General features: G+C 50.7%; 1 protein-coding gene and 2 long non-coding RNA genes across 9 annotated transcripts; 2 read left to right on the forward strand and 1 right to left on the reverse strand.

Moving 5' to 3' along the window:
• Window positions 1-206: 206 nt before the first annotated feature.
• On the reverse strand, window positions 207-37,809 carry JAM3 (junctional adhesion molecule 3). The gene is made up of 9 exons (XM_044997328.1): window positions 37,682-37,809; window positions 8,113-8,178; window positions 6,678-6,791; window positions 5,841-5,993; window positions 5,427-5,629; window positions 4,566-4,665; window positions 3,527-3,656; window positions 2,104-2,158; window positions 207-1,279 (listed from the first exon to the last, which is right to left on the reverse strand). Exons 1-9 carry the CDS (start codon window positions 37,728-37,730, stop codon window positions 1,244-1,246), a joined length of 906 nt encoding a protein of 301 aa, XP_044853263.1. The 5' UTR covers window positions 37,731-37,809; the 3' UTR covers window positions 207-1,243.
• Window positions 37,810-38,021: 212 nt separating this feature from the next.
• LOC123354795 lies at window positions 38,022-98,368 on the forward strand. 6 transcript variants are annotated; one of them, XR_006574884.1, is made up of 11 exons: window positions 38,022-38,134; window positions 39,821-40,059; window positions 53,793-54,019; window positions 55,610-57,734; window positions 58,292-58,463; window positions 82,093-82,166; window positions 82,248-82,397; window positions 82,946-83,052; window positions 83,801-90,149; window positions 91,234-91,327; window positions 93,740-98,366. It is a non-coding gene; the product is annotated as an uncharacterized LOC123354795 (long non-coding RNA). The 6 variants fall into 6 exon arrangements; XR_006574881.1 differs by adding an exon at window positions 67,544-67,644 and having other exon boundaries at window positions 82,248-90,149; window positions 93,740-98,368; XR_006574882.1 differs by having other exon boundaries at window positions 82,946-90,149; window positions 93,740-98,367.
• A 7,997-nt stretch (window positions 98,369-106,365) lies between these two features.
• On the forward strand, window positions 106,366-112,182 carry LOC123354687. Of its 2 annotated transcripts, none has more exons than XR_006574815.1 (3): window positions 106,366-107,056; window positions 111,296-111,635; window positions 112,062-112,182. It is a non-coding gene; the product is annotated as an uncharacterized LOC123354687 (long non-coding RNA). The 2 variants fall into 2 exon arrangements; XR_006574816.1 differs by lacking the exon at window positions 106,366-107,056 and adding an exon at window positions 107,612-107,731.
• The last annotated feature ends 26,129 nt before the right edge of the window (window positions 112,183-138,311 follow it).

Below are 138,311 nucleotides of genomic sequence, written 5' to 3' on the forward strand. Positions count from 1 at the left end.
ACATTTTAAATAGAAATGTTACCTTCGCTGAAGTAATCAAAATACATCTTTGCAAAAATTTAGAATACAGAATTCTACAAAATCAACTGGGTCTGTAGAAAAGCTTGAATTCATTTCAGTACCATTGTAGGAATCAGCCCACGAGAGTGGTTTTGGCTTTAAATTTCATAAAATTTCATTTGTCGTCTTCAGCAACCATTAGGAATATCTTAATGCTAAGAGTCTCTGCCTCCAGTATCCAGAATCTTAAAAATATTTAAATAGCTACACAACAGGCAAGCCTGTTTTGTGCAAATTAGAGTTAAAAGTTACCTGCATACGGTGAGTATTCTATGTAAAACTGAACAAAAACAATCTTTTTGGATTGATGCTGTACATGTGGAAAAAACAGAATTCACCACTGCAGGCAGAAGGGCTGCAAAATTTAAACCAGTTAGTTGCTTGTACTATATCTCCACCCACCACTGTGGGTTTGACTCAGATTCTGGCTCTGCACCTGCAGAACCAAATCCTGACTGGGGTTCCTAAAATCCACAACAATCAAACATTTGAGGCCAATGCTCCATGTGCAACAGGGGCCAGCTAGTGAGATCAGTAGCCTGCATGGCTCATGCTCAGGAGGGGCTCTGCAGGATTGATGTGATAGCAGTTCTGGCAGCTCAGCCTAGCAGACCTTTAAAGATAAAATGATATGAAGGGCAGGAAACCCTCACTTGCGTAGCTGGCAAGAGCCCAGCTCAGTTACAACTGTAAAGGTTCCCAGCCAGGCTCAGGCCTGCGCAGCTAAGCAGAAGGTTCTCCCCTTTTGTGGATAAATCTCATTTAGAATCTATTGCCACATCAGCACCTTTTGTCTATCAGGTCAAGATGCCCATTTACCTAAAGCTTCTCCCTTGTTTGGCTTAGACATTCTGGCTGTGTATCTGCACCTCCAGGAGAAGGCAGTTCCATGAGCACCTGTAGCTCAGAAGGCTATGGTTGTGGAGGGGAATGCTCAGTCTTGGAAAGGGTAACAGCTCCCCCTTAGTGTGAGGAGAGATGTAAGTGGTCCAGGTGATAGCTCTGGGGGAGGAAAAAGACTGGTTCGGAGTGAGTGTTGTTAACTTTGGCAAAAGAAAGTCAAGTTTGTGTGTTTCTAAACTCTTCCAAGCGCACTTTGTTCATCTTTTTGCTCTTGCTTTGAGTTCCTGGAGGATGTATTTCCATACTTGTTCTGGCTGCTTTGCAATATCCTTTTGGCCTCTCAGATAACAAATGATGATTTGTGTCTGAAGTCACCCTGCAATGAAAAACTGATGTGTTTAGCAACGCTCCCCAATGGTGTCCAGGCACCTCTTCTTGCCCACTCTTCCCAACCCAAACATGCCCTTGCAAAACAGGTGCCATTTGTGTAGGTTCCCCGCCCCCCCCCCCCCCCGGAGTCCTGTCTGGGCCCCACTATCTGATTCTATCCCATAGAAGCTGGTAAGGACCAGCGTCCACCAGCAATACTCAGCTCCTAACATCTCCTCACAGATGATCCCATCCAATGGAATGAGGAAGATTTCCCCGCACTGCTTCTTCAGTCTCTCTGCCGATAAGTTTAGGAGACACCTCTCCTGATTGGTGAGCAGTTCAGATCCTGAGATGTAAATATGCTAGTCTCTTACGTCATCAGTATGGACTGTCTACTTAATCCAGGAAAGCCCATCCCAAGGGAGCAGTCAATCAGCTGCTTAAGGGAGAGCAGAGCTGTATTTGATACATTGGGAGTCAGTCCCCGAAGACAGGCAGTTGCCTAGTAAGGGTGGATATAAGTGATTGATAAAGTTGTATCCCATTCTCAGGATTAAGCAGCATCATTCACAAGAGGGGGCCTAACTCCCTAGAGTGTAAAAGGACAACCTTCCCAAGGAAATGACTCAGCTGTTGTCCTTCCTCTTAGTCCTAGATCTTCACTTCACCAGTTGTGTCCAACCCACGCTTGAAGAAATTCTGTTCTGGAGAGTGACTATGGGCCCTAGGTGGTGTGTAATTCCTGAGCTGGGCAGCCCATCCCCAGCCCCTTCAGAGATCTAAAAGGAAAGATGTCATGTGCTCATTGTTTCCCTTCCCTTAGCTTACCTCGTCGTCTGTCTGGATATAACTAACACCATCTGGTTTTGCTGGAGTCTTGTAGCTGAAATAAGGGGAAACAGATCTGATTCCTGTGATGATGGGACTTCAGGTGGCAAAGCAGAACTGTTTATTATATTCATTATTAATATTTGAGGAAGGGGACAACTAAAGGTATTTTTTGTCAAAATGAGAGCTGACCTGGGTGCAGCTAGCGCTGCTTAAAGCCAGGCCTGGACGTTTCCCCCGCTCAAAGCAGCTGGGCTTTCCCCATCAACTATAAACCCCTATAGGAGCATTTCTTCAGGGAGGGGAAGGTGCCAAATGTATCCACCCAGGCTACGCTTCTGACCGCAGTAACTGTGAAAAGAGTTAAATAGTTTTCCAGCCTCCCTCCTTCTGGTCACTGTAACATCATTTCCTCTGATAATTACTACGCAGTTAATTTTAAACCCTTGATTGCCTGCTGGCAGGTTTACTGATAATCCCTTGATTGCACAGGGTTATAAGAGCTCCACTTGTTTTGTCCAGCAGAGGAATCTAAACATTCATATTTAAAGTCCTGCTTCCCCAGCAAGCGTCCACTTAGAATCATATTTACATGGAGGGGTTGAGGCCTCTAGCAGACTGGGAGGAGGCTCTTGTTGAAATGTGACACTGAACTAGGCCAATCTGGCTTCCATCCGAGGTTACACAATCCCTGAAAGCTCAATATTTGACTAAAATGTCATTCTGTTTCCGATCTTGGAAGCTATTTATAGTCTGACCCTTTGGCTCCCATAATGCTGCAGTCCTAAATGCGCCGCACTGTTCAAGAACACAAGTCCTCATTGATGGGATCAACTCAGAAATGGCCGTTTTAATCCCAAATGGAAGTGCTGGGATGTACCCAGTAAGAGGTGCTTTCCGGCCTGGGACTGCTCTCCCTCACACATTTTCTGAATATGTCCTGATGCTTGTACTGATTACACAATGAGCTCTGCTCAGTAAATCCCTGACTTCTAAATGCCAGCAGCATGTGACCACAGGAAGCATCTGCCAAGCTACTGCATAAATACAACTGTGGGATGGTTGGGAATTAGCAGGGCTAAGCCCCTTTCTCTGTGCAAAAGTACCAGAATGTTAGAGCAAGGCTTCTTCCTCTTGCCGTTCTTGTCACAGGAGACCCCTATGTTGCAAATATGAATGGAGACTTGCCAAGGTTAGCCAGTGTGCACACCAACTTCTTTGTGCAAATCAGTGTTCAAAGTGCACCTGTGGAGCTGGGTGGAACTGGGCGGGTCTGGAGAGTTCATTGGGGAAATAGGGAGTAGTATTTAAAAGTCAGGCAGTGACCCATGCTCTAGCCAGCAGGTGCCATGCCCTGTTATGAGAGCTGCATGCCAGGAAAGGCAGAGGACTATAGGAAAGAAGGTTGCAAACCTACCCTTACCTTTTCCCAGTCTGTTTGCTGGTCACAAAGTAACCCCTTCTGTAGGCACAACAGATACCAAGCGTTATCAGCACCAGAACCACCACGACCACTAGGACTCCACCAACAATCCCGCCAATATTAAGATCATCTGGAGAGGAGAGAAGGCATCAGTCACTGATCCCCACAGGTCTCCCAGCCTTCCACCTACATGCAGGCACGAAACCTTCCCCCCTGAGATTCCGCCTACTCGAGCAACTCACCCTCATGCCACCGCAGCTGCCCTTCTATTTTTAGCACGCTAGCTCGGCCAGAGCTAATATGGGTATGTCTCCTCAAGCTGGAAATAACACCAGCTCCCACATCAACATATCCAAAGGCTCTTCGGCTCACCTTCACCCCACCCTGGCCCCTCTTTTGCCCTGCCCTGTTCTGCTCCCCCCTCTGTTCTCTTCCCTCTTCTTTCCATTTAGCTTGTCCCGTCCTAACTAAACCCACCCCCTCAATAAAACCATGGCATTAACATGCCTTTTGCTGCCATCACATTGTTCACTCTGCTTGTTATCTCTCCCCCCCGCCGCACCCGGTGTCTGACGTGTCTATTTACACTGCATGCTCTTAGGAGCAGGGACTGCCTGCCCTTCTGGGTCTGGGTAGTGCCTAGCGCCAGGTGGGCCTTAGGCACTACTGTCAGAGACATAATTGTAATTAATGGAATCAAATATATAAATCAGCTAAGTAACCTCAGGAATCATGAAGCTAATTGACCCAATCAGTTCTCCCGTTTTCATTTAGCGATTCTTTTTTCCTTGCCCACATTTTGTCATTGTGTTTTTCTACATCGTTATTTAGACGTTCACATGCCAGGAGCCAAGGCTCTCTCTCGTCCGCCTCTACAGCACCGTGCTGCGTCTGTGGGGCTCCAGAAATTATTAGGGATTTTGGAAGAGCCAAGAACATACTTGACGCTGCATGAGACACCAAGAAAAACCAGCCCCCAACACTGCAGAGCTTCTAATGTATCAACCACCGCTTTCCACCGGTAGGCAGGGCCACTCACAGATTTCCATCTCCTGCTCCTCACACTTGGCGGAGCCGGCATCGTTTGTTGCTATGCAGTAGTACCGGCCGGAGTCCCCCTTGTGCACGGCAGCGAAGACCTGTTTCGGAGGAAGCATAATGTGTCAGAGAGAGGAGTCAGAATCACAGCCTTTCCGCAAACAGCAAACAAACATGTTAGACACTACACCCAGAAGTCTAGGCCTTTTGGACCCGCAGGAGGATGAAATAAATATACACAGGCATTTCTTTGTTTGCCTTTTGATCAAGCCAAAGACCTGCGGAGACTAGAACATATCCCCAAGCCTGCAGCCTGGAAATATTCTAGTTGCACAGACTCCAGAGAGGCCCAGAAATGAACTAGAGGTTCACCGCTTTTAGAACATAGTGCGAGAACTCACTGCAAAAGACTTCCCTCAGTAGCACAGGCTGCAAACTGGACCCAGGACATTTCTCCCTGGGGAAGACGGCGATCAAGAGAGAGACCTTTCAGGGCCAGAAATGATGCTTCTCTTCCTTTTCTACAGCACTGAGTTTTTTATGGTGATACGTTGATTAGAAACACAGAGAGAAAAGCGTCGGGGTGGTTATGCCGTTCCTCCCCCGTCACAACAGCATGCTCTGCCCACTCTAGAGCCAAAGGCAGAGACTACAACATGGGGGTCATCTCTTCTGGTCCCATGGAGGAGTTGTTCTTCCCCCACATCCTGCAGTTGGACTCTGCCAGCCCCTCGGGCCTAGAACCCCCACCTGTTCCAATTGTTCCCTCCTCTTCAGTTCACTCATAATCTGGGTATACGCAAAGAGCAACCCTAGCATAGCCCAGCCACAGCATTCTCGGTCATTTCCGTCAGAGCATTACCAAAGTGCCTGTTCCAGGGTTCAAGCTGAAGGAGGAATTATGGAATTTGGGGTTGGATTTGGAGTCGGTCGGTAAGGGTTCACTGTTGCGGTACCAGCTGTAGGTGGACTCTGGGTAGCCTTCGTTCTCGTGGCAGTGAAGGGTCGCTGTCTTGCCCACTGGCACAGCTTTAGGGACTCTGCACCTGGGAGTGACTGGCTTTACTGGGAGAAGAGACACAAAACATGTGAATCGCATGGCCCCGCACTCCAGCTATTCCAGTTCCCCCTTGGATCACAGAGCAGCGATTCAGCTGGACCCCAGCCCAGCATAACCAGGGCTGCTTCCCCCTCCAGAGGTGATGCCCACCACAGAAATCAGATTGTCTTGGGAAACCAACAAGGCGCACTGTGGGGCCCCGAGCTGAAGCAATACCTTGCACTGTAAGCTGGATGTTTATCTCATCTACTATGTTTGCATCGTCGGGCGCTGCCACTTCGCAGCGGTAGGTGGCAGTATCCATGCGGGTGGTGTTTTTGATCACCAGCGATGTCCGGCTGAGAATTTCTGCACGAGTTACAAAGTCTCCTGGAGAAGGGAGGAGAGAGAAGGAACTCATGACAAACAGGAGAGACCGTATTTCCAGCTGTGTCCTCCATCAATGCATTTTAAAGGCTACAGCTCTATAGTTCTGAAGGAGGGGAAGAATCTGAATTGAAAAGTGTAACACCTGCTGCAAATCATAAAGTCAGAGAATGCATTTCCAATCCCAATCACTCTCCAAAATCCCAGGGCTGGCAGTGCTGGGGTAGGCAGCCTGCTCCACCTTAACAGTAACCCCCTCCAAGTGAGTGGGAAGTGGCACTGCAGTGACTACCCTGGAGAGCAACTCTGATCTGGAATGATGGTAGATCTTCAAAGGTTCATATGGGACAGTCAGAGACTGCAGGCAAGGACTATGGGTCCAGGATTACGGGGGCTGCACCAATTGCATCTTCGCTTCACCCAATAAATGGTCCCACATAAAGGATGCAAAGTTCCCCTTCTGGTCTCACTACAGCTCTTCGTGACACCTCATTGCTGACCATTCAGTTGAGGTCTGCCAGCAGGGAAAGAGGATCCAGGCCTCACTCAGTTCTGAACCTTGGCTGACCAACACAGGTTTCGGAAGTAACTAGGAGGAGAACCAGAATTCCTGCATTTCACAGACACATTTCTTCCCTGTCTTTGTTTCTGTGGTTATAAAGGAGAGAGGGGCACAAGTCTTCATACCCTGCATTTTACTGTCAAAAAACACATAGGAGGTTTCACCGCCTTTGATTTTCTTCCACTCGATCCTGGGATTGGGTGTTGTGGTGGATTTAATGATGCAGGACAGCTCCACACCTAGCAGCAGAAATAAAACAAATACAGATTAACAAGGAGCAGCTGTGTTTTCACTCTGCTCCGAGCTGCCTCGCACACTGTTTTACTGGGAGATGTCACCCATAAAGCCAAGGCCCCCGTCTTTCATCTGCCTCACAAACAGGAATGCTGCTGGGTTCCAGGAACCTTGGGGAAGATGGACCTCGGCCAGTGAAAAAAATAACAATGCAGATAGTGACCTCTGAGAGAAAGGAACACATTCGGCATGACGCTGTCTGATTTATAGCAAACAATCCCTCCCAGTGCAGGCACCCGGCATTGGCTTCGTTGCTAACAAGCATGCAAGATGGAGCGAGAGTCATTATTATCTCCCGGAGCAATGACTGAATTTATAGCTGTCACGCTGGCATTTATGAGAGAATGCTTCAATCTCATCCACCATCTCCCATTTCAGTGAATTCAGTAGCCCAGTCCCCTCGGCAGGAGGCATTTTCATCTCCATTTTACAGAAGAGAGCCTGACCTCAGAGAGGGGGGAAATCCCCAGTGTTACACTGGATGTCTGCAGTAGGGCCAGAAAGATGATTTACATCTCCCCAGTCCCAGTCCTAGTCCTCTGCCTTAATCACAACACTACTCTCTCCTGCATGCTTATGTCCAGTGCTTCGATCCTGCCGGTGTGCTCCTAGATGCCGTCCCAGCACTCTTTAGGGAACCAGAACAACCTCTTACGGCATTACCGGTACTTGGGTTCTGGCACATCTCAAATGCAGCACTCACCTGTGTTTAGGCCCCACTTCAGTTAAGCACTTAGGTTTGATCCACACCTAAAACTTCGGTCCACCTAGTTACGGTGCTCAGGGGTGTGAAAAAGTCACACCCCTGAGAGACGTAATTAAGCCAATCTGAGCCCCAGTGTAGACTGAATTCTTCCAGCGACCTAGCCTGTCAAGGGGGTGGATTCACTACAGGGATGGAAAAACCCCTCCTGTGGCTGTAGCATGTGTCAGTGCTACAGCACTGTCTCTGTAGCGCTTGTAGTGTGGACGTATCCTTAGGCACGTGCTTAAGTGCCACTGAGTTCAATGAGACTTCAGTATAACATTTTAATTATGTGCTTAAGTGCCAATGGCACTTCAGCAGAGCCCTTAAGTTTAAGTAGTTTGCTAAACAGGGAGAGATGTAAGAACACGCGTAAGCATTTTGCTGAAACTCGGGGCCTTAGTTCTGCCTTGCTCTATACAGCACATAGCCTGAGATATGTGCCAAGTCTTCCCGATTGATGCAAATCTACAGCTACAAGAAAGTGTCATGATCATATTACAGAGCTGACAAGCACTTACGCTGGAATTCCTGCACCACGGGCTTTGTGTTGCTGGATGTCAGCTCCACGGCCAAGATTCGATAACCTATAAAAACAAACAAAAGGGATTAAGAACAGCCCAGCTCATCAATCCTACAGTTACACACTTACTCCCTGGTGAGAAATCCTCCAAGCCAGCTTCAATCAGGACCTGCTTCCCTACAACAAAAGCTCTCCCTGGCCTCACATGCTGGGCCAGCCAGCCATTAGCCTTGTGTTTATTTAGAAATCAATCTCAGTGCAAATACCAAAGGTTAAAAGCAACAATTAAAGAGCATTGACAAACTGGCACAATACCCGCAAAAGACTCTTCCTCGAGCCATGTGCTCCTGGTTATAGGGTGGACAAACATTCACTCAGAAAATGGCCAAAAGTGGCTTGCAAAATAAGGACACTGGCGTTCAAATTAATTTGACAGATGAGATAAAGGGAAAGAAAGCTGAAGAATTTAATTTCACTTTCTAAACTCTGGAATTGGTTAGCTCTGTCCATAGTCGATGCACAGATTATTTACTTATTTGTATACTTTGGGGATCCCTCAGATTAAGAAGCGCTCTAGAAATGTACAATGTGTGGGTAATAAGCCATAGAAGGCTGTTTCAAGAGAAAGCTGGACAAAAAGGGAAAGGGCAGATTTAGGGCTCAAACTGGGCACAGTTAGGGGATTGGAATTAAGCAGGTTCAGTGAATTCCTGGCCTGACTGAGGTCAGTGACAAATTTCCTATTGGCTTCAGTTTGGCCAGGATTTCACCCTTTGAGTGGAATGTTCAAAAGTACTCAGCATCAGCTTGATTCTGCTCCCGTCATCAAAAGCCAGCTTTTCCACTGGCTTCTCGGGGAGCAGGGATAAGCCAATGCAGAGTGCTCTAGAAAATACCACCCACCATACGCAGCAAGCCCTCCGTCTGCCATAGGCTGTTTTCATTCTGTCATCCCTGTTTCCCCCTTCTTGCTGCTGCTATTCCAGCCTTTTGAATGATCCTAATTAGTGCTGCAAGCTTTACCTTTTTACAGCGTTTTCCTGCTTGAGACCCAGCCTTTTTTGGCTTTCCAAGCATAACGACACCTTTCATCCTGGCAGGGCTCAAAGGCTTGCACAAACCACGTACATGCACCACCACTCAACTCTACATAGAGCTCTTCTGGGGCAGAGGGAGGCATCCAGCTAGCGTCCAGCACTGCCCATCAGGAAAACTGGATCACCTGAGCAAACCTCTCTCACATGAAGAAACTTTTACAGCTGAGTATTCTAGTATCGGCAGGGCCCATCACCTCCCATTCAACCATACCCTCCCACAGAGCATATTCCACAATCCTGTCTCTCAGTGATGGGGTAGGGCACACAAAACAGTCTACAGCAATAGTGCACCAGGGCTCAGCATGGAGACTCATTATTAAAGACCTGAGCCAAAGCCCACTGACGTCAATAGAAAGACCGCCCCCATGGACCTCAGTAGGCTTTCGATCAGGCTCAAAGTCAGGAAGATGAAAACTCAAGCAACAGTGACCTGATACACACAGAAATCAGGACCCTGCTTTATCCAGGATGAAACTAAACAAGACAAGACAAACCAGGGAAGGGACTCGAAATGAGACCTGGAGAGGAGGAAAAGGGCGTGCCTACATCATTAAGACAAACCACTGGAAATTCCCACATGCTTGATATTTCGGGTGGAAACATTTCAAACCAACCACCAGTGATGAAAGGAAGTTAAAATGCCTACAGTTGGGCGAATCAGGAGGATACAATGAAGAAACTCTGCCCTTTGCTGCAGGACTGGGATTTTTTTTAAAACCACCTAAGAGATGAGACCAACTGAAAGTTGATGGGCCTGATGCTCCTGCACCCTTTAGCCACTTTTGGAATTCTCCCCGCTAATTATCACTCGTTATTTAAGTGTTGACAGTTTGCTCAATGCCATGTTGGACATAGTTCCTGCCCCAAGCAGCTTTCTCAAAAAAGACCAAGATGCTCTGGGAGGCTGGTGAAGTTTAAAGACTGTGACTCCAGGAGAATCACTGCACAGATGAGGGTCACAAGACCTTGCAAACTAGCAAAGGCCCCAGCCAAACTACTGTCCTACGAAGGCAACTTACTCTTTGCCTCTGCACTCCCCTCCGTCTCAGCATTTGGAGACGTGTAGAGCACTTTGGAGAAGCCTAACATTAACTCAAGAAGGTGACCGTTCTGTTCCTGTAAGGGGGTCAGTCAGGTTAGAATGAATCACAGTGCAATATGGTGGCACTTAGCCCTCTGGGGCCTGGATTTGAGTCTGAAAATACTTCCCCTTTTGGGAGCACAGAAGAATGCCACGTTCCATGCTAGATCTCGGTAGGTGGAAGAAGATGCTCCAGTCTTGGTTTACTATCATCAAAAGGCAACGGAGTAGTTGTGCAAAGCACAGGTGCAGGCCAGCAGTGAGAGAGAGCGGAGCACATTTATACCAGTCCTGCGATTTCCAGGCTTAGCTCTGCTGAATGGTAATCAGCCACACGGAAGCTGTAACATGTTCCTTTCCCTTCGCTCTTGCTTTGATCTTTCTTGTTCCATCTAAGATCCCACATGGCAAATCTGGTTTTGATCCTTACTTTCCTCCCTGGTGAGCATAAGCAGATCTCAGTAATCTCAACAAAAGCCCAGAGCATTAAAGTAACCAGCCATATGAAGACAAGCAACAAGCTCAGGAAAATCCCTCTGAAGTCCCCTGACACACTTTTAAACAGGCTCCCTGCTGACGGGGAGGCCATTTTGTTTCTGAATTGAGGTTTCCCACCCGCAGGCTGCAAAGCACACATTCCCTCAGCTCCATCTCCCACTGCCCAGGAGCTTGGATATATATGCCCTTTCCTCACGATCACCATCTTGCTGATGCTTCTGCTGCAGACAGGCATTTGCCTTTCAAAAACTCCCACTGACTAATGACTCATTTTCTCCTACAAGAGAAAAGTCTTTTCTGGACAGCACTAATTAGCCAAAACACCCAAGGAAGAGAACACACTGATGAGGATGCAACGGGTGAAAACGTTTTTTCCACTCCTGAGACTACACAATGGGGCGATAACATTCTGAGAGACAGGATCCAAAGCTTGGAAAGGAAGAGTAATGTTTGTCCCAGCTCCTGGTCTCTTCCCCTGTGAAGAACACCCTCCTCCAGGGCTCTGTTGTGTACCAGGACTTCATTTGTCTTATCTTTGGAGACGTGGATTGATCTTGCGTTGTAGAGAGGGTTTGGTGAACAAAGCCCCGAGCCTGATTTGCAGAAGGGGTGGGATGAAGTGAATGGGATCTGCGGGTGCTCATCACATCTGCGACAGGCCCCTGCTCCCTAAGGGAGTAATGCAAAAACAACAACCACAAGTAGCAGCATCTCCTGAGGCCAGGAATAGCAGGAGGGCTCTGGGCGAGAACTAGGATGTGTTGGAGAGCTAGAGAAGACAGTTTGCACAGCAGCTGTGCTCCAGTCTGTCCTAGTCTATCTCATCAGCTTTGCTTTCCTGACTGCACAGATGCACCCAAATGATAGCAAGGAGGGGTGCAAACGCTGCCTTCGTTACTTAGAGGAAAACAGCCACGGCTGCAGAAAAAACGAACCTTTCATCCAGGTCTGCGTTGTACTACGTGCCCTTTTTTTCACAAGAAGGAGGCTTTTCCAGAGCCACAACATCCCATCAAACAGATACGGTGACAGTTGCTATAGAAACACATCTAGTATCATACCTGTTACCGTACACTCTTGATTATCTCAACAGCATGGGGGACATAGCTGTTATTCAGACGATCGCGGGCAGGCGCCATTCAGCAACAGGGTAGCCTCCCCCACTGCCTTTGGCTTATCCTCTTCCTCCTCCTCATCACAGTCCTGGCCTGGGGTCTCTGCTTTATTATTCAAACCCCTGCATTACCTGAATTCCTTCCTTGTTGCCCAGAGTAAGATACATGGGGGACAAGGAAGAGATTCAGGTAATGCAGAGGTTCAGAATCAGGCCAACAACTGGTTTAAAATATAGAAGCTGGGTGCTTGGAGCCCTCCGGAGCGGTTCCCAGATTATTATGTTTATTGATTGTGGCCACAGTGTAGCTGTGGCGCCTTAAATCAACATGAGGGCAGATTTATTGTTCAGAGGCAAAAAGAACAGGAGTATTTGTGGCACCTTAAAGACTAACACATTTATTTTAGCATGAGCTTTCGTGAGCTGCAGCTCACTTCTTCGGATGCATAGAATGGAACACACAGACAGGAGAAATTTATACATACAGAGAACATGAAAAGGGGAAGTATGCAGAAGAGGGCTGCAGCCAGGGAGCTCTAACCCACCGCATGGAAGGGAAAGCCACGCAGGGAGCAACAGACTGAGCAGAGAGGCTGCAGCAGCAAATGAGCTTCTCGCTGCTTGTCAATACACTGCCATGAGTCTCACCAGCATCAGTCTTACTGGGACAGCAGAAGCCATTAAAAATCAATCAACGATCCTAGCTGTTCTCACCCTCTGCCGTTGAAGGAGAGGGGAACGCCGGGGTATGTCAGAGACCACTGCTGCTGGAAAATGCTGACTATTTTAATGGCAACCATGGAATTTGCATTGTTTAGTGTATTACATGAGTTACAACCCCTTCTTTAGAGGAGCCTGTGTATAGTCATCTGGGGAGAAATTCCCCCCAGCACAAAGACTATGTGTTAGTGAATCTCACCTGAGCCTTCACACCAAGCTGTCAGTGATGTAACAAGGCTTGTGCCGGAACTCTTCTCTGCACTGGCATGCATTCCCCGCCCCTAAAGCCCTCCGCATTCCTCATGCTGACAACCTGCAATGATGCCAACAGGTGCAGTGCTGGCTGGGTACATAACCGACCAGGAGGGCCCAGAGAGACCCCAGGTTGAAACCCAAATGCCACCAGAACTCTATGGAGGACAATGCAACAGCGTCTGCAGTGTATTTCTGCTCTTATTTTGGCTAAAGCGATCCAGCCCATATAAGTACAGCCCTGCGCAAATAGAAACTTTGGATCCGCAACTGATCCGCAAGCTTTCATTTGAGATCTCGCGTGACATTTTTTGATGAACCAGAACATACCTACCAGACGCAGGAGATATCTGGACTCCCTTCTCGGCTAGCATTAAGAAGTTCTTGGGTCACAGGCATGGTAGGCTAACTACCCTCAGAATTGAACAACAAGGCCGGTAAAGATTCCAGTCAAGTTGTTGCCTCAAACTGAGCTTTGATGTGAGGTGGCTGAAGGGGGGAGTCACACAGAGTGATTGTTACCAACTTTATAGTTACTTGATACATTCTGGGTTTTTTTAATAAAATACCCTGTGATGGGATATGTACCCCATGCTGGCAACAAAGGGTTAATGAGGGCCTGAGAGCTAATTAACACACCTGGTTGCACCTGGAGGACCAGGCCTAATTAAAGACGAGTCCCAGCTGGGGAAGGAGCTGGCTGGGTTCTATGAAGAGAGGAAGCCCAGAGCAGCAGGCGGGGGCAGGGACGAGAGTTGTGTAATCGCTCTCTGAGGAGCAGGGAGTAGAGGAGGGAACTGACACCTGAATGTAGCAGGGGTGAAGGAGACTCCTGCAGTGGGCCTGAGAGAAGGCACCCCACAGGCTGACAGCCATGGGGGCAGACGGGAGATGAAGGTCCAGACTAGGGCCACAACTCCGCGGCGATAGCCCCTGAGAGCCAGCGTCCTGCAGCAGCAGAGACCTGGGGAGGCTCCAGCATGGATTAAAAGTTTAAGACCAAGGAAGGGGGCAGAAGCTGCTTTTGTTGTGGTTTGTGTTTCGCTTTGGAGTCTGGCTGAAAGACTGCAGGGAGAAGCCCCGAGTCCGCTGTTCTGCCAGAAGAGTGGGACAGGGGAGGAGTCCTGGAGGGGTGAAAGATGGCAGATTGATAACCAGTGTTGCGTGCGACACAGTCCATTTGGTACACGGACACCCTGGAAGGGGAAAAACTTTAGAGAGACCTGGCTGGTGGGCTGAGTCGTGAGAAGAGAGACCATCAAAGGCCAACACAGCTGTCAGGAGGGGCATTAGACAAGGAAAGAGCTGCTACACCATACCAGCCATGAGGGGATGCACCAGCGGTGAGTTAACTCTTTCTTATACATATACCCCTGTCCCCCAAAAAGCAAGAGGGAGGTCCATTGTCCATTATACTGGGCTCTCTCCATCATCACAAAATCTTTGGTTGTTGTGCAATTCAGAATGCATCTAAGGCACGTGAGAATCCTATTACAAACCATGCACTTCATCATTACTCTCCCGGCTGTTACTTCATGTTGCAAGACTGCTGTGAGTGAGAGTGAATGATACACTTTTAGGCCCTAGATGCATGGCAGCTGAATGCTCTCTGTGTGTGTGTCAACATGTTTGACTGCCAGTTTTGAGACGCACCCTACAGCATCCATTGTGAAAAAGATGGCACAGCAGAGAAAGCAAACATCTCTGTCAACCTACTGCAAAGAGCGCCAGCTAGGGCAGCCCAGCTGAACCCCAGGCTGATCCCTGTCACGCCAAAAACGTACTAACTGTGTGCTTGAAAGAAACGTAACAGTCCCCATTGTTGTTGGTCAACTTGTCTGGTGGGGGAGAACTAGCAGAGAAGGGAAAGCAGCAATGACTAGTGGACAGGGGAAGGGAATAAGACTTCGGAGATCTGCTTTCTGTTCCATAAAATCATGAGTGGTGTGGAGAAAATGAATAAGAAAAAGTTATTCACTTGTTCCCATAATATAAGAACTAGGGGCCACCAAATGAAATTAATGGGGAGCAGCTTTAAAACAAATCAAGGGAAGTTCTTCTTCACACAGCGCACTCCTTGCCTGAGGAGGTTGTGATGGCTAGGACTATAACAGGGTTTAAAAGAACATTCATGGAGGTTAAGTCCATTAATGGCTATTAGCCAGGATGGGTAAAGAATGGTGTCCCTAGCCTCTGTCTGTTAGAGGGTGGAGATGGATGGCAGGAGAGAGATGACTTGATCATTACCTGTTAGGTTCACTCCCTCTGGGGACACCTGGCATTGGTCACTGTCGGTAGACAGGATACTGGGCGGGATGGACCTTTGGTCTGACCCAGTATGGCCGTTCTTATGTTCCTAGCTGATCTTGAGTGAATAATTTAGAGCCTAATTTTCAAAGGAATTTGACTTTCTGCACCTCTAAAAATCCGGCCCTTACCTTCTCTGTGCTTCAGTTTTTCCATCTGAAAAACAGGGATAATGATACTCAGTCACCTTTGTAAAAGGCTTTGGGATCCATAGAGAGAAAGTGCTAAATAAGTGCAAAGTAATCAAAAGGCAGGGACATAATTAGATGGATCCAAAGATCTTTGATACTTTTGCCTTTCTCAGAAGTTCTAAGGAACTCAATCATGGACAGAGCTGGGTTTATTAAAGGAAGTCAAAAAGCATCCCATTGGAATCTTATCCTTGTGCTACATCCAGAATAGCCATTAGCCCCGGGGTAGGCAACCTATGGCACGCGTGCCGAAGGCGGCACGCGAGCTGATTTTCAGCAGCACTCACACTGCCCAGGTCCTGGCCACCGATCCAGGGGGCTCTGCATTTTTATTTCATTTTAAATGAAGCTTCTTAAACATTTTAAAAACCTTATTTACTTTACATACAACAATAGTTTAGTTATCTATTATAGACTTATAGAAAGAGACCTTCTAAAAACGTTAAAATGTATGACTGGCATGCAAAACCTTAAATCAGAGTGAATAAATGAAGACTCGGCACACCACTTCTGAAAGGTTGCCGAACCCTGCATTAGTCATTTCTCCCACATGGTATCGGTTGTGCAGTTCTCAAGAGCCCTGCTTTTCACAACATGATTGTGGCTTTTGGTTACACCTGCAGCAGCATCAGTGCACTAGGAACGTGGGGTGTTCTGTCTCCCTCTCCTAGCTGGTCCACATCAGAGGTTTGTGAGCCTGCTACTGCTTCCTTACGCTGGAATTCTGAATGAGCTCAAGAGAGTTAGGTGCTAGCTCCCATTGAGAGTTAGAGAGAGACAGGGGCCAGATTTACAAAGGTGCAGACTTGTGCCTACTGGGTTTGCAAGTGACTTAGGCACCTAGCACCTAACATCTTCAATTGGATTTTGGTGCCTAACTCACTTAGGCACCCAGTGGGATTTTAAAAACCTATCAGCATCTTTAGGTGCTTACAGGCCTTCATCAATTAGGCCTTTGGTGCCTAACTCCTGTAGGCTCATCTGAAAATCCCATCCTCAGTCCATTAGCTCCTCTGCGCTTTTAGCATTGAAGGTCTAAGATTCAAATCCTGCTGCTGACCCAGGTGGGGTCAATGATACATTCACTGTGGCATCCATGTGGCAGGCACACAGCTGCTCTGAGGGTTAGCTGGAAAAGGGCCCAGCAGAGCCACATGTGTATCGCCAGGTCCAGGGCTCTGTCGGCTCTTGGCCGAGGACACAGTCAAGATTGGCTCTGGGGCAGGCTGGGGAACAATGAAGATGTGTAGCCAAAGATTAACAAACAAAAGCCTCTCAGTGTTTATGTCCAAATTAAGCAACAGTCTGGACCTGAAGCCTGGTCTGTGTGGGAGCCGATAACAGTTATAAAAGGCTCTCCTCCCACGGGCAGCCAAGTGGCACTGGAAAACACTCCAATCAGCCATAAATCCTCTGTGCTGTCATAGATGCCTACGCTGGGAGGCTTTTATTTTTATCAGCTACATAAAACACCGCCACTTATTTTAGATGCACATTTGTGCTGCTTGTTTAAAAAGGAAGCCAAATCCCCGACAGACTCCTACGAACAAAAGAGACATGTTGGCACAGGCAGGAAACATGAAGAGTAATTAACAAGAGGGATGGCAAATGGAATGGTGCAGAGAGGTCTAACGGGCTTTCCCCACGTGCTGTGATGCTTTTTTCCCCATCCTTCTCCCTACCTTACTGCTGCCTTTCCTCTCATTCTCCATGTGATTTGTGCTATTCTACAAGCATTGTCTCTCTACAGGCTTATGAGTCGTGCTCTCCTTCTGTAGCCAGTGATCAGATGTCATCAGTTTATTATTACTGAACATTTGCATTACAGTGGCGCATAGACAAGAGGCCCGTTGTGCGACCCTGTACAAACATAATGTAAGTGGTAGTACCCATCCCAAAGAGTTTACACTCTAGAATTGTCCCAGGATTGCCTACTAAAAGCAAGGAAAGACAGCCTGGTCCAAGAGGGTTCTACCCCGAGCTCTGCTGCAGGGCTTGGGGCAAAACATTTCACCTCTTTGTGCCTCCCCTTACCCATCTGTAAAATGGTGATGATACTGGCCCGCCTTTGGGATCCTTAAATGACAAGTGCTATACGAGCACTAAAGATCATTACTAGTAACCCGCAAATGATCAAAGCGAGGAGCCTGCACTGCTGTGACTGTGTTCTACTCCAATTACCTGCATTTCATTATCTCGGAAATTGTACACATTTCAATACATTAGCTGGAGTTTCCTGTAGCATGAGAGCGGTCTGCTGCAGTCTGACTGCCTTACAGAGCAGAACAAATGTATTCACCAGTCAATAAGAAACCGGATACATTTTTTTTTTTTTAAAGAAGCCAATTTCTGGCAGGCTACTTTATTTATTTAAATTTAGATCACTTGATAAGCGAGCCAGAAATCCAATTGGCCAGCACAAACTTATTTGGTATGCATATAAAGCAATGAAGCTAACCACAGCAGGGGACACCAAAAGCACCTCTGTTCCATGGGCACAGAACCACCTTACTGTGACAAGTCCATAACATCCTCTGACTTCCTGGATGCCAGGCAGAATTTCACGCAGGCAGCGGGGAGAGAGCGCAGATCCGCCTCCTTCAGAAGTGCAGGCCCCTGCTGCTGAGCTAGCTGTTTGGGGCCTATGATACCAAGGGGCGCGGCAGTTACTCCATCTAGTAGAGAGCAGTGGTGCACATACACACGACATTATTCTAAGAGGCGTTATGGGAACAACACTCCGGGCAGCCTGTCTCCGAATGAAAGGAAGTGGTTGGGAGCAGGGGTTAAGTTAATACCCTCGACCCCCAGTCACAAATACATTTCCCTGTAGGTCCCATATACTTGTCTGTTTCAGTGCTTAATAGCAGTGGGGCTTCTCCCCCGCCTGTCTTTTTCTGGTATTAGGAAGTGGTCTCCCTTACGCCCTAAGCCAGGCTGGTGCTTGGGCTTGTCCAAATGCAGCGTGACTGAAAACCGTCTGTGTTCTCAGCTCTGCACAGTGCACAGCAGGGCCTGAGAGAGCTTTACGCGACCAGGAACAGACAGACATCAAAGAAGGGAAAATTCCTTGATTTTTATTTTTTTTTAAAAAGAGCAGCCCCCCCACACACACACCAGCCCTCCAGCCAATACAATGCAAACGTCCCTGTGTTAATGGAACATTCGATTGATAGGTTGTTCAGAGCAGGGACCCACTTCATCTTGATTACATGTACAGCAACAGGCTTGTTGTCAGTGCTAAACGAATAAGGACGTTGATCATGCGACCAACTCCATGCAGTGGCCCCCATGGCCCCATGTGGAGCTCATTGCAGGATCGGGGCCTACGTTTGCAATTTAAAAAAACCCACCCAAATACATCAACAAATGCAAGCGTTCCGGTTCTCATTCATCACTAATGTAACAAGTGCTCGTTGCTAAGCAGGCCCCAGAAATGAATGTTAATATGTAAAGTATGTGAAACCTTAAACCTGTAAGTTTCCTGGTTTAAATCTGCACCTTGAAGACCTTTCGTGTATTTTGCACAGAGAAAGCCCATTAACAAACAACCCACGCGCCCAGCCTGCTCTGAGGGGGAGATTTACTGTTCTACCTCAATCAGACAGCAAAGCAGCCTACACGCCCGCACAACAGAGAAACCGCTCACTGGAGAGGTGTAGCGGGTCACACACCCATCTACCGCAGGCTCCTGTCTGAGCACCTCGTCAGCTTTTAACAGGTTTATGCACCTGACAGAGACTTGCCCAAGGGGAGCAGGGAATTGAACGTGGACCTCCTGCATCCCACCACAGGCAGGACAAGCACCACAGAGGGGTCAGGCCTTTCCTCAATGGATTGCAAGCTCTGCGGGGTAGGTGCTGTCTGCTCATTGTGCGTGCGCACAGCCCTTGGCACCATAGGGCTCAGAGTGGGACTGCTAGGTGCTGCTGCAGTACCTACAATAAACCACCACCATCTCCAAGGGAAAACTGAGTGAGTCAGTTGCCCAAGTAAGTGAGGGATGACGTTTGCCTGGGGAGAACGTTCAAGCCGCACAGGAGGCACCCTAGGACCAGCATCCAGGGAACTTTTGGGTTCCAAAATTCCTATTCCCTTCCTGCAAAGGGCACATCGCCCGGGATGTGTTTATTTCCCACACGACTGGCAGGGAGGAGGGAGCACAGAATACGTTGAATAGTGGATATGTCTCATGGGTGACTGCTTGGATGAGTTAGGGGGTCTCTCTCATCACTGACCTCAAGGATCAACCCGCCCCCCTTGCAACAGTTCTAGGTTCGCAACATCACAGCAGTTCCTGGGCCCGTTGCATCACTGCATGACTCAGAAGAGAGGCAGACAGATGAGCAAGCTTCCATTTATGTGCACACTGAGTCTTTGGCAATGACCAGAAAGGAAAGAAGGAAACGAAAACAGGTCACTTGTCTGGGAATTTGATAAGACAGTCCTATTCTATTGACCACTGTTCTTAATGCTCTAATTAGCAAACAGACACAGAGCTGTCAGATCTTAGAAATGCTCCGGCTCCCAACCAATACTGCTTGAGATTTTCAAAGCTTTCTAAAGGGTTTCAACAACTATCTTCCGTTATTAAAATTAGTAGCGGGAGGTGTCCAAATCCCCTAGACCACTCTCTGACTCTCAAGCACCGTGGTCTTCTACAGTGACTTTCCCTGGACAGTCACAGCTCTTTGCAATCAAACACACGTGATGCAGTACGTAGGTACTACACCAACCTTACCGATGGAGAAACCGAGGCACAGAGAGCGACAGGTGCTCAACGAAGGCGAGACAGCAATTCAGTGGCAGAGCCGCAAATCTACGTTTGAGAGTCCTGTGCTCTAATTACTTGGCAAGCTGCCTTGAGCAGCATGGACGGAGGCCAGGAAGAGGAAGGGCGAAAGGGGACAGAAATGGGAATATTGAAAAGTGAGGATCTGAAGGTAGTGCCTCGGAATGAGGAGTCAATACACGTTTCTGCTGCTGCTGGCGTTCCACTATCCAGCCCCGGGGAAGCTGCCATCATCACACTGAGCACTGTCTGTAACTTGCAGAAATAAAGCAGCTGCCCTTCTCCTCCCAACAGCGATGTGATACCAATATTGGGGTTAGTGGGAGGGAGCAGGCAGATGGCAGTGATAAGAAGCCAGCAGGATGTCCTGATATCATCCCTGACAATGGCCTTCCTCCCAGACCGCCCCTCGGCAGTGGCCCGTTGCATTCTCTCTCTGGACGTGGCAAGCGGCTGCACGCATGGCAGAGAAAGCTCCAGATGAGAGCCAGGGAACAGCCCCACAGTTCAGTGACACCTGGCAGGGATTCAGGGCGAGGAGGGGAAGGGGACAATGAACCTTATTTTCGTTTTTATTGGTGAGAGTTTTGCTTGGAGTTTGGGGAGAACCCAACACGCCGGAGCAAACTAAGTCCTCACCACCCCGTCGCCCAATATGGGTCACGTTTCAGGTTAGGATCAGATCCTAAATCAAGGCAAAGATATTGCCCAAGGAGGGCCATGCCGCTCTGGGCCAGGGCCACCCAGAGGGGGGGGCAAGAGGGGCAATTTGCCCCAGGCCCCGAGCCCCACAGGGGCCCCTGCAGCGGGGTCCCTCACTCGCTCCGGGGGGCCCGGAAAACTCTTGCGGGGCCGGGCGCAGGAGCTTCTTCTGCTCCTGGTCTTCGCCGGCGGGGGCGGGGTCCTTACTCTCCGGGGCGGAAGGACCCCCCGCCGGCGAATTACCGCCGAAGACGGACCCCCCGCCGAAGCGCAGCCCGGTCTTCGGCGGTAATTCGGCGGCGGGGGGCCCTTCCGTTCCGGGACCCGCCGCCGAAGTGCCCCGAAGATCTGCGGCGAGCCCCTCCCCCCCGCCAAATTACCACCGAAGACCGGGCTGCGCTTTGGCGGCGGGTCCCGCTTCGGCGGTAATTCGGCGGAGGGGGGCCCCCGCCGCGGGTCTTCAGGGCACTTCCGCGGCGGGTCCCGGAACGGAAGGGCCCCCCGCCGCCGAAGACCCCGGGCACCCGGAATCCTCTGGGCGGCCCTGCTCTGGGCCACACTTCGCACCCCCAGCAGCATCCTGCGAGTGAGGCGTTTATCTGCACAAGGTGTGGCGAAAAAACTCACAAACCCCCAAACTCGATCTTGCGAGGTGGGATGCTCCGAGTCTCCCTGACTCAGGCCCTGGAGGAGGAAGAACATCACCAGCTGCCTGTAGTTCCAAGAATAGAAAGAAGCAGATATACTCCCAGCACTGGCCTTTGCAGTATTCATGGATATCGGGCTGAGTGCCAAGCTGCAATACAGCGACTCTGGGACCTTTAACCTATAATCCCCTACTCCTTTCTCTGACTCTAATCTCCTGCGTGCTTAGTTCTTCTCCATCATGTAGCTTGACCAACACAACGTAAGCAGCACCTCGGAGTGGGCCTATGAGTGAGTCAGTACATCAACTTCCTGTGGGAAAAACAGGAGTTGGGGAAAGGCCAACAATCAGCAAAGCCAACAGCCCAAACGGGGTGGGGAGAGAGGGCTGGAAACAGCTTCCCTTTTAGGACCACCTCTCCAGGCTTTACAAGATCATTTCTTTATCTTTCTGTGTGCTTTTAGCCGCAGGTATCAGAGGCAACTGTCCAGCTAACAAGTGCACAGGAACATTTACGAATGAACTTTGCAAGTGACAGATTGCAGGTACTGAGGGAGTGTTAACATCTGCCGACAAGCTCACCACTAAGAGCCTGCCAAGTGTTACTGGGATCGTTTCACACTGGTGAGCTCCGGCCACCTTCCCTACTGGAGCTTTGAGGCCGTGCTGTGTGTCTGCCAGAGCAAAGGGGACAGATCCAAGAGAAGGGTAGGAAGCTGCATGGAAAAATGCAAGTTAGCAGAAATTCTCCTGGAGGGAGTCATAATTCACCGTAACAATCTGACCGAATTTACCGGACTAAAACCAGCCCTGGTGCAAGCCCCAGACCTTCAGGAGCTACCTCCCTCTATGCCAGGGCTGAATTTGGCCTCTTGACTCAGGGACAGAATCAGGAACTAGGGAGGTAGAAGGAACCTGTAAGACATGAAGGATGCAAAGAACAACACTGGGGCGAGGCTGGTTTAATTATCCTCGGGGAAGGAAAGTATTTTGAACTTCCTTGCACTTGTACCGGAGACAGTGCCCAGCCCTATGGGGTTCCGACCTGTGCCTACAGCCCCATAGCGCTCTGGTAATAATAATAATAATTCTGGCCCTTCCCAGGCTGGATTTCTGCACATTGTCATCAAACATAATATATACACCGCATGTGACTCTTGGCATGAAAAAGTTACAAGATTCTAGGCCACGGAGGAGTCAAACCTGCCACTTGGCTGGAAACTAACTTCTCCTAAGTGCCTGGTTTGGATTTGTTTTTTTAATTTCTCTTATTGCTATTTTTAGCCAAATATTTTCTTAGCCAAATGCTACCCTGTGTGTCCTGGTCAGAGGCACTTTTCCCATGGAGACTCCAGCTGCAGCAGCAGGAGGCTTGCTGTGTGCGTGGAGGAATTTTATCGGACGTGCGGGTCTTGTGCATCTCAGTGCAGCTTTATTCTATTGCCCTGTCAGGTTCATGGATCTAAATATCAAGACACTAGCACGTCTCTGCAGGGAGGGGATTTGGGATCATCCCAGCCAGGGCTCAGCAGTTACTCCTAGGCCCTCTAGTCTAAATGGTAGCGCCTAGAAGCCACAATCAGGACACAAGGCCCCACTGGGTTCGGCGCGGTTTCGTGCCCTTACTGAAAAGACAGTCCCTGCCCCAAAGCTTGGCTACATGGATAGTGTTGCCAGCTCAGTTCACAAGGTGTGAGACGACTGTTCTACCTGCCAGCTCCGCACGCGCCACCCGTGGTCTGAACATCAAGCTGGGTCCTGTCTACTTCAGGCAGCGACAGCAGGAAGACCGATTCTGCAATCTGAACGCAGCTGACACTGTCAGCAACGCGTAAGGCAGAGGAGAATTCAACTTGCAATCCCACAGCTTGTTTAGCCTTACCCAAAGCCTGTTGACTTCAGTGAGGTTCTGGATCAGACCCCGGGCATGTAAGTCGGCAATTATAAAGATGCCCAACTACTTTTCCTTTTCAAAGCAACATACACAACACCCTGGTTAAAAGGTAATATTCTCCCGTGACTGATGGGAAACTGAGGCAACAACGAGCTAAAGGGACTTGCCCAAGATCACACCGCAAGTCAGTGGCTGAGCAGGAGAGCAGGTCTCAGAAGTTCCTAGCTCCCAGTTGCAACACAACATTAAGCCACGTAGAAACAAGGAGAGCAGAAATGTAGAATAAAAAGAAGCCATTTTTCCATCTTGCTGGTACAACTCAAGTGCAGTCAGTGGCACTCTCTCAGTTGAGTCAGTCCAATGCTGAGTCCAGAATCCAGCATTTGCCCTGTGCAGCTACTGCAGCAGCAACATCTAACGCCTTACTTTTAATAAAGCCTCTTTAAATTCCTTAAGCATGAGAGGCAGCAAACGAAACCCAATTCTGCTTTATTCTCTCTAGGGCAGAAGCTCCCTTTATTTAGCGAACCGCTGCTAATAGCTCCGTGACTGTCTCATCAGCCAGTACTGAGGGAGCAAGGCTGCAATTGTTTGGAAGTCTGGCACTGCAGAACAAGCTGGGATAATAAGGTCTAAAGGAGAAGATTCCTCATGACAGGCCCACAATAATCTAGTAATCCTAGTTAAGTCCCTGACAATGAAAAGTGCTGAACAACAGTAAGGCAACGAGGCACCAGGGTCCCATTCTACATGGAGGCTCCTGCTGCAGTTCATGCTTCAGGCAGTGATGGGGGAGCCCTGGTTAATGGAGCCAGCCCTGCTCAGCCACAGAACAGCTCCCTCGATAACGCAAATGTGGAACCTGCTGGGAAGGTAAAGGGGGAATTTACATTGGAATATTGATGGCCTAGTTTTTCCATGACTTACTACTGCATACAGAGCCTGCAGTACTCACTGTGCTCAGTATGAAACTATTCGCAGGCTCGGGCCCTTAGAGAGCAACCCAGTAGGTACCCCTTTCTCATGCACCCATCAATGTGGCATCTGGACATGGCTCTCCACGTTAAGGTGGGATTGCCTGCTTGGGATCCCCGCCGCTCACAAACTGAGTCTTCGAGGCTGTAAGGCACACAGGGCCTGTTCCCTGCAGGTAGCCCCATGAGCGCACGGCTTTATGGGATGGCGTCCTTCTTGGTCCAACGCTCCAGGGACTGACTCAGGGGCCTCCGGAGCTGCTACAGCTGGAGCTAAAGGTCTCCAGTGGGGGCTGCACCAGACTCCTGTCCCTCGTGGATCAGGCACAGAAGGCGCTACGTAACACACAGGCCAGATACACTGATTCTCCAGCTGCAGCGCTGTTTAAAGTCCGGCTCAAAACCAAAAGCACTGCTGGACCAAGGACCTTGTGGTGCTCTCCATCAGCCCCGGGCAGCCTAAACGCTAAATTTTTCGTTCACAACACACACCCAAATGGCACGGCAGCGCATCTATCACAGTCACTCATGGAAAGAGAGCCTCAGCCAAGATTGGTTAAAGTGACTGGTGATTTGGGGAGCCTCTGTTCTCGGGGGGCCCCGCTAGAGACACCTGAAAGGGGCCTGTCAGAAAGCGATGAGCCTCACCCTCTGGAAAGGCCCTTTGAGGTGCCTCAAACTGGGCATCCAACATTATGACTCACTTCTGAAAACCGTGGCCCCAGTTTCTCTCTGCAGATTCCAGATCAATTTGCTCCGTTTACAGTTGAAAAGATTATTTTCCAACTGCCAACGCCAGACTGCAGCCCAGGACCTGATAACCCACGGGGAGGTCTTTTCCACCTCCGGCACCTTCACCTGCAATAAAATCTCTGCAACCTCAGTGTTGCTGCTGAGCCATAAGGAAAACAAGCACTCAGCTTGCTCTTCCATCACCGCATTGGCTCTGTGCTGGTAAAGACAGCAGATCTGACGCAGAGACACAAAGGAAACAAGATGTTTTGAGTCAGAAAGGGTCTTTTCTGAACAAGTTTAATTTCACACCACAGCTGCATTTTAAAGATTGGTTTACATACTAAGTGGGAATGAAATCTTGATGTACCTCTGCCCCCCTGCTGTCACGATCCTCCATCCTTTATCTCCTTTTAGCCAGTACGCCAGGAGATGAAGGGCCCATAGCATCACTGAGCACCCCAGTTCAGAGCGTGCTGAACACCTAGCTGTTAAAGGAGATTCAAGCACACAGCAGCAGCTGTGAATTCTGCCACAGGTACTTTGGCTTTTAACTGAAAATTATTATGATTGATTATGTGTATTCTGGTAGCTCCAGAGTGTCATGGACCAGATCCCCATCATGTGAGGTGCTATACAAACAGAACAAAAAGATGGTCCCTGCCCCAGTGCTATTGCTGCAAATAGAGGGATATACGGGAGAACTGAACTCAGGACTGAGGGGAAGAAAACGGGGGAGGGAAGAGGGAAAGGAGAAGGGATATTGCAATAGTAGGATTAAGTGGTGCAATACCTTTTATTACATGAGGAGCGTGAGGCTGAATTGACAGATGTGAGAAGCAGGACACCTCTCTCTCCGAAGTGAGGATGAGCCAGGAACTGAAAAGCTCTTGGTAGACATTCAAGCAGCTGTAGCCATTATGTTTTTGTCACTCAACTGCAAGAAGTTTCCGACAATGCTCACTCCAAGTAATTTCACAGTATTACAGCCAGAGAGGCATCAGACTGCATTAGCATAGCCCTTTACAGAGCTGGGTGATGCAGGTGAAGCCATTGTGCTGGGATTCAATCCAGTTTGTAACCTTTTGGTACAGCGCACTGCATACGTGCTCCAAAGAGCCATCCATGTGGAGTAAGTGTGCGTGAAGGAGACTAAGTCTTTGCACCTGCTTGGTGAGTGGTTCAGATCTCTAATGCAGATGTGGCCAATCAGCAATGGAACAGCCATGCTGCCTCTGGGACCAGTACTGTCCCCACTCATTCCAGTCAACCCTCAACCCACACACTTCAATCTATACCTGCTCCCGGTATGTATGTTATGTCCAGTTACTGACGTGCACCATCCACATCACTTCTGGCTTTGGCTCTATGTCTTCTGTACCTGGTAGAGTTATTTGCCATCAAGGGGAACCCTAATTAACTGAATTGGTGCAAATGCCCTTGTCTGAACTTAGCCATCAGCCCCAGCCTGCTATCTTGGCCACCAGCTGCAAAAATGAGGCTATTCCCGAGCACAAACAAGGCCTGCGAGGAAAAAGGAGTGTTTAAAAGGGTGTCTGGGCCAGCTGTTGGATTACTGGGAACCCCTGTGATTCATGTGAACAATAACTCCCGCTGATGAGTGGGCAGGCCCTCCCGTGCACTGCTGGCTAACAGCCAGATGTTATTTCCAGGAGTGGGCCCCAGGGTCGTGCCATGGACACAACCCCATAAACGCACACTGGAACATGAATGGAGCGCCCTGTGCCCAGTAAAATGCCCACGTACTCCCATGCCCCAGAGATGCCAGCTCAAATCCCAGAACAGCTGTCAGGGCTGGGTCACAAAGCACAGTCAGTTCTGTACTGGAAGAGGGGGGGCAGTGGAGTGGTTTAGAAGCATTCCCAGTGCAAAGAAACAAGACTTCAAAGGACTTATCCTCCCCTGAGTGGGAGGGAAGTTTATTAGATCATGCAGTGCTGCAGGGCGAAGACAGCTGTCCTCTGGCCAGGCTGATCAGAGATTCGCTATGGAGAAAGTCAGTAGCTGATTTCACACCCCGGCTCCGACGCTGGCCCACACAACGCTAACTCAGCGGGCAGAGCTACAACGCCCCCTTATTCCTGGGCTCCTCGCAGTCAATCAATGGAAAGTGGAAGCTCCTTCATGGACACAAGCAACACTGGGTTGCTTGTGCTGAGCTCTGATTGCCATGGAGGGGGCTGGCGTGGTAAGGAGACATGCTGGCCCTCACCTCCAGACCAGGAGTTCACAGGCAACTCAGGCCAGCAGTGACTACTTTGTAGCCATGTAGTGGCTGTTTGCTGGCCTGTGTGAAGTAAGCCGGTGGATCACATCCTGGTTCCTTGTGGACACCCAGGTCACAAAACCCTTTAGGGCCTTCCTTTGCAACAGAAAAGCAAAGGAATGAAGGAGGCAGAGACCATAACCTCCTCCCTTTTAGCAGGTCCCAGTTTAGCAAGACACTTAAGCACGTGCTTTACTTTAAGCACATTTAGCCCCACTGATTTCAGTGGGACCATTGTATGCTTAGAGGGAGGCAGGTGCCCTCGCACCCTTCTGAACCGGGCACATTGTGGCAGCATGTGCTGTCCTTGTTCTGTGGTTAAACAGAGCAACCAGCATTCAGGGCTGTCAAGACAAGACCTTTCACCAGCAACAAGGGGCAGGCTTGCAAAGGCTCAGAGGACAGTTACGTACCCAGCCCCCATCCAGGAAGGGGGCTCACTACCGCCTATGGCTTGGGAAGTCTCCCCTCTAAAATAATCTGATTGCTGGTTCAGATGACATGCTCGCCCATGACTGTGTGACCTGTGGGTCTCCTGGACAAGCATGCAGCTTCATTTTTAGAAAGCTGTGGGTTCATTCTGGCTTCCCGAGGACAGCACGTCTACCTGGAGCAGCTTTCTCCAGGTCTGCATGGGTCTACCTTTTTGAGCTGTACTTGTGAAGAACTGACAGGCTTGGGGTCTCGATTCAAACTCTGGCCTCTCGATTTTATTTTTTTTTAATTTGGTCAATTGGGTTCAGAGAAAGTTGAACTGATTTCATTAAACAATATGGGTACAATGTCCTTTGACAATGACACCATCCCAGCTGCCATCCTTTATTGGCTGGCCCATAGAAGAGTGTGAGGTTGCAATGTTTGCTCTGCAGCAACCACATACAATGGGATGAACCCTGCTCTCTGTTTACACCAGTCTAAATCCGGAGTGACTCCACTAGCTTCAGTGGAGTTACTCCAGATTTAGGCCGGTGTCACCTGAGAACAGAAGCTTGCCTACTATTCCTAGGCACGGGCTGTGATTCATACCAAGAGGTCTCAAGCCCAGGTCGCCAACTGGTGTCAGAGGGTCACAGAGACCCTCCTGTTCTACTTCGCAGCAGTAAGGATGTCCCATCTAGATCCAAGTTAGATGGGGCGGGGAGGAAGGCAAGGGTCCTAGTATGGGAAAAACTGAGAACTCCTGATTAATATTGATGGTGCATTAGGAACAGGTGGGGTTGTTTAGTGGTTAGCAAATGGCACTGGAGAATCAGGATCCATAGCTCTCTTCTCCTCTTGCTTTGGCTAAGTCACTTATGCTTTCCTAGAGCTGTGTATTACACCCTTCCTTTATGTGGTTGTGAGTGCTTAATGTTAGGCACCTCAATAAACAGGACCTGATTTTGAAAAGTGCTGGGTACCCAAAAGACCCAGTGAAGTCAATGAGAGCTGCAGGTGCTCAGAGTAATGCACTGGTGCGGGTGTGTCACAGGTCCTGCTCTGGGCCAATCTGCAGACGATATGACTTACAGCTCCCAGCTACATAGCATCGGCTTCTTAGCTCAAGCACTTGCAACTTACATTTTTAGCTCTGGAGGTCAGTTCCTGGTGGCTCCGCTGTCACTCAGCACCTCTGAAAATCAGCCCACTCATTTAGGTGCCCAAACGCAAATGTAGGAGCCCAACTTTAGGCAGCCAAGTTTGAATATTCTGACCTTAACCTCTCTCCCTTTGTGCAAGTGGGAATAATACCGACCCCGCTGGGATGCAGTAATTTATTTACGTTTGCAGTGTTGTGAGTTCCTCACCTACAGGATGCTATCGAGGCAAAGTGCTGCTATTGTTGCAACAAAAAGGAAGTAAACCCAAGAATTGTGTGTGGCACAAAATAAACAATATCACAGGGCTGCTGCAAACAGAGACCCGCTGAAAAAATAAATAACTAAACAAACACCACTGGGAGGAAGAAATATTTATCTTAGAGCTTTTGCAGGGTTTAGTATGAAAAAAAGAAATGGAGGTTAACACAACAATTGGAAAGTATATCAAAAAGAGCAACTGACAAGAGCCTTCAAAGGGATAAAATAAATCTCAGAAGAGCGGCGTATGCTATTGGGCTTCACAGCCTCACTCGAGTCGTTAACTGTGTAAACTCTGAAAAGGTTCCTCTGCCAGAAATGATTCAAGAGCATTTGCAGCCAAAGCCCCTCTGGAAAAGTCCATTTGCTGCGTGCTGCACGAGCAGGGTGCAGTGCCATTAACGGATGCCGGGGACATGAGGGCGAAGACTTGGCAGTTGGCTCATGGAGACCTCCCCTTCCACTACTGTTACTTGGCTGCTGCGAAGGCCACCATATCTACCTACCTTAAGGATCCCCCCGAGTCTCTGTGGCAGCCCATTAGGCCCAATCCTGCAAATACTTAGGTGCAGGTGTAGATTTCATTACATGATGTGTTCCAATGGGGTTTGGACTGTAAGATCCTCAAGACAGGGACTGTCTCTCTGTTCTGTGTTTGTACAGCCCCTAACGTCCTGAGGTCCTGCTCCATGACTAAGGCCCCTATATACTACTGTCATACAACAACAGGGTTAGGGCCTTTATTTTCCAGGGATTGATATATGATATTCTACACCCATCCCACCCACCAATGCTAATCTTGGTCTAAAAGAACAGAGCTTTATCATCATGGTGCTAAAGATGGATGAGCAAACTGTGTGCCTCGGTTTTAACCATGCCTTTGCAAAACTGGGCTAGTATTTTAAACAAAACCTGCTCAGCCAATTCTAAATTACAGGTTTGCAAGGGGGGGGGGGAGTGCAAAGAATGCACTATATTATACACACGCATTTATGTCTATACATAGTTTGGAGGAGCAGTACATAGTGTATGTATACATGTATGCAAACGTCATTTGGACTAATCATATTAGATTTTAGTTTGGCATTATACAGTTGTAAAAGTTAGCATTATGTTATTCCAAAATACAGACTAGATTACTTTTGCACTGGAAAGTGGAGGGGTTTGTTTCTTTGTTTTTAAATGCACACACACACAAATGATTAAGGCGCCGATCCTGCAACTGGCTATGCTTGAGTGCACCCCACAGACAGCACAGAGTCTCATTGAAGTCAAATCCACGTGGCCGCTGGGATCTGCTCACATGGAGCAGGTAGCAGGATCGGGGCCTAAATATGAAACTAGCCACTTTTATAAAACATATTTAAAGATGCATGTCTGTAGTAATGTCACAACTGGAACAGGACAACAGAACAGGGGAAAGAGGGTTAGGTTTCAGGAGGAACCTAATTCAGTCTGACCCCTGGAGCTCAGCAACGCAAGCTCTTGCCCACGCTGCTACCAAACATGCAAAGGCCTCTTGGCATGTAACCCTGGCCTCTCTAAAAATCTCTTTCCTACAACTCTGCCTGTCTGTCTGCCCCATCACTTATTACTAATGAAACAACAATCGTGTCATATTTTGGAGATCTAGCATACAGTGTGCTATCTATTTAGCAACCTCTGAGTATTTTCAGATCAAACTCCTCTAGGTTATTTCATTAGACCCCTGTAGAGACACTGGCAAAAGTGACTGGTGATTTTGAGTGCCTCCATTTTTGAAGGCCCAAACTAAGACAGTTTTAAGGGAGCTGATTTTCACACACTGCTGAAATTCAGCCCTCCGAAAACCAGGTCTCTTTCACTTGTGTATAAAAGTGGGCATCTAAGAACTGAAGCCCACAAAATCACTAGCCACTTTTAAACACTGGCTGATTATGCAATGGATCTGAATTGTTCCAAACATTTATTAGGGCTGGGATTTTCCAAGGAGGCTATGGGAGTTAGGAACAAAAGTCCCATTGGATTTCAATGGGAACTAAATGCCCAACTTTCTCAGGCTCCTTTGAAAATCTCACCCTAGGTCAATAATACACATTTTAAAATGTGTCATTGCAGATCTACTTGAAATAAGGCTGAATCAACTGTTCTGAAGAGTTACCTTTTCACACATACACAGCAGAGGTATGACAAATCCCTGAAGGAGCACAGAACTCAGTATTAAAGCTGGAAGAGTCTTTAAATGGGCCAGCTGTACCTAAATAATTTATGAGGTCTCTATGCTCCTGGTGATCTTACATTTGTGTTCTAATAATCAGGCGCACTGATAGGATAAGACAAGAGAAAGAGAATTCCCTTCATGCTGCAATCCCTGGGATTAATGAGTTTAAAAAAAAAACACAAACCACAGGGCGACCCTGAACATTATTTGAATGCAATTTAATGTTATCTACCACATCCATTATTGCTTCAAAACCTTTATTTCCTCTTCAACTTGTAACCTGCTCTCCATAGCACTTTGCAATATCCTGCATGAAGGACACTACACAGCCCAATCAATTTTATTATCGTCACCTATGAAGCAATTTACGCAGCACAAGGTAACTCAGATTAAAATTTCAAATTTACGCTGAGGACCCGTGGGTCAAGTCTGACAGTTAGATTTCAGCTGTAGGGAACTGTGTAGATCCTGGTTTGCTCTTATAAAACCTGCACCTATATCTGTTGCCAGCAAAATTCAGGAGATTTTGTTCCAGTCAATTGTCAAATTTGGACCTGGACTCCTCCTGTTTCAACCCTAATGAAATGTACCTTGAAGGCCCAACAGCTGTGGGAAAGCAACTTAGACCGGGTGCTTTAGAAGCTGGTAGAGCAACCTCTCCAGAGCTCGCACTCATCACACTGCCGGGCTGTTTCTAAAGATTTCAGGCTCTATTATGCAGCTGTCTTAATGTTTTCGCACTACCCAGCTATGTGCTAGACAGCTGTACTTTATCAGTGGAGCTACACAAAGCTTCCTTACAGCATGAAAATCAAAGGAAGAGACTGTAAAAGAAGAGGTGATAACAGAACTTCAGCAGACAATTCTCTTGCAGAAAACATCTTTAATACTCCCTCCCCCATAGTTTATCCCTGGAGGACGCCTGCTTGACCTCCATTTATCTAAAATGAGAAAGAGAACTTTGCCAGGATCCGACTATCCTAAAGGCCAACACAGCAACAGCTCAGAGAGCTCAGCTCAGCTGCCCCATACCAAATGGACACAGACAAATAATAATCTGTCATTGTTAAATCGCTGGAAAAGAATGCATTGTCAAATAATTGAACTCCACGACAGCCCCTTCTCACTCCAACTAACTGGAGAGGGGGGGAGCATCATGTGCATATGGGAGTTTAACTAGGTCAAAGGGTGTGAAGGAAACCAAGACCTTGGAGGTTTGCAAAGCCAGACGCCCAATTTCCAGTTAGAGAGTCTGGATAGTGTAGTCCAACAGGCACTTCTTGTCCTGAGCAGAACGATAGTTGGAACTACAACTAAAGGGTAGGCGAAACACAGCGGGTGAAATTCAGCCATCTGTCCTGCTTAACTACAATTTAGACCATCAAATGGTGCTTAGGTCCTGGACAGACTCTGCAAAGGAGTGCCCGTCACCTGATGACGTGTGCCTGTATTGCTACACGACCCACGTTACTGATGTTTATTGGTTTGCTTTTGTCTTTGAGCAAAACACAATGCCCCCAATGAAGTGCACGGCCTTTATCAACAGGGAAGTAGATGGCAGGGCTTATCTGCCTGTTGACAGAGGAAACAGATTGGAAATGTAATTACACTCATTAATTTTATATCTTTAATTCATCTGTTTTTATATGCTGCAATTTCAAAACAAGCCTCCAGGCACTAGTAAAACGATGATGCAAAGAAAGCAGTTATTTTATCCTGTCGAGAGGAGGGTTTGCACTAAATGCTCGTGTTTTGCATACAGGGAGTTAGGCCTCCTGGGATCCTGAACACAGCACATAGAGCTCTCTGGAAATTCTCCCCCTGCCTGGATTCTGCTTTATAAAAAGTTCACACACTTTCCTGGAATCATCAGGGTTTGATGCAATCAGCTGTGAAGCATTAGCTCTAAATATACGAGGGGGAGGCCAGTTCTGTGCACACACCAATCCCGCCACCCCCATTCTAACTGTCAAGAATGCCAAAGCAGAGAACACAACTTGCAAGAGTAAAACTCTCCCCCTCACCCACACCCCCCCGCCCAAAATAAACCACCTCTCTACCAATCCAAATGAGCTTCAGGAAAAACAAGAGCTAGCTATCGGGGCTCCCCAACATTCTATCTTTTGGCGTGAGCAAAGAGAAAGGGCACACTGGCAGGAAATTAAGGAATCCTAGCTACCCACAGACATCATGTAAAGCAGCTACTGTCCTTGTTTGCTAAACTGGAGCTGCAAAAGAACATTCTGCTTTGTAAACTTGCTTAGGTGATTGCTGGCCATTCAAGTCATACACCTGGTTCAAATCCCAAGCACACCAAGGGATAAAACTAAAAAAAGTTATGTTCAGTCCAAGAGACACAAAATTCAACCTCCACAGGGGAAGTAAACTAGTCCGTAAAGACAGCCCAAGTTCACAGCGAGGTCATTATCGCTCAGCAGCTTTCTCTCTTCGCACAATAAACACATTTTCCTCCTTCAGCCCACTTGTGCTTAAGGAACAAAATAATCATCAGAAGCATTTAGAGCAAGAGGGAATTTGCTAGTATCACTTTCTCTGTCAACAGCTGTAAAGTGGATGTGCATGAAACTTGCAGCCCCTTCTGTTACACTTTGGTGGTGATGCCAACATATTCCTCGCTCGACTGGCAGCACCAAACCCTTCCTAAGATTTTTTTTTTTAACCTGTCATTAAGCATCCACTTTTGCTCCAGCTCACTGAGCTATTTCTCCTGGTTTTTAATTACCTGTTGAAAATAGAGCAACACTGCGACTACTTGCAGTCAGAAAATCCTTACACGCAACTCACACACCAGTTTAGCACTACAGCTAAAAACACTGCCTTGAAGAAGCCATTTTTGGCACCAACAGCTGACTCTGAGCACTTGTTTGCTTCTGGAACAGGTGGACTGTATATTAAACAAAAATCAGGAGACTTTGACCATATCGTTTACAAATATAAGTGATTGTAGAATCAAACATATTAGTGAACAAACAAACTTAACCCAAGTCAAAATAAGTCGAGTCAAATATCAATTGATTACAATAAAGCATCCATACATATATTTTCATGCGAGATGGGTACAAGTCCAACCTCTGGGTCCAAATGCCTCAGAATTTTCAGAGAGTTGAGGGGGGGTCGTTCAAAATCCAAACTTGGATCTGAATTCCAGAAAGGATTGTTATAACCCATGGAATATTCAAACTCCAGCTAGAGGCCTGTCTATATTAGCTGTTTGCAGCATTGTAGTCCCAGGATATGAGCGAGCAGATCTGACGAAGGACACTGTGCAGCTTGAAAGCTTGTCTCTTCCACCAACAGAAGTTGCTCCATTAAGATGTTCCCTTACCCGCCTCTTCTCTATATTAGAGACGTTTATACTAGTGTAGCAAATCCGATGTAGCTGTATGGCATTGATGTAAAACAGGGCTTGCATCAACACAACTTACTCCACTGGTGTAGTTGCATTAGTGCACATTTCCCTAATGTAGACAGGCTCTTCGGATTTTCTGCAGTGCCCACAACTGTATTATTATTAATTATTCAGATTATGGTAGCACTTCAAGGCCACAATGGAGATCAAGGCCCCTCTGTGCTAGGTGCTGTACATACACAGAGTAAGAGGCAGCCCCTGCCCCAAAAAGGTCACAGACTAAGGCCTGGTGTACACTTAAAAATTAGATCGACCAAGCTACATCGCTCAGAGCTGTGACAAATGTCATGCCCTAAGCACCAAAGTTAAGTCGACCTAACCTCCAGTGTAGATGCGTCTAGGTTGACAAAAGGATTCTTCCAACAACCTAGCTACCGCCTCTCGGAAAGGTGGATTAACTACATCCAAGGAAAAACCCTTTCTGTTGATGTACAAAACGGCTACACTCCAGTGCTCTAGGGCACAGCTGCAGCGCCGTAGCTGTGCCACTGTGGTGTAGACATCATCTAAACCTGGCTGCGAGTACCCAAATGCTCCAAACGTGAGTTTTGCAGCCTGGGGCCTCGGCATGTTTGTAGAAGGGCATTTTAGCAACCAGCCAGGTATCCAAGCCACTGCTAATTATTGGGGTGGACTATCAATTATTCTGGTTGTTGTATTTAGCCATTTAGTAGGCCTTTGCAGAAACTTAGCATAACTAAGGCACGGGGGGAGGGAGGGGGGGTGCTTTAGCTATCACAAGAAATGGGCTTGACACTCCCTGATATACTGGGGTAAGCATCTGTGAAAAACAGGAAGTCTGGATATATTTCCGAACTGCTGTTCTAGGGAAATATGACTCCCAGACTGACTGCTTGCTTAATGATTATTTTTTTAAATAATATATTTTTGTAACACCTGCTTTTTGCCTAATGACTGATTCAGCCATGTAACATTTTCTTGCTTGACATGTCTCGTAACTTTTCAGGTATAAGAGGGGAACTGTGGGTTTGGGTCAAGTGGATCACCTCGTGGCCTCCAGCCACAGACGAAAGGTTGGCCACTGGAAACCAGCGACTGAGTCCCCTGAATATCGCTCCAAACTCCTGAGGGGTAATTATCTGCTTAGGGCATTCTATAACCTATTGTGTTTGTATGTGCTTGAGACTAAACAAAGCAGTGACTTTGAGTAAAGGTATTCCAATGGGAATACTGGAGACTAACACAGTGTCTGGCTTTAAAGTGAAAGCACATGGTTTAGGTTTGTTTGTGTCAGCCACACAGCAGACGGAAGTGCTGCATCTCCCTTGGTTTGTCCTGATACCGCCTTGCATAGATTAAAATTACCAAGAGCTTTGGGCTCAGGGGAACCTCGGGTAACATATTGCCAAGTTTTAAGAGTATAATTTTCCATCCAAATCTCCTCTTCTATTTGGTTGTCAAATACTCAGCTGGCATCAAACGTCCTGAAAGTCTCAGAATCAGCTTTCGCTGGGGCATCAAAGCCACGGCCAGGCCGAGACTTATGCACTTCCTTAACTGTATGCCTCGTGAGGAATTCTGTTGGCTTTGACAGGGTGGCAGGCAGCACATAAAGTTAAGCATAAGTATGCGTAAGTTTCTTCAGGCTCAGGGCCTATGCGATAGTACCATAGTAAGAATTCTGCACCCACCCACATCCACAAATACTGATTTCTCCTTCAGTGTGCTGTCTGCAGAGAGCAGCGGGGCAGAGGGGTGGGGGGGGAGGCACTCAGGCACACTGGCTGCCACCCGACCCTGTCCTGCCTTTATTCATAGCCAGACAAGTGAGTCCAAACTCATTCCTGAACTGCATTAGCAAATGTTTCTGCAGTTAAAACTGCCAACATTCATGTGGGGCCCCCTAAACAATAGGGGCCTGTGCCCTGGATTGAATAGGCTCCACTGTCCCGCCTGCCTGCAGAGGCTGCACATTCCTGACACCCTTTGGGACAAGGGCCGACTGAGATACAGATATTCTTAAAACCATCTTGATTCCAAGGCCACAGACACCGACGCTCCCCATCGCCCTGCCCCGGTCCCTGCAGGCCGGGGTCTCTCTCAGCCCAGCCCTCCTGAACAGCAACCCCTGAGGGTGCCTGCAAGCCCCTCCCTGGCCCCCAAAGCAGAGTGGCATATACTGAGGTGGGGAGTCCCAGGCCCCTCTGAAGCTAGAAATGGGGGTGCACAGGGAGCGCTACACACAGGCAGCCTCTAGAGAGAGCGCTCTGCCCAGGGGGCTGCTCAACTGGCTCCCAGCCCAGCCAGGGACCCGAGCCCAGAGCAGCCGGGATGTTCCTCCCGCTCTCCAAGTTGAGCCCGCTGCCCGAGGACCCCCTCCCCTGCTACCCCATGCACTGGGGGGCAGCTGGTCCCTCTCCCCAGAGACACCATGCACCTGGGCGCAGAGAGTGGCCCCCATCCCTGCCGTCCTGATGCACCGGGGCACGGCAGGTCCCCCTGCCCCACTACCCCGTGCAGCGGGGGGCAGCCAGTCCCCCCTTCCCTGCCCTCCTCATGCACCGGGGCACGGCAGGTCCCCTCTGCTCTGCTCCCCCGTGCAGCGGGGGGCAGCCAGTCCCCCCTTCCCTGCCCTCCTCATGCACCGGGGCACGGCAGGTCCCCCCGCCCCACTACCCCGTGCAGCGGGGGGCAGCCAGTCCCCCCTTCCCTGCCCTCCTCATGCACCGGGGCACGGCAGGTCCCCTCTGCTCTGCTCCCCCGTGCAGCGGGGCGCGGCCGCTCCCCCGCCCCGGGCCATTATCATCTCCCAGACTCGGCGTCTCTCCGCCACTCCCCGGCCGGGACTCACCGAGCATCGGCAGCAGCAGCAGCAGCAGCGTCCGCCGCCTGAGCGCCATGATGGGATGTGCAGAGCCCCTGCTGGCTGCCGGGGCCGGAGATTGCGCACTCCCGGGCTGGACGGGTCCCAGCTCGGGGGGGGGGGGGGTGAAGGAGGGAGGGAAGGATGCTGCTCAGGCCTCGGCTACCAGGGCAACAGTATCTAGGAGACAGGGGATGCCGGAGCTTCGTTGTCGGGGCAACGGTATCCAGAACACAACTGGGTTGGAGCCTGGGTATCCGGGGAGCTCCATCTAGGTTACGAGAGAGGCTGGAACTTGCTTACCATGGCAACGCAGTAATAGAACATAAGATCAGAACAGCATAACAGCCATTCTGCTCAGACCAGCGGTCTGGCAGGTCCAGTATCCTGTCCCCTGACAGTGGCCAATGCCAGGTGCCCCAGGGGGAATGAACAGACCAGGTAATGCCAGGTGCCCCAGGGGGAATGAACAGACCAGGTAATGCCAGGTGCCCCAGGGGGAATGAACAGACCAGGTAATGCCAGGTGCCCCAGGGGGAATGAACAGACCAGGTAATGCCAGGTGCCCCAGGGGGAATGAACAGACCAGGTAATGCCAGGTGCCCCAGAGGGAATGAACAGAACAGGTAGTGCCAGGTACCCCAGAGGGGAATGAACAGACCAGGTAATGCCAGGTGCCCCAGAGGGGATGAACAGAACAGGTAATCATCGAGTTATCCCTCCCCTGTTGCCCATTCCCAGCTTCTGGCAAACAGAGGCTAGGGACACCATCCCTGCCCATCCTGGCTAATAGCCATTGATGGACCTACCCTCCATAAATTTAGTTCTTTTTTTAATCCTGTTAGAATCTCGGCCTTCAAAGCATCCTCTGGCAAGAAAGGACAGGCTCCCAACAGGTTCCCCAAGTTTTAATAAATCAAAACTCCTCCTCACTACACCATCATCTCATCCACACTTTGAGACCCTGCAATTCTGCCAGTCTAACTGGCCCTGCATGTGGAACTGGAAGCATTTCAGAGAATGCTACCATGGAGGTCCTGGACTTCAGTCTCTTACCTAGCAGCCTTAATCTGGCCTCCAGGACCTCCCTCCTATCCTTCCCTATGTCATTGGTACCTACATGTACCATAGCCACTGTCTCCTCCCCAGCACTCCACATAAGTCTGTCTGGATGAGAGATCCTTGCAGTGGGATTTCCCTATACCGCCCCTAGGGAGGGTTTACACACACACCCCACCTTAATTTCCCAATCTTCCACCCACCCACTCCTCCCGGTGGTCAACTAAATACATTTTGCCACATCAGTTATGAAAGTAAAACGTTGGCTTGAGCCACGGCACCTAATTGCTTGAGACCCAGCACCTCTTTCATTACAAATTAAGCACTGGTCACCCTCAGCTGAACTGCAGTTGCTAAGCAGGGGATCTGGATGCCAGGTCCCAGTGGGGGGAGAGAGAAGAGACAGACGTGTGTTTTGCTTGGTGGTGTGGGCCCTGTGTAAGAGTCACAGGCACTATTTGACCTGCCCCTCTCCTCATATAAAGGTAGACCTGATTAGGCGCCAGAGAGTCTTTTCTTTAGTGCCCATTAGAGCTGAAATCACTAAAACCTGGGTGGAACCTCCAGCAGGGCCAGCCTTAGGGAAAATGGTACCCTGGGCAAACTTGTATTTTGACACCCCCTGGACCCATCGGTTCAGTGCCCCCCTTGCTCCTGTGGGTGCCCCCAATTGTCCCTGGCCCCTGAGGGCTCCCCACTCCCCCTTTGCCCCAACCCCTGCACTGTTCCCCCTTTGCCCCAACCCCTGCATTTCCCCTTTGCCCCAATGCCAGCTCCCCTCCTCCTGCACCCCTAATCCCTGCACTCCCTTCCTTCACCCCTAATCCCTGCACCCCCTCCTGCACCCACATAGGGAAACTGAGCTGGATGTGTGGCGCAGTTGGCATTACTGCTCACTCCTCCCCTCAAATTCTGCTCCTTCATGCACCTGTGGGGAGTTGCAGGGGGGGGGCGAGGAGCAATGTCAAGACTACCTGCATCCAGGTCACTTTCCCCAGCTGGGCTACGTAAGGGGAGGGCAGGTGGCAGGGAGAAATCTGGGCAACCCCCCTCTCCTCCCCCCCACAGCACTACCCTGCCAGCCGGGAACAGTTTCTGACTACACCAGTAGCACACACCTCTGCGCTGCTGCGCAGCATCCTCTTGGCCACCAGCACCTCTGACCGGTGGCCCGGGTGACCCACCCCCAAGGCCAGCCCTGCCCCAAGAGAGCACCTCGCAGAGGTTACAGTGCCAGATGGCAGCAGAAGTTGAAGACGTAGGGAGTGGTGGAGTGAACGGTGGCACAATGAACAACAGCAGCCAGAGTGAGTGGCAAACAGCTGGAGGAACCAGCAAAGTGCCGCCTTCCCCCCCATACCCAAGCATGGGAGGTGAAATCACGTGAAAGCACCTCTGTACCGCTGACCGAGGACAAGAACTGTGAGTGGGGTGTGGTGGAGGGAGAAGGGAGGGGCATGTTAAAGGAACATTTCTTTGTTGGACTATGTTTTAGTGATTTTGCTCCAGAATGCTAGATTTGTAGGCCAAGATTATTTGCCAAGGTCCATTATCTCACATCCTTACTATCTCAAGAGGTCGTTACCTTGGGGAGTTCCTGTACAGTACTAAACATTTTTATTATTATAATTATTTTTTACATATGAATGGCCATACTGGTCAGACCAATGGTCCATCTAGTTCAGTATCCTGTCTTCTGACAGTGGCCAATGCCAGGTGCCCCAGCGGGAATGAACAGAACAAGTAATCATCAAGTGATCCATCCCCTGTTGTCCATTCCCAGCTTCTGGCAAACAGAGGCTAGGGATGCTCAGAGCATGGAATTGCATCCCTGCCCATCCTGGCTAATAGCCATTGATGGACCTATCCTCCATGAACTTATCTAGTTCTTTTTTGAGCCCTGTTATAGTCTTGGCCTTCGCAGCATCCTCTGGCAAGAAGTTCCACAGGTTGACTGAGCATTGTGTGAAAATTTACTTCCTTTTGTTTGTTTTAAACTTGCTGCCTATTCATTTCATTGGGTGACCCCTGGTTCTTGTGCTAAGGGAAGGGGTAAATAACATTTCCTTATTCACTTTCTCAACATCAGTCAAGATTTAACAGACCGCTGTCATATCCCCTCTTAGTCATCTCTTTTCCAAGCTGAAAAGTCCCAGTCTTTTTAATCTCTCCTCAGATGGAAACTGTTCCATACCCCTAATCATTTTAGTTCTCCGTACCTTTTCCAATTTCACTATATCTTTTTTGAGAGGGGGCCACCAGAACTGCATGCAGTATTCAAGATGAGTATATCATGGATTTATATAGTAAAAGAGGAGGAGCTTGGTTTGCCAAACCAATTAGCAAAACCTATACTGATAACTTACATCAAAAGGCTGCAAAGCATCACTCCCCTGGATTGCATGGACATGCAGAAAACCTTACAAGCCAGTGACTGTCAAAGCCAATTTTAGAAGTACCTAATGAGGCTGTTAAGAATGCTGGAGGCACAACAAAATGTATGCAAACAAACATGGCTGTTGCATCATACTTTCAATTTCAGCAAGAGATACCACACTCTACAAACTGGAGGCCAATGTTAAGTGTATTGTCTCTTGTAAATCCTGAAGTTGGACACTGGTTCCGAACAAGACAGGCAAATGCTCACTATCTTTCTGCAAGAAACTCAAATGACTGGTTAGAAGCATGTGGTGCAACGGTGAAAGACTCAGCAGTTCAAAAAGGGAAGATCTCTCTCACCACATGCAAAAAATATGCATAAATGGCTGAAGAATACACGGACGCAAATGGGCATGTAGTTTTAAGTCACTGTGTAACTTACCTTGATGTCAGTGGTAGGCAAATAGATTATTTTCTAGATGGTCAAGTTGTAGAAGACACATTGGCTAAATCTATGAAAACAAACATCTTAGAAGAGTTAAATGTTTGTAAATTGAACCCCAAACAGAGGGCTGCTTGTGACTCGACTCTGTCCCCAAGGCTGCACCGCCCTGCAAGAGTGGGTGGCCTTGATGACATGACTGTGTCCCCCGGACTGTGCCTCCTGCAGTGACTTGACTGTTTAACCTGGACTGTGCCTCCCTGCGAGGGAGGGCGGCCGCAGTGACTGGAAGTTGTGACATGGGTCGTGCCTCCCTACGAGGGAGGGCGGCCACAGTGACTGGATGTTGTGACCCGGGTCGTGCCTCCCTGTGAGGGAGGGCGGCCGCAGTGACTGGAAGTTGTGACGTGGGTCGTGCCTCCCTACGAGGGAGGGCGGCCACAGTGACTGGACGTTGTGACCCGGGTCGTGCCTCCCTGCGAGGGGGGCGACCGCAGTGACTTGAAGTTGTGACGTGGGTCGTGCCTCCCTGAGAGGGAGGGTGGCTGCAGTGACTGGACGTTGTGACCTGGGTCGTGCCTCCCTGCGAGGGAGGGCGGCTGCAGTGACTGGAAGTTGTGACCAGGGTCGTGCCTCCCTGCGAGGGAGGGCGGCTGCAGTGACTGGAAGTTGTGACCAGGGTCGTGCCTCCCTGCGAGGGAGGGCGGCTGCAGTGACTGGAAGTTGTGACCAGGGTCGTGCCTCCCTGCGAGGGAGGGCGGCTGCAGTGACTGGAAGTTGTGACCGGGATCGTGTCTCCCTGTGAGGGTGGGTGGCCACAGTGACTGGACGTTGTGACCAGGGTCGTGCCACCCTGCGAGGAAGGGCGACCGCAGTGACTGGATGTTGTTACCCGGGTTGTGCAACCCTGCGAGGGAGGGCGGTCACAGTGCCTGGAAGTTGTGACTCGGGTTGTGAATCCCTGCGAGGTCGGGCGGCCGCAGTGACTGGAAGTTGTGACCCAGGTCGCGCCTCCCTGCGAGGGAGGGCGACCGCAGTGACTGGACGTTATGACCTGGGTCGTGCCTCCCTGTGAGGGAGGGCGGCCGCAGTGACTGGAATTTTTTACCCGGGTCGTGCCTCCCTGCGAGGTGGGGGGGGGATAGTGACTTGACTGTGTACCCCTGACTGTAGTGCCCTGCGAGGGAGGGTGGCCACAATGGTTTGACTCTGTCTCTGGTCCCAATCCTGCGAAGGAGGCTGGCTGCAGTGACTTGGCTATGTACCTTGGGCCACGCCTCTCTGCAAGGGATGGTGACTGTATGGGCTTGACTGTGTCCCCTGGGTCGTGCCACTCTGCGAGGGAGGCTGGCTGCAGTGAAATGACTCCCTCCCCAGCACCATGCCGTCCTGTCAGGGATGGTGGCCACAGTGACTTGACTTTGTCCCCTGGACCGCGCTGCCCTGCAAGGGAGGGCGGATGAAGTGACTTGATTCTGTCTCCCATCCTAGGCAAAGGCCGGCCACAGTGACTTGACTTTGTGACCCGGGCCTTGCCGCCCAGCAAGCGTGGGCGTCCTCAGTGACTTGACTGCATATCTGGACAGCGCTGCCCTGTGAGGCTGGGCGGACATAGCGGTTTCACTGTTTACCCCTGGCTGTGCCACCCTGCGAGGAGGGAGGCTCTACGCAGTGACAGGACTCTGTGCCCTGGGCAGCGCTGCACAGGGAGGGTGGGTGGCCGCGTTGACTTGACTGTGTACCTCAGGCCATGCTATGCTGCGAGGGAGGATGGCCACAGTGAGTTGACTGTTTTCCCTTTGTCGCTCCTCCCAGGGAGGGAGGGCAGCTGCAGTGACTTGACTCTGTCCCTCAGGCTGCACCACCCTGAGGTTACGGGTTGTCCCCTGGACCCAGCTGTGGTGCTATAACACCTCTTCCCCCACCCCAGAGGGGGACAGGTTGTACTTGCACTGCAACACTGTCTGATTGATAGGCAGGTTTCAAGAATAGTGTAGGGGTTAGCTGGAGTCTTTGTTTCAATGCCCTGCTCTGAAACATGTTTTCTGTGTGACAGTGGGCAAATCCCTTAACCTCTCTGGGCCTCGTGTGCCATTGGTTAAAGTGGTGATTGTAGCTGCTGCTTACCACAGAGGGATTGTTGTCAGGATCAATACATTAAAGACAGTGAGGTGTTCAGATACTATCATTTTGAATGCCTGTATATAAAGATAAATAGGCTTTTAAAGATCCACATGAGAGCTGATTGGGTTTTTTCCGCATGAAAAATGTCAATGAAAACAAATTTTTTCCCGTTTTCGTGAAAATTCTTCTTTTCAAATGTTTAGGATTTGATCAAATCAAAATCTTGAGAAAGAAAAAAAATATTTTCAGCAAACAAATCTGACAATTTTCCATTTTCAGTTGCAACAATTTTCTGTTTTCAGTCTTTTGACAAAAACCCAAACCTTCTCAATGAAAATTCTTTGTTGTGGAAATTGCCATTTGATTTAAGAGCTATTTTCTATTGAAAAAATGTTTTGACGTAAAATTTTCAATCTAGTCAAAACCAACTCCTTAAATTCTATCCGTAAAGCAACAGGCAGCCAGTACAGATCCCAGAGCACTGGGGTAATGTCCTTCTGGTTAGAAGCTTCTTTCAACAGACCGCTGCATTAGCTTGTTTCTGCGATGACACAAAGCTCAGTTTATTACTTTAAAAGAAAAATGTGGTTCTGCCCTAAAAAATCATTCTGTGCAAGAGCATCACAAGCTTTCATGTCTATCATCTTTCAGTGACCCCAGAACCAATCTCCTCAATTCACAAGTAGAAAGATGTTTATTTTTCCAAACTGCCAACCCTGCAAACTCACTGTGAGTTCTGAGAGTCAAGCTGGGTTGATTTTAGCTCTTGCACCACCATTTTTCAATATTCTGTGACTGGAACTTAGTTAATGATCCATTGGTAATGCACCAGCTGGACTAAACTCCAGCTCCTTCTCCTGTCATTAGATTGGTTCTGCAGAGCTACCAGGAGTGAAAAGTAGTAACAACTTGTTTTAATTGGTAAAGTGAATAGTTCTGACTCAGGATGCCTGTAGGATATGGGTTAGGGGCTTGAATGAATGGGAAAATTCCCATTGACTTCGGTGGACTTTGGATCAGGCCCCAATTGAGTAAGGAACCATGTGGACATAGTCACTTTTCATCTGTCACTGCAGCTTTGATCAAAGTGCTAATAGTGCTTCATTGTGTGCTGGCTCAAGTGGCTCTCCAAAGGACCCTACTCCTGTTTCTAGTAGCAGTGGGAGAAGAGAAGGAAGGAAAGAAGAGAGTGGGAGAGACAGGACGAAAGAAGAATAAGAGGGCCAACGGATCATCACTTATGTCTGTGAACTGCCTAGTGCCTGTAAGAGGATAACATCAATGCCTAACACATTAAACATGCCCTTTAATGTAGCATCCGTGTGCTGGAAATGAGGCGCATGAGATAATTGCAGCTCTCATCGAATTCTCACTAACCCTGGCCTCCTACTTTACCTTGCCTCTACCGTGTTTGCATTAGAGCAATGTTCTGCCTTTTAATCTGCCATCGCCACTAAGGAGTCATTAGAAATGTGAAACCAGACAAGCAAACCTAGTCACAAGAAATATTATACAAGGGCCACAGTTCCCATCAAGGCGGGATGGCGAAGCGCTGCAGTGTAAAACACTGATTTTTCACACACAAATGGAGCTCACGTTTTATTATTTAACGCTGAAACAAGTGAGTAGAATAAAATATGGGCTAAGAGTTGGGCTGGGAAGGACAGAGCTGCATTCTACTGTGATGGGGGGCAGCATGAACCTGTCTCTCTCTGTGATTTCATTGCTCTCTGAAGAGCTCTCTGACCATGCTTGGAATGAAAAGAGAAGTATCTGCAGGAGGTGTCAGAAGAGAAAGGGTATGTGATGGGGAGGAGCTCGGCCAAGTCTGCAGCTAATGTCTGCAATGAGGAGTGACGGAGGTGAAGCAAGCGAATGAACAATTTGCCCCAATACAAACAGCTTTGTCGTCGGGGGTGCTGGGAAAAGAAATGCAGAATAAGACAATATGGCCTAAATCCTGACTCGAGTGGCTGTTGCCTGGGTCAGAACTGAGTAAAGGTGACAAGAGAACGAGGGAAAAGAGAAACCTGTGGGGATTTGTGGCGGTTGGGAGGAGAGGCGTGTGGCGCGTTTGGGATTTGAATGCTGCCTAAGGAAACAGGAAGGCAATTATGATTATATTATTATTTGTGGTGCCTTGTGGCCGAAAGGAGATCAAAGCCCCATTGTGCAGACACAGAGTGGGAGATAGTCCCTGCCCTGAGGACAGAGCTTGCACTTCAAGACAGGCAGAGTAAGTGTTATGATCCCCCTTTTGCAGGTGGGAAACCAAGACACAGAAGGGTGAAGTGATTTGCCCAAGGTGACACAGGAAGTCTGTGTCAGATCTGGGATCTGAACCTAGATCTACTGGGCACCAGTCTAATGTGGCCACAAAACCAACCTTCCTCTCAACTTGTGCTTTAAAAAAAGACCCAGCCCCTTTGAGCTGTCTTTTCTTAGGGAGGTAGATGGCTCAGGGGATCAAACAGCTCCTCAGCTTTTCTCCCCTAGTTTCCCAGTTCATTTCTAGCCCAGGGGCTCAGTTCTACAAGTCCCCTGCACGGAAAATCTCCCTTTGAAATCAGCAAGTGTCCCATAGGCAGAGAGCTTGCAGGAAGTGGTCATAGATTGGTAGCATCTGGAAGGTGTGACCATGCAGTGGGGTAATGAATTGGAGTGCTAGGCCAGTTCTCAATGGACAAGGATGTTAACAGCCCAAATCGCCCCTCGTTGGAAGCCTTCTCAAAGAAGCCAGGGAGTGAATGGGCTATGGGATTAATTAGGGATGGAGATAAAGCACGTGTGCACAGCCATGGCCCATACTCAGCTGCAACAGGGGTGTACAAACCTCCAGTCTGGCCAGGGGTAAAGGAGAGTCTGTGGTCTCAATTATACATGCTGTAGGTCTTAGGCCTGGAGGGAGGAACTAAAAGGGAAGAAGCCAGTCTGGTTGTGGGGCTGGCTGGCAAAGGGAGCAGGTCTCTCTAGCTCTTACTTGGTGAAAGAAATCTGGCTGGACCTAGGAAGCAGTGTTGGCTTGCTGCCTGTCAGAATCTCCCTGAGGGAAGGTAGGTCTGAATCAGGAAGCCCAGAAAAGTGTTAGCTAGAAAAGACAGATGGAGGGGAAGGGCTGGGCTCAGCTAGGGATACCATGATAGATGTCCCTCCTGTTTGATTTTGTTATATTTGGAACTTAGAGACCCTGGAGGGCTGAGGATGTTGTGTATTTGGTTGTCATGGGTTTTGTTACTATGGCAACTGAGTTAGACTATTAAGGGATAGCTCAGCCGGTTTCAACCGGCTGAGTGAGCTCTCTGTTTCTGTAAATAAAATGGAGGTTTTGGTTAGCTGTCTGCTCTCTGGCCTCAAGTGATTGCTTCCTACACCGGCTGCCCCTAGGACATAACAGAGGACCCTGTTGGAGGTGGCTGCTAACCATTGAAGACCCACAGAGAAGCTGAGGCAGGGGAAGCAGTGCCATGGTGCGCTGCCAGGGGGTGCTGTGGAGACTGCCACATCAGGGTCCCTCATTCTGTAGTCAGGCAAGCTGCACTCTGCTGTGGAACTGTGCCACAAGAATTTGTTAACTATTTCACAACTGATTGTTTAGAAGAAACACTCAGCCGATGTGTTTATCCCACAATCCCAAACTGCCAACAACCTTAGATGCCCAAACCACCAGCCGCCTCCTACTCCCCCCACAACTGGGTCTGTGATGCCGTTATGTGTAATCAATAGAGAAACCCCAGACTTCTGCCACATTTGCTTAGACTGTGAGCTCTTGGGACCTGGGATCATCCATTTGTTCTCTGTTTGCACAATGGGGCCCTGGGGCTGTTGCTATTCAAATAATAGCCGTGGTGCAGTGCTAGTTGCCTTATGCATTTCCATATTTATCTCCTCTGGAAAAGAAAAAAAAACCTTTTATAAAAAAAATGAAATGAAGATACTGCCAAATTTCCAGCCCGACACACCAGGGACCCAGCCCCAGAGCCATGCTGCACCTGTTGTGTGCGTAACCAGACAGCTCCGTCTCCAGGGCTGTCCGCTTGGCCCCTTTCGCCGGCATTAGAGTCACTACAGATTGTTTTTAAAGATCTTCTAGTTGTGACAAGTTTCTGTTCTGCAGCCCACTTCTGGGGCTGCTGTCCTGTCAGACGATCTCAGAGGCTGGGAGCTTTGTGTAGGCTCATCACATTGCCCCGTGGATAGAACACCAGCCCTGAGGTTAGACCATTTCATCTGAGACAATGGGAAATTCCTCTTAAAACAACAGGAGGCTTGTGGCAATGTTGTTCAGTCAAGAGACAAATTTCAACAGACAGACTGGAGTTGGAAGGCCTGGATCCTTTCCCAGGCTCATCCACTCTTGCGTGCCTAATTGGTGACACAGTCGAATCATCAGGGAGCGATGGTATCTCGCTCAACTGTATTAGGAATAGCCCAGTGAGCAGCACTCTGCACTGCCAGCTGAGTGGGAACCCATTGCACTTGGGCATGGCTTTTACCCACATTGAGCCAAATCACATGGTCCTTTCTACTCGGTTCTTCATCACTGAAGCCAATGGCAGACTTGCCTGAGGAAGGACTCTACTGGAACTTCTGGATTGCACCCACTATGAAGCTATTTGAAAGTAAAATCCCACCTTCCATTGGTGAGTTTCCCAGATAACTTTTGGCCTCTGCACCTTTCATAGCACCTAACTTGTGCTCTCAAAAGCATTTCCTCAATGCTGGTTGCGTTTACTCTCTCAAGGACCTTAATATTGGTCACTCTGTCCTGCCAGCAGATGCTCATTACCGACCGATGGGAAGGCATGTGAAATTGCTCAAGCTGTGTAATGTGACATCTATAAAGAGTCCACGTCTCAGATCCATACAGGAGAGATGTTAGAACCACTGAATTCTAGATCTTCAATTTGGTGGAGAGATAAATGTTGGGTTGGTTAAGGACTTTTCTTTGCAGTCGGCCAAAGGCCTGGCTGGCTTTACTAATTCTGGAGGAAATTTCCTTATCAAGGGAACCGTTACTCAAGACAGTGCTGTCCAAATACTTGAACTGAGCCATATTTTTTAGCTGTGTGCCTTGGCTGAAGATGGCTGGCTCTGGAGCATTGGAATTAGGTGCTGGTTGGAACAAGACCTCTGTCTTCCTGAGACTGATGGGACGGCCAAGGAGCTGGGATGCAGTAATTAATTAAGTCTTGCACCCCTGTATGAGTCAACCAATGGAGGGGAAACTGAGGCACGCCAGTATGCATGATTTTGCCTGAGGTCACACAGCAAGTCATTAGGAGAGCCAGGAATAATTAGCAGAGCCATTAATGATCTGGAGGATGGCGTGGACTGCACCCTCAGCAAGTTTGCAGATGACACTAAACTGGAAGGAGTGGTAGATATGCTGGAGGGTAGGGATAGGATACAGAGGGACCTAGACAAATTAGAGGATTGGGCTAAAGAAATCTGATGAGATTCAGCAAGGACAAGTGTGGAGTCCTGCACTTAGGATGGAAGAATCCCATGCACTGCTGCAGACTAGGGATCGAATGGCTAGGCAGCAGTTCTGCAGAAAAGGACCGAGGGGTTACAGTGGACGAGAAGCTGGATATGAGTTGACAGTGTGCCCTTGTTGCCAAGAAAGCTAATGGCATATTGGGCTGTATAAGTAGGGACATTGCCAGCAGATTGAGGGACATGATTATTCCCTTCTATTTGACATTGGTGAGGCCTCACCTGGAGTACTGTGTCCAGTTTTGGGCCCCACACTACAAGAAGGATGTGGAAAAATTGGAAAGAGTCCAGCAGAGGGCAACCAAAATGATTAGGGGGCTGGAGCACATGACTTATGAAGAGAGGCTGAGGGAACTGGGATTCTTTAGTCCGCAGAAGAGAAGAATGAGGTGGGATTTGATAGCTGCTTTCAACTACCTTAAAGGGGGTTCCAAAGAGGATGGCTCTAGACTGTTCTCGGTGGTACCAGAGGACAGAACAAGGAGTAATGGTCTAAAGTTGCAGTGGGGAAGGTTTAGGTTGGATATTAGGAAAAAACTTTTTCACTAGGAGGGTGGTGAAGCACTGGAATGGGTTACCTAGGGAGGTGGTGGAATCTTCTTCCTTAGAGGTTTTTAAGGTCAGGCTTGACAAAGCCCTGGCTGGGATGATTTAGTTGGGGATTGGTCCTGCTCTGAGCAGGGGGTTGGACTGGATGACCTCCTGAGGTCCCTTCCAATCCTTATATTCTATGATTCTATGAATAGACCCAGGAGTGCTGCTCCCTCCCATCTCTGGGTAAGTTCGAGCTGCTATCCCCCCTCCCTCTTGCACAGCTTCATAGAGATGCAGTTGAATTTACAAGTGTATCCCACTTAGGTCAGGAAAATAAGGGTTAAAGGAACACAGTAGTTTCTCTGAGGTAAAACAGCCTCAGAAATCAATGTTAAGGTTACACTTAAAATGCCCAATGCCACCAGGCATTAAGAAGGAATCCCAGTTAGTTAAGGCCACTCCTTGTATCCCATGTGCTTTCTGGGTAAGACTGTCCTGAATGTCTTGCTATCTGGTAAACTATCTACAGCCATTAGCATAATTCCTGGCCCTTTCTCTTTGACTTTCCGTAGCTGTGAAATCCTTGCTATCCCCAAGTCAAAATGAGCAACCCCCCCCCCCCCCAGCTATCCCAGAGTCAAGTTGGGTCCCCACCCTGCCCCCACTCCAGCACAGCTTATTTCTCAGGAATATTCGGTTTAAAATATATCTGTACATGCCAAGCTGCTCAGCTCCTAAGCCTGGCTCCTCCACCTGGTGCTTGTCTGCATGCTGCCTGCTCGCCTTTGTTTATGGATGTTGGGTATTTTTAACCCAGCCTTCCAATTCGAAATTGTTTCTCTGTTCATACTGCTCCCCACCCATCTCCTGTCTGAGATCAGCGGGAGTGACAAAGGGCTGCAATCCTCGCCCCGTGGGGGTTCATTGGGCATTGAAACCTAACCTCAGGATACACACCATGCCACTCCCTGGAAGCCTGGATACGGTAAGCCGCCCAGGGGTGAGTCCACACTCCCTGACTGTCCAAACACACCAGCTTGTAGCAACATAGCTGGGGAATCACGACTACATGGGATCACCAGTTAACTCCCCATGGAGAAGGGACACAGCTGCTTTGGAGTTCTAGCAGCCCAGTGGTCATTGCAGCCCAGAGGATGTAGCAGCTGTCACCAAGCAGCACTCCTTGCATGCCACAGCCTGGAGGGGTCTGTCCCCGTGGGGCATCCCTGAGTGAAAACTCATTAATGCAGGCTTGGTGCAATGGGGGAGGATTCAGCCCTTGGGGATCACACTTAGAGATGGCCTCAAAACGGGTGCTCTGAACTGTACTCCCTGAACTTTGGATTCCCTTTGGCAACAACAAAAGCCATCTGATAAGGTTTTGCAAAAGCACAACTGGCATCATCCTTGTTTTTGCCTGCTTGGCCCATAATGACCCCACGGGCCCCAGAAAAGCCCAGGTGAGGTGAGGAAGCTGCAGCTTGCACATGGTGTATACAATGGATGCTCTTCCCCCCTGAAAAACCAGCATCTGTTTTGAGAGATCATGCCCCACAGGCTGGCAGCATAGCCCTGCAGTTTCCTTTGGCTTAGTTCACAGCCAGCTCCTCTCTCACCCACCCCTTTCCCCAGCAAACCACAGAGTTGCAAATTACAAGGCCAGCTGGTCATTATCACACTAGGCTGCTCAGTTCCCAGGGCCATGAAGTGCCTGGGAGAGGGCACTGATTCTCTAAAGCCATATCCTGACGACCAGGCTTGCCAGCAAGCAGGAGCTCACAGCCCATCTGGGTTCCCGAGGCCCCCAAGGTTCCTTTTCCTCTCTCAGGGGTGTGGAATCAGGCAAGAAAGGGGTAAGTGTTTGGGGAGCAGCTGTACATGGGGCTCCTTACCCTGCTGGGTAGCCAGGTATAAAAGGAGGAGGAAACTAGCCTTGGGGAGAAGGCGTGTGCTGGGAAGGGCTACTGGTCACTCTGGCAGTATCCCAAAATAACAACCAATCCCAAAATATTAATAACATTGGGGTGTTGTTCTGGGCCCCAGACCTGCAGTCTTTTCCCAGGCAAATTAAATTCTGCTTCCTGACTCTGAGTCCTGTGCTTGGAGTGCACGTGCTGCACCGGTGAGTGGCAACCCCGATTCTACAGCGTAACTTCCAGCAGGACCCTGTGTCTTGGACCTTCTTGGCTTCTTTTGTGGATAAGTGTCAACAGCAGCTGTGTTATCTGCTCATTCCCCCTCCACCCCATTGTATTAGTGCCTGATTCTCTTCCTGTCTCCCACACCCCGCTGTTTTCACTCCTGCCCCGGTTAGGTGCTGTTTATCCTGGCACAAGATGAGGCAGAGACTCATTTTGGTTTTCCAAAAATAACTATGTAACTTTCCAAGCTGTCCCTTGCCATTGTTTAAACATGCTTGAATTGGAATATACCATGTCAGCCAAGGGCCTCCACCCCGCCCTGCTTCAATAGCCAGCTAACACACACCCTGGTATGGCTTATCACTTAACCACCCTCAACCACCATCTTGCTTTTACCCACTGTAGCTCTCCTCTGAGTTCCCTGCTAGTGAATAAGTCTAGGTCCTGCCCTGCAAGCCCAAGCGCTCCATGTGCCAAACTCCCCATCGATGTCAATGGGAGCAGCACCCGGGCACAGTCAATCCCAGGCTGGTTGCCGCTCTAATAAGCGGTAGGCTGGAGTCACCTTCCTTAGACATGGGTGTGCAGGTTGTGAAGAACAGCCTCTCTGGGGGCAGTGTGTTCTAGTGGGTAGGGCACTCCGCTGGGAGGCAGGAGTCCTGGCTCTGCCAGTGACCTCTCTTTCCTCACCTGTATGAGGATACGCCCCTAGCTGTGTAAAGTGCATTGAGAGCTAGACATGGAGTGCTCTGTGTGTGCATTGTTACATTAAGGGAAAGACCCATCCTATACGGCCAAGCTCCCACATGGGCTAGTGAGACTGAGCATGGACTTTGGTATTAGCCCCTGAATGAACGTGGCAACTGTACTTCCTTTGTGCCCTGCATGGGTGGGGCAGGTGCACTCGCCATAGGCAGCACTAGAAGGCTTTGAACTTAGACCCATTGCCCCAGTATGGACATTGAACTAATGGGGACATATCTGCCCCTCACTTTCATGCAGTCTTTTCAGACTGGTTTGTAGGAGAAATCCCCCTAAAGAAAACAGCTGCATCTGGGTCTGAGGCCCTGGGCCCACAGGCATACGTTTGTAACCGTGGGAGTAATTAGTCATTGGAACAATTTACCAAGTGTCATGGTGGATTCTCCATCACTGACCATTTTGCCATCAGGATGGGATCTTTTTCTAAAAGCTCTGCCCTAGGAATGGTTTCTGGGGCCTGTGTGATACAGGAGACCAGACCAGATGATCACAATGGTCCCTTCTGGCCTTGGAATCTATGAAACCTCAAAGGTATCTAGGCTCCTAAATCCCATTGATTTCAGTGGAAGTGAAGCTCCCCAATACCTTTTGAGGCTCTGGGCCTCGATGCCTTAATGTCGGCCAGTTCAGTCACTGTTGCAAAGGCGATTAGACATATGCTGCCTAATTCATAATTGGTAATTGGGATGGAGGGAGAATTTACCACTTATAAATGGCAGATGAGCAAACACATCGATCCTGTCACGCTTCACTAATGCAGAGACACACACCCAATTTAGCTGCAAATTTCTCATTGCTAATCCTACCTGTCAGTGTCTCTCCTTTCCTTCATATCCTTGCCTTTTCCCCCCTCCTCCTTTCTTTCCTTTTCTCCTTCATTCTTCCCAGTACTTGCAACCCTGTGGCCTCTTCCAGCATTAAAGTCCCACAGCACCCCTGTCTCCTTCACAGTCACTATTGTTATCCTGACTTTCCAAGTTGTCAGTGACTAGAGAAGTAAAAACTCCTGGGTCTCCCATGTGTGTCTCTGCCGAAGACAAGGGATGTGTGGGAAACCTCTGCAGCATCTCACGATGGAGGAATATTACACCCCCTTCCCCGCTATGCTGTGGGTCTCAGTACTAAATGATCAGGGTCTCTGTTACACTCTCTGCCCTTCCAGGTGCTGCTAGAGTGCATCTTCTTTCAGAACGTACGTTGCTATATCCTGAAAATTCTCTGGCTCCGTGGGACGCCCTTCTAGAGGAGCAAGCAGCACTGTCAGTATTAACAGCCCTGGCCTTTGAAACATCCTCTAGTCTTCCAAGGGATTTCCTGCTGTTTGGGGTGAACTTCACTGAACAATGCTGAGTTCCTGTACAATAGGCTGTGCACATCCTTGTGAGAAAGGTGGGATTTTAAGGGGTCAGGACCATTTAACCTTTGCAGCCCTCCGGTGGGGTGCATAAGTGACCTTATCTCTAGTTTATGGGGGGGGGGGCGGGAAATGGAGGTACAGAGGTGAACTGACTTGAATTGGCTACACTGGGAATCTCTGTCAGAGCTAGGATTAGCACGCAATAGCTCCTGGCTCCTAGCCCTGTGCTCAGACCATTAGGCCAGGCTGCCTCCCTGCGAGTGGCTCAGTACTTGTTTCATGGCTTTAGATGTATGTTAGTGGGAGAGATGGGAAGTCACAATAGCTTGGTCCAAGGGCATTTATTCTTTACAGTTTCCAGATTTTTTTCCTCCCAGGTTGGAGGAGGGGCCATGAAGGGGTCTCTTGCTTCCTTTGTGCTACCACCCACCCCAACGACACCCCTTGTGCACTGCCTCTGCTCTCAGCGTGTGCGTGCTGCCTCTGTGACACTGCTTAAAGAGTTGTCCGGAGATTAGCAGTCTGAGGGGATTAAACAAGCCACCAGGGAGCTCTGAGCTCTTTGCAGCAGGCCCTGCTCTGCATTTCCTTATGTCATGCAACTCCACTAGCATCTGGATCATACTGAGGGTAGGTGCTGGCAGAATTTGGCCCAGTGGTTCTGTGCTAATCTGTTCCCAGCAGCAAATCTGGGACCTTCTTAAACTGCTCTGCCAGTCAGGAAACAGCCCTTCTACATTGCCCCCTTACCTGGGGGACAGAGGTCTGCTCTAACTCTGCTGTCATCGGAGTTAAAGAGCAAAATCCCCCCCCTGTGGGCCTGGGAAGAGGGGTGGGACTGTGGTACAGAAGGGTGCAGAGACTCTGACAAAGTTGAGCTCCAGAGCCAAATCCCAATGTCAGATAGTTACAGGTCAAAATTCCAGACCACCTGGCCTGGGTAACCTGCATCCAGCACAGACCAATACCTGACACTGCTGCCGAGCATGGAAAACATTCCAAGATGCTTGGAAAACTGCAATGCTGCCCTTCACAGGGTGGGAGTCCTTCCCCAACCCAACCTCCAGCTCCACACATGAATTAGCCCTTGTCAGCAGAGCGCAGTGTCCAGTGATCAGAGTAAGGAGCCCTGGGGTCTATCCCCAACTCTCTCTCTGGGCTGCAGCAAGGTACCATTTCTCCAAAACAATATCAATACACAGAGTTTGGCAGGACCTGGGTTTTTCCATTCCCCAGGATATTCCAGGATTTAAAAAAAAAAAATTCCAAAATGGAACAAAAACAAGTTGAAATTTCCTGCAAAACAAAACTTGGAAGAAAGTTTTGTTTCAGGCCAAACAAAACATTTTTATTTTGACAATCAAATTATTTTGTTCCAAATTCAACCTTCCTTAACCTTTCTTTAAAAAAGAGGTAGAGACCAATGAATTTCACTTAGAAATGAAAAATCAGTACTTTTCATTCCAAAAAATGTTAAAATCGGAGGTTTCTACCAAATTGGAATGCTTCATTTGGGACTTTTTAAATGAAATGTTGTCAGAATGGACACATCTTTACAACATTTCAATGTAGGCATAAATAGCATGTTTTGTTTTCAACATTTTTTTGTTTGTTTGTTTTAGGTACCAGGTGGGTGAGGAAACATCTTTCACCGGCAGAAGTTGAGCCAATAAAAAAGATAAGTGTTTGAGCTACACGGAGCTCTTCTTCAGCTCCAAGAAAGATACTCCATGTACTTTTGTTGTCTCTTTTTGACAAGTTTCCAGCTAGGTCTACTTTCAGAGCCTCAGGTGATAGGCAAAGTATTAGTTTCACAAACAGCTAGGGAGCTATTGCCATTTGAAACAGGTCTGGGCCTGGCATGAGCCAGGGTATATACAGAGGAGAATGCAGTCAAAGCGCCTTCTGTATGTTTTGAGAGAGAGAAATTCTGACCCTGTGTCCAGCCTGCAAACTCCCAGCTCTCCCCTTTCAAAGGGCTGGCACAGTATGCTGTGTATCGGCATTCCCCAGAACGAAGGGAGAGCGCGAAAGGTGAGGGCAGGAATGGAAAAATAAAACGCATGGAGGGCAAGGTGTTTTGGTTGGCTGTGCTACTCCCCAAACAATGTGATGGCTACAAGCTGAGGCTCTCCGAGGCTTTGTTAATAAACAGGCACTCCTTAATTCCTCTGATCCAAAGGCGTTCCACGCATGGGAACACGGTACTGAATCGTAAATAGCCCCCTCAGGGTCACGAGCAAGGCTGGGGCTGCGTTTCAGTAGCCTCTGTGCCCATCAGTTAGGGGAGGTGAAGGGGCCAGGGTGAGATTTGACCCGCTTCTGCAGCAATAGACAAATGTAGCCAGGGACCCCTGCAGCCAGCATCATGCGTCCGCATTGCCCTGGCTCTGCCTGTACAGACCAGACCAGCACCCTCATTGCCTGATGAAAGGGACTTGCAGGATAAGTGCTGGACCCTGCAAAATGAGCATCCCTCAGGATCAGCCCCTGAAACAGGAACCATCCTGCCTTCAACGGGATCCTAGTAGATGGAGACTGTCCTCCTGCAAGAGTAGGATCTTCTAGTCCCTCTGATAAACGGTGCATTGGATATGGGACACGGCTTTGGCTTGAGGCATTGTGTCCGGCTGGTGAGAAGCTAAGCTGGCTTTGCTGCAGGGGTTTTAGCACAGGGCTGTCGATCTCCCTCAGGAAGAATTTCTTCCAGCTCAGGAGCTCCCTCTTGTGTCAATAGCAAGTTGTTATACTCGGCTCCCCGAGCTGGCATTCCTCAGTAAATCCGAACTATTGCATGTGTTTCAAATGATTTAAGGGCGAAGGGGGTTCCAGGATAGCTAGCCCCAGCCTGTTAGGGATGGAAATAATAGTGTTGCCTTCTAAATGAGCCCAGAGGGCTGTTTAAGATGCCAGCATCTCCCCAACTCAGCTGCATTTGAAATGCACAAACAGCAGTATTACGGTAGTGTCCCGAGGCCCCAGCTGAGATTTGGGCCCCGCCGGGCTAGGTGCTGTGTATACACGTGGTAAGGGCCGCTCTCTCTTCTCCGAAGAACTTACAAGACACAGGGGAGGAAAGGCAACAGGCACCAAGGGGAGGTGACTTGCTCAAGACAGCAGTTGAGCGGGGAACAGAACGCAGGTGTCCTGATGCCCTGATCACGGGATCACGTTTCCTCTGCACCGTGCTGTATAGTAACCCCCCCACCCCCCTGGTTTACAATACACTATGCAGAGTACTGTGGGTCACTGCTCCAGAACATCATGCTAGTGGTCTTAAGGTCACCTGCCTCAGGCATGCATGTTATAGGGTTAGTGTGTCAAGTGCATTGCATGTCTACAGGGCTAGATAGTGGTAAAGTATTGATGATTTATTATCTGAATGGCAACACCTGCTTCCAAGTGGGAGGTCACAGAGGGTTCAGCAGTGTGTCCGCTAAGGGATTTGGCTAAAATCACCCCCGTTGCTCCCTGGGTTTGGCGAGTGCTAGGTCAGACAGGGCTCCAGGCAGTGGCTAGCTCCAAGCAGGGGTCTGTGATTCTGTGTCACTGGCTCCTGGCCCACAGCGGATCTTCCACTTTCCCTGCAGCAGCAGGGAATTCGAGTGCAGCTGAGGGCCAGGAGATGCAGTGCTGAGGAGAGCCTGAATCCTGCCTGCAGGAGGGCTGGGCGCTTTCATGCCCCTGTTGTGCAGGGGCACCCTAAGAGATCTGCCCCACTGGGGTTGTAAGCCTCTCCCCACTCAGGTACGTCAGCTGTGACTCTGGTTTGCTCACCTACGGCGCTCTCTGCTTCTGGATTTCTCTAGCCTCTTCTCTGTGCTGGGTGTCCCCATCCCACACTTGGCGTGGGATGTCGAGGCAGGACGTGGGCTCTCCCTGGGGCCCCCAGGATGGGTGGGGCGTTGTCCCCTGGGTGGGGCCAAGCATGCTATTGTTGGGGAGGGCAGTGATCTCTCAGGCAGGGTGCCCAGGAAGCAGGCCCTGGGCTGGCTCCCTTGATTAGCTCCACTCTGGCAGGCATGGCCCCTATGTGCCCACTCCTGGCCCCGCAGAGCCTCCACTCTTCTCGGGTAGTGATAGGGGGTGGGGGCAGTGCCATAAACAGGAAAGTGCAAGTTCCCTGCATCCTTTGATGTGTCAGCAGATTTTCCCCATAATCATGCATACCACTGCCAAGCTGCAGGTGGGCGAGTCGTGCCCCCCCCCCCTGCCGGGATCAGGGTTTATTAATGTCTACAGGGGGGAGGATGTTAGTCACGGCTCCCACGGAGCCTAAACAGCAGCCTCTCCTCTTGCCACAGGGACAGAAGGATCCTTTGAGCTCGTGAAGTGTCCTCAAAATACTTCAGAGGCGTTGAGGCAGCAGCTCCCTGTTAGTCACACTTGGCACGAGGGCTGTGTTCCAGAGCCCACTGCAGGAGCTGATGTTCCACGGAGCCGTGCGACAGGAGCTGCGAGGGCTGCCAGAGCACGGTACCCACTGCTGGGCAAGGACTGTGGGATCGAAACTCCTCCAGCTGGCCCTGCCCCTTCAGCAGTCTGCATGTCTGCCTTGTCTAAAACTAAACGAACTTACAGCCTGTGGGGCTGGTAGATCAGTATCATTATCCACAGGTGGGGGAAACCGAGGCAGGAGGAGATTAGCAACCTGGCCAAGGACACATGGTGGGTTTGTGGCAGGGCAGGGAACATAACCCAGCTCTGCTGATGTCTAGGTGTTCAGGCAGCGCAGTGCAGCTCAGCCTATGCAGCCCATGGCAGTGAGCCTCCGAGCCTGGGTCATGTGGAAAATAGCTACGCAGACGTTGTGGTTTGGGCTCTGATACTTCGTCTTGGCTTCAGACCTTCAGCTCCAGCCTGAGCCATCTACTCCGTCACCATGAGCCTGAATCTGGGATGGCTCCGTGGTTTGAGCATTGGCCTGCTTAACCCAATCCTTGAGGGGGGCCCCTTAGGGATCTGGGACAAAATCAGTACTTGGTCCTGCTAGTGAAGGCAGGGGGCTGGACTCGATGACCTTTCCGGGTCCCTTCCAGTTCTAGGAGATTGGTATATCTCCATATATTAAAATCTGGGCTTGGAGACTCTCTGCTGCTCGCTGTGTAGACGTACCCTTCCAGCGTAGGTTGTTCTCAGCACTGGGCTAGAAGAATTCTTTAGTATGACAGGGCTGGGCAGCATTAGACTTTTATCAGTGAAGGTCAAACTGCCGGACAACAAATGTACCATCAGGCCAAGTAAGAGAAATGCAGCTTGAGAACTTAGGGTTGGACTGAGGGATATTTACTTTGTCTGTTTTGATGTGATGTTGACAGCTTGTGCTTTAATGGTTATGAACTTTTCTCTCTTTCTCTTCCCACCTCCCCAATAACTTCCCACAGCTGTGAAAATTTTAAATCAGTAAAAATGGAAAAAAAGCTTAATACAGTGATGTTTGCAAAAGTTATTTAAAAAAATGGAACCTACTCCAGTCTATATATGATCAGGCTGGAGACTTAGCTAGATGAATGGGATGCAACTGAACCAAGCGGACAGGAATAGGGCAGTACCCCTTGGAATAACTGGATCTGTGAGTGGTGCTCTCTGTGTTTAGGAGGCAGCCGGAGCACCAGTCTATACATCGTTAGGTCGGGCATGTTTGTATGTAATTGGTAAACATGGCGACTACTTGGGATTCAACTGTGCCCCTATGGTTCCTTCAGGCTGTTGTGTAAAGAGCAAAAGGCCCAGCAGGGATAATTTGGTCTGGGCAGGAGGGAAGTCTCCCCTCCCCTCGGGAAATCCCAGCCTAGTAGATCACATGGTAGGGAATGCCCCCCGCCCCATCCTTTGATACTATGTAAACTGGACTAGTTGAAGCGGTGCAGTTCCTGCAGTAGGCAACAGCCCTGACTGTCTTGAGAGAGCGAGAGGGAGCTGCTCTAAGGATTAGAGGACAACATTGTACCTGGGAAGCCCTGGATTGCGGACGGGTTGTGCATGTGGGTCAGGGGCTGCCTTATCTGACAATGGCGCGGGTTATATTTACCCACCTTGTAGGTGCAAAGGCCCATTTCAGTGCCAAATGCTATTGGGAGCCCCTCTAATGGGGCTCCTCCGGGTCCAACATCCTCAAGTCCATGACATTTACATGAGATTTAAGATGAGACGTTTTTAAGGACTTTTTTAGCATCAAATTTTAAACAATACAGACAACCTAACTGTCTGTGTCGGAAGGGGGCAGCTTAGCAGCCTCAGCAGTGGGGGCCAAACACGTGGGGTGCCTGTGCCCCCTCAGGTTTGAATGCTGAAGGGCTCCTTGGGGAGGGGAGTACCATGCAGCTTAGTGTCTGAACCTGAGTTCCTCCCACAACACCCTGGTTTCAGGGACAGCGGAGGGCCCCCAGGGGAGTCAAGCTGTATTTACTCGCCACCCCTGAAAACCTGCACCGCATGGACCCTCTGGTCCTTGCTTGAAGAAACACAGGGGATGATTGGTCACATTTTTGTCCCCAGTTTCCCATCCCTGCCCTTGTACCGCACCTCACCTGGTTGCCATGCTCCACCCCATTTTTGGGGTGCTGTATGAGTTTGCACAGGAATCTAATGGTTTGTCAGAGTCATCACCACCTGGGGCGTTGTAGCTGTTACTGTGCTGTGTACCATGGCTATGCTGAACTTCATGATGGCAGCAAGGGGGGTGGGGGATTCTGCTCCTCCTACTCTAAAAGCTCAGGCAGCTGCAGAGGGGGGAACTACCCATTCGTTAACATTATAGGGCATGTGACACACACATAAGTGAGGTCACTGCAATATTGAGTCATTTATAATCTCTCTGGGAGAGAACATCCTAGCTTCTCTACCTGCTGGCATTTCCCAGGAATGCTTTGGATCTCTCCACCCCTTTCCCTGCCCTGGATTTGGTGCCCGTAGCACTACCCATGGTCAGCATTTCAGATGGCTGAGATCAGGACCCCACCAAGACTGTGCAGTGGCAGCTGGCTATCCAGCAGGATGGGGGAGGGTTTAATAGGAAAGGAGAAAAGAGGCATGAGGCGGTGCTGTCTCTGCCCATTTAAACGCATGGGACTTTCTCTGGGCCCACTGGAGATGTTCCTGAGCATTTCACCCATGGCCTGGCTGGGGCTGGCCTGCATGACCCCTCAGCTGGGGAAAGCAGAGCTGCCTTGGTGGATGGCTTGGAAACAGCTTGCACTTGAAAACGTGACCCGAAACTCTCCCGGATGTGCGGCTGCCACCGGTCACAAGCGAGACCCCGCTGGAAGGGGAAGTCCTCCTGCAGGGCTTGCTGCCACTAAGCTACGATCCCAGCATCACCACCTCCTTGTGTGCTGCAGGCTCCTCCCCTCTGCAGAATAGGCCCCTTCTTTCCTGCAGGGGCAGCTGGGAGTATCAGGGACTGTCTGGGGGAGCAGGGCATTGATTCTGAGGAGGCCCCATCAGAGCAGGGGGCTGGAAGAGGGGGCCCAAAGGGCTGTGCTAGCAGCTTGCCAGGAGCCGGAGGGCACCAACAGTGCACACTCCATAAGCCATAATGAATGAGTGCCTGCAGCCCTGTCTCCCATCGGCCCTGGCTGCTGTGACTTTGGGCATCTTTCTGTACCTCAGTTTCCCTGTCTGTGTAAAGGGAGGGTAATGATACTTACCCTCTTTTGCAAAGCGCTTTGAGATCTATGGAGGAAAAGTGCCAGTGAAGAAGAGCGAGGTGGAGTTATTAACTGACGGCACGGCTACAGTCTTGCCTTAAAGCTGTGACTTCCCAGATAGCAAACCCCATGTGCAAGGGAGAATAACATCTACCCTCTCTGCCCAAAGCTCTTCACAGATTGCTGTATCTACACGTGGTGCCGCCATCTCTGGGGTGATGGGAAGCAGCCAGCCAACAAATGGCAAGGGGGCAGTTCCGGGCAAAGACACTTGGTCTAATCCCTGGATCTTTGATGTCTATGCTTAGCAGACAGGATGTTGGTATGCGAGGCCTCATCTGAATAAGCCTCATAGTAAAATGCTTGGTTTACCTGCTCTACCTAGGAGGTCTCCTTGCACCCTGCAGAGGTTTGAACCCCTGACTCAAAGGCACCTAGGAGATAATCAGCGAGTGGTCAGTCTGATACAGCGCCATGGGCTTCTCACAAGTTAAGGCTGCTTACGCCAGAGCCGAAGCCGGCCCCTTGGTGTATCGTACCTGCTGTTGAGCCCAAGCTATCTGCCCCTTCCCAGCAGCACTCCCAATGGTCCCGCTACAGCACCCCACCACTGAGAAAGGGCCATCTCCTCTCTGGTTCCCATAGCAATCGGGCAGCAGCTGCCTCTGCTCTTTAATTAGATTTTCTGTCCCCGGCACTTGTCAGGGAACGAGCTGAAATCTTGACTTGGCCTGAGCCACAAGAGGGAGCCCTGGCTCATGGCGTGGAAATGCGGCTAAGCAGACAGGCGGCCCAGAGTAAGGGTTAGCTGGTAATAATCGGTCCGCAGCAGGGATGCTGGAACAATGTGTATAGCGGGGGTGCTGAGAGCCATTGAACCAAGCTGTAAACCCTGTCTGTGATGGGAACCACTTCCAGCCAGCAGCACCCCTAGTTCCAGCAGGGTAGAGGATTGGCCAGTGATGGGAGCCAGTGGAGGAGGCTGGGTGGGCCTAGGGAGGTAGAGCACAGGTGAAATCACCTCCCTGGGGAGCATGGGAGCACGTTGCAGTATCTGGATTTGCACATGGGGCTGGAGCAGACAGAACTGGGAGGTGAGCACATGGGCCTGGTGTTTGGGATTGGCTATTTATAGCCAGGCTGGGGGCAGAGAGGGGACGACACCTGCAACGTTGCAGTGGGAGTGCAGCAGGGCTTGCTCTGCTCTTGGCAGTGTTGGAAGGAAAATGGATTTGTTTGCAGAGACACTGCTTTGCGGGCCTGGGTCCCGGCTGCTAGCATTGCCTGAGCCTGGAGACCCCCTCACCCCCTCTACCTCTGACCCATCCCTTCGCCAGCCGGAACCACAGCCAGACATCACCCTACAGAGAGAGAGAGAGAGAGGGTTTAACACTGTGCAGGCCCGTGTCGTTGGGCGCTAACAAGGAGCATATCAGGGCAAGGATCTGCTTTCATTTGAAGTCCCTTCCCTCCTGACTTTGTCTCTCTTTCGATCAGGGCCCATATCTCCAGTGGGCGAAGGGGAATGGGTTGGCTTCGCACCCGGCAGGTTGGCCTGATCTCTCCCTCCTTGCCAGCTGTGTCTCTGTGCTAGAGTCCAGATCAGCCCGCGAGGTGAGAGGCCACTCCTGCCCTGAGCCGTTCGGTAAGGCTGTCCCTGGATGCCAGGTGAGATGAGAGTAGACCCTCTTTCCCTTGAGCTTTTTTATAGCGATGGGGCCCAGATCATCACCCCATGCCCAAGTCAGACGGGCAGGAGTCTGGCTTCCCTGTAGAGCTGAGTTCCACCCACCCTGTTGCCCTGGCTGATACAGCCACGGGACAGGGGCCTGGATTCAGTTCTGTCTCCTGCCTCCCCAGCCCAGGTCCCTTGGCACCATCCTCATGCCTGGCGGTGCTGTCAGAAGCACCGAAAGCCCAGCTGGGTTCTCATTCCTGCAGTTGAATCTGTGGCACCTGTGATAAAGCAACTGACCGACTGGGTCTGGAACTGCCCAGAGAAGGATGGGCTAGTGATTTAAGCTCAGATCTGGGAGTCAGGACTCCTGGGTTCTATTCCCAGCTTTTCCCTTGACTTGCTATGTGACTTTGGGCAAGTCTCTGTGCCTCAGTTTCCCCCCATGTGACCTAGGGATAATGATCCTGACCTACCTCACGGTGGAGTTGGGAGTTGGTTCAGGTTTCCAAACTGCTTACAGATTCTCCGAAAGAGGGGGGTTAAAGATGTGCAGGGAATTATCCAGGGTGTAACCAACCCCCTACCATGACATATCACTCATTTCTCTGACCAGCCCTGCCCTGGGCTCTGCTCAGTCCCTTCCTGAAGGACACGGCAAGGTTTAGACTCTGTTAAATAGCTCGAGCTCTCTGCCTTTTCCTTTCTCCTACGTGAAAACCGCTCACAATCTCCTGAGGGGCAGGGGTAACTTTGCTGCAGATGGGAGGCTGCTGTGGAGTTTGCACTGCTAAGGTCTGACCCGATGGGAGCAGAAGAGGAGAGAGCAGTGTGTGAGTGAGCGGGCGAGTGTGCACAGAGGTGTCCCGGTGTGTGAAGGCGTGTGCATGCGTGCTGCGGACCTGTCTGCGTGAGCACAGTCGTGCGTTGGGAGGGAATTCTCTGGCGTGGGGCATGTCATTTCTCTCTTGGGTCCTCTCCTTGGGGAGGGAATAGCAGGGGACCATCCCTCCCCACCCAGGCAGGTGGGACACTTTCCCAGGCTGATCTGCAGACAGCCATGTGTGTCTCCCACCCACCCTTGTACCAGAGAGAAGCAAAGGAACACGACTTCGGGAGCGCCTGCCCCCTCTTCTCTCTCTCAGCTGGTGCTCTGCAGGCAGGCAAACAGCCTGTCCACAACCCCCTCTCGTCAGCCTCCCACTCCTTGTGCGAGGCTGGGCTGCAGGCCAGCATTGCCGCAGTTCACTGGGGGGGTGACCGCGGCGACCTACGGCACTGTGCTGCCACCACCGGTATGGAGCCCACCAAAGCACTTTCTCCCCCAGGCCAGGCTGGGCAGAGGAGGGGACATCTGTCTCATGGTCTGAGTGCCCTTTATGAACAGGAATAATAGTAATAATACCACCTGGCTCTTCTATAGCGCCATTCCGCCATAGATCTCAAAGCACTTTACAAAGGTCAGTAGCATTATCCCCATTTTACAGAGGGGGAACTGAGGCACAGTCAAGTGCAGTGACTTGCCCAAGGCCACTCAGCAAATCAGCTGTGGAACAGTACACCTGACTGCCAGTTCATCCCACCCTAACCACTACCCTGTGCCCCTTCCCTGTGCTGAGATTAGAGCCCAGGGCTCTAACCACTACCCTGTACTTCCTCAGTGCTAGGACTGGAACCCAGGACTTCTGACACCCGGTGCCCTGCTCTAACCACTAGTCCACATGGAGCATAAGAAAAGCTGTAAATATATGTCCAACAGGATGTCTCAGAAAGCTTGAGAGATTTCCAGGCCAAAGGGTTCTGAAAGCATTGGAGCACTGGAACAGGCACAGCTCTGCTGTTCACTTTCTCTCCCATTACTGCTGCATTTGAAGTTTCTTTTCCCTTTTAAAATCCATTCGAAGGGCAGCAGCTCAGCTCCCATCCCATGTGAGTACCACCTGCCTCCTAATCCCTTGCACAGCGGCTTTCATAACAAGGCATGTTACAAATCAGCATCTGAAATGCAGCCAGGTCTGGGGTGTATGGTGATAACAAGCCGGCCCTCTGCACACCAGTGCTGGCAGGAGGGTAATTTTGGCCAAGTGCGCTGAAGCAAATCCCTGCACTTGTGGTCCTGTTCATTCTGTAATGCCCACAACACCCCCCCACCCCTTTATAAAAAATGTTTTATCTGCCGAGGAGTTGGTTCACTGCTTTTCATGGATGAAGGGCTCGGCTAATACTACTGGGAATAGTAACATTCAGTGCATACCAGCCATGGCTTTCACGGGCTCTACAAAGGAGGATAAGTATAATTTTACAGCTGGGGAAACTGAGGCATGGTGAGACCAAGTGACTTGCCCAAGGGCACATAGGTGGTCAGTGGCAGAGCTAGAATTAGAACACAGCTCTCCCACGTCCTAGGGGAGTGCCCTACTCACCCTCCCCCCTCGCACTAGGCCTGCCAAGCCGCCGCCTCTGCTCAACGTATGCGTTTGTGCCGGAGAAGAGCATGTTGGCACCTCTGCTCATGGGGCCTGTGCGTTCATATCACTCCCTCTCTGCCTCCCTGGGCCTCTCTGTCAGCTCCAATCCCACTGCAGGCAGTGGCGCTGAAAGGGTGCCTGCAGGTCCCAGGTGTCGGTCTGACACCGACAAGGCGATTGCTGGCACTGGCTGATTCTCGGGTGCCTGAAGCCCTGTGAGCAGCTGTCTGGGGGCTGAGGGAAGGCCATACTGGGGGATGGAGGGGAGAGAGAGGAGAAGCAGATCGGACGTGAGAGGGGCAGGGGCATACAGCTATGCCAGGAGAGGCAGGCACAGGGACTGGCATGTGGCCAGTTCCCTTTCATTCGCTGAGTCCTCAGGCTCAGACCTCATTGCACCACCCATAAATGACCTGCCATGGCCATGCCCCGCTTCCAGTGCCACGGCTGCTCCCACTCACTCAGCGTGCGGCCGTTCAGCCACCTCGAGAGGAGCCAGCCCAGAGGAACTGCAGCGCACACCATTCTTTTCTCCAGCTTGGTTCCTCTGAGTCCTCGGCCTCTGCTGCTTTGCCTGGGGGCTTTGCCTTCTGGCCAGCCAGTGTAAACAGGGAGCAAAGCACTGGGACCCTGAATGCCTGGATTCTGTTCCCAGCGCTAGCCCGGAGGTGTGGGTCTAGCGGTTAAAGTATACGCCACTGGGTCTCAGGACTCCGGGATTCTGAACCCAGCCCAAGGAAGGCGGTTTAGTGGTTAGAGCACAGCACCGGGCCTCGGCCCTCCCAGCCCTAGGAAGGGGAAGGGTGGGCTAGCGGTTAGAACTTGGCAGCGGAGCTCTGGGGTTTGCAGTGAGCAGCTTTCAGGCAGGCAAATGACTGGTAGGGAGTATGGGTTAGCGCAAGGGGGAAATTAGGACTCGTGTTCCCCGCTCTGCCACTGACTTATGGTGTGACCCTGGGCAAGTCTCTTAACTCTTTCATGCTACAATAATCTACTCTGCTTTCAAAGCAGCCCCTCCCCACCAGGACTGCCTTTCCCTCAGGGGTTCTTCTGGCTAGATATAGAATCACAGAAAGGACTGGAAGGGACCTCGAGAACTCATTGAGTCTACCCCCTGCGCTGAGGCAGGACAAGTAAAGCTAGACCATCCCTGACAGGTGTTTGGCCAACCTGTTCTTAACACCTTCCAATGGTGGGGATTCCACAGCCTCCCTTCCAGAGCCTAACTACATCTCCCTTAGTGCAGATTGAGCCCTTTACTTCTTGCCCTACCTTCAGTGGACAGGCAGGATCTGAACGTAAGCAATTCCCCCTCCTCCCCCCACCCCTTGCTATGCCGAGGTCTGAGAGTCAGCTCATCAGCACATTAAAAACTCATCTCACACCGCCCTTAACCAGGGTTGCTGAATTCTTGTTAGATGCTGGAATTATACAACTCCCCCCGTTGAGGAGGGAAGTGGATAAAGGCGCTCACAAAAATCGCCTCCTTTCAGAGATGATAAGGCCGAGGAGACCGAGAGGAGGGAATCTGGCAGCCATTCAGGGAATTTATTAACAAAAGTCACAGCCCCAGGACAGAAGGCAGAGATTCAATTAACTCAGCAGTGCGGGCCGGATCCCGCTGTCAGTGCCACTGCTGTGAATCCTGAGTACGTCTGATGTATGAGGCGTTTGACTGCAGAATCTGGCCCAGGGATTTCACTGCATACAGGGGCAGACTCTTAAAGCACAGGCCATCACCCTGCTTTGCTTCTTGGCCCTCAGATCCCCAGTTCCACCTGCCTGTACCACTCAGGGTTTGACGCTGAAGAAGCTGTCCCCAAGTGGCCAGTGTCGGGGGACCAGCATGACCCGCTGGGATGAGAGTGAGTATGAAATGTTACCTGGTGGTTTTAAAAAACAATAGTGATGAATGTGAAATAGCGACCAGCCCCATGTCCTACATGCAGAAAGGGCTCCAGGGAGCCATTGTAGCTGCAGGGTGAATTCCTGGCCTGTGCAGATCTGATAAGCCTGCATAGGATGCTGTCTCCCTCTCACGGTGACCCCAGTCGCTGTGATTCTCTGCCAGCAGGCCTGAGCCCCGCTGATGACCTCCTGTAGGTCTGTGGCCACGGTTCATTAGCACCATGGAAACACGCGAGTGGCTGTGGGATGAAAACTACCCCTCGCTCTGCCGTTCCTGAGCTTGAATAGTCCATGCTCATCCCCTGAGCTGGAGTTTGTGGATCAGTGAAAACTCAGCCCGGGAGTGCCCCGTGCAGGGGGTCCGCTGCACCTTCTCTGAGTGAATGTCGCCAGGGCCGCCCAGAGGGGAGGGGGCAAATGGGGCAATTTGCCCCAGGCCCTGGGCCCTCCATGAGAGTTTTTCGGGGACGCTGGAGCAGGGTCCTTCACTCACTCTGGGGACCCCGGAAAACTCTCATGGGCCCAGGCCCCCGGAGCTTCTTCTGCTCCGGGTCTTCGGCGGCAATTCGGTGGCAGGGGGTCCCTGCCGCCGAAGACCCCAGACCCCCTAAATATTCTAGGCGGTCCTGAACGTCGCCGCCTGTGAACTTGGCCACAGCAAAGCTCATTACGCTGCAGCAGCATGAAAGCCCCAGCTCATCTTGGGACATCTCTGGGTGCAAGCTGCAACCTCCACTCCACAGCTGTCCCGGGGTGGGGGAGTGGGATGGAGCCTGCTCTGCAGGGCTGCACCGTATGTTTCCGTTCTTCCTTGCCTGTTTACCTTTCCCCACTGAACGGCCAGGGCCCTAGGTGTGGCCTCATTCAGGGAAGAGAAGCCCCAGCGGGAGTATTGAGTGCAGCTCATCAGCAGGATCTGGGCCCTACAGGGGAGAGGTCTCACTTGACAGCTTTCAGATTTGAAAAATCAAAGCTACTTTGGAGGAAGAGGAGTTGTGATGGGGCACGGCCCTGCCCCAATCAGGAAGAAGCTAATGAGCTCTGGGCCCAGCCAGGACAGACGAGACACACCTGCAGTGCCTGCCCCACTTAGAGGAAGAAAGCTTAAAAGGGGCATTGTCAGAGCAAGCAGGTGACAACCAGGGGAAGGGTTGCTGTGCCACAGAGTTGGTGAACTCTTTGAAAGAGCTGCTGGGAGGACCTACTAGGCCAGGTACAAGCCAATTGCAGCAGAGCAGAGTTGAAGATGAGCCCTGACCTGGTGTCTCGCTGTACTTACCTTTCATAAACAAGCCAGGCTTCTATAGACCTTTGCACCCCTTGCTTATGAGTGTGCCCATAATTGGAAGGGATTTTGATGGGGAAAGGTCTCTGAACCTACCCACATGTGACCTAAAAAAGCCCAGCCTATCCCTGGGGTGAAAACTTAAGTATCTACCCGTTTTAGGGTTTTGCTTTGCTGCACACCCCTGTTGTAGCTGGGTCAATGCTGTGTGAGTTAGGCTGCCACTAACCCAATCCCTGAAGGAGTTCATGGTGCCTCTGGCTCTTCCCCTGCAGCATGGTGCAGAGAGGTCTGCCGGTGTCTCCTTTTTGGGGAAGGAGAGCAATAGAGGTGGTGAATCTCCTTCTTGGAGGCGGGGGAGAGAGGAACCTTTAGCAGCGAGGAAGGGAAGTGGCATCCCATTCAGAGGGCTGTGGAGAGGTTTAGATAGTGAACACTTGCAGGGATAATAAATAGTAGCAGGCCTGGTGCCTTTTGTTTTGAGCGATTCCCATTTAATTCTGGTAAACAATTTCTTTTCTTTGCCAAGTCTCTGCTCAAAGTGACGTTTTAGAGATGGTGCCAAAAATCTCTCCCCAGAAGCTGCAGTGATTAGTCCTGAGTGGGGATTTCTCACCAGCTGTGCGGATGCTGTCTCTCCCCAACCTCCTGTGTCTCAGGAATTGTCTGGTATTTGTCCCCCTTGCACTTTGCACTCAGTGGTGTGCATGCACACACACACACTAATGTGTTTTGCAGTCAGTCCCAGCCCCTTTGTGCTAGGTGCTGTACATACATATGAGGGACAGAACGTGCCACCAGGTGCATTCAATTGAAATAGTCAAGACGCACGAAGGATTATTGCATTTTACAGATGAACTGACTTACCCCAGGATGTCAGTGGCAGAGCTGGCAATTGAATCCAGATTTCCTAGGTGCTTAACCACAAGTTCATCCTTCCTCTTATGCTCAGATGTGCACACACGGTCATGGGTCCAGCAGGGGTTAATGTTATGACACTGCAGTCTCCTTCTCTGTTGCATGGCCACTAGTACTCCAGGTACAGAAACACACATGGAAAAAGCTCATTTAAAAAAAAATTCTCCTATAGTATGGAGATGAGCATAGGAGAGTGGGTGCCAGGACTCCTGGGTTCTATTTCTAGCTCTGTCACTAATGGCCTTAGGCAAGTCAGTTCTCTCTGTGCCTCAATTTCCCCTTTTGGCAACATGAGGACAATGATGGTTTGCTGAGCCCCTGGGATGAAAAACAGTGTTAAAAAGTGGGAAGTAAAACTGGCCTCAAAGCGGGTGGAATCACTGAGCTGACAGGGGCTGGAACATAGCAGGGGAGCGTGGGGGCGTGAGCCGGAGAGGGATGGAGGAGAGTGAGTTATTTATGGAGGTGACTTAAGCACAGGCAAAGGGAACAGAGGGCAATCCAGCAGTGCTGGATGGATTCCAAGGCGAGGGAGCTTAGCAGCTGTGCGTCTGAGCGCGCAAGCTTTGCTTTCCAATTACGGCGCCAGACAAAGAGCCTGCGCTCAGCGCCTGCCGTGTCTGTCTCCAAACCCAAACCCACCCGCCAAAATAGAAAGAGAAACGAATCTGCATCAGCAGAGGGGATAAAAATATCCCAGCTCTGCTTCTCCGCGTCGGCCCGGTTTCTGGTGAGTCAGTGCTTTTGGGGGCGCGTTCACACACACACGCACCCCAGCAGCTGGGCCGTGAGTAATGGAGGAGCCAGCAAGGCGGTGTGTAGGCCCACAGGACGCGCAGCTGCCTTGCCCTCCACCTTCCACGCTCTCCTTTTCCCTCGGATCTGCCTCATCTCCTGAGTCATAGACTTCCACCTCTGCGCGGGTGCCAGCAGCTGCAGGCTGGAAGTGCTCCTGCCCAGCGGGAGGCAACTACCTGGCATTGCTGCAGAAGGCCGGCTGCCCTCAGCAGGCCAGCGAGGGCCAGCCCCCCTGTGAGGATGAGAAGCAGGGTTCGGCCCTAGCAAGTGCCTGTGAGGGTTGGTGGGCTGAGCCCTGCACGGGGTTGTGCCCGTCCCCACCCTGTCCTCGCCCTGCTGTCAGTCAGAGCCCAGAGATGCTGAGTCCAGCGGGTGGCCCGTGGAGTCCTCTGCAGGGCAGACCCTGAGCACCAGGCACAGAGAAAAAGCCCTGCCTCTGGCCAGTTGGGGAAGCCCATGCAAGATTTGGGAGTGTGCTCTGTTAACAGCTTTAGGCTAGGGCAGGGGCGGGCAAACTTTTTGGCCTGAGGGGCCCCATCGGGTTTCTGAAATTGTATAGAGGACCAGTCAGTCCCCAAACAGTCAGGCATGTCCTGCCCCCTATCTAACCCCCCCTGCTTCTTGCCCCCTGGTACTCCTGCCCCCTCCAGCCCCCCTGTTCCCTGACCGCTCCCAGACCACCTGCCCCTGTCTGTTCCCTGCTGCCCTGTCCAACCCCTCCTCTCATTCTTGCCTGCCCCCCCCCATGTACCCCATCCCCATTCAACCCTCCTGTCCCCCACCCCCTGACCACAACCCTGAACTGCCCTGCCCCCTTACTGCACTTCCTGGAGCACTGGTGGCTGGCGGCGCTACAGCCGTGCCACCCAGAGCACCAGGACAGGCAGCCACGCCTCCTGGCTAGAGCCAGCCATGCACCGCGCAGCACAGAGCACCGGGTCAGGCGGCCGTGCCGCCTGGCTAGAGCCAGCCATGCACCCTGCAGCACAGAGCACCGGGTCAGGCGGCCGTGCCGCCCGGCTGGAGCCAGCCATGCACCCCGCAGCACAGAGCACCGGGTCAGGCGGCCGTGCCGCCTGGCTAGAGCCAGCCATGCACCCCGCAGCACAGAGCACTGGGTCAGGCTGCAGCTTTGCAGCTGCACTGCCCGGCAAGAGCTTGCAGCCCTGCTGCCCAGAATATTGCACCAGTGGTGAAGTAAGCTGTGGGGGAAGGGGAGCAGCAGGGGAGGTGCCGGGGACTAGCCTCCTGGACCAGGAGCTCAGGGGCTGGCAGGAGGGTCTCGCGGGCCATAGTTTGCCCACCTCTGGGCTAGGGGCTTTGCAGAGGGGTGGGCTATGCCTGGGCCTGAAACCAGCCCTGGCTGAGGAGTGGGGGTGGGGGCTGCACTGCGCGGAGAGCTTGGGCAGACGCTGTAGCAGAGTGTATCCAGCTTGCCTCAGCTCGCTCCCTCCTTTTCTCTCTCCCCGTTCGTCTCCATCTCTAGCTGAACTCCTTTCTTCTCTTGCCTTTCTTCTCTGTCCCTGCAGACAGTCCTTCCCTTCCTCCCAGTTCCATGCTTTTCCCCTCCTCTGGCTCTCTCTCAGGCCAGGTCTAAGTTGGGCATGCTTTGCTGGTGGAGCGATCCCGGCACGCTATGCTGGCCAAGTGCTCCCAGGATGGATGCTGCTGTTCCCGCTAGAACTTAGCTCAGCCCTGACCCACCCAGCAAAACAAGCTTAGCTGGTATAACTGTCTGTGCACTGGGGGCTATTACTGGCATAGCTAAGGTGGTCAAGGATCACACCCCTTCTCAGCCCTGAGTGAGATAGCTGGGGTGGCAGAAATCTGTAGATCTGGCTCTAGGTTTTTCCCCCTAGATCCACCTACAAGTTTGACTTTGTTTTAATGAGATCTGGGAGAAGCCAAACAGATCCTGCTGCATTCACCCACTGGCTTTTTTTCCACCACAGATGAATCTGACCCCTCTCGACTGACCAAGTGACGAAAGGAGTATGTGAGAACAGCCAGCAGACTGGGGCTAGACTTATCAGGGAGCTTGGCACACTGGGAACTGAGTTCTCTGCGAAAGCTGGTCCCGTTTGCAGCATTGCTGACTCTTACCAGATTAGTCTGAGTCTCATGACGTTTGCTATCTGGTTTTTAAAGCCTCAGCTCCTGGAGTCAAGTGATTAAGTATGTGAGAATCTCGGCTTACGTTTTTTAAAAAAAAAGATAGACCACTGTTAGATTGGTGGCTGCAGAGAGAGGCTGGGAAATGTGACCCTTAAAGACTCAAACCCCTAGAAGGCAAAGAAACTGAACCCAGCATTAATATGTACTTTTTAAAATCTCATGATTTTATAGCTACTCTCATAATACTTTTAGGAGTGGGAGGGCTGGCTCATGATGTCTGAGAACTGAGCTGGCAATGCTGCATTTGTGAATGCTAGGCACTTAGAAAATCTGCCAAATATCTCCCAGCAGGGAGGCGATAGTTCCAGGGTGCTCTGGGAAGTGGGCATATTACAGGTAATGGGGGAGAAATGAGGGAAGGGGACATCTAGGCTAAGCATCAGGGAGAGCTTCCCACCAGAGAGGTCTACTGAGATGTGGTACAACATCCCCAAGAGAAGGGATGGGGGCTGCATTGCTTGGACTCGGAGCATCAGAAACCCAACTGGACAAAATGCTAGAAGACGGATGATGGGGAGGTGCTGAGAACTGGCTGTAAGGGCTGGGCCAGAGGGTCCCTAATTCATAGACCTGAAGGCCAGAAAGGACCATTAGATCATCTAGTCTGACCTTCTGTAGAACACAGGCTGGAGAACATCACCCAGTTACCCCTGCACTGAGCCCAGTAACTTGTTTGGCTAAAGCCTGTCTTCCGGCAAGGCCTCTGGTCTTGATTTGAGTTTCTGTCCTACTCCGTGTAGGTTCTTCTCCCACACATGTCAGCCTGAAGACTCCACCAATTCCCTGCGGCGTCTGTTCCAAATGGCTAACCTCCCTCGCTGGTAACCAATTTGTGCCTCATTTCATTCTAATTGGCATTTGTCTGGCTTCAGCTTCCAATCTTTGCTTCTTGTTCTGCCTTTCTCTGCTCGATTAAAGAATCCTTTACTGCCCGGTATCTTCTCCTCAGGAAGATCCTTATACACTATAATCAAGTCACCTTGATTGTTCTGAGAAAACTGATGGGGGTTCTTAACTCTCTCACTGTAAGAGGTGTTCTCCAGCCCTCGGATCATTTGTGTGGCTCTTCTCTCCAATTTTTCAATACCCTAATGGGTCTCTTTTTGAAATATCTCTGGCTTCAGGTTGTATGAGGAGCCTCTCCCACAGTGTCTAAGCACCAGGCTTCCCCTTCTGGGAACCTGTGATCTTTTTGAGGTTCAAAAGCATTGAGTTAACTTACCCTCTTCCTCCTGCTACCCATTATTCTGGATCTGGACTCTCCTCCCTATGCCTGCTTTGTACTCACCCTTCTTTGGCTTTTTAAACAGCCCAGCTCATGAGTGCTGGGTAAGGAGCCCAGGCAAAGCCTGCCTTGTCACCTGGAATGGAGTCTTCTCCCGCCTGCTCTGTCTCCGTTTCTCCTCCTTTCTGTAGGGCTCTCAGATCCACTAGTTGGGTCCACTAGGGTTCTTGAAATCTCCCTGCCTTGTTCTCTCTCTCTCAGGGGTGTGGGGGAAACTTGTGCTGCCCAAGCAATGAAATCCCACCAGGTAGTGGCCTTAGGTCCTGGCCTGTATTCTCAATCTCTCCTCTACCCATCTCCTCCCCTCCCATCCCTGGTGCTGCCCCATCCCCAGCTCCAGAGCCTCTGACTTGAGCTGCTCCTGGCAGATGTAAGGGCTGTGATGGATGATCAGTGTGAGAACTGATAAAAGGATGAAACCCTGGCAAGAGCCAATCAGATTATTGTGACAAACAATTTGTCAGAATCATTTGGAGGGGCAGTGGTGGCTGATAGCACCTGTCCAGAGCATCTCACTGTGCTTCTGTCTGTTTTATGCCAAGCCGATGCTGAAACGGAGGTGCTGCTAGCAGTTCAAACCATGCATTTCCACGCGCCCGCACGTCATCTGCCCCTGCAGCTGCATCTTCTTAATCTGCCATTTACAGTACGATCGGTGTTAAACAGGTGCTTTATCCAATGGCTGCTTTTCATCCAGTAACTAAAGGGTTTACCCTGCCCTTGTCCTCGGTTCATTACCTATGGGTTAGCTAGAGAAACAGATGCCCCCTCGGTTCCTATTGGCTCAGGAGGCGTCAGGGCAACAGTGTTGCAAGGAATGTTCTAGCTTGCACCTGTGACTAAATAATTTGCTTTTGTCTGAACTGCTATAGAAAGTGCTTTGCTTTGGATCTTGGGCCCAGATCCTCAGGTATTTAGGAGCCTAACTGACACTGAAATCAAGGGGGGTTAGACGTCTACATACTTCTGAGGATATGGGAGACCCTTTGGAACTTCTTTGAGGGCCAAAATCCAAGAGGTGTTGGTCGCCTGCTGCTCAGTACTTCCCACAGCTTGGACCTCAGTCTGTAATCGGATTATTATAATTTATTTGTATTACAGTATGTGACGTTGCACTCCATATGATTTTATGGAAATAGGCTAATGAGTGTGAATATAGTATAACTGGAATACTCTTCATGCAAAATCTCTTGTAAGATATCATTGCAAAGTTTATAATCTGAGTGTGGTCATCCTATTTGTATGAATGTATTATTCTTGTATCTGAAACTAGGAATATGAAGCATATCTGAGGTCCTATTGTAATTATGCAAAGTGTGGGCCATTAATGGTGGTTTAGAATCTTGATGGCTCCCATTGACTAGGACAATTGATTGCAGATGTCTCTGTTTACCTGCAAGCCTCCAGTGCATATGTGTGAGCAAGTCCTAGAAAATTGGAGGGGGGCTCACAGGACATGTGAACATGTCATATGATACTGAAAATATAAATAAAATAAAATATATAAATAAGAAAACCAAGAAAAGTGGGACCGCTAAATGCTGAGGATGGAGTGGAGGTTAAGGATAATCTAGGCATGGCCCAATATCTAAACAAATACTTTGCCTCAGGCTAATGAGGATCTTAAGGATAACGTCAGGATGACAAATGGGAATGAGGATATGGAGATAGATATTACCACATCCGAGGTAGAAGCCAAACTTGAACAGCTTAATGGGACTAAATCGGGGGGCCCAGATAATCTTCATCCAAGAATATTAAAGGAACTGGCACATGAAATTGCAAGCCCATTACCAAGAATTTTTAATGAATCTGTAAACTCCGGGGTTGTACTGTATGACTGGAGAATTGCTAACATAGTTCCTATCTTTAAGAAAGGGGGGTGGGGGAAGTGATCCGGGCAACTACAGGCCTGTTAGTTTGACATCTGTAGTATGCAAGGTCTTGGAAAAAATTTTGAAGGAGAAAGTTGTTAAGGCCATTAAGGTGAATGGTAATTGGGGGGGAAAAATAAACATGGGTTTTACAAAAGGTAGATCGTGCCAAACCAACCTGATCTCCTTCTTTGAGAAGGTAACAGATTTTTTAGACAAAGAAAATGCAGTGGATCTAATTTACCTCGATTTCAGTAAGGCATTTGATATGGTTCCACATGGGGAATTATTAGCTAAATTGGAAAAGATGGGGATCAATATGAAAATTGAAAGGTGGATAAGGAACTGGTTAAAGGGGAGACTACAACAGGTCGTACTGAAAGGTGAACTGTCAGGCTGGAGGGAGGTTACTAGTGGAATTCCTCAGGGATCGGTTTTGGGACCAATTTTATATCATCTTTTTATTACTGACCTTGGCAGAAAAAGTGGGAATGTGCTAATAAAGTTTGCGGATGACACAAAGCTGGGAGGTATTGCCAATACAGAGAAGGACCGGGATATTATACAGGAAGATCTGGATGACCTTGTAAACTGGATTAATAGTAATAGGATGAAATTGAATAGTGAAAAGTGCAAGGTCATGCATTTAGGGATTAATAACAAGAATTTTTGTTATAAGTTGAGGACGCATCAGTTGGAAGTAACAGAGGAGAAGGACCTCGGAGAATTGGTTGATCACAGGATGACTATGAGTCGCCAATGTGACCTGGCTGTGAAAAAAGCTAATGCGGTCTTGGGATGCATCAGGCGAGGTATTTCCAGTAGAGATAAGGAGACGTTAGTACCGTTATACAAGGCACTGGTGAGACCTCATCTGAAATACTGTGTGCAGTTCTGGTCTCCCATGTTTAAGAAGGATGAATTCAAACTGGAACAGGTACAGAGAAGGGCTACTAGGATGATCCGAGGAATGGAAAACCTGTCTTATGAAAGGAGACTCAAAGAGCTTGGCTTTTTTAGCCTAAGCAAAAGAAGGCTGAGGGGAGATATGATTGCTCTGTATAAATATATCAGAGGGATAAATACCAGGGAGGGAGAGGAATTATTTAAGCTCAGTACCAATGTGGACACAAGAACAAATGGATATAAACTGACCATCGGGAAGTTTAGACTTGAAATTAGATGAAGGCTTCTAACCATCAGAGGAGTGAAGTTCTGGAACAGCCTTCCAAAGGGAATAGTGGGGGCAAAAGACATATCTGGCTTCAAGACTAAGCTTGATAAGTTTATGGAGGGGATGGTATGATGGGATAGCCTAATTCTGGCAATTAATTGGTCTTTGACTATTAGTGGTAAATATACCCAATGGCCTGTGATGGGATACTAGATAGGGTGGGATCTGAGTTACTACAGAAAATTCTTTCCTGGGTGCTGGCTGGTGAGTCTTGCCCACATGCTCAGGGTTTAGCTGATTGCCATATTTGGGGTCAGGAAGGCATTTTCCTCCAGGGCAGATAGGCGAATGCCCTGGTTTTTTTTGCCTTCCTCTGCAGCGTTGGGCAAGGGTCACTTGCTGGAAGATTCTCTGCATCTTGAAGTATTTAAACCATGATTTGAGGACTTCAGTGGCTCAGGCACAGGTTTGATACAGGAGTGGGTGGGTGAGATTCTGTGGCCTACGCTGTGCAGGAGTAGGTCAGACTGATCATAATGGTCCCTTCTGACCATAAAGTTTATGATTCTATGAATCCATCTTTAAACCTGGTGCTTTTCCATTTAGAAGGAAGGGTGGGAAGCCAGAGAAAGACAAGGTTCCCGCCTTGTGCCAAAGCTATAAAAGTGGGTAGAACTGAACAAAAGAGGGTGGCCAGTTATGAGAAATCCCCTAGTTACCACCTGAGCTGGAACTGACAAGAAGTGTACCGGGGAAAGGATTGGGCCCGGACTAGGAAGGCATCTAGTCTGTGAAAGAAGGGTATTGGCACACCTCTAAAGGTGAGATTTACCTGTTTTCATTTTCTTAATGTATTACGCTTAGATTTGCATATTGTTTTATTTTGCTTGGTAACTTACTTAGTTCTGACTTATTACTTGGAACCACTTATATCCTACTTTTTATACTTAATTAATAAACAAAAGTGATTTTATTAACCCAGAGTAAGTGATTAATACCTGGGGGAGCAAACAGCTGTGCATATTTCTCTATCAGTGTTATAGAGGGTGGACAATTTATGAGTTTACCCTGTGTAAGCTTTATACAGAGTAAAACGGTTTTATTTGGGGTTTGGATCCCATTGGGAACTTGGTGTCTGGGTGCTGGAGATAGGTGACTTGCTGAGCAGTTTTTGGTTAAAGTCTGCAGCTTTGGAGGTGTGGACCAGACCTGGGTCTGTGTTGGAGCAGGCTTGCGTGTCTGGCTCAACATGGCAGGGTTCTGGAGTCCCAAGCTGGCCGGGAGAACAGGCACAGAGGTTAATTCAGCACGTCAGGTGACAATCCCAAGGGGGTCGCTGTGACCGAACCCGTCACACAGTAGACTTAGAGGCTGAGATCAGGGCCCCACTGTAGCAGGGACTGTACGTACATGTAGCAAGAGACAGTCCTTACCCTGAAGAAGGTAATCTAAACAGATAGGGCCAAGGGGAGGAGGAGACAGGCAGAGAGGGGAAGTGACTTGCACAAGGTGACCCATTTTTTAAGGAAATCCAGGTGAGTGCCAGGTGATTCCTCAGTGCACCAAGAAACATGGGTACAGCAGTTGCAGTTACTGAAATCGAGCAGGTTGTTAGTGATCCATTTCTACTCAGGAGGGTTTTCATTCCCACCCCTGGGGCATGGCTTGTCCCTTAAGGTTAACTTCGCTCCTGCAATGGGAGAAGGGGTCCTTGAGTTCTCGTCCCAGCTCTGCTATTGACCTTGGGCCAGTCACATCCTTGCATGGTGCCTCAGTTTCCCCATCTGGAAACTGGAATAACGGGATGCTTGCCAGCTGCCCAAGGTAGGTTTTGAAGCTTAGTATTTGTAAAGTGTTTTGAGATCCCCAGATGGAAGGCACTGTGCAACTACTTGATTTTTGTGAAACAGGGCAGGGCCATAATTTAGATTTGTGGTTTATAATTAATGTCACCCATGCTGGAGCAGCACGGCTCTTGGAATGATTATAATATGTGAGGAAGCCTTCCAAGGGGGTAACGAGCAATTTGAAATGTGTATGGGCACCAGCTGTGCCATAGCCCTCTACAATATCCCCATAATCTCCCAGAGCAGACATACTATTCCGCACAACCTGATCACTAACCCAGCGGGGGCCCCTTAGAGAGAGAGATCTAGCCGTGTGTGTTAATCAAAGTGCGAGCAAGAAAAACAAGAAGCTGCTGGTTGCCATAAGAAATGCTGCCCCCAGGAAATGAAGAAGCAGATGCTGGGAAGTGATGTGTCCCTCTGCGTAAGGCTCCTGGAATATTGTGTTCAGTTCTCTGGCCTCCCTCCCCAAAAGATAGTGACAAATGGGAAGGAGCTCGGAACAAAGAAGCATGGAAATGGGGGAGGGGAAAATTAAATGAGAGACAGAGAGAGAGAGAGTTTGGCTGAGTGACAGCTTCCTGAAGGCAGGAGGGTAAGCTACATGTATGTGAAGGGTTCGAAAAGCAAAGGGAAGGAGGAATATTAGGATACTTAGGGTACTGAGAGGAAGGCTGGCCTTGTGGTCAAGGCACTAGACCGGGACTCAGGAAATCTGTCCTCCGTTCCCATCTCTGACACAGACTTTCTTGTGTGACTTTGGGCGAGCCACTTCCCCCGGCCTCAGTTTCCCCATCTGTAAAATGGGGATAATGCTTCATTCTCCCCCTCGCACACACACTTTGTGTATGTTGTACATTTAATTTGCAAGCTCTCCAGGGAAGGGGCTGTCTTACGAGATGTGTGTACAATGCCTACCGTAGAGGAGCCCCAAACTCAGCTGAGGCGTGTAGGTGCTAATGGAGACCAATAATTAATAATAGTCATAGTGCCAGGGAGCAGAACTACAAGTAATGGGATGAAATGAGGAAAGAAAAATGCAGGCTGCACTTCAGGAAGAAAGTCCTGACAGAGATTTTTAGGGACGATAACAGCTGGCATATGTGAAGAGCCATCTTGCTGAGAGACTCAACGTATTCACAAGACTATTGTATCTATTTTACAGATGGGGAAACTGAGGCATCAAGCTGGGAAGGGACTTGCCAGTGGTCACAGACTTTCAAAAGAGCCCAGCTGTCCTTTAGGTACCAAAATAAGTGGCTGGTATTTCAGAAGTGGGTGTGAGCTGCTGGGGGCTGGGCACTTGAAAACCTCTCCTTTTATAGGTGCCTAAAAGGGAACTGGGCTCTTGAAAAGCTGACTCTGCGTGACCAGGAACAGATCTTCTGTGCCCTATCTGTGACTTTTAGATTGTGCTTTCAATCAGGCAGTGCAACCATCTCCCAGGGAACTGGTGCAAGCCCCCCCTCATCTTGTGGCAGGGTTTCAGGGCCTGGGCTCCGGCCTGAGTATAACATCTACACAGCTAGTTTTAGCCCCGTAGCCTGAGGCCGAATCCGTTGAGCTGGACTCTGAGACTCGCTGTTGCAGGGTTTGTTTTTTTTGGCTGGGTAGGCATGCCCACTGATGCCTAGGACTCATGAAAGAGGCAGGACTGATCCTGCTCCAACCCATAGGAGGGACCATTGCATAGAATCTTAGAGGTTGGGGATGGAAATGGTCCACCTGTGTCCATGCAGGGTGTGCCGTTCTCTCTGGATAAGAGTTTGGAAGGAGTTTCTGTAGCAGAGGGAATTAGGGGCAGGGACAGAGAGGTTCTGCACTTATGAAGGGGGGGGAGAGTCGGCCTGTGTTCTCTGTGGGGCTGTGAACAGGAAGACGAAGCGCTGCTGGCTCTGATTGCTAATGATGTGCAGGGACCGCACACATCACTGGTTCGACCAATGTACCTTAGTCCTGACTGTCTGTTCCAGTTCTGCCCGCCTCAGCTCCTCCAATGCACCTGAACCCTGTCCCTCTAGTCCTCTCCTCTCCCACCCACAGCATGCCAAAGCTCCTCGTCTGTGCCCCAGGGCACCCACTATCATTCTAGTTCTACCCACCTCCTCTGCTCTGCCCATGCACCTCAACCCTGACCCACTGCAGCCTCTGCTGTTGCAGATTCTCCTGGAGCATTACACTCCTATTCTGTCCTCCTTCAGCATGAGTCTCTGCTGCCCTGCGCTATGTGGAGTCATTTATACCAGTGCAAAGAGGGCATCAAACCCTTACTAAGGGCTTGGCTACTCATTAAAGTTAATCTGGAGTAAAGTAGGGTGTGAATTTAAAGTGAATTAATTATTCCAGATTAGCTCCATGTGTGGACACTGTTATTCCAAATGGATTTAGCTAATTTGGAATAAGGCCCTGTTATTCCAGAATAACCACATCCACACATGGAGTTGAGCTGGCATAGATATTCCAGAGCACCTCTGCACATAGACAGGCGCTGAATCACATTAGCTTTTCACGCTCCTTTTGCATTGGAGTAACTGCTGGAGGGGCAACAGGTCACCAGACCCGGTATGCACATCAGTCCAGACTTGTGCTGCGCCCCGTCACCCTGCTCTTTGCCGGAGCCTCTTGTAAATAGGCCGTGACTCTTTCTGGGGGAGGCGACTGGCTGGCGTGTATTTCTGGCTGCGCTGTAGCTGCCTGGCTTCCCTAGCCTTTATTAATCTCCAAGGTGCACTCTCCCTCTGCTGGACAAGCTGCACAGCATGGAAAATCCGCTCTTTACACGCAGAAAACAAATCACTCTCTGCAGACAGCTGTTCCCTGAGGAACAGAGCCTGGCTGGGTTAGGAAGTCTTTTTCCGGAGCCCTAGAAGTCTGACAACTTCAGGCCCTGGGTGGCTTTGGCATAGGAGAAGCAGCTTTCTGGGGGGGGCAGCTGGACCACCTTGATTCAGGTGGAGTTGGAAGGAGTATGCGTCTGAAAGTCAATCCTGGGCAAAAGCAATGGAGAACAATACCCCCTCCATCCTGATATTAGCGTGTTTTTTTCTAGGGGATTCCCTTTCATCTGTGATCTGAGATCTCCAAACGTTTTACACACACGAGGCTTCACAACGTGCTTGGCAGGTAGGCGGGTATTATCTCCTTCTTACGGCTGGGGAAAAGGGATAAGAGGTTCAGTTATTGTATTTATTTGTATTACCATAGTGCTTAGGAGCCCCAGCCACAGACCAGGACCCAACTGTGCGAGGCTCTGAACAAACAAAACCAAAAGATGGTCGCTGCCCTGGAGAGCTTCTAATATAAACTGAGAGATGACAGGCGGCTGCAGGCAGATGAGGCTGCACAAGGAAACAAGTGGGTAACTGGTTAAGCAGAGATAGTGTGGTGCAGTAGACAGGGACCCAGAAGACTTGGTTTCTCTCACTGTGTGGCGATGGTCGCGGCGTCCCGTGCCTCAGTTTCCCTACCTGTATAATGATATATACCTGCCTCTGGAGCTTTGTGTTTGACTGAAGGCCACATGGTGAGTCAATGGCAGAGCTGGCGATAGAGCCTGGGAGTCCTGATCCTCACCATTGCCCCATGTTGAGCCAAACTTTGCTCACAGCTGTGGCCCTGTTCGTGTCGATGGGGCTGCGGTCGGGTGCGTGAAAGCCTAATGTTGTTGTTCTGCCCTTTTCAGAAGGGAAAAAGGAAGGGTTGGCAGGTATGATGGGCATTAGTAACACCTGTAGCTAGCTGGCAGACTGAGGTGGGTGATCAGAGGTCATGTATCTGTGTTTTAGCTGATCAGCTGCTATAGGCATCAGGAAGGACAATTGCACCCCATATCCTACCTCCCACCGCCTCTGGAAAAGCCTTGCACTGTGGGCTTGGTCCATTACTGGCTATTTCCTCTAAAGCATCAGGTACTGATGGCTGTGGAAAGCAGGATACAGGGCTTGATGGACCAACAGTCTGATCCGATCTGACACATCCTGTGTTCCTCCATCCGTGGCCACATCTTCAGGTAATGGAAATGTCCGGGGGGGAGAACAAACACCCCAACTTCCAGCCCTGATCCATCTATCCTCTTCCTGAGGAACCAAGAGAGACCACAGCCTCCTGGCAGAGAGAGGGGGAAGCTGCCGAAGTGGAGAGGCTGCCAGGGTGGGGATCCGTTAAACAGGAAGCTGTTCTCTTGCTAAGAATAACTTGCTGCCCTGGCTGCCTCTTGCTCACTGGAGCTTCTCCTTGGCTGTGCTATCGCCTTGTAACCAAGCCATTAAGGCTCATGTTTCTGGCCTGCCACAGCAACCCAACAAGCCACCCTGGGGCTTTGGAGCAAATCCGTCCCGTTTCTGTGTCTGGGGTAGCTGGCAGGCAGCCTGGCTGAGCGTGAGCCAGTGCATCAGGGATCTGATATAGCACTGGGGAGGAGAGGCCCTAAATGAACATAGGCTCCTAAGTCATATGCCAGGGGTCACACGCCGCCTCTGGGGCTCTGTGCCAAGGGGGATCTGCTGGGTTGTGAGCCCATGGGCGTTCTCCTAGCGGTGTGCCAGGGGGATGCTCTTGGGCCTTGATCTGAGGAGAACCTTAGTCGCTGTGTGAAGGTGCCGAGAGGAATCTCCTGGGCTGTTTGCCTAGCTCAGTCCCTTGGACAGTGTGCTCAGCGGGGTCGCAAGGTAAGAGGGGCCAGTCTCGGCCATATCACCATAGCCATCGTTAGTCATTAGCCCTCCACAGTCCACGCCACTCTACCCTCATGGACACAGGATCCACCCCACGGTCCTGTCCAGCCTTCCCAGCCAGAACACGCTTCCTCCTGCCTGCCTTCGCCCTGGGTAAGTGCTGCTCCAAACCGCAGACAGGCATTGGAATAAGAGACCAGCTGACCTGCTCGGAACTGACGGAAGCCCCAGCCCCACCAGAACTGTGAGTGAACCCTCGCCCTGAGCCCCACGCCTCCCCCTGGGGCTTAAATGGGGGCTGATCCCTTTTGGAAACTTGGCCCATTATACTTTGCTTCCAGCCTGGAGGGGGGGGTTGGGGTGGGGGTGGTTGTGATGCTAAAATCATTCATGGCTTTAAAGAGCAGTGAGAGCGTCTGATGGAAGGTTCAATAGACATGCAAAGTGGTTTAATTGTGTGCGCTGTGCCAGACTCTCGTGCAGTACGAGGCAATGACATGGATACACCGGCTTTTACAAATGATAATCGCCAGAAGAAGTGGGGGGAGGAAAGTAGGGCATGAAATGCAGGGGAGTGAGACCAGCGGCTGCAGTGGCACCATCTAGGATATAACAGTGGCTTTCAGTCCTCAGGCTTCAGGGCATGAACTGAATCCCAGCTGGGGTCAGGAACAAACTCCCCCGTCGCCTGGATTGAACTGCACAATGAGCTGTGTTATTAGGGGGTTAATTCCTTCTTTAGATGCATCCTGCACTGGCTGCTCTGAGATGGGGTCTGGGACTAGACACACCGGGGGATTCCTATGTCCTTTGGCACTTGGGCCAGGCAGAGTTCTGTATACGACAATACCCCGTGTCGGAGGAAAGGAAGCAAGGCTGGTGCTTGGAGATAGAGAGAGATGCTCTCTGCTGTCCAAGCTGGGGTCCAGTTAAGAATTAGTTGGGTTTATTTAGCTTGCTAGCAGAGCATGAATCCACAGTGCCGACGGCCTTGGCCCTAGAGAAGGGGAGTTCTCCCAGCTCTGCACAGAACTGGGCCAAGTGCTCGGTCTTTCCTCCAGCCTGGGTGCTGCCTGGCAGCCTTTACCGAGATTTACGACCCTTTGGGATGAGTTAATCAAGTCCTCGTCATTCGTTACCTGTGTTATAGCTGCATAAACCAGGCTGGCACCTGTGGGTGCACATGTGGCTCCCTGGTGGGTGAGGCTCCGGAGAGCTACCAGCAGGGACTAGACGGGGGAGCTCTGGGTGCTGCATGCTGTGTGTGCAGTCAGGTCTGTGGATGTACACTTCCCTAGGCAGGCTTGACGCTCTACCCACCAAGCCCCACGCTTCTTCCTGACCCCTCACCTCCCAGGATGGGCTCTTGTCCTGGGTTCTTCAAGGCCCTATCTGCCCTCTCTTCCTCCTTGCTTGTTGCTAAGGACCCTGCCGCCGCTCACGCTTTGCCTGTGCTGTGTCTGACGTGCAGGCGTGATCAGGCCGAGAGGTGTCTCTCGTTGAGCTTGGGAGTGGTGAGTTCTCTGGACACCACATGCCAGGATCACTGGCCGCACACACGCATAGCCGGATAGGGGATAACAGCATGGGGGTGTCTGAGGACAGGGCTCTGGCCCGTGCCTTTATACCCCACCCCGATTCTTCGCAATCCGCTCCACCTTTTCCATCCTCTTTCTCTTCAGCGCTGCCACTTCCCCGGATGTTAATGTTAGCGGTAATTGATCATCTCCTGTGCGATAGCTGTGTGTGTACTGGCAATGCTGCGGTCCCGCTCCGCCTGCTGCAGAACGGGGTGCAAAGGGCAGCGTCAGACCTGGCTTTTCAGATGGTTGTTTCTGTGCCTGTGCTGCTAGGCAGCATCCTTGCATCGCTATTCCTGAAAAGGCAGCACAGTCTCTCCTTCAAGGGGCAGCTGGTATTTTAGGCAGGAGGCAGCTACCATGATTAAAGATCCTAATCTCCAGGTCTCCCAACATAGAGGCAACCCAGCCCCCTATCCGCTTTTTCCCTTCCTTGGGTTCTCTGTGCCACCAGCTCACAGATCCATGACGATGGAATGAGCAGCGGGTTAATGCGCTGGCCCCACCGGTTCTTGAGAACTAGGTTCAAACCCTGATGGGGACACAAGTGACATGAGTCTGGCCCAGTCTCTGCCTTGTTCGTGTTTTTGCACATCTCAGAAAGCACCAGTGATTGGCAGTTTTTGTTGGGCAAGGGCCCAGGAATGGAGGCTGCAGGGCAGGAGCGTGCTGCATTCATAGAGCCGGGGGCTGCAGATCAGAACTGGGCTACACCGACAGGGCTGCATGTGGGAGCCCTGGGCTGCAATATCAGGGGGCGCTGCAGGCTAGCACTGAAATGCATTGGCAGAGCCGTGTACGGGTGCGCTGGAAGGGGATAGCAGGAGGCGCTGTGGGTCATGAGCATTAAGCAGCCATGTAGGCCAAGTCTCTGTGAGCCTCTGCAGTGCTCTGCTGAGGAGCTGGTAGCATCTCAATAGGTGTCAATAGACACACACCAGCTCTATTTATAACTCTGACAACAGGCCAAAGCTACTTGGCTGGGGGAGCTAATCCCTTACACTGCTCGCCTTTGTCTCCCTCTCCCCGGCTGCTTCCGCCCGGCGGATGCACACGCTTCCCATTCTGGTGCAGCACCCGGAGGCAGAACCCCAGCACAGAGGGCACTTGTGGGGCAATAGCTCGGGTTGTCTGCCAAATGGCTACTACTGGCCATGCACAGTGCAAGCCGTCCCCTTTCCCTAGTGTCCTGCCCCTGACGTGGTGACCAGTGGGGCTGCCTAGATGGTAAAACCGTGTGGCCCTGAAGGTGCAGGTGAAGGATGGCCTGGTGGTTGGAGTGCAGGCTGGGGATGTGGGAGACCAGGGCTCTACCACAGCTGGCTTGTATGACTTAGCCTCTCTGTGCCTCTGTTGTTTATCTGTACAATGGGGATAACAGCACTACCCTGCTTCCCAGGGGTGTTGTGAGGCTACAGACATTAGACTGGGGGGAAGGGGCTCAGATACTGCAGCGATGGAGGCCAGATACGTACCGTAGATGGTATGTATGTACATGCAACACAAAGGGGGGTATGTGGACAGACGTTTGCATGGCTAGGCTAGGGTCCGAGGGCCAGCATGCCCCTCCCCTCAGTGGTTCTGAGAGCCAGCCCGCCCCCCTCTGCTTCGGTGCTTAATTTGCAATGAAAGAGGTGCTGGGGCTCAAGCAAGCGTTCTACATCCATAACTGATGCAGCGAGCCCAGAGATGCCGGGGCTGTGAACTGCCAAGCCGAGACGTGCCGGGGTTCAGCCCTGCAAGCCCTGGCACGAATTAAGCACGGCTGTGCTCCCCGGAGGCTATGGATAAATCTGAACCCTGACACAAGGCTGGTGATTTGGAAGGAGTGAACGGAAGCCCATGGGAAGTGTCCATGCTCCGCTTCTCGGGATGGGAATGGGTCTGTGTGTGTGTTTCTCCCTCCAGTAGCCGTCCTGCCAATGCAGAAACACGGGTTGTTCCTGGCAACCGTTAGGAATGTGTTAGCATCTGGCTGGGGAGGGATGCTGCCATTGAAGAGCCATGTACTTGTGTAATGGGGCAGCTGCCTGCCCTGCCCAGAGCTGGGGAACAAGGAGAGGGGTGTGAGGCCCCTGCTGGAAGGTATCCAAGGATCAGGAATACATGCTTCTGGGGCAGGGTGGGTCTTTCAGGGGCGCGCTCGGCTACTGTGCTGATTTAACAGCCTCCGGGCACCGTCCTGAGCAATGAATCTGGGTCATGACATTCGGCGAGCAAATCGGAGAGCCCGGGTCTCCTTAGAACCAGGGCTAACGCCGCCAGGGAAATGCACAGCGCAGCTCCCCGCTTCCCGCCTGCTTATTATTCCGGGCAAGTAGAGCACAGTGCACAAGTTATGAACACTGCAGCATTGGAAAGTTCCCCTTCGAATGCAGCCCCCTCAATGGGCCTGCGCCCAGCAGCACATTCCCTGCACACCCTCCCAGCCCTCCCGCCCATGAGACACCAAAAGGCTTGCGGGATGGATATACAGGTGGCCAGGCAAGCTAAGGTTAGGTACGCAGGTGGGAGTGCAGTTGAGTGATGCCTGCAGGCTATGGTGGGCTCACAGCCCAGCTGGTTGGGATTGGGGTGGTGGGTGGGGGAGACCCTGTAAGCTCCATGCCCAGCTGGTGGGGAGTTTAGGGCTGGTGTATGTAGGGGGGAGGAGAGGACCTGGAGTTAGGAGAGGGGATCTGGTGGGCTCAGAGCCCTTGGCTAGGGTCCAGGGTAGCTGGTGGCCGAGTGCCCAGCTGGCAGAGCAGCGAGTGGCTGTTCGTGTCTCACCCCGCTGGAGCAGAATGGCTCTGTTTTAAACACCATATTCCCCAAGCATTTAAGATACCCCCGCGCCCCCCCACACACAACGCACATCCTGGCATGATTTGGAAACAGTACCTAGCTCCTGTGCTCTTATTTGGTTCCAAGCCCACGTCAGAGGCAGCAGCTGGGCTGGAGAACAGACCTAGAGAGGCGAGGCAGGTGTGAAATCAAGAAAAGATGGTGTCAGCGCTTGCATCCCATCCGCCAGCTAATCTCTGCCCCCCCCACACCAGCCAGTCTTAGGGATGACATCACAGCTACAAGGGGCTCAGAACTGGATTTTTCTAATTAGCAGGGAAGCGCTGCATTGCATGATTCAAGGACTTCTGAGGGTCTCAGCCACTCTTGGTTTTTTTTTCCTTCCCTTTTGCATCAGCTGCCTGAGTCCTCAGTGATGACCTATATCTGTAGCCAGTCCTGTCACACAAGGCACCTGAGTAATAACTTTTCCCTTCTGTCCAAGGATCAACAAACACTCTTAACACATGCTAAATACTAAGCCTTGAATCTCCACACCAGGCGAAAATTAACTGAGGCACAGGGAGGTGAAGTGACTTGCCCAAGGTGGCACAGTGAGCCAGTGGCAGAACTGAACATTGAGCCTAGGACTCCTGATTCCCGTTCCCCTGCTCTAACCACTAAAGAATGCTCCCTCCTTGAGCTGAGAACCCATCCCAGCAATGCTGACTCTCCTCTCCTCCTCTGTTCAAAACACTAGAGCGCACTCGCTCCAAGAGCGATGGACTCTGGTTTCCTAACACCCAGGCCCCTACTCTAACCACAATCACGTCCTCCCCTCTTGGAGACAAGACCAGAGCCATGATTGGGATTTCCACTCCCTGGCTCTGTCTGCGTCATCACACTTCGCTTCCCCCTGCCCTGCATGCGGCTGAGGAACATGGAGGATAGAACTGGGTGGCTTTGTGCTGCAGGGTTTCCAAGTTGCCCTCTAGATCTGAGCTGGGGGAAGTTTGCACCCTCAAAATGTTGGCCAGGAACAAGGTTCATTTAAATCCCAGTGGGATCCACCTGATTTCACAGCAAAGCTCCAAGCTGGGTCAGCTTTGCCCAAGGAGTGAGGATGGAGTCTGGGACAAAACTCTCAACAGGCAAATATCTGGTGCTTTATACACCACTTTCTTTGGGCTATCCACCCCTCCGAGCAAAGTTGACGCTGCCAAAGTGGGCTCCGTGGGGCAGGCTTGGCCCAGGTTCCAGGAACTGTGGGAGGGACCCAGTGGGTCTTGCCCATTCTAGAAGCAGACTGTGGGCTTCTGCCCAGCTCAGTGGGTCTGGGTTCCCCTCTGCAGCAGAGGTAGAGATGGTGATGGAACAGCCAGCAGTGGGGAACCTCCCTGTGCTTGGCTTTATGTACAGGAGCATATGTGTGCCTATCTGCTCCATGCCTTCTGTTTATCCGCTTCCTTCCAGTTAACGTATGTTTCCACTGCTGTCCATCTGTCTCGCGCGCTCTCTCCATCTCTTACTTTCTCTTTGCTTCGCTCTCTTCCATGCACCGGCAGGAATCCCTGGGCCTGATTCCACAGCTGCCGCTGCAGCCAATGGCAGTCACTAGCGCCCCGAGGCAGCGGAATTGGGCTCTCCTGGCTTGCTGTAATGTATCAAGCTGTTCAGCCGGTAATAGCCTTGAATCGCTCTGGGATGGATGTTGCTGGCCTTCCCCATGCAGACTCTAGCTGACAAAGGGCAGGTGCTGAGAGCCCACGGCCCAGTGAGGAAGGGAACTCGGATGAATGGGGATGTCAGAAATGTGGGTTTGGGGGTGGCGGGAGGTTAGAAATCTGTTCTTTCTGATATTGATGGGTTTCTCGTATTGCTCTGGGGTGCCCTGGTCCCCTGCCCCCTGGTGCTCCACCACTGCCCTCTTGTTTTTGTGGTGCCTGTCCCCCTTGGCCTTCAGTGTCCCACCCACAATTCTGGAGCATCGATTCCGAGCTCCCAAGCAAAGATCCCGAGTCTCTGGCTGAGATTGGAGTGAAGACCCGGGAACAGAGATCCAAGTTTGGGATGAGGGATCTGTGTCTGGGGTGAGTGGTTTGGATTAGGGCTGAAAGGCTTGATTCTGGGGGTCTGGGATTGACTTGATCTTGAGGAGTGGAGTGGGGGGAAGGTTTGGGGTGAGGCGGTTTGATTTTTGGCCTTCAACTTTGAGGAAAGAGTCTTGGATGCAGGGTCTGCTTTTGGGCCCAGGTGAAAGGATGAGGGCCTAAGTTTTTGGGGTGGGGCTTTGGCTCTGAATTTGGGGTGACCGATTGGGTTGCCTTTATCTAAACCAGCTCAACCCTCCTTGAGGACTAACTCCAAAGCGCGGTTTCCTCTCTGCTTGCTCTGGGAACAGCTGCTGTCTGCCATCTCCTGGCCAGGCTGCAGTGAGGAGGCATCTCTGGCCCTTCCCCACTCCAGACCTGTGGGCTTGGCTTTCCTTTCACCAATCAGACTTCTAGGCTTCTGCCATCCTCTCTCAAATGCAGATGCCACGTTAGTGGTGTTCTCTGCTGCTAGCAGCTTTAGACTGGTGAGAGTTATAGCCTGAGCCAGGAGAAACAACACATTCATGAGGAAGCCGCTGACGCAGAGGCAGATGGGTAACGCTTTCCCGACCAGGATCCTGCTTTTTTTCCACCCTTGACAGAGACTCATCAACTTGGGCTAATAATGAGGAAATATTGTCGCATTTGTACTGCCTGGGAGCAGGGATTGGATGGGAGGGAGCCAGCTGGAGTGGGGAAGCGAATGATTTAAGAAGCCAGGAGAGGCCTGGAGTGAGAAGCACAAATTACAGTGGCAGAGACCCAGAGCCCTGGGCTGTTAGGAAAGAGCCAACCTTGAATTGTTCTATTCTGGTTCTCGTGCCACACCCATCACCGTGGAATCTGGACGCCTGTTACAGAAAAGCAGCATTGGCTGCTGTAACGAGCACTCGGCACTGGTGGGGGTCTATTCTCAGCTCTGCCATGACGCGTAGCACAGCTTCGCTTCTCCATGCCCCGGCCTTGCCCTCTGTGAAATGGGATCATTGAAACAGCCCTCCCAAGGAGGGGACTTGCGGGGAGCAGTTAGTTAATGTTTGTGTGAGGCTAAGCTGGGCTGTTATTGCTTTGCATATTGCAGGTGGTGGGAGTGGAGAGAAGCCAGGCAGACCATGGCTGCGCATTCCTCCTGGATCCATTCGTGTCCCAAGGTTCTTCAGGATGATCATGACATGGTGTGCATTGAAGTCGTGCCTTCCGTCCCATGGGATTCCCAAGACAGGCTGCAATAGGTTATAAGTCACGATGGCAGCATTTAGCTTTCTCTGTGTACATCAATATATAGGTATAAATAGTTAGACAGATATATCAGCTTCTTGCCCGTTATTGGAATGCGGCCCCTTCTGGGCTGGAAGGGAGCAGCCATTTACCAGCGCACAGCAATGCCGTACAGGAGCTTAGGACAGCAAGTCAAGACAAATTCTGTACTCGGGTGAAACTGCCAAGGTTTTTGGCTCATCTGAGCACTGTTACCCATGCAGGAATTTGCCTCCTGTTTAAAAGTGCCATGGGACCGTTAATGATCTCAGGTGGTCAAAACATCGTTTTTATGACTCCTCTGCAAGGCCTGGTAGAGCAGTGCCTCCTAGCATCATGCTGGGGAATGGGCTCTTTCCTAACTCAGTGGGAAGTCCATGTCACCACATCCAAGAACGCCACGGCAAGGTGGCTCTTCCTGGCCTGCCACTCACACACGGCCCAGATGTTTATGAATGGCATGCCTGGGCATCCCAGGGGGAGGATGGGGAGTGGGCAGCTGCCAGTCACTCCTGTGAGCCAGATGGGTGGCTCACAGGACCCCAGCAAGAATGACCAATGTGGGGAGGGGAGAGAGTGCTGGTTCCCACTAACACGGGGTTGGCAAACTTTTTGGCCTGAGGGCCACATCTGGGCATGGAAATTGTATGGCTGGCCATGAATGCTCCTTAAAGTGGGGCTTGGGGTGTGGGCTCTGGGGTGGGGCTGGGGACGAACGGTTTGGGGTGCAGGAGGAGGATCAGGGCTGGGGTTGGCGTGTGGGAGCATGTCGGAGTGCAGGCTCTGGGTGACACTTACCTCAACAGCTCCCAGAAGCAGCAGCATGTCTCCCATCCAACTCCTACACGGAGGCATGGAGCCGGCCAGACGGCTCTGCCCCGTCCGAAAGCACTGCCCCTGCAGCTCCCATTGTCCATGGCTCCTGGCCAATGGGAGCTGCAGAGTTGGTGCTTGGGGTGGGGGCAGCGTGTAGAGCCCCTGGCTGCCCCAATGCATAGGAGCCAGAGGGTGGACATGCTGCTGCTTCCGCGAGCCACTTGGCGCCACAGCACACAGGGAGTGGGGCAAACCCCCCAACCCCGATCCCCGGTAGGAGCTCGAGGGCCGGATTGAAAGGTCTCCTGCGAGATACATTAGGAAGGAAACCACCCAGCTGGCAGGTGGATTATTCCCTGTTTGGATCTCTAGGATCTGGCGTTTGGCTCCTCAACAAACAGGGCTCTGTGCTCCTGCTTCCATCAGCTGAGAATCCTGTGCAGGCGTCTGCTCCCCAAACACAGCTTCCCCCCACGCACACAGCTAGCATTGCCCCAAAGTGTGAGTGACTCTTTGCACACCTGTCCCTTCATCTGTCTGTCTCCTTGCCTTTCTCGGCTCTTCCTCCATCGCTCTATCTTCTCCATTCCCATTCATCCCTCCCCCCAGCTATGCAGCGCGCTCTCTCATCCATATTCAGAGACACGGTGAGACCTGCCTTGATTTTTATCTGCTGTAGGAATACATTGATTCAAGGGCTATAAACCACGGTGTGCAGCCAGCAAACACAAGCGTCTGTAGACCAGCATGCAGCAAAAGGGCTTCCAGAGGGATGTCCTTTCTCCAGCCCTGCCAGCAGCTTTGGAGCAGAACCGACTCGCAGCTTGGAGTTGCTGAGAGCTAAGGCATCAATGGTGCATGCTTTGGGAATAAGTTTCCCCCTCCCCCAAGTACTGCGCTCTTCCCTGGAGCTGCCGCTGAAGAAGCACTGGGGTGGGGAGTCTGTTCTCCCTCACAGCACTGAGGAGATGCTGCAGAAAGGGGTGGATTGAGGATGGGCAGCATGGATTGTGAGCGCTGTGCGGCACTAACTGTCTTTTTCATTCTGAGTTTGTACAGCACCAAGCACAATCGGGTCCTGGCCCATGACAGGCTCCTAGGCACTATTGCAATACACACAGTGCATGGTGGGAATGATGGAGATCGTGTGGGTGAAATTCTGGCCTCGTTCATGTCCAGGGACCTAGGATTCCACCACATGAGTCCTTGCACTGATGGGAGCTGGCTCCAGTTCTGCTCCCCAGCTCTGTCATCCTCCTGCCTCTCTCACCCAAGGGAGGGGGCATGGGGAGACCCCACTTCTTCCAAAGCTGGAAAAAAGGGAGAGTGGAAGGATTCGGCCCACTAGCTCCATCGAGCAGGATGTGAACCCTGGGTGCAGCTGGCTTTCCCCTGGCTAATGTGGGGATGGGATGAGTTCCAATGATGGAAGGAGATGGTTAGCCCACGTGCCCTAGAGATCTGTGCACATCCTGCTTGACTCTAAAATGCTTCTTGGTCATTACCTCCTCCAGGCTGCTGCGAGCCCAACCACAGGCCCATCCTGCTTCTGCGTGGAGAACATGCCTTGCCGCCTCCCTCATCCTCTGGGCTCAGATACTCCACGGCTGTCGCTGTGGTGCCCTAGAGAAGGATGCCCTGCATCTATCCACGGAGCGGGTACAGCATGGGGAATAGCAGGTCAAGTCTTCCCTCACCAGTGTCCCTTCAGCGGGCATCAGCTCAGAGCAGGACGGTCCGCCTGGAGTGACAGCGAGGGAGGTCAGGGTCCAGGAGCCACTTTGCTCGTGGCGCATCTGCTGAGCCTGCCCACAAGGTGCCTCATCGTTGCCAGCTGAGCTGGTGGGTTTTTGTGATGTGGACGCCTGTCCACGGGGAATGCGACCGGGACCCCGTGAGTAATTGCACATAGGTGTCTGGAGAGGCAGTAGGCACGGGGAGGAGTGTTAGGAGATGGCATGAGCGAGACGTATGGAGGAACTAGGAGCTGTGACAAGCATGGTTTGAGAGGAACGATCTCCAGGATAAGGAGCGGTAGGTGTGAGCCAGTGCAGTGAGTGCAGAAGAACAGGGGGAGATGTGATTGGAGGGACAGGGAGAGTGGTAGCCTGGAGCAACTGGTATGTAGCTAGAAAGACAGTTACATGAGTTAACATGGTGTACAAGGAGCACGGTCGGGGGGAGGAGAGGCAGGGCGGGTATGGGGTATGTATGACATGGTCAGGGGCTAGCTACAAGCTTGCAGAGCACAAGATGGGGTCAGGACGGTGACAGCGGGGCATCCCATCTCTAGCCCCCTTGGCAAGGCAGACACCACCTCTCTGAGCTCTGGCCACGGCACAGTAGGCCATTCCCTGGGTGCTGAAGCAGGCCCTAGGGAAGGAAGCAGCTGCCTTTGGCAGGCTATGGAGAGACAGCAGCCAGGCTGTGGGCCCATTCTGCGCCAGTGGGTCTGTGATACAAGTGGCAGGGAGAGGTGGATTCAAATGCAAGGCTGTTTCTCTCTGGCTGGTGGTTGGGTACTGGCTAACAGACACTGCCTCTGGGTGGCAGAGACTGTTGTAAGTCTCTTGGCATGTGTCAGAACAGCTTTCCCTGCATCCTCATCAATTACATGGCAGCACCTCAGCAAGTGGCTTCATTGCCAGGGGAGAGGAGTTCCCCACAGCCTCCCTTAAGGGGAACGATTACTGCCACTCTTCACGCTGTCTCCTCCTCCATCGGTCACTTCCCTTGCTCCCCCCTCTCTGCCTCTCCTCCATCTAATTTGTCTTCTGCTTCCCTTTGTCTCTCCTCCACTTTCTCCTCTCCATTTCTCTCTCCTCCATTCGGTCCCTTTCCCTGCTGAGATGGGAGGCTGCAGCCCCTCCTTGGGTCAGACCGAGGTTGCTGGGCTAATTGGAGCTGGCTGCTTGTTTCAGAGGCAGGTGCACAATTCCTCTGACTCTCTGCTCTCATTGTGCTGACTGGGAAGGGCTGTCTGTCAGCACTGCAGGGATGGGGTCACCCAGCTCTTGGCTAGAAGGCAGAGCTGGCCCCTTGCTATGGACAGCTCTGACAGCATCCCATTCCTTAGACCCAGCTCCTCAGTCAGCCTGGCCCTTGCGTCTGCTCCCTGAACTTTAACCTAGTCAATTAACTCATTTGCTTCTGGTCCTTCAGTGCGCCTGCTGTGCTGCCAGCACCCATTAGCCAAGCAGCAAGGATCTGGGAAATCAGAACACACTCAGCTATGCAGCAGGGTCTTTCTCCTGGCTGATTCCAGTGCTTAGAGTGCAAGCTCCTTCGGGCAGGGACCATCTTTTTGTTCTGTGTTTGCACAGCACCTGGCACCCTGGAGTTCTAGGTGCTTTTGTAATACTACTCCTGATGATGCAGCCAGCCACACAGTATGGGCCTTTCCCCTGGCACACCTTGGATGCTCAGCAGCAGCCCAGGGGAGAAGGAAAACCTATCACAGGGAAGAGAATCTCAGGTCTGTCCCCTGCTCTCCCATCAGATGTCTGGGGCTTTGTCCATCTGTTTGGCTAGCAAAAAACCCATGGGTGCCTCCTTGAGAGAGGGATGCCAGTGTCCAGCTCTGTTGGAACCCACCAGGGTGACTGACTGGACCAAATACACCTATCTGGGTTGGCTGGAATAACCCTCGCTATACACCGAGGCACGAGAGAGGTGCTGAATTCGCCCTCCTCGCTTTCTTTGGCTCCCTGTCCCCAGGGCCTGCTGCTGCACCAAGCTAATATTGACATTTTCCAGTCCTTACATTTGCTCCAGCCTGATGGGTTTGTTAAATATTTCAGGAGCCCCTGAGCGCCCCCCCCTTTGTTCGCTTGATGTTGTCATTCTCCTGTCTCTTCCACACAGTATTTGCTTTCAGGATTTATCTTAACTGTAACAATCAAAGGGGGGGAAATACCCCGTCCCCCCGCAGTTCCTCTGCCGCTCCACCCCGAGCACAGCACTGATGGATGCCCTGACGTCTCCGTGAGGCACAAAGGCTCAGAATGCTCTATTCAAAAGGCACCTGCTTTTCTTGCAGGCTCACAACGCCCTTTGTGGCTGCCGCCTCCCACTTCTCAAGGTTTTATTTATAGTCTGTCTTGCTCTCGCTTTCTCTCCGGCACAGCTGAGCTGCTGAACTCTTAATATCTTGGAAATGCTTCTCTATCCGCTGAGCTATGCTCAGGCATTGGAAAGGTAGCAGCTAAAAGGGGGGCGGAAAATCACCTCAGGAACTGCCAAGGGTCCTCACTAGCACCGCTGATTGCTTCAGCTGTCTGCCCAGTGCTCATGGGAGCTGGTGGGGGGAGTCTCAGCCCTGCCACTGCCTCATCGCTGGTCACCTCTCTGATCCAGGGCACGTCTGAGCTGATTCCACTAGAGCTGCATGCATCTATGCTGAGCTCAGGAGTGGCGTCATCCGTGTCACAGGGATGAAGACAGATTCTCCCCAGGAGACTGGCTCAGATCCCCCATGCTACTTAGGTGCCTAATTCCCATTGATGTCAGTGGGAGTTAGGTGCCTCGGTACCTTTGAGGATCTGGGCCAGTGGGGATGATGCTAGGTTGATGGTTCTACTGGCCCGGCATTGGATGGTGCAGGAGAGCAAATCCACTTATCACCTCGGAGAAGTTGGGCCCTTACAGGTTAGGGGTGGGGAATTAGAGCCTGAATCTTCTTCTCAGCCATCAATGTGAGTCTTCCAGGCAAAGGCCAGTAGCTAGGCTGCATCGCAGATGAGGCTTCGTCTTTCTCTCAGCATTGGGTGCTTCTCTCTCCTACAGGTTTAGACAGTGCCCCTAAAGCCCCCTGTGCAGGCAGCAGTCCCAGCCGTGAGAGCAGAGTTCAGCCCAGGCCTGCCGCAGGGGAGATGCGAGGCAGCACAGGCTGCGTTGTTTGGCAGGCCGGCCAGAGAGAACCTGCGGGTCTGGCTGTAACGCCCCATGCTTCCTCCATGAAATCGATTCCCAAGAGGTGCTACTCACTCCTCCTGCCTGGAGAGGACTGAATGCTCCTTCCCCAGGGAATCTGGGCTAGTCCCTCCCTAGCTGGTGGAAGGGAGGAGCTGCTGCAGGGAAGCAGCCCTCTGACTTGTTCATTACCTCTGACTTGTTCGTTTGTCCCAATAGCTCTTTCACACTGCAGCTATCCTTTTGTAGCCAAAATAGAAGTACAGTGTATGTGCTCAAAGGAAATTTTATAAGGAGTCTGAAGAACAAAACACTGAATATAAAGAAGGGGGTGAGGCTGGGGCAGGGGAGAAAGGGAAACCAGGGGACCAGGGAGTCTGGCAGGGACAGTGTGGAAGGAGCAAATCAAAGCTATAGGAGCAGAAGGGGTGAAATATGAGAGTGGAGGAGTGTGATGAACTCAATGGCAGAAGGGAATGGGATACAATAGCACCTGGAGAAATGACCCCACCAGGCAGTGTGGTGAGAAAATCCATTGGAATTGAATAACAACACCTAGTTCTTATCCATAGATCTCAAAGCACTTCCCAAAGGAGGCCAGTAGCATTATCCTCATGTTACAGATGGGAAAGCTGAGACACAGGCGAGTGAAAGACTTGCCCCAAGTCACGTAGCAAACCAATGGCAGAGCCAGGAATTGAGTCCAATGCTCCCAGGTCCCAGTCCAGTGATCTGTCCACTAGGCCATACTGCCTCCCTTTGGTACAAATGCTTTGTGGTCCTTAGCACTAAAGGCTCATGGGAATCTCTGTGAGCATAAATTCCCTCTTTTCTTGAGGATGTGTTAGCTAGCAGCTGCAGGAGCATCGCTTTGGGATCCACATTGATACTCTGCCACTGTGTCTAAGAGAACATGAAAGGCTTGGACGTTACAGCTCAGCCGATTTTAACTTGGCTTCCTTTCAAGCATATTAATGACTTCATTAGGCTCTGTCATAGAAATTCCTGTGTGCTTATTGCCCACCTATTATTTGAGAAGCCTCAGTATTCTCTGTTGCCTAGGTCCCTTGGTATTTCTCGCCTCGCTGGTCAGTTTCCTTGTGCTGCAATAAAGTTAAAGCTGAACAAAACCCTATCTGGGCTGGCCCTAATCCTTACACACAGCAGGCTGCCACCGGCTGGAGCGGGGATCTCGATTTGTTTGTAATCTTTAAAGGTGTAAGTCAGCCATGTGAAAAGAGCCAGCACAAAGGCAGGCCCCACTCAAGTCCTGTTTAAACCCGATTCTCAGGATTGAAGTGAGCACAGTCCCTGTTCTGGTCCCACTGCAGGGGGGCACTTCACCCCATAAGTGAATGGCACAGTGGGAGAGGGTGAGGGATTGACAACCCTCCAGGCTGAAGCCCTCTGTTTGCCCACAGACGAGGGACAGCATGGGCAGTGGCCATTCAAGCTCCCCACTGCCCCCTTTGCCCCCATCTGCTCTACCAGTGTGCCCCAACCTTGACCTAGAAGGGCTGCCTTTAAGGTGGAGAGGGGAGATCCGACTCTGCTTCAATGCTATGGTGACTGGTGCTACAATACAGAACTATAGTTATACCTTAGAGAGAAGGATAGTTAGCTAGGCGGACAGATAGATGGCATGCATGGTGGTTGACAGGTAGGTAGAGCAATGGCATGCATGGTAAAAGGTAGGCAGGTAGACAGCTGGCATGCACAGGGATGGGTTGGTTGAAAGGCAGATAGCTGACATGCATGGTGAGAGGTCAGCAGTCATTCCTTGGTCTCCAACTGGCACTGACCCCAGTGAGGCCAATCGGTGCCAGTTGGTTGTGTGATGTCGTCTGTCCACAGGGAATTTGACTAAGACCCACCAAGCTCATGGGCCTAAACAGTCCTCAGGAGGTGCTGGCTTTCAGTCACTCTCCTCCTGGGTTCTGTGCTGCATCACAGAACAGCTGGGAGTGACAGTACATGGGTGAGGTGAGGTAGTTTGTGAGGAATAAATTACCTAGGTTGTTTTACCCTTTGGAGACCCATTAACCAATGTGGTAGGTTACGCACATGGAGGTGCTGCAGCTCCTGTGTGTCGTCCCCGCCCAGCTAGTGCACCCAGAGCAGGAAAACTACCTGAACCTACAGCTGCTGGGCTTGCTCGCCCCAGGGCTCCATCTCTGAGACAGGTCACTGGAGGAGGCAGTGAACTGTGTCCCCTCTTGGCTTCTCCAGCCTGCCAGCAGCTCTGCCTGTGAATTTAGGCTGGAGACAGGAGACCTGAGCCAAGGAGATGAAGGTCCCAGGACTGAGTAGCAGACTATAGGGCTATCGGTGGAGCAATGCAAGGGGAGCCCAGGGATCAGTGAGGGGGCTGTGGTGTCTTTCAGCTCACAGTCTGGTGACGGCATTCCCCCTGGAGCAGGTGTCCCACATGGTAGGGTTGGTGGAGCGTGCATGCAGAGCAAACAATGAGGTATGGCCAATATTTCCCAAAGGGGACCAGTGATTGTGGTGGGTGCAGTTTTGAAAGCCCAAATCGAACACCTCAAAGGGTTTCCAGAAACAGCTGAGCTCCTGTTGGCTTTCATTAGCTCTGTGGACGCTGGCAATCAGGCCCTCCGGAGGTGTCCCAAGTTGCCTGCCTCCCTTCCCAAAAGAAGATGCCCAAATCAATGAAAAATTGAGGATAAAGACTAAGAGGTGAGCACCCTCCCTGTCCCTTTGCTTCAGCGGGAGTCGAAGGGACACAGCAGGTTGGGGTGGCTGCTGTGGGACAGGTTTGGGGCTGATGAAAGAGGCGGCGGCGGGGGGGTGTGTGAGATGACCGGCTCTTGTCTCCTCAACTTTCTGTGCTGCCAGGCTGAATTCCCCCGCACCTAGCTTGTCCTCTCGCAACAATGTCCTCCTCTCAGCGGGGCTTGGGGGAGGGAAATTCATAAAAATAACCACCAAAAAGTAAACATTATCGCCCAGCGAGAGGCTGCCATCTGCTGTGTGGGCGAGAGAGCACGTGACGAGCTGCTGGCGCCCGGCGAGGCGGCTTGGCGAGTGGTGATGCCAAGTGATGAAGTGGAAGGGCAGGAATACACCGTGTTCTCCTGGGATTCCTCAGCGGTTGGCTCCCTTCGGTTCCTCTGCCCTTGCCGTCCCTGCTGCAGCGTGATGGGGCCGAAATACGGCGCAGCACCCTTCCCTCTCCTCTCCCCAGAGCACTCTGGGGATGGGGGTTGCTGGGCCGCAGGGGGCGATCACAGCCGTGGTGCCGGCTGCTAAGGGGCAACAGGCGGGACTGTAGGTACAGACAGGCAGCCCAGATGGCGTGAGCTCTGATTGTGCCTAGGGAGAGATGAAGAAGTGAGCACATGCAGCTCCAAGTGGAGTCAAGAGGCGCTTCAGGAGTTTCAGCTCTGTGCCTGTCTCTGTACCCTGCCCCCGGCTCCTTGTCCCTTGCCATTTCCTGCCGTGTAATTCATTTACTCCACTCTCCCTCGCGCGCTGTCACTTGCACACACTTTGATCCAGCAAAGATCTTCCTTTTCCTCCTCGAAACACAAAGCAAACCCCAGGATGTCACTGACCAGGCAGCGCTGGTGCCCCTCGCAGTTACCCAGCCTCCCCTGCTTCGCTGCTCGCTGGCTCACAGGGAATACATTCTGGCTGGTGTCAAACCCTTCACTCCTCAATTAGTTGCTTTAAAAAAAAGTGTTATTGAATATTTTCGAAGGAACAGTGTTTCCATGGTACCCAGTTTCCGTAGGTTTGCTGCGTCGCAGGGATCAGCGAGCCCTGGAGATTGGCCTGAATTGACTCTCCTCCTGCTCTACCACTCGCTGACACACACACGAATGCACACAGGTGTTTACAGGCACACATGCAGAGACACACAAGCCATCACATGTGTGTGCATGCTCATACACACATACGTACTAATACACAGAACTGTGCATACTTGTACACTCCTGGCCACTCACGCGTTGTCCCTGACCTCTTGACAAAAAAAGTTCCCTTTAATAATTCTCTGGTGGTGGGTAATTGATCCTCATTTAATTAAGAACATAGGAGAAGGGGAATTTGACACAGTCTTGCTCTTGCCCCAGGAAGAATAAAGCAACAGGCACAGGAGCCACAAATGAGCGCATCTCAGCGATTATGGCACAGAGCCACAGGCTGTGGGTGAAAGGTGCCCACCTGGCACTCAGGAAGGACCAGGAGTTAACCAGCCCGGTGGCTCAGTGGCAATTATGCTGGACACCCAGTCTGAGCAGTAGTCAAGGTCTATTATAACTGGACATCAGTGTCAAGGAAGTTGCACCTGCTTTTGTCCCTAGTGACTGTGGCCCACAATGATTGCAACTTGAGAACCTGTAGCCTAGTGATTAGAGCTGGGTGGCAGGATTCCTGAGCTGTGTTCCTGACTCTGCCACTGGCTCACTGTGTGCCCATGAGCAAGTCACTTCCCCTAGTGCTTAGAGCACTGGATTGGGACTCAGGAGATCTGGATTCAGTTCCTGACTCTGCCACTGGCTCACTGTGTGCCTTTGAGCAAGTCACTTCCCCTAGTGCTTAGAGCACTGGATTGGAATGCAGGAGATCTGAATTCAGTTCCTGACTCTGCTGTGGGGTGAATACGGACAAGCCCCTTCCCCTCCCAGTGCCTCAGTTTCCCCATCTTTAAAATGGAGGTGATTTTAACCTTTGCAAAATGCGCTGAGACCTACACATGGAAATTTGTTATGTATGAGCTAAGAGTTGTTGTTACAATGGGCTGGGAATATTAGGCTGACCTACGCTCAGGGGGCAGGGGTTGCCAGGCAAAAATATTAAGGCATCTTTGCAGCTGCTAGGTGAAAGCAGCTACGGAAGGGCAAGGTCCTTGGGCGGGAGGCCAGCCTGTGGTGCTGCAGGGCAGATGGAAGTGGATGATGGTTGATCAACGTCGACGTCAGTGATGCAGCACTTAGGGCCCGGCCCAGTTCTGCCCGTGTTGCGTAGGTGCATGGGGGAAGGACGGCATAGGGGTGCTCTTCTTGCTCAGCAGAGTGGGATTCTGCTGTAGAGTCGAAGTGGCCCAGAGCCCCAAGGGCCTGGCCTGCCGGCGAAGGGGTGTTACCAGGTTCCAAGTGGCTTGTGCATGTGCTGCCCGGTCAGCTGGCCTTTTTGAACGGTCCAGCCAAATGCATCCCTCTGCTGAGGTGTGCCCAGGCCCTGCCCTGGGTGTGATGACTATCGGCATGGGTACACGTGCTCTGTGGTGCTCTGGTTCATCTCTCCCACCTTAGCCCTTCCACTAGTCAGGGCTGGATTTTGTCCTCAATCACGAAAGCTGCTGCTGCTGCTGCTGCTTTTGGCCCCTCCCAGTGGAAATTCCCGGTTTGTTCTGTGAGCAGAGTGGAGAGGCTGCTGCTGGAGTTCAAGGCCCAGATTTTCATGCTCACACTCATGGTCCTGAAGGGACAGGACTCTCCTCTCACGCACACACCATCCACCCCCGCATCCCCACCAGCTGGATACGGACCCCCGCAGCAGCAGTGTTCTCCAAAGGGAGTCTCAGCTGTGGCCTGCTCAGCTGGGCTGTAGGGTTGGCAGCACCATACGAAGCCCCAAAGAGGGGACAGGTAAGGCAGTTTATTCCCCTTGGCCAGGAGCAGAAGGGGCAGCTATTCCAGGGACATCTTGCTTGCAGTGCAGAAGTGCCGGCGCAGAGCGAACGATGCATCATCTAGAATCTCTCCCTCCATCCCCGTTAGCCTTCTTAACCCTGAGAGTCAGAACCAGCGTGAGCCTGACCTCAAAGGCACCGCGTTCTCCTGCAGAAGGCAGTGCCAGCAACCCCTCTCCGCTGAGGGAAACAAAAGCTTTGCTACTCACTGCCGGAGAGGAACAGAACGGCACATCACTCAATGGCCTCGGCAAGAGGCGGCTGTTCTTCTCTGTGCATCAACATGGGGGAATGAGATTTTTGATTGCTGACAGCCCACCTACCCCATCCTTCTTCTCCCCTCCCCGCCCTGAGCCCTGGTACATGTGACAAAGAGCTCTGCTGCGCTGAACAGATGGGGGAAAAGCAGGCTGAGCTGAGTGATGAGCGTTCCCGAGCCCACGGGCAAGGTAAGGTGCCCCTGAGTCACAGCGCTGTGATGCTGCAAACACCTTGCTCACGGGAAGAGGGGCAGGGCTGTGGGAGGGGTGGGGGGCGAGTGCGTCAGAAAGAGAGCTACAGATCAGGGAGGGGAGCGAGGGATGGACAATAGGAGAGAGGGTTTAAACGTACTCATTAGAGGCATTAATTGGAGGTGATTAAGCTGAGGAGGAGATTCTGTAGTCAGCACTGACACACATGTAAGGCAGTGCCAGGTACTTGCAATGTGCCTCTGGCTCATTCCCACGTCACCCTGCTCTGCTCCTCTGCAAAACTTTCTCTGCTGTGGGCTGAGTTCTAGGGAGGAATGATGCATATGGCAGAGGGGGGCGGGGGAGAAGGCAGGACACAGCACTAGGCACGGCATAGGCCTCCTGCACTTCAGCATATGTTAAACTTTAAGCCCTGTTGACTTCAATGGGATGGGAGGACTTGCTTAACTTTCAGCCTGCACAGAAGTGCTTTGCTGGATAGGGATGGACTTAAGCACGTGTTTCAGTGCTTTGCTGAATCGGGGCCCCCGAGGAAAGCGAGAGGGGTGGGTGGGGTCCACAGGGCCTGCCTGGGGCATGAATTTGTCTCAGGCCCTCGCACCGCAAGCCGACTGGGGATCCCAGTTCACGGACCCCAGGAGGATGCAGGGCCCTGGGGCTGGAATTTGGCAGTGAGGGGAGGGAAGAGAGCTACCTCTGGCCTGACGCTTAGGCCACCAAGCCATCCCCTCTTGGGAATGGGCCATAAAGCTCTGCAGGTCTGGATGCGCTTTTCTACCTCTCTCCTCTTCTGTGGGCTTCCCCTCTTTCCCAGCTCAATGTGGCTGCAGCCTCCATTGTTCCCAGCGCCTCTCTCTCCAATCTCTGCGCCTGCCTCCCAGGGCCCCTCGGAGGACACAGATATGTTGTGTTGGAAGTGGCTCTACTGCAGCAGCATCACCAGGAGCATCTGAATCCCCCTGGCTCGGCTTGGTCGTCAGCTCGACAAGGTTCAGGTGCGGGGAGCTGTCAGGCGGAACTAATGCTGCTGCTCCAAGGCCGAGGCCAGGGCCGCGGGGAAGGTGATCCCCATCAGACCCAACATGGAACATGCCTGTCAGCGGGAGCTGAGAGAGCCGGAACGTAGGCCTGATGACTGACTCTGCGGTCTGGGAGTCTGTACCAGAGCACACATGATCGGAGAGAGGGCTTGTGAGCATGGAAGGAGGTGGTGTGAACAATAACACTGCACCAGCCTGCGCGCCCGGGGTTAAAGCAGCAGCGACACTGGGGTTAGCCACTCAGATTAAGTGCTGAGCTGGCTTAACATAAGCAGAGAACTGAAACCAACGTTGTTAATCCGGTGCAACCCCCTCCTCGTGTAGACATGCTGGTTTTGGGTTAAGAGAGATTTATCTTAGTTAAGCTTGAATCAGTTGGGAATCAGAATCAGAGTGTCCACACCAGGCTTTGTGTTGGGTTAACCTCACTGTTTGCAAAGCAGATTCAAGTTAAGCCCGTGCAACATTCCCATCATTCTCCTGCTTCCCGAGAGCACTGTGTGGGGACTCAGCCATGGCTCCTTTCCGCTGAGCACTGGGTAGGGACCTAGACACCTCCCTGTCACGACTCTGTCCTCTGATCAGAAGAGGCATTATGCTGCATGGTGCTTATCAGAGAATAATTGGCAGTTTTCCTTTTTTAATCACCTGGGGCAGGGACACCACTGGATTCCTGCGGCCATTAAAATGCCATAAAACAGAAGCACTGAGGTGACATCATACTACTTAAGGATTATTTTAAGGAGGAAGAATGTAGGAAACCTCTGTAATCCCTCAGTTTTTTAAAGCCCAACTCTGCTGGCCTGCTGGGATTCTCTGAGTTCCCCTCCCCTGTTCTGAGTTTAAAGGTTTCTTCAACAAGCTCCTTGTGAGCCTAATACATGGAGATGAACCAGCATCAGCATATAGATTGAAGTGCTAATGGAACAGAGCTAGAGATGATGGGAGCAGCTTCCAGAGTGAAACCTGCTTATGAATGGCGTGAAATGATGAGCAGACAGTCAAACTTGGGAAGGGAAGCTGGCCCTTGAAAGGGGAAGTCCCTGCTTTGTTACTAAGGAGGACCTACAGGGAGATGGTGCCCAGTGTGCAGAGGAACAATGGTGAAGGCATTTCCAGGGTTACCACTGTCCTGGCTGGAGGGAGCTGTGGTAGGAGGGGGAACATGGCAGAGGGATCCAGGAGGGGCCAAAACTCATTTATTCTTCTAAGTGTTTACTCTTCTACCAATTTGTCACACGATGTCTTTTATCAGCTGGGGGGTGTTGGTGAAAGATGAGGTGGACCCATGTGCTGCTGTTTATCCACAGAGCAGGAGTAAACTCTCCTACCCGCAGACCAACACACTCCACCCCCTGACCCAAAGGGTCATTGTTCCTCATGGCGGCCTGGCCAGGCCTTGGCCTCAGCTGAGTCTGAAACCAAGGAGGCTGCTTGGGATGGTGGTTTCCATGCTGGGGATGCTCATCCACCAGGAACTAGACAGAGCCCTCCACACCTCATTTCACATAGGTCACTGGCCAGCTGTCAGGTGGCTGGAGCTGGCTTAGACTCAAGCCGGTGGCCGAGAGGCAAGGCTTGGTTCCTTATTCCCAGTTATTCCTCTAAGGAGGCCTCCTTGTACAAAGAGCTGCTGCCCAAAGGGGATGCAGAGATTGCTGTCAGCGATGGATTCCGATGACATAGGGGCTGCTTGTGAGTCAAGTCTGTTGCTCAGACTTCCCATCCGTGTGAACTTTGTTACTAAGTAACAAGGTAATGGGACATCACACTATGAAGTGGCAACACCATCTCATTGTAACACTGTAAGGTTATGCTCCAAATAAACACAGGGCTTCATCCATTGTTCCAGGGCCCAGGGGGCACAGGAGATATCTCAGCACAGAGGAACGTGTGTGGTGATGGCACCAAATAAATGCCAAGAGTAGCTGATACCACCTCAACAACACGGGGCCAAACCCCCTGCTGCAGTGATTCCAGGAGCTTCAGGGGTGTTTTCCCGCAAAAGTATATAGCCCCAGATTTTTATTGCGGAAACAAACCATCAAAGGGGAGAATGTGATTGGGTGTCTACCCATGCTGTCCCTGAAGGGGTTAATGGAGGCCTGCTGGACCAATTACCCTGTTGGCTGAAGGCTGAGAGGAAAACCCTAATTAGGGGAAGCTCACCTGTGTGGGAACAGGCAGGGCTTCTATAAAGCCAGGAAGTTGCCCACAGCCAGGGGGCTGTAGGGAGGCAATCTGCAGCCATTTCCTGGGGTAAAGGGAGGGATGTTTGGGGGCTGAAGTGGTAAACAGCCCCAGTTGCTCCCTGGGAAGAGGAGGAGGAGGAAGTAGAGCACTTGGCAAACCCCACAGAGGAGGAAGTGTTGGGGAGTAAGCAGCAAGCTTGGGGACTGAGCAGACTGGCTGCATGTTGAAGGGTCCCTGGGTTAAACCCTGGAGTAGAGGGCGGGCCTGGGTTCCTCTCCCTGCCACTGGGGAAGTGGTACTGGTGGGGTAGTGAACTGGAAGCCTGTCTGAGTTGCTGTGGGAGTAACAGAGACTGAAGGACTCTACCTGGAGGGGAACACTGAGGGACCTGGCCAGAGGGCTGAGTCCTGAGGAGGATGCTGGGGTTCCTGGAGTGCGTGAGGGAGAGGCAGCAGACCAGTGACAGAAGGATGGCGTGACAGCATTCAACCTGCGGAAGAGGGCTTTGACCTCAAAAGTTAATCACCAGAGTGATCATGAGGCAGCATCAGACAAGCGGTAAGTGGAGCACTGTGTGATAGAAACAAAGAGGCAGGCTTGCCTTCAAAGCACTACCCCTATACCACTGGTGTTCCCCCAGCAGTACCCTGGGGGTACACTGAGGTTTTCCAGGGGCTAGGTTACTCCTCTAGATGTTTGCCTAATTTTACAACAGGTTACGTAGAAAGCAGTAACGAAGCTGTAATAAACTAAAAATTCATACAGACGATGACTTGTTTATACTGCTGTATATACTATACCCAGAAATGCAAGTGTTTATATTCCAATTGATTTATTTTTATATGGCAAAACTGAGAAAACCAGCAATTTTTCAGTAAAAGTGCGCTGTGACACTTTTGTATTATGTCTGATTTTGGAAGCCAGTAGCTTAAGTGAGCTCAAATCTGGGGATACGCAGGACAAATTAGACTCCTGAAAGGGTACAGTTGTCTGGGAAGGTTGAGAGCTACAGCCTGGGGGACACAGGTCGGAATTCAATCTGCCTACCCCCAGCTGTTTCTTCTTTGCCTGCCTGCCTGCCTTATCCTCTACTCGGACTTCACTTTCTTATAAGAGCCCCTCCCAATATGCTCTTGTGCTGGTTGGCCTTTTAAATGGGAGAGGGAGTAGCAGCCACCTTAAGTGACTGTCTTGTGTCTGCTGTGGATTGCATCTTTCCCACCCTTTTAGCTGGTGAGTATTTATTTTTTCTCCATGTAGTTTTCTCCATCTAGGGTTTAAATGCCCAGTTACTCTTTGCAAGGTGTCCTCAGCAAACTTTCTGGTCTAGAATCTCTCCATGGTGCAGTCAGTCTTCCTGCACCCTCAGTTTGCTGCCTCAAAAGTGCCAGTGAACCCAAAAGCTTATTAGCTCAGCTGGGGTTAAACACTTCACCTTAATACACAGCACTGAGGTGGTTCATAGGAAAAATAAGAATACATTTAACAAAACATGAATTTGTCTTTTAATTCAGCAAGCCCTCCTGCAATTAAAAACCCAATTATCCATAAAAATACAATGGACAATGTAATGCTGAACTCTTACCAATAAGCATGTTGCTGACTGGCACAAGCAGGTGAATCTCATCCATTCTCTAAGCCAATCAGAGTGGAGTGTGATGTATCATTTTAAACAGTTGCCTAAGCAACTGTCACTCTTGCAGTAGCATCCATCATGCTGAGCATCTCTGAGCCATTATCATTCCTTCAGAATAGCGAAGCTGCAGTAAGCAGCATTCATTTAGGTGCCTTAAGGGATAAATGTGACTCACATCACCTTGCAATTTATCTAGCAGTGGGCATAAATATCCCATGGCATAAGTATAATCGCACTGACATAATCTCTTCACCTAGCGGAGCTGGCCGTGCAAAGAACGGCCCATCCGTAGACCCATGTGCAAGGAAGATTTCAGTTGAAAACAAATTACATTTTTAGAAACCAATGAGTTCTGCTAATTGAGTTTCTCCTTCTAAATGAATAGTGTGAGCTTGTTTTACTGTGAATGCGTGTGAGAATTTAGTTGGGGTCTATTTAAATCCTGGGGTGGTGGGCAGACCAAAGCAATGGAAGACCCCAGCCCCTCAGATGAGGGAGGGGCCACAGAAGACATAGCTTAGCTGATTATAGGGGATGAAGAATGAAAAAAGGCAGATTGCAGGTGACACCAAGCACAGAACCCCAGACAGCATCCACCCTCCTGGGAAGGAGTTCAGGGAGTCAGTGAAGGCCTCCCAGAGGAATTCTGCAGGGAGGAGGGACCAGAAAAAAACTACCCAGAACCTGCTACTTCCATCCCCCTGACCAGCTTCTTCTTCCTGGAGTTAGGGCCTAGTTGAAATCCTGTTCCATGCATTTTACAAGCACTGGCTCCACCAGAGGGAGCCCCTGGGCGTTTAACTCAGATCATCTTAACTGGGACCATCTACAATGGTGTGGATGGGAAGCCGCAAGTGTCGCCACTTCATCTCTTCTTCCTAGCCCCGTCCCACAATGTTGCGTCTTGCACTGGAAATTAACCTGCCTCTTCCGTTGTTGCTGAGCACTGTGGGATAGATGCTGTGGTGTCCCAGAATGCCCTGGGGCAGATGTGACTACAAGGCACCTAAGAATCAAGGGCCCTGCAAAAGCTTCCTTGTGGTTCTCTACCTGATGCATGTTGAATGTCTGCAGCTTCCAGTGGAGTCAATGGGAGCTGCAGGAGTTCAACCCCTCTTAGGATCAGACCCTTCCTGTAGACAATGGGGGAAATCCTGATCTCCTTGAAGTCAATGGGAATCTTGCTGTCTCATTCAAGAGAGAGGCTCTCAGGGACTAGATTCCTCCATCCCACCCCTTCCTCCTCCACTGCTGAGTTCTCTGAATGTTTCATTCCAAAAACAGGCAGGGAGGTCTCCTCAGATGGCTGGCAGGAGCACAGTTTGAGACTCCTTGTCGCTGGCTGGCTGGCCCTTTAAGGGGAGCTGCGCCCCACCTCACCTGTGACTGGTCAGCATGAGGGCCCCGTTGGGGTAGGGAGCTATAGGAAGTAGATTGGCTCCAGTGGCAGGCCTGGTACTCCTGTGAGTGACTGGTATAGAGGACCCTGTAGGGAATAGGTAGGCCCCTGAGGAAGACCCAGGCTCAGGGGCGATGAATGGGTTTATAATGGGAACAATGCTGAATTGTTATATTGTGAAGTCCTAAAGCTGAAGTCCCGAGAAAGCGGAGGGGCTGGAGCAGACTATAGGTTTGGAGTCAGTCCTATCAGGCCAGAAGCTTATGTTCACTGAGTGCCTCTAGCAGGGAGTGGGGTCACACTGGGCATGAATAGGACATTGTGCCCGTGGGATCAGTGCACAAAGCAGTAGCACCTGCCTTGCCCAGAGCACCAGCAGGTTCTGCTCCAGTGTCGAAGGCAGTGACACCCTATTTCCCCCATCCTTTTGGCTGCCACAAGAGCAAGGGCGTTTCATAAGGAGCCAGAGACGTGAACCGCCAACCCAATGTGGTGTAATGTTCACAGTGCAGCAGGAAAAGGCTCATCCCTGCTGGCGTCTGGGAGCTAGCTAGTGCAGCAGCTGCTGCTTGGAGCAGGGCGAGTGCAGGTTAGTTGGGGGCAAAGGGAGGGAGGAGGCTGAAATGTCAGCAGTGTGTGGGGCTCGTGGGGTCAGCTCTGGAAGTGCCACAGTGAATGTTTAAAAAGCACTTAAGAGGAGCCTCCTTAACCCTCTAAATTTTCTGATGAGTAGCATAATGCTGCAGAGCCAATAGCTTGTTAACTCCCCGGCCTCAGATGAGTGGGAGGCAGCATGAGGAGGCGGGAGCAGGGGCTCTTGTGGTTTTTTCATATCTTAGGTTGGTTTGTTTGAATTTTTTTTTCATGGCTTTAAAAATAACCTGGTGTGTCTCCCTGAGGTCTGCCGATGCACTAATTGCACAGCTGTATTGTAGGTGCCTGTTGCATCCGCCTTTAGACCAGGCGGTCCCCATGGATGGGCAGCCTTAGGGTGCCTGTCTGGTCCTCCTGGTGGGATAGTTTGGGACTAGCTGGGATCCTTTCGCTGCCTTTGCTTAGAGAAGGTCCACCTTCCTGGCTTGTGGTGCCCTGGATTAGAATGGTCCCCTCTGCTGTTATTAACAACCATGCACCGTGGGACCTTGATTTGACACCTCAGCCCAAAGACCTCGCCCTGCTGAGATACTGGTTCATTGCTAATGCTGAGAAAAGGGGACACCGCCAGCATCCTCTTGGCAAGGTCTCCCATTCGATTACCTTGCTTCCCTTATGAATTGCGGCAAGGTCATATCCTACCAAGGTCGACAACATAATGATAAAAAGTGACAGAGTCCTGTGGCACCTTATGACTAACAGAAGTATTGGCGCATAAGCTTTTGTGGGTGAATATCCACTTCGTCAGACACAGACTTTGTCGCTTTTTACAGATCCAAACTAACATGGCTACCCCTCTGATAATTAACATAATGATACTGGGTCAACTTGTTGTTCCAGCAGATCTCCCATGGGCTGCAGTGGGAGGTTCAGCTGAGTAAGACCTGCAGGACGGTTCCCCTCTTGGTTTTAGAAGTTATTGGCCAAACCCATACTGCTGCCCTAAAGGCTGTGAGTGAGGTCTCATGTGTTTTTTGCCAAGCGAGTTTTGCTTTGTAAGCTGTTATCTTCTGCATTCATTGGATGGATAGATGCAGCAGCGCGTGGGCAGCTGGGCTGTTTGCATAATAGGTATTTTGCAGTAACAATTTCATTTCTTTTTAAAAAGAAAATCTTGCACAACGTGGCTGGTTGGAATATACCAAGAATCAGCTGTGAACTACTCCTTGTCAAGCAGGAGTCCAAGGTCGCACTGTCTGTCCTCTGAAAGGTGATGTTCACCCCCCCCACCGGATTTGCAGTAAGATCTTCGATCTCACCTATCACCTTGTGAGCAGCTAAGATACCGTGGAGATGAGTGAGGACTAATGTCAGGATGGTGGATTCATGGAAAGAGGGAGATAGTTATGGTTTCCATACTATTGTTTTCCATACACTTACTAAAAGGCTGTTTGTAGTTTTCATAGATGTGCCCAATTCATTGTTACGCTGCATCCTGTTTGCACAAGGTAAGGGGCTTCAAATCTGCCTTAAGTCCCCTGTAAGGAACACCTTTGGCATAGGGAGCCCTGCACTACTGCCCTGGGCATGAAGGGCATTGATGAGTGAGAGGAGAGATACACACCCTGGTGATTCTGCATCCCTGAAAAGCCCCGGAGGGATCATGGAAGCAGGGGCACAGATTAGGGCAGCTCTAACCTGTACTCACGGTGAACCCAGTCCCACAGTCTGTGCAGTGTAGGGATGACTCTGTCCCCCAACGGGCCCGCTCCGAGGCTGTTGCTCTGTGCATACTCGAGTAAAAGTCTCATGGAAATGGGTGGGAGCTGGGGTTCCAGTGCCCGTGAGGACCTGCGGATTGGGCCCATTGCTATTCCTTTCCCAGAATGGACTTGGCAGCTGTCACTAATTCCTAGTCTCTCTCTTGGCCACAGGTGTGAGATAGAAACACAAGGACCATCAGTACTGTGCCTTTCCAGCTGATGGTGTCTCTGATGTAAAGATCCCTTGAAGCCCCAAAACAAGAGTGCAAGAGTAAGGCGTTCGGCTCAGCTGTTTGAGGGTTTCATCCACACGCTTTGGCATTAGGCAGCCTCACAGTGCAATAGGCTACAGGATCCATACTGAGCAGAGGGGACCCTTTGACACAGCTGAAGCAGACGGCTATGCCCCGAGGGCTGGGGAGAGAAAGCAGCCGGTGCTGGGGCAGTGTTTGGACTGGAAGCCTGGCCAGCTGGCTTCATCGCCTCGTAACATTGAAGGCCAGGTCTCAAGGTTGGACTGAGGGTGTATGGAGCTCTGGGAAATGAGCAGCAAAGCACAGCTGTACCGGGACACTGATATACCAGAGCCATGTGCCCAAAGCCCGGTGACCCAATAGCGGACCCTCGCACTGTGCTACGGCACAGCTATGGAAAGGCATTGCACCTTCGTGGCGGTAGCACGGGCTTGCAATGCTGTGTAACCATTTAGCCTGGTATTTATTGGGGACATTACTACTCGATATTAAGTCCTGCTATCGGAAGGCTGCGGTCCCCTACAGCTCTCACCTCCATCTACCTTGCAATTAACTCAGCACGGCTTAGTGAGCTCAAACAGCAGCTGTAAACATGGCTGTTTCTCTTTACACCCGATTGAACAATGCTGCTCGGCTATGACAGTTCAACATGTCCTGGTGATCCTGTAGGACTTGGTTTGTTTTAGCAGCAGCCACCTCTGGAGCCCTTTCTGAAATCATGCTTGCCCTTGAATAAGCTAGTGAGAGAACTGCTTCCACCTGCTTTGAGGAGCATAAATCTGGGCCTTTTTTTTTTTTTTTTGCGCAGCATTAATGGGCGTTGTTTACAAGGTGCTCTACAAGTTCTTTCCTCCTTCCCATGAAATATTTGCATATTCAAATACCCTTTTCTGCCAGCCCTGAAAGGCACCGCTTGGTTTGTTTGTTTCAATTTAAAAAATTTCCTATGAGCTTCATGCTAATGAGGAGCAGAGCGGAGCCCACCTGGCAAAGGCAAATGGAAATGTGTTAGGAGAACAGGCAGGGCTTGACAGCCCTGGAGGCAGAAACCCGACAGGTCACTGCCACGTCTCGACCCTTGTTTGGAAAATGGACCCTTCTATGGGTAATAAAGGAGCCCACTGGCCCATTCAGTCCTTGCCTGGTCTATGGAGGTGGCCAGCAATGGGGGCAATTAGTCTCAGTGGTGTTAGTGTTGTGTTTGTGACGCTGGCACCTGTGTCAGTGGGGAACTGGAGAGGCTTCTGTTACGACAGCTGCTAGAGCCTTCAGCTCAGGTCTGGGCCCTGTTGTGCTTGGTACTGTATATCCATGTTGTAAAGGACAAGCCTTGCCTGGAAGAGTTTGCAGTCTGAGCTTGCAGCCTGACAAGACACAGAGTTGGAGAAAATACCATTGTCCTCATTTTAAAGATGAACTGAGGCCCAGAGATGATGCAACTTGCCTGTGGTCACACAAGGTGTCTATGGCAGAGCTGGGAATGAACCCAGATGACCAGAATCCCAGTGCCATATGCCCCAAACCATCCTTCCTCCAATTCCTTCCCTATTCTGGCCATGATGACCGAACTGTCCTGCACCTGCACTGGCATCCTAGAGGTGAGACGCCCCTTGCTCAAACTCCCTGCTAGCCAGTGCTTTTCAGTCTGTCCTGGAAACTGTTCCCAGAGCGTGTGCCTTTGCAGTAGTCATTCGGCGTTGAGCAATGCACCTTCTGCAAGCATTGGGCAGGAAGAGAGATGTTAGAGGGGGAATCATGGCTCAAGTCTGATGGAAGCTGCTGCAGCAGTAAAACAATATTTGTTTTTGCTGCAACAGCTTTCTAACAGATTCTTTTGGCGGAGCTGACTGCAAACTGTAATCTTAACTGTAGGACAGCTCCTGTTTCCAGCCTTTGGAATGTGAGAGACAAATTGTTTGGGTTACAAAAACATATGAAAAGCAACACATTTTGTTTTTGCAATATACATCGCTCTTCATGCCAATTTTTTAGGAATGAATTTCTAATCCACTTTGCAGATGCTTTTTAATAACTCCTCGTGTAGCTAATTGCTAGGGCGCATTTCAAAGCGCTGAGCATGGGGCTCCTGCTTACACGACCCCCACTGACCTTCACATGTCTCACAGATACAATCAAACGCAATGCTAGGAAATCTGTGGTGGATATGTCCCAATATAGGAACCGATACAACCAGTCCAGTATCCTGTCTCTGATAGTAGCTAATACCAGTTACTTCAGAGGAAGAAGCAGGGAACCCCATAATCAGAATTATGGAATAACCTGCAGGCTTTTCTTCCTAGCCAATTGGTCTTGTGCTCTGAAAGCATGAGGGTTTTATACCTTTTATATATTTATCTAATGTAACTGTTTTCATTATTCATATAAATATCTGATACTTTAGGGTTTAACCCAGACCAGTAAAGGGTTGTGTTACCACCTGCCTTGTAACCCTGGGTGTCTCTCTGCTGTGCAGCCTTGCTTCAGAGCTCACAGCACACTGGCCTCACCCTGGCTTCCATTGGTCCAGTTACTCTTTGCAGACTGACCCCAACACCCTCTCAGTCCTGAGTTTCCCCCCATACCCACTACCCTGTAGTGTCCAGTCCTCTTACTGAACACATACAGAGTTAAGTTTGCTGTTCCCTTAAAGGGACAGTACCCAGCATCTTATTCCTTTAACTGGGATTAAAACACTCTATTTTAATCAAAGCACGGACTGAACTGGTTTATATAAAAGTAAAACAAGTTTATTAAATAAAAATACGTAGGCTTGAGTATTACCAAGTATAAGGAATAAAGGTAGAAAGGGTTACAAGCAAACAAAACTAACAATACACTAAGACCAATACTTGATTTTAACAAACTAGAGTTTCTTGTTCAAAGGAGTGTTCTTACCAAGTCTCTTTCCCAGCATGGCTGACCGGACTCTCTGGCCAGGATCCTTCACAGAGCTCAAAGTATATGGTTCCTTTGTCTCCTCAGTTGAAGGATAACTTTAGCTTCTCTCCTCCTCTAGTTATAGTCCATGAAATCCTTGAAATGTATTCTTCTGAAGGGTGTCCACAGAGAAAATCCCTTTCTCCTGTTGGCTGTAGACACCAGGCCGGTTCCTCCACTGCTGGTGACTTTTACAATGTGAATGATCTCTTCTTGCAACCTCAGATACAAATGAATAGCTCTGATTTTGGCCATACCTGGTTTAAGGTGTTGGCCTCTTTCCTTTGTCTAGAGAGAACCTTTTGATCACCCTCTTCCCCCCCTCCCCATGCCTGGTGAAAACATATTTTAGTCACACATTTCCAGCACTTCTGCACAGTTCTTTGTAAGTTAACAAGTCAAGCTGCGTCATTCTCAGGGCAGACTGTGAAGCAGCAGGTCACAAACCCCAAACTGGTTGTGCGCACTAGACTTAGATTTCATCAACTGAGTGTCAACTCCTCAAGCACTGACAGACGGCCTTGGAATGGAGTCACAGACAGTCCCCTTGGGTTCTCCGATCTATCTTGCCACCCAAAGCTTGCCTTCATGATAGATGGTCCTGTACACCAAAAATCGCAACAACGTTCAGGTTAGTCCCAGTCCCAAAGGACATGTCACTTACCCCAAGTCCATAGCACCTGTGATATTATACCAAAGACAATGCTCGTAGCCAACCCTATAATAAATTAACACAAGATTTATTAACTTAAAAAAAGTTATTTATAAAGTTAAAGCAAGTAAACATGCACACACAAATGAGGTTTCAAAAGGTGATAGAAGCTGCTGCGATACACAAGCTTGTGTCCCCTTAGGGGCTAATCCAGGTTAAGCAGCTGGAGATCCCTTGTTTATGCTTAGAAATCTTTGCCCTTCAGCGTGAAAAGGTGATGGGACAAGTTCACCTGTGTGTCTGCTCTTCATGGGTGTGGGGAGAGCAATCAACAAAGTCTTGTCCTCGGGTGTTTCACAATGGCTTGTCTGCTGTCTATGGGCCTACTTTTGCTGGGCAGGAGATGATACCTCTTGTGACGAAACTAGTATTTCACACTTGGCAATGCTTCTCTCCTGACTTTGGGGAGGTGGGGGGAGATTAATTGTTTCAGAGCAAACACCTAAATACTACCTTTATAACATGTGATACAGATATTACAGGTGAGAATGCCTGCAGCAACTCACAAGAATTTCATAAAGGTAAACACATTTTTATAAATGTAATACCTTTTTTTAACAATACTGACACACAGGTGGGCCAGACTGGCTTCCAGTTCTGCATTTGTCAGTGTTGAGTGAGGCCGAGGGGCCTGGCATGAGCTGGTCTGCCAGCATCACAATTCATATGTACATAATGCAAGAATATCAATGATCAGTGGGCTGTTAGTTTTCCATTGAGATAGATATAGATAACATTCCAACCTTTGGGTAAATATCATGCCAATAGTGTGCCGGCTGGCAGTGGGGTGCTCTTTACATCACAATGTCTTGTATTTTATTGAATCCTGCTATATTCTTTGTCTAAACGCTATCTTGTGGCAGAGAGTTCCACAGGAGTCATGGTTTACAGGGTTAGCTGCACCTCTGCCCCTTCTCTAATCTCTCCAATGGTTTCAGCCCTCATGCCTGGGGTGGAATCCTCCAATTCTCCCACTCGTAGCCTGGAATACTGCACCCTGTATGTCAACTGGGCTTTCCCAGTATGTCTGACTGGGTTCAGGTACCTGCAGTTCTTCCCTTTGTGAGTCTGTAGCCAGCAGCAAATAATACAGTGACCCGAAAGAGCCTTCTTAAACCAAATATTGTTTAATCTCAAGAGTAGGAACAAAGTTGAACAAAAGAGAAAAGGATTTTTGAAACAACAAAAGATCTACACACAACTGTCTCTCTCAGAGTCCTAGGCAGGTCTATCTTAGCCCAAACTCTGAACCTGAGGGATTCTGGGACTGAGTCTGTTCTTTCAATCCCTCTCTGCCTCTGAGGGCCTGTCTTTAAATCCACCCACCAAGTTTTTTGTTCTTTCAGCTCTCACGCTTGAACCTGCTGTCTGAAACCAGTTTGTTGAGCTCTGCTGGGAGTCCGAACCAGAGCTGCCAAAGCAAATAGTTCTTGAGCTGTGTGTCGGCATTTGCTGGGAAGCGTGTGTCTGGTTCTAGCTCCCACTGCCCTTCCTGGGTGCATTTCCTGACCATCCTGCTGTGCACAATAACCATCTATAAGTCATAAATTATTATGGGCAACTTTGAATCTGTTCCAACAGGCTAAGTATGCATTGTGTTTAAAATCCAAAGGTTTTTTGATCCACTTAAAATGTATTGTCTTCCTCTTCCATGGGAGGTCCCTTTGCTCTCTTGAGGGAGTGTATGGTTTCCCATCTCTGTTCTGTTCCTTATTCTGTATACTTTTCTCACATCTCCCTTTTTCATCTCCTTGCTCATCGGTCCTTATGTTCACCGTCTCCCCCAGGCTTTGAAACTCCTCTAGCACATCTCAGCATCCTTTCTATTTCTACTGTTTGTTTTTTTTTTCCAGAAAGGAGATGATCAGAATAGAACCCAGCATGCTTTTGGCAATGTTTGTCCAAGCTGGCATCAGCCGTTCTTCACATAATGAAAAATGGCCAGACTAATTTTTTTTTTTTAAAAACTGGTTTGTAATTAAAGTTCTTCTATTAGAGAAGTACCAAAGAACCCTAGAAAGTTGACTATTTTTTCTGTATTTACTTCCATTGCCTGTGTTTTCCTCAGTGACTGGAGTTCCAATTAAAATAACCTCCTCATTAAACCATCAGCTCTTCGATAAAAGCAGGAGCTAAAAATACAGCAACACAACTTTTTTTTCCCCCTTCTCCTACATTTATGGCTCTGTATCCATCTGAGTCCTGATCGGAGGAATAACTGCATCTGCTTTTCTGCCTCCTTTGCTCTAGCCCAGCCTCTAATGTGTAAGTTCAGTTGAGCAGCATCAGGATTTGCCACTCTTACAGTTGCTGCTTGTGGTCACTACATAAGCCTGGCAGTCAGGACTGCCGAGATCTATCCTCATCACTGTGCATGACATCGGGCAAGTCGCTTACTCAGCACTTTCCATCCAGATGCATCCTAAAGCACATTGCAGATGGCAGGTGAAATCCTGGCTCTGTTGAAGCCAATGGCAAAACTCCCCTTGACCACCATAGGACCAGGATTTCTCCCTGCATACACAGGGAACGCGTCACTTCCCGATGACGTGCGGCCACTTCTGGGGTTGAACTGTAGCATCTGTTGTCCATCACGCAGCAGTTGGGGATGGGAAAGGAAGAACTGGAATAATTTTGCCCAATGAAATTGCTGGGAGTTGGGAGTGGAATTTATGGAGGAAGAATGTAGTTATCCAGACTAGAAGGTGTCCAGAACACTGGACTTAACACTCTATTCTTAGGAGCACTATGATATAATAGCCACAGATGGTCAGGATCTCCATTTTACATCTCATCTGACAGGCAGATCAAATCTCACTACAGATCAAGCCAGTGCATGTGCAAGCAGCTGTCTGTAAATTACGTGACACATTCTTTGGTGATATTTTCAAGATTCCCCCCCCACCTTATTACACTGAAACAAACACTGTCATACATAATGAAGGACCCCCGCACCGCCAATGCATTATGTAATATATGGACCACCCCCAACTGCAAAACAAGACTCCAAATCCTTTAGCGAGAGAGAGGGAGAGTGACTTGCTTTCATTACTGCACAATACACTTGATTCCTCCTATCTTGCCATTAATCTGCCTGCAACATTAAAATGCAGCAGTTTTCAGCTGACCCTGGGAACTGTTGTTGAATGTCCCCTTCTAACCATATGTCTAGAGACACGGCAGGTAAATAGCCATTAACTAATAACCAGAGTCAAGCCCACATGAAAAGCAAAAAATGTGAATGCAGTTGAAGAATAGGCAATTGAAAGCTAATGAAAATGGCTTAGATTTACAGCCAGAGAAATTCAGTCAGACCCTTCAGCCCTGTTTGGCATTACCCAACTCTTGCAAATAAAATAAAGCTGAGGGAATTATATGCAGAGAACCAGCTTTGCCTTTGTAATTGAGGCACAGAGTGGCCTGCCCAGAAAAGTGGCTCAGAGCAGCTTAATAACAATGATTGTATACTTGTGCGTAGTGCCTGTATCCTGCAGGATCCCAAAGAGGCTGTACTTCTCAGCCTGCCGTGGCTCAAATGAGGGACTACAGACGGAAATGGGGAAATCATTGTCGAGAGGGTGTGATTCCTGTGGGGCCCTGCAGGGATGGGTTCCTGGCCCAACGATATTTAATAATTTTATTAATGACCGGGAAGAACATATAACATCTCTGATAAAGTTCGCTGGTGACCCAGATTGGAAGAGTGATAAATAATGAGGAGGACAGGTCACTGATACAGAGCAATCTGCATTGCTTGGTAAGCTGAGTGCAGTCAAACTATGCGTTTTAATATGGCAAAATGTTAATGTGTACATCTAGGAGCAAAGAACATAGGCCGTACTTACAGGGGTGGGGTGGGGTGTCAGAGATTTGGGGGCTGTGGTTGATGACCAGCTGAACATGAACTCCCAGTGCAATGCTTGAGTCAAAAAGGCGAATGGGATCTTGGTTGCATAAACAGGGGGATCTGAAGTTGGAACAGAGAAGTTACTTTACCTCTGTTTGGAACTGGTCTGTCCAATGCTGGAATCCTGTGTCCTGTTCTGGTGCCCACAGTTCAAGAGATGCTGATAAATTTGGGTTCAGAGAAGAGCCACAAGAATGATTAAGGATGAGAAAATATGCCTTAGTGATCGACTCAGAGCTCAATCCATTTAGCTTAACAAATAGAAGGTTATGAGACAACTTGAAGAGTGTATGGGTGTCTACATGGGGAACAAATAGTTGATAATGGGATTTTCAGTCTAGAGGTGTAATATGATCCAACAGCTAGAAACTGAAGCTAGACAAATTCTAAAAATCTGTTCTCTGAATTATTTTGGGGATAGTCTCTGGCCTGCATTACACAGGAGGTCACACTAGATGATCACAGTGGCCCCTTCTGGCCTCAGAATCTATAAATCTGGGACCCTTCTAGGTGCTACTGTAATAATAATAGCATGCTCCTCTTCAAGATATCAGGTATTACAAATGGCTAAGCTCTCGTATAGCATTCCTCAACAGCTGATTTCAAAGTACTTTAGAAAAGAAGTCAGTATCATTAGCCCCATTTTACAGATGGGGAAATTGAGTCTCAGAGCAGTGAAGTGACTAGCCCAAGCTGACCCAGTGGCAGAGATGGGAATAGAACTCAGGGTACACCCAGTGCACTGTCCTCTAGCTACTCTTATTGCCAAGAGGTGGGACATGGAATGTTGCAGATAGGGTAACCAGACAGCAAGTGTTAAAAATCAGGATGGGGGTGGGGGTAATGGGAGCCTATATAAAAGAGCCCCAAATATCAGGATTGTCCCTATAAAATCGGGACATCTGGTCACCCTAGTTGCAGAGCACAGACACTATTATAAGTAATGAGGTAAGAGCATAGCTTCACGGGACTGAATCCTACCAATGTAAAGTCAGAAAATGAGTTGCACGGGAGAAAATTGTAGCACAAAATCATGTGTTCTTAATTCTCGATTGCTGGTTTCTGAGCAGGGCCAGCTTTGTAGGATAACTGTCTATTCTCAGCCCTTGTGGTCTACTTGAGTTGCAGATCCATAATCTCTTAACTGTTTTGCCGTTTGTGCAAGTGTCTGTTCAGGACTCATGGTGCCCTTTCAGGTTCAGACCTTTTCTTACGGTCACTAAATGCTCTTCACCTTTTAAATCTCATTATCATTATTTCACTTCTCTTAAACTCTACGTTGTGTAAGTCTCAAAACAACCACATCTAAGAAATCATTTAAAAAAACCCTCCTGAGCTAACTCAGTACAGCTAGCAGGGCTCTCAGCATGACATGGGGGGAACCGTTCCCAGCAGTAAGCAACTGAAGGGAATCTGAGTGTAGCTCCATTTCTTGTAACCAGCCTCTAGGCCTGAGCTCGATATCCCTCCCATGGGGGTGAAATTATGCTCAAGTGTTAAAAGTCAGAGAGAGCCACCCAACAATCTGACTGTGTTTGTGTCAACTGGAGCTGGGACTGTAAGTGTTTGTCTACACTGCATTGTAACCCTGGGGCCTGGGCTTGTGGACTTTGCTTTTCTTTGCAATGTAGATGTACACAAACAGAACAGAGTCTCAGACCTTGAACCCTGGATTAATTGACTAAGGCTTGCAGGGGCTACAAAGAGAAGTGTAGGCATTCCCACTCGGGCTGGAGCCCAGGCTCTGAGACCATGTCCCTCTCTGGCAAGAGTCTTGAGCCCAACAGGCAGGTCCACAAATGCTATTTTTAGCCTTGCAACCCAAGCTCTGTGAACCCGAGTTAACTGGCACCGGCTGTGAAACTCGGTACCATGGGTTTGTCTTTGTAGTGTAGACGCACCCAGTGCTTCCAAGTTTGCACTTGAGCCTGTACGCTGCATTGTAAACCTGGGCTTACAATCGACGGACTTGGGGCTCTCAGCAACACTAATGCCTCCATGCTGCACTGGGCAGGGAGCCAAGTCAGAGAGGGACTTGGGCTCTGAGCCACTCCCCTGCAGGGTCCTGGTCCCCCCCCAAGTCAGACTGATTTGAGTGTTGACGGAAGGGGGATTTGGGTTCAAACCTGATTCAGATCCTGGGCTTATTGTGCAGCATAGACGATCCTTCTGTACCTTGGGATTTGGGGCGAGGGCCGGCCTAGTAGTCAGCATTGCTGAGCACCTACAATGCCAATTCAAGTGTATAGAGAAGAGCCGGTACTCAGCACCTCTGGCAGTCAAGCCCTAGAGGACAGCAGGCGAGGGGGTGCCTGCTTACTACTACTGTACTTATGTTACTGTAGCAGCTAGCGGCTGGTTATATTAATTTAGATGGGATGAATGGTCCCAAAAGAGCTAAAGGAGTTAACATGACTCTGAGACTGTCCCACATTAACCAGGTTTAAACGAGGTTTGGAGCTTGGTATACAGAGACCTCAGCCTGCCTGGTCCCCCGGCAAGCATGTTACTACAAACCTCTTTGGCTCTTTATTCAAGTGACCAGGGGAAAAAGGGCCAACAGTTTAAAGCATTTGAAGTGTTAAATAAGGCTGTATTTTAAATAACATCCTTTGTTCCCTTTCTCGTTAGCTGGGCAGAGTCTTTAGAAGGACCCCCTGCCCCCAGTCTGGCAGTCTTTTAGATGGTAACTCTCCTTTTGGGAGAAAAGAAGTTAGTTGAGATGAGCTGGAGCTGATGTTTCTTTTATTGTCAAAGTCCAATCCTGTTTCCTAGCAGACTGAACCAGACACGCACATGCCACAGGAGAGAGAACAGCAATGATAGAAAACACAGCTTCTGCCGCTGGTGTGAACACACTAGTAACCTCCCACTTGGTAAGAAACAGACCCAGCCCATGGTCTGATCCACCACTCCTAGACCTGGCTAATGTACTGGCTTTGGGCTGGTTGGGGCATTGCGTCTTTCTGATCAGAGGCTTCCAGTGCTGTTCAGAACAGGTAGTGGTGGCTGGCTAAGCCTGACTCTTCTGAGACAGAAGGAAAAAAGAGGGCTATAAAGAAGAAAAGATGGAAAAGGACACACAGTAGTGTGTGACAAAGCCTCACATCCCAGATGGTGGTTAGGATTTAGCTGGAGGTGGCAGTGTCATTTGGGTCCCTCTCCGGCCCACTTTGGCTGGGACATGTTTCAGGATGAGGAAAGTCCAGGGTCCCAGGAGACAGTGGGAGTGGCAGGCATGATGGAAGCTAGTTCTTTCCACTTCTTTCAGTTAGTCAGTGTCGCACTAGCCAGCTTCCCCTAAAAGTCCTTTAAGGACCCCAAAAGGGTGGAACAGCCCATCCCCTTGTTACATTATCAATCAATTAGGCCTACTTTCTGATGTGTCAGATTTGGTTCATGGATTTCTGGTCTCACGCTGTGTACCAAGCGTGATCTTAATGCAGTCCTTGAGCTACATCTGTCAGCCTTGTTGCTTTGACTAATTCAGTGTGTCTTGCCTTTGAACCTTCTCCTGTCAGCATTTGTTCCTAGGTCATTGTGATATTTTGTGAACTTTCACTCTTTTCACAGCTGAACTCACAATTAAGGTAAATTTATAGGTGCAATTACTACAAGTGGCAGTGTCTAGACTCAGGGCCCCATTGTGTTAGGTGCTGTACAAATACATAGTATGAGACCAGCCCTGCTTTGAAGAACGTGCAAGAGAGAAACTGAGGCACAGACCAGGGACTTGACTTCCCTGAGGTTACCCAGGAGACTAGTGGCAAGGCTGTGATTCGAACTCAGGACTCTGGAGGCTGAGTAGCACTCAAGAAAGGTAGCTGAGAGGCTGCAAAGGTCCCTTTGGAAGAGTGATGCATGGGACACTTGAATGCTGTTGCTGTGAGCTGGATTGGGAGCAATGACTTGGCTCCATCTCATGTCAACTCTTCTGAGCCAGCCTGTGCTCCTCTCGTGGTTCCTCTGTCGGCTCACTGCTCAGCCAGTGCTGGACGGGTGCCCAGCTCATGCCCAGGAGAAGCCCCTTACTACTTTAGCAGCCTGTGCCCGCGCACACTAGGGTTGCCACTGAGGTATAAAAAGGGGGACACGCGGGATATTCCTGAGCCTGTAAAACCAGACAGCTGGCAACGCGTAGTGAGCCCTCTTACAGATTTCCTGGGACAGTTTCCTCAAAAAGGGAAAACCTGGACAGGTGGCAATCCTAGCGCACTGCTGTATCTTTATTTTTCCTTTGGTCCAAATGTGCCGTTAGCCTCTGATAAGAAGTGAACTGCGATGATCCCAGTTGTGAGGGAAAGTGAGAGGCCTGGGAAGAGGGGAATCAATCACTGTCATGCCCAGAACTACTGGGAGATCCTTCTTAATGTTGCCTGGGCCCAACTCTGCAGCTGCTGAGGTCAGTGAGAAACAAGGCGGGGGGGAAATAAACCAGGAAAGTGGCTATTGCCCGTGTATTCCTCCTTGTCTCTCAGGATTTGAATGCTAACGTTCTAATGATGCAGCCAATCATTTTCACTTAGGTGGAGAATTCCCCATACACACGTACACGCTGCTCTTCTCCCTGATGAGCCATTTCTCCCTCTGCCATTCTTTCTTGATATCTTTCTCCCTTCCCCCGTTCCTCATCAGTGGATTTGATCTCGCCTTCCGTCTCCAGGGTTACACAAGCTGCCAGACCCTTGGAGAGAGCTGCCTCTTACTGAATCCGAAGCAGGGAAGACCCCATTTGTTTCACAGATGCTAATGCTCACTGAGCTCTTTCTGTAGGGGAGTGTGGTCTGCAGGTCAGGCCGGGGATGTGTCCGTAGGGCTGGATGCGGCGGGAATTGGCTGCAGGTTAGGATTGTGGTGCATCATCAGAACGGCATGGGGGGAGGGTAACAGGGTGCTGCAGGGTGGGGTTGAAGCCCCAATCTCATTGACCGGCACTGCAAGCCCAGTCTGGGACAGCTTTCCTGAAGGAGTTTAAATCCACAAATGGCTCCCCCCTGTTCTGTTCTTGTCCAGGGGACAAGAGAATGCCAAGCGTGACACCGACACTGGAGTGGCCTATTGGTAAAGGAAACAAAAAGTTGGCGTCTAATTGGACTGAGCCAGTACCTGCTTCTGTCGCGTGGGCCAATGATCTGTAGGTCTCAGCACAAACTTGGGAGCTAGGAACTCCCGAGTGCTAATCCCAGCTGTGTGACTGACCTGCTGGATGACACCTGCCCTCTCTGGGCCTCGATTTTCCCAGCTGTACAATGGGAATATCTGCTTTCCTATCTTCGAGGGGGAGTGGGACAACTAATTGCTCGGAAGTTGAAAAGTATGAGGTTGTGTCAGTGCTGCAGCTGATTTCACGTGGAGTATTTCTCCTTAACTCTCCCCCCATGTGCTGAGCAGACCTTGGGGCTTTAACCCACCCAGCTGTGACACAAGCTCTGCAGGCCAGGTTTTTGAAGGTATTTAGGCATATAAAGATGCAGAGGGGCCTTGCAGGATTAGCACTAACTGGGAGTTAGGCACCTAATGGGGATATCTAAATGCCTATCTGCATCTTTAGGCCCTTCATTCACATGCCCATGCACTAAGTCTAGATGACCGGCTAAGTGCATGCCAAGTTTGGGCAGGTAAAAACCTCTCTCCGCTTCCAGGCAAGCGAGCAAACGCTCAAAACAAAACCAAATAACCCGCCCTGGGCCTGAAAGCTCTAATCTCAGTGCACTTTTGTGTCCCTTTCTCGGGCTTCTCACATCCTGTCCCTCCTCCCCAACCTATGCAGCCTCTTGTAGAACTTGAGTCACTCCAAAGGCCTCTGCAGAGCAGCTAGGATTCCAGCCCCTCTTTTCTCCACACCTGGCTGTTGCTTAGTGCCTCATGAACAGCGAGCTAGGTAGGGTCTGATCCACTGGCTTTAGAGAGAAGGGGGAATTTTGCTAGGGACTTTGCTGAAGGCAGGATTGGGCCCATGAACGCAGGGCTGCCCCGGAAGGGGTGGGGGCGGCGAGTGAGGCAATTTGCCCCGGGCCCCACAGGGACCCCGACGAGAATATAGTATTCTATAGTATTGCAACTTTTTTATGGAAGGGCCCCCCGAAATTGCTTTGCCCCAGGCCCCCTGAATCCTCTGGGCCACCCTGCATGAATGCCACTGTGTTTCACCTCTTGCTTGTAGTTCAGACCCAACTCCCAGGCAGGGCCTGTTGAAATCAGACTGTCCCTGCCTGCCCTGGGTTTAGTTCAAGCACTAGTTTAATTGTGTTAATTAACACGGCTGTTAATTCCCCCCCCCCCCCTTTCCTTTCTCTGTGATGGAGAGAAGCAATTTTTGGGGTGTGGATGTGCTCGTAGCGAGCCTGGTGGATGCACCGATTAATATTATTCACGAGGAGAGGGGCTCTGCTCTTCCATTTCACACAGAGCGCTGCATCAGGCGATGCAGCCAGCCAGAGCCAAGAAGGTGCATGCAGCCCTGGCGTTAGTGTGTTGGTAAGACATGGGGCGGGGTGTGTGTGTGTGCGGTGATTGTCCTAGTCTTGTCTTTACGATACAATACCATATGTATTGTGCTAAGTCTGGATAGCGAAATACCACAGTCGTATGGTGCGTTCGTATGGTGAGGACCTCAGTGCTTGGCCAACATGCATTAGTCCGAGTCACAGCTCCCACCAAGGGATCTCCATCTTATAGATGAGGAAACAGAAGGGGGAAATAAGTGGCTTTGCCCAAGCTGACACAGGGGAACGGGGCAGAACCAGGAATAGAACCCAGGAGTCCTGACACCAATCTCTTTGCTGTGGCAGTAGCTTTCACACTTCTTCCTGTTGTTGCTTTTCCCCATCATACTAGCTTGGGGAAGGAGAAGAAGGTGCCGGATGTACTTGTTAGATTGCTGTGATTACGGCACATGCTGAAGTCTGAGGTCTCCATAAAATCCAGCAATTTCCAATTAAGGGTTGCTTAATTAGCTTCATGAATATTCAGAAGCCTCTCGCCATCTCACCGGCTCCTCCTGTGGCTGCACTCTTCCTTGGACTGACTCCATTTGATTCTATTAGCCAGGCCCTGCCTGATCGGGAGGGATTGTAAGAGACTCACATTCCCCCTCGGGCAAAGTCCCAGTCAAAGATTGCTGCAATTTGACACCTCGGTGAGCATTGCCTCCTGCTGGGATGCTAGGGGCTTGTGGGTGTTTGGAGGAGGTGGGGTAACTGCTGGTGTGAGACTAAAGCTTTGCTACCTGGAATGCTGGTGCACAGGAGCACCTCAGAGCACACTACAGGACTTGTGCAGGGGCCGCGTGGGACGTTACTGTGAGGCCAGTGTGCTCTAGATTCATACCCTGGCTTGCTGCACAGAACTGTCCTGTGTAGACAAGCCGTAAGGAATCCAGGGGCATTCACTTCGCATCTGGGTGATGGTTAGAATAGGCAGAGCTGCTTGATGCCATGTGTAACAGGTGCTTTTAGTTGTATGTTTTTCTGTGTGTGAATCAGTGCTGCTGAGAGGTGCCAGATTCAGCACAGGTGAAAGGTACTTGGGGGGCTTGTGGCCTCCTATCGGTCCATAGAGCAGGTATGAGACAGACAACTGCACCGCAGGCCTGGTCTCTGTCTTGTCTCTGCGAGAGTGGCCTGGCTCAGCCCTGCCCTGCTGGACCTTTTAGCACTAAGAGGAGAGTGCAATCTCCATTTGGCCTTTGGCCTCACCACTGAGGCTGCCAAGTTTTCCAGCCCATGCCAGCGGTTTGTTGTTCTGTGGATTCCTCTAAGAGCTTGGCTGAAACCCACCCAACTTCACTTCACATGGGTCACTGAATACAAACAACTTTTCTCTCGCTGCCAGCCTGATGTGGATTTCGGCCCTGTGACTTTGACCTTGTTTGTAACTGGTGGTCTGGGTGCAGAATTTGCTCTGGTGTGGCTAAATGTAACAAGGGGGAGATGATTTGTACGAGCTGGGTTTGGTGCTGCTTGAAAATGGAGTTAGCTCAACCAGCACAAATCATGGCTTACTTTGTCAGGACACACTGTGCTACACCTAGAGACTCCATCGGAGACTGGTGTCCTCTTGTGATGAGTGCTGCACAAACGTACATTGAGAGACTGTGCTTTCCCGGAGGACTCGCAGGAAGTGAACTTGTATCAGAGGGGTAGCCATGTTAGTCTGTATTCACAAAAACGATGAGGAATCTGGAGGCACCTTAAAAACTAACAGACTTGTTTGGGCATAAGCTTTCGTGGGTAAAAAAACCCACTTCCGATTCATGGAGGAATTGAACTTGGGTCTCCTGTGTTGCAGTCCAGCCTCTTACCCACAAGACACTTCCTGCAGACAAGCGTCCAGGCAAATGGCTGCGGTGCCCTTCCCAGTCCCCTAAGCCATCCTTCCGCACTCCTAGCACTGTGGCATTGAGCCTGAATTCCCAGATCCCACTCTCTGTATGGAAGTGCAGGCTCCCAGTTCTGCCCCGAGGGCCTCCCAGTTCTGCCCCTAGCACAGCATCCCTGCCCTTGAAGAAGGTGACAGACTTAGACAGACTGTCTCTTGCCTCCGAGGCGTTTCATTTGCTGCGATCTCTGTTTAACGGGGAGGTAATTTCCCAGAGGTGCCTGCGGTTGCCTTAATGTGAGCTGTCAAAATGATGTAAAATTGCACAGTGCAGGCTGCACTGCTCCCTTTATTCCGATACATCTAATGTGACAATTTTGTCAAAGCTCGTTTTAAAAGCTGTTTTGACTGGGTGCTAATGGCTTCTTCCTAATCAGCCAATTGCCGGCGCTGATTTCCTCCAGCTCGGCAGTTGGGAAGTGATTTTACGAGAGAGTAAGCGCTCCTGCCTCGGGGACAGCGCTGGGCCAAGTGCAGGTAACCCGATGGCCTTGTTAATGCCTCATGACCCTTCCCGATGCCTGCAAATGTGTTGTGAAGGCTGGGCACTTCTCCTGGCACGCTTAGTGTTAGTGTACAGGATGCTGTGAACTCCTGTCCTGATGTGTTGGCTGCATCCTGCAGCTCAGGTTCTGAGGAATGTGAGGAAAAGCCAGGGTGGGTCAAGCAGTGAGTTAATGCACCAGTTCTCATCTCTGGAGGCCAGAATGTAAACGAACAGCTTGCAGATCATCCGCCTCCTCAATGCAGGACAGAGCTGGTTACATGCTATAGCACTGAAAATGAGCAGGGGCCTCTGACTGGGAGCGCAGAAGGTGCTGCAGATCAGGATGGTGGTTCACTGCCTAAGGCTTGGATGGGGGTGTGTCCGGGGTGTGCTCAGGACTAAAACAGGACAGGATGAAGGTGCATCAGCGGAGCTGTGTGGATGCATCTGTGGGTGAAATCCTAGGCATTGCTGTGGGTCAGGACTGAGGCGCATTGGGGGAGGAGGGCACAGTGGACGGCTGGAATGCAGGGGATACTGTAGGTTTTGGACTGAGGTGTGCTGGGGGAGGGCAGGCGACAGTGGCCCAGGACTGGAATGGCAGGGGGTGCTGCAGGTTAGACTCAGGATGCGTTGACCGGGGCAGCTTTGAATAGAATAGCCATGGTGCAGAAAGTCCAGGCTGAGATGTATTGGCAGGGCTGCGTGTCAGAAGCTTGTACGGTCCCTGGTTGTGTTGTGTTGTACTGTCAAGCTCTCCCCTATTTAGAGAACAGGCAGTGATGTGAGCCCAGCTGCAGAGGCAGAGTCTCCTCCTTTCACCGGTGACGGAATGGTCTCCCCAACTGTGCAGAGGGCCTGAGGGAGAGCCCAGCAAGGATGGATTCATCCCACAGGTGCATAGATGGAAGGCTCCAGGTGCAGGGAAGGTCTCAAGGGGAACAATCCAGGGTGGAGCTCAGACACGTTCTTCCAGGATGGAGCAAAAGGGCAAGAGAACAAGATTGGGGCAGGTGTCAAGATAGGTGCTTGGGAAATGAATCTGGAGTGGGCATGTGCAGGGGAAGAGGATAGGGCCTGGCCTGCCTCCCCAATGCGGGTGTGATCATGCAGTTGTGTGTAGGAACTGGGAGAATGCTACTTTCAGGAAGTGCTTGGTTGGGAGAGACTGACACACATGGGGCAGGAATAAAGCCTGAAGGTCACACAGTCTCGACTCTCATGCTTGAAGGGTGCACAGTCCTGACATTGGCTGCTCCCAGTGATGCCGGTGCTTGGCATCTCTTAGGATCTGACCCAAAGGGCAGGCTACATTGCAGGCCTGTGTGACAGCTGCTCTCTCGGCCAACGCCAGGGAACTCCGGTGTTCAGAACAGGAGTCTCTACAGTCTGACCTAAAGAGCCAGGCTGAGAGTTGTAACAGGCCCACGTCGACTGGGACGCAGTGGGTTCCATTCTGTCAATCCCATTCAGGCTAGTGAGGGCCGTAGAGGTTCAGCATGACTGAGAGTGAGCAGGTCCCCTGGCCATCTGAGCCCAGCCTACCTGAACCACTGGGAGACTAGAAGGGACACCAGGTGGCCCGTGGGCCACAAGAATGGGGCTGATGCCTGTGCTCTCCTTAATAACATGAGAGTTAAAAATAAAAATCAATAAATGTCAGATTACCAAGATGGGATTAATAATATAACATTTAAAAATCCAGCTAATGGGATGTGGAGGCTGGGGATTAGAGATGATCAAAATAAATCCCAAATGATGAGGGATGTTTCCAGTGTATCTTTGTAAAATGCATCTCAGATGAGCTGAACCTGGCTGTCAAGATGGGTACGCGAGCTCCACATGGTGTCCTCTGCAAATGCCAGGTTGCCTGGGTTGGAGGGGGTGGATGATGTGATAACTGGGTGGGAATTCTCACATGTGCGGCAGCTGCACCATTTGCGCTAGGCGCTGTACAAGCGTGTATTAGGGTGCAGCTGTAATCAGCTGCTTTTCTGCAAGTGTGAGAGCTGCCCGGTGTAGTCAGCTGAAAGAGCCAACAGTCACTTCTGTGGCGTGGCAGTAATTGTTTTATTTGGGGGCAGTGGTTTCCGATGGACACCAAACAGGAATGTCATTCGATACTGAACCTGCCCGTTCCTACTGAACGGCTGCTCGAGAGGCTGGGTGCGTGGGGATCTATTCACACTGATCGGGATGTTCTGTTGCTTGAGAGTGAGATGAAAGACCATCTACATGCCTCTCTAGTTGTGAACTGGCTGCAGTTGGTGGGGATAGGATGCTCCCATTTCTGCAAGGTGAAGGAAAATCGGCATTGAATGAAGCATCCTCTCTTGGCTTCAGACCCAGCTGGGCATTTCCTTCTTGTAAGCAGTTTCCACCCCCACCGCTGCACTTTCCTTTAATCTCATTAGTCCCCAATTCAGCTCACATTGGCCTGCAGATCCTCCCCGCTACCCCCAGAAGTGGCAACTACCTGCCTGTAACCCTACCCCTCTCCTGGTAATGGTCCATGCAGCACCACCTGTACAGAAGATAGCAGACGATAATGCTGCTAGACACATCACAAACACACATGGAAAACTGGGATTAGAACCCTCATCCTTCTCCAGAAATGCAGGCTGTAGCCATGTGAGCCAAAAACCACCAGTGCCAGGAGGTAATAGTACGTCTCTTATACCCTCTGCCTTTAGGAGACATCCCCTAGATGCACACACCTCCTCGTTCTCCCCTTGCATTGCAGCCCTTGGCTACCTGTAACCATGTTATCCATGCCATACCTCTTGGCTTCTAATACATCTCTTCCTTTCCAGTTTCTGGCTTAATACCCTGGTGCATGTTTTAATGGCTCTGCATCACTTTAAGCCCTTCTGTACCCAAAAGCCAAATGCTCCTTGTGGAATTGGTATGTCTCCTGTGTGGATTAGACATGATGGCTGCAAAAGTTGGGGGTGATTCTCCTGGAGATTTATCAGGAGCGGGTTGGGTGTGGGGAGAGGATCTGTGCACATTTCCCATCTGTGCAATAATCGGCTGGGAATGAGGTTTAGCGAATGATCCCTCATAGTCACTGATTCAATTATTCCCCACTGCAGATTCGTTTGTGGTTACCCAGGAAAATAACCCCGGGACCTGATTCAATTTCCCACTTGCCACACTATCCATTCCTTAGGGAAAAGGAAGAACAACAGATGCAACCCTGGACTCTGCAAAGACAGGCCTGGGATTGCAGCTGGGGCTCCCTCGCTGCACAGTGAAAGAAACCTGAGCACCGCCTGCGCTGCGCTGGGGGGAGACAGGCTCAGGACCCCCCCCATGCCATAGCCAGGGCCCCAGGAAGAACTCGGCTAGGGGATGCTGAGGCCATCTGGCTGGTTTGGGGTTTTGTGTGCTTTCTCCTCTGCTTCTCCTGCTGGAGGTGGTGGTTGATTGCAGCAGAGCCCAGAAGCAGCAGGGGCATTGGGACCCCCACTGGACTCTGCAGGTGCAGAATGAGTGAGCTTGAAACCTAGATTCTATGGGACTGGCTTGTGCCTAGTGGTGGGCCCCAGAGTGGTTTTTCCTCCCTTCCTCTCAGCAGCCGAGACCTCTGTGCTCTTGAGTAGCTGAGCCTGCATTTGGCCCATGACATGGGGATGCTCTGTGTCGTGGCCCTTGGCCATGAGTCTGCCTGGGAGCTAGACAGAGAGAATCCCATGGTTGGTCTGTGTCCAGCAACCTCGGTGAAGAATCCCCTTTGTGTTTGCCACAACCAGGTCTTTGCTCTTCTTTACCGCGAGGGACTCAGCACGGCCCATTCCTCAAAGCTCAGAGGTGGATTCAACTTTCCCACAGCTCACTGGTGTTTGGATCTGGGTCCTGGCTTGGACCATCCTTACTCGCTGCATGGACCTAAAGGCAGCGGCAGCTGCTGCTGCTTCTGCTTTAAATCCTCCTTCCCACACCAAGCAGTAACTGCCTGTCTTCCTGTTCCTCTGGCAGCTGTTCTCCCTCAGGCCTCACCCCAGCGTCCTTCTCTGGGGGAGCAGCAGGGCCTATGGAGGGCAGAGAAGAAAGCGCTCCGGAGAATGACGTTTCTCCCCCTCACAGCTGGACACTCATTCTAATCCCCTGCCATGGGGAAATAGCCAATGCGTGTTCTCAGGTCAATCTTCTCCAGTATTGATTCCAGCAGGAGATGCCTTTGGGCATTGGCGTGTTAAATTAATGACTTGAGGAGAGGAGCTCGCTGTGTCCTTGGTAGGTTGAAGGTCTAGGGGAAAACTCATCCTTTCTCCAGGTGGGAGCGGAAAGGCTCCTGGGTGCCCGGCCCCTGGGAAGGGTTTTACACTTCCAGCAGGTCTGGTTCCTTCCTGGAGGGTGGGGGGGATGCAGCATAATCAGATTGCCTGGCCGGGTGGGTGACCCTCCAACCTGATGCACTGGGATTCCTCAGAATGATACTGGGCACTTGTTGATGGAGCATGGCCCTGGGCTAAGGCAGAGGCATTGCTGGTCAGGCTGAGATGCCGTGCTGCTCTGAAAGGAGACTTGGGGTAAGCCTTCCCTATCTAGATTCTCTTGCTCATTCCCGATCTAACTGGCCTGCTTGACCCATAGTGAGCTGTCTTTTTCCTATCTGCCCGCACCTCGCAAACAGGGTGCAGCTGGGCTCTTTCTGGCTGACGCAGCTTCACCAGCAGTAAAGATTCGGCTGGACAAATGCTGCTCAGTGATGCCGGAGTAACCCCACTGGAACTCATTTTCTCCTGCTCTGTGCTGTGGGCAGCCACTTACACCCGTGACAATGGGTACAAAATGCTATCACGTTGGAACGCTGGAGTAATGACAGTGGGGTGCAAGGCACTGGGGAATCAGGCTCCCAGCATTCACTGAAAGGTGGGGGAGATGCAAGTGAGAGGAAGGATGGCTCAGTGGTTAGAGTGCTAGCTTGGGACACTTGGGTTTAATATCTTGCTCTGCCACAGACTCCATGTGTGACCCCCCGAGGAAGTGACCTAGTCTCTCGGTGCTTGAAAAAAGTTGTTTAGTAGGCATGACTCTCAGAAAAGACCATTAGGTTCACGTAACCTGTTCTCCTGCCTATCCCAGGTTATGAAAAGGCACCAAGTCACTTCGACAGCAAGCCCATAACTTCTGGATCAAGCCCTTATTTTGTGTCAGTGGGCGAGACACCCTTCTTATTAGCAATCTCCCCTTTTCTTCTTCTGGTGTCTTTGGGGCGGCTCTGGCTGACACAAAACACTTATATTTTGGTTATTGGAAAAATTGAAAACTTCTAACAATGAAAACAATAATTTCTTCTGGCTTCTATTCATGCAATATATAGATCTCTCTTTGACCAGCTCCAGTAGAGAATTCACTTTCAACACCATCTCCTTGGTCTGCGATGCAGTTCGAAGACTTTAACGCCTCGTGTGGCTCTGAGCATCCTGGTGGCTCTTTCACCCTCTCCGGGTCTTCAATTTCTTTCCTTGCTCCCCATCTAGCAGAACTGTCATCCCGGTTAATCAGTTGCCCTCGCTATTAAGTATCATTAAGGCTTAATTCAGTTCCCTTGGAAGTGTCTTGATTATTAAGTGGAATTGCTGATTAAGCGGGTTTGGAGTAAGGGCGAAATCCTTCCTTTACGGATGGGAGCAGAGGCCCTAGGGGGCGGGCCGGGGACAGGCATAGAAGCATGGAGTTCCATGAGTGCTGGAGGTTGCGTTCTGTAGTGAGGAATCCTGGGCCGGGTCATGTCAAGGGGAGTTTGGCCACTGACGTCAGTCGGGGCAGGACTCCAACCCAGGGTGCAGAATGTGTACGTGCAACACGCCACGTCTGGGTGACGTAATGCCTCCCCCTTCTCTTCCACTTACCCGCGCCCGGCCTCCCCGGGACCTGCAGTTCTGTGCCTTGCTGGCGGGCCTCCTTGCTGCCCTGCCCAGCTCTCTGTCTCCCAGGCCGGCGGCAGGAGAGCTAATGAGCCAAGCAGCGCCACAGACCATGCTGAAGCTTCACAGTGCGTTTCCTCACCTCGTAGATTTACTCGACATTTGCCCTATAAATAAAAGCCAATTAGGTTGTTTGCTTGTACAGTAAATAATGGGCCAGTGACCCAGGAATGGCCCATTCATCTTGGCCAGTGACAGCCGGCAGGCGCTGTCATGGGACAGTACGTGGCCAGAGGACAGGCCAGCCTGCTAACAGAGAGCTGGATTCATGTCACGCCTCTGCGGCACCTGAGCTGGGCTGCTTTCTGCCTCCGTGTAATGGCAGCAGCTGTCAGACTTTTCTGGTGAGGATCGCCCTCCCCTTGGGGGCCCGTTGAATGAGGAATGACCAATCTACTTCCTCAACCCCCATTCACAGGCAATAGCAGCATGTGCCCAGGACTAGGCACTGGGCTGGGACCCAGGAGACCTGGTTCTTTTCCTGCTGTGTGATTTTTGGGCGAGCCTGTCTGTTTGCCCTCCCACACCTGCCATCATAATGGTCCCTTTGCTATCCATTCAGGATTCCACCTCAGCCTGTGCCTGGAGAGTGTAGCAGCTAGACCAGGTCCTGAGAGTGCCTCCGGCTGCTGGGGCTGGGCAGAGGGTTGCAGTGGGGCAGGCTGTGTCTAGGGGAAGGCTAGGATTTCATTGGGAGGATGCTGTGGGGGTCAGAAGGATGTTTCTGCTTACAGCACAGAAGGCAGTGAGTCTTGTTCTGCCCATCTGCAGTGTGGAAGGCAGGGGCAGTGTTCTGAGGAGGTTGCATTGGACAGAACAGGTGTTGTATTTGGGGAGGTGGCACTGGGTAAGGGGAGGGGAGGTCTCTTGCTGGGAGGCAGCACGGGCCAGGGGCATCCTGTTGCCAGGAGCTGGCACAAGAGGAGAGAGGGTCCCCCTTCCATCTGTCTGGGTAAGGGCTGCTGGAGCCAGAAGTTCAGATCTGGATCCAGAGTCCTAAAGGGTTTTGATATGAGCCCTGGGCACAACACCCCCACCTCCTCCCATCACACCACTGCAGGCCCTTCTCTGAGCTGCTCTCTCTCTACCTGTGGTGAGGTCCCGACCTCCAGGCAGGGCTGAGACCCATAGCATCCTGTGCTAGCCTGCAGGCCCTTGTGATTGCTTTGCTCTGCTGTCCTGCTGCAAGAGCCCTGATGAGCAACCCCAGGGCTGTCCCTCCATCCCTACCCAACACAGGTAAAGGCACAGATCTCCGCTGACAGAGGCGGATTTGCAGTATTCTCGCTGTGACAGGAGTAGGCTGTTAGCAGCCAGCAGCTGTTTCTGAACACTGAGGCAGAAATGTCTTCGCACCTCCAGCTGCTGGGGCCTGTGACCCAGCACTCCCTAGTGCTCAGCACTTCCAGTGCACTGGAGGGGACTGGGTGTGCTCAAGTGGGGGGTGAAATGGGGGGAAAGGGAGGTGTTCATTTGTTGGGGATTGCATTGGGGGTCCTGATTAGTACCTAGGAGAGCTGCCCCGGGGGAGAAGGCCATGTGGCTCTGTTTTGTTTGAGGGTCGGGGTCTGGGGAAGGTCTATGTAATTATTTCTACACTGCCCTAAGGGGAGTGTGTGCGCTTGCTGCTGCACGGAAGGGTGGCACAGTTTAGCTGGGTGACTGAAGTGCACCAGAGAGCTCAGATCAGGGAGCTGCATTTAATGCATCCCTGACACTGATTTTAGGTGTCACATTCCTCCTGCAAGAGCTGATGGCAGAGCTGACACCTAAGGCAGCGTAAGGGCTGCTGGAACACTGCTGTGCAATCTGTTATGGGTGGAGAAACAACAGAGGGAAAGACAAGGGGGTAAGGAGGAAGAGATGGAGGCTAAGGGAAGAGAGTCAAGGTGTGTCTTTGCAGATAAAGCACTGAGGAGGCCATGTTGCTTAGTGGTTAGTGGACACAACTGGGAGGCAGGAATCCTGGGTTCTGTTCCTGTTCTGCCCGTATGACTTTGGCAGAGTCACTTTTCCCATCTGTAAAATGGGGCTAATAAAACTTGCCTTCCCTGTGCATTAAATGATATCACAGCAAGGCTTCGATGTCTGCCAAGTGCTCTGATGAAAGGGGCTGGAGGGAGGCAAAGTATAAATTCAACATGCTTTAAAAATATATCCAGCGAGGGCCAGATTCTCAAGGGCTCAGCACCCACAGATGGGTTTGGATTTCCAGAAAAGCCCCATTTTCAACGCACTCGGCACATAACAGGCTGAGTTCTCCTGACCAAAAGTGACTCTATCGAACAAATGCAGCCTCAAGATGTGTGTTCTGGACCATTGGTGGAGTGTGTTTGGTGCCTTTTACCTATAACTGCTTGTCCTCTGGAGAAATTGTCCTGTGCTCTGTCCCGCTGGCTAGAAGTAGGCAGGCTGGGTTGGGGTGGGCAGCCCCGGTTCTGGATCCTTGCTCACCTGGAGTGTCAATATCCTCACCACACAGTTGCACTCCATCATGCAGGCCTGGGAGGAGACTGTTGTCCTTGAAGAAAAGCGTTTGTGCAGGAAATCCAGCTTGTGACACCAGTGGGCCACAAACCCAGCATGCTGCCAGACGGGAGGAGAGGTGGTGAGAGCAGCATGACAGGTAACCTCGCACTGCCCTGGTTCACATGCTGCTGTCACTCCTTGGCGCCCCTTAGCCAGTGCAGAGTGGGCCCTCTGTGGCTAGTGATTAGGGTCTTGACCCAACTCCTGTCGATGTCCACGCAAAGTCTCCTCTTGACTTCAGTGGTGCAGGCTCAGCTCCTGGCTGTTACTTTGCCCATTAGCTACTGGCACACCGCTGCCCTGAATGGATCTGGATTCCCGCTCCACTAGCACAGCAGTGTGAAATACACAGGGCCGGCTGGGGAAGCTGCTTGGGTGGGCAGCTGCTGCACCGTGTGTCCTGAAGGAGCCGTGGCCTCCGTGTGGAGAGGCCGCCGGCTCCTTAAAGAGGTGTGGGCTCGGATTTGTCTTTCTGATGTGCTGGTCGATGCCATCGATTGGGTAGGAGTGAGGAATCAATTGTAATTTGGTTGAAGGACCCACTGCAGGAGCGTGAGAGGAGTAATTAGAACAGCAGAGAGAGTGTGCGCCGAGGCCTCGATGAGACATGGGCATCAGGGGCTGCTTAATGGAGTCTGCAGCCAATTGGATAGTTATTAAGGTGAGAATGGGGTGTTGTCTGGGTGGGTGTCGGGGGCAGGACAGATCTCAGCCTCTCCCCCTTCTCTCTCTCACACACACTCTTTTTTCTCTCTCTGACTCTGATTCACCGCCATGCAGGCTGGCTAGCCACAATGCAGGCTCTTGGGTGGGGGCTGAGGGGAAGATGAGTGGGGCGGGCGTGGACAGTAGGATTGTGATGGACTGTGCAAAGGGATTAAGAAAGAAGACAGAAATGGGGAGGAGGCTCACAGGGCCAGATTCTTACTTGGAACAAAAGGGGCTGATTTACAACAGAAGAGGCCCTGGGAAATGCAAGAACTAAGTTTTTTGTTTGTTTGGGTTTTTTTAAATGTTTTTCCCACCGTAGCATGTGCAATGAGCAGGTCTCAAAGCACTTAAACATCCATGACCTACGTCTCCCCACTTTCCTTCCCCTCCAGGTCGGGAACTGGCATGTGTTAGAGATGGGGAAACTGAGGCAGGGAGCTAGGATGTTATTTGCCCAAAGTCAGCCAGTGATTCAGCAGCAGAGCTGAGAACAGAACCCAGGAATCCTGTTGCCTGGTTCTGCACCTGGATCACATCCTTCCTCCTCCAACCAGTGCCATCTTTCTACT

The sequence above is a fragment of the Mauremys mutica genome, chromosome 22, assembly GCF_020497125.1.
Source record: "Mauremys mutica isolate MM-2020 ecotype Southern chromosome 22, ASM2049712v1, whole genome shotgun sequence".
Taxonomy (NCBI): domain Eukaryota; kingdom Metazoa; phylum Chordata; order Testudines; family Geoemydidae; genus Mauremys; species Mauremys mutica.

What these genes read in the sequence shown, in the direction of transcription:
- JAM3 (XM_044997328.1), bottom strand. Translation starts at nt 37,730, where the DNA reads ATGGCGCTCAGGCGGCGGACGCTGCTGCTGCTGCTGCTGCCGATGCTC. An exon ending in CGTGGTGCAGGAATTCCAGC is followed by an intron (nt 6,792 to 8,112) that starts GTAAGTGCTTGT and finishes TTCTGCTGCTAG; the next exon opens with GTGTGGAGCTGTCCTGCATC. An exon ending in ACCCTGGAACAGGCACTTTG is followed by an intron (nt 4,666 to 5,426) that starts GTAATGCTCTGA and finishes CCTCCGAAACAG; the next exon opens with GTCTTCGCTGCCGTGCACAA.